At 49.7% G+C, this 123181-nt stretch overlaps 1 protein-coding gene across 4 annotated transcripts; it reads left to right on the forward strand.

Annotated features, from left to right (window-relative positions):
- Positions 1-18479: 18479 nt before the first annotated feature.
- On the forward strand, positions 18480-82586 carry KHK (ketohexokinase). 4 transcript variants are annotated; one of them, XM_073557756.1, is made up of 10 exons: positions 18482-18501; positions 32732-32902; positions 41997-42113; positions 64836-64970; positions 65972-66106; positions 72373-72445; positions 73699-73845; positions 81380-81468; positions 81883-82040; positions 82368-82586. In XM_073557756.1, the coding sequence occupies exons 2-10, from the start codon at positions 32811-32813 to the stop codon at positions 82454-82456; spliced, it is 1035 nt and encodes a 344-aa protein (XP_073413857.1). In that variant the 5' UTR covers positions 18482-18501; positions 32732-32810; the 3' UTR covers positions 82457-82586. The 4 variants fall into 4 exon arrangements, with proteins under 4 accessions (XP_073413860.1, XP_073413859.1, XP_073413858.1 ...); XM_073557759.1 differs by lacking the exon at positions 65972-66106 and having other exon boundaries at positions 18480-18501; XM_073557758.1 differs by lacking the exon at positions 64836-64970 and having other exon boundaries at positions 18481-18501.
- Positions 82587-123181: the final 40595 nt, after the last annotated feature.

Below are 123181 nucleotides of genomic sequence, written 5' to 3' on the forward strand. Positions count from 1 at the left end.
TTTCCCCTTCGTCACTGAGGTCTGGTGAACTCCCTATTCTGGTAAAGGAAGGTAATGAGCCTGATTATCAGGCACCTGAGCCTAATGATGATGACTGGCTGAGTGGAGTCACTGACTGGATATAAGGCTGCCGACGCCCTTCTGCCCTGCGGGTGATTTCTCTGTGGACTTCTAGGACACCAGTCTGATTCTTGCTCCTCTAAAGCTAAGTTTTCTGCTTTGCCTTTTTGCATTTGTGTTTTGTTTTTTGTTTGCCTTGCTTTTCTGGATTCTGCCATTCCCTGCTGGGGTGAGCTGAATCTCCTTTTGCCGGTTGCTCTGTCTTCAGAATTTTCCTGAGTACTGACATAGTCTTTTTGAAGCCTAGCGTCTTCAGGGCCTTTTTCACTATCAGTCTGTTGGCTCTTATTTTCATAGGGTTTTTCACGGATTGCACACAGCAGCCTTCCTGTCCTTTCCTATCTAGTTAGCTTGGGCCGCGTCTTTGCTCAGTCTATCTTTCTGTCTGTGTTGTGTTTTTTCTTCTTGCTTCACCGTCATTATATGTGGGGGGCTGCCTTTTGCTTTGGGGTCTGCTCTGGAGCAGTTTAGATTTACCTTTCTGTCTTTAGGCTATCTAGTCCTCCGGCTATGATCGAGGGGTCTAGGGCATCGTAGGAACCCCCCACGGCTACTGCTAGTTGTGTTGATAGGTTCAGGGGTCTGCAATCCGATAGCTGCCAACCTCTCTGGTTTTCTGGACTTAGCTTGCATTTCTGTTTTTGCCTCCTATAGTGACTCAATCATAACAGAATCACCCGCCATACCGCAGATCCTAGGGTACTCAATAGCAGGAAAGAATTGTGTTTAAAAAAAAAGAAAAAAAGAGTGTGCCTATATTCTTTCCTCTATCTCTGAGGCCGTAGGGGGAATTTTTTTTTTCTCTCAATGGAGATAAAACAATTGTCTGATCGTGTGGAGCAGCTCGCTGCGGAAGTGCGGGGAATTTCCGCCTACCTTGCTCGTTCACATGCTGTTGAACCAAAGATCCCTATACCTGATGTATTTTTTGGGGTTCGATCTAAATTTTTGAGTTTCAAAAATAATTGTAAATTATTTTTTGCCTTGAAGCCTAACTCATCAGGGAAGTCCGCGCAGCAGGTTAAAATTGTCATCTCTTTGCTGCGTGGCGATCCCCAGGATTGGGCGTTTTCTTTGAAACCAGATGATCCTATTCTGACTAATGTGAACGCATTCTTTCAAGCCTTGGGGTTGTTGTATGACGAACCTAATGCTGTTGATCAGGCTGAAAAGACCCTGTTGGAATTGAACCAGGGTCGAGATTCTGCAGAGTTGTACTGTCAAAAGTTCCGAAAGTGGGCGGTCCTTACTACCTGAAATGATAATGCCTTGGCTGCTCTCTTTCGGAAGGGTTTGTCAGAAGCTGTAAAAGATACTATGGTGGGATTTCCTGTTCCCTCTGGTCTGGACGATTCTATGTCATTAGCCATTCAGGTTGATCCGGCGTTTACGTGAACGCAGGATTGCACGAGAGGTGTTGCCACCGGTTGAACAGACGTCTGAACCTATGCAATGTGATAGAGTTTTGTCTAAGGCGCAACGTCAGGAGTTCAGAAGGCGTAATAAGCTGTGCTTTTTCTGTGGAGATGCCTCGCATATTATTTCTGTTTGTCCAAAACGAGAGAAACGCTTTGCACACACGTTTTCTGTTGGTGGTGTTCAATCTAAGTTTCTTCTAGCAATTACTCTGATCTGCTCCCTGTCCACATTTTCCGCCAAGGCTTTTGTGGATTCGGGAGCAGCGCTAAACCTAATGGACTTGGATTTTGCTAAACGTTGTGGATTTCCGATGACACCTCTGCAGACGCCTATCCCTTTGAGGGGGATTGATGCTACTCCTTTGGCGAAAAATAAACCTCAGTTTTGGACCCAGGTGGTCATGCGGGTCGCCCCAGACCATCAAGAAAATTGCAGATTTTTGGTGTTGCATGGTCTGCATGATGCCGTTGTTCTGGGGTTTCCCTGGTTGCAAATTCATAATCCAGTTTTGGATTGGAAATCTGTGTCTGTGGTGAGTTGGGGTTGTCGGTGTGCCTTTAGTGAAGCTCCGTTTTTTTCCACCTCTCCTCAGTCGCATTATGTTCCTGACTATTTGGCGGACTTTTATGATGTATTTAGTGAGAATGAGTCTGCGTCCTTGCCTCCTCATAGGAGTTATGACTGTGCAATTGAACTGAGCCCGGGGTGTAAATTTCCCAAGGGTCGGCTCTTCAATTTATCTGTACCCGAGCACGAGGCTATGCGGTCCTATATTAAGGAGGCGTTGGAGAAAGGTCATATTAGACCATCCTCGTCACCCTTAGGTGCCGTTTTTTTTTTGTGGCCAAAAAGGATGGTTCTTTAAGGCCTTGTATTGATTATCGTGCCCTCAACAAAATTACTATTAAATATCAGTATCCGTTACCCCTGGTTTCGGATCTATTCTCTAGAGTTAGAGGTGCTTGCTGGTTTACCAAGCTTGACCTCAGGGGGGCGTATAATCTTATCCGCATTAAGCAGGGGGATGAATGGAAGATGGCGTTTAATACTCCGGAGGGACATTTTGAGTACCTGGTGATGCCTTTTGGGCTCACTAATGCCCCTTCTGTCTTCCAGTGCTTCATGAACGATATTTTCCGAGACTTTGTCGATAAATTTTTGATTATCTATCTGGATGATATTTTGATCTTCTCCAAGGATTGGGATTCTCATGTGGAGCATATTCGGACTGTGTTCCGGATCTTGAGGGAGAATTCCCTGTATGTCAAAGGATCGAAATGCCTTTTTGGAGTACAGAGGATTTCATTTTTGGGATTTATTTTGTCTCCGTCAACTATTGAAATGGATCCGGCCAAGGTACAGGCCATTTATGATTGGGTTCAGCCCACTTCTTTGAAGGCCCTCCAGAAGTTTTTGGGTTTTGCTAATTTTTATCGGAAATTTATAGCAAAATTTTCTAGTATTGCCAAGCTATTGACTGATCTGACTAAGAAGGGTGCTGATGTGTTGAATTGGTCTCCGGAGGCTGTTGCTTCCTTTCAGGAGCTGAAGCGAAGATTTACCTCCGCTCCGGTTTTGCGGCAACCTGATGTCTCACTCCCGTTCCAGGAAGAGGTGGATGCTTCTGAGATTGGTGCAGGAGCTGTTTTGTCCCAAAAGGATCCTCTAACATATAAAATGAATCCCTGTGCTTTCTTTTCCCGAAAGTTCTCTCCATCTGAACGTAACTATGATGTGGGGAATCGGGAACTGTTGGCCATGAAATGGGCATTTGAGGAGTGGAGACATTGGTTGGAGGGAGCTAAACATCAAGTTGTGGTCCTCACTGACCACAAGAATTTGATTTATCTAGAGTCGGCTAAACGCTTGAACCCTAGACAGGCTAGGTGGGCCTTGTTTTTTACACGTTTTGATTTTGTGGTCTCTTTTCTTCCTGGAACTAAGAATGTCAAGGCAGACGCCCTCTCTAGGAGCTTCTTTGCTGATTCTCCTGTGGTGACCAAGCCTGCTACCATCTTAGGCGAAGGGGTAGTTCTTTCTGCCATCTCGCCCGATTTGAGACTTGCTCTGCAAGAATTCCAGGAGGACAAATATGAGCATTGTCCCAGTGGGAAGTTGTATGTTCCTGACCAGTGGAAGAAGAGAGTGATGTCTGAAGTTCATTGCTCTGCATTGGCTGGTCATCCAGGTATTTTTGGTACTAGAGATCTGGTGAGTCGCTCTTTTTGGTGGCCCACCTTGTCTCATGATGTCAGGAATTTTGTGCAGTCCTGTGGGACTTGCTCCCGGTCTAAATCTTGTTCTCGCTCTAGTGGGTTGTTGATGCCTTTGCCTGTCCCCAGGAGGCCATGGACCCATATTTCAATGGATTTCATCTCTGATATGCCGGTCTCTCAAAGTATGACTGTTATTTGGGTGATTTGTGATAGGTTCTCTAAGATGGTTCATCTTGTACCACTCCCTAAGTTGCCGTCTTCCTCTGAGTTGGTGCCCCTGTTTTTGAAACAGGTGGTTCGCTTGCACGGGATTCCTGAGAACATTGTATCTGACAGAGGAGTTCAGTTTGTGTCTAGATTTTGGAGGACTTTCTGTTCCAAGTTGGGAATTCAGTTGTCCTTCTCCTCTGCTTTTCACCCTCAGACCAATGGGCAGACAGAGAGAACAAACCAGACCTTGGAGTCGTATTTGAGATGTTTTATTTCCGCTGATCAGGATGATTCGGTTTCATTTTTGCCCTTGGCCGAATTTGCTTTATATAATAGAGCTAGTTCTGCCACTTTAATGTCACCTTTTTTTTGTAACTTTGGGTTTCACCCTCGATTTTCTTCAGGGCAGGTGGAGCCTTCTGCCTGCCCAGGTGTTGACAGAGTGGTGGAGAGAATGCACCAGATCTGGGACCAAGTGGTGGATAAGTTATCTCTCTCCCAGGAAAAGGCCCAGCGGTTTTCCAATCGACATAGGACCATTGGTCCCCAGTTTAAGATTGGTGATATGGTGTGGTTATCATCAAAAAATATTGCTATGAAGGTGGCTTCTCCTAAGTTTAAGCCTAGATTTATTGGACCTTACAAGATTTTGGAGATTATTAATCCGGTCTCTTTTCGTTTGGCTCTTCCTGTCACATTTAAAATCCATAATGTGTTCCATAAGTCCTTGTTGAAGAGGTTTGTTGAACCAGATGTTCCTATGGTGTCACCTCCTGACCCTGTGTTGGTTGAAGGTAACATGGAATATGAGGTAGAGAAAATACTGGATTCCCGTCTGGCTAGACGGAGACTCCAGTATTTGGTTAAGTGGAAGGGTTATGGTCAGGAGGATAATTCCTGGGTCTCTGCCTCTGATATTCATGCCAAAATATTGGTGCGTGCCTTTCATCGGGCTCACCCTGATCGCCCTGGTGGCATGGTTGAGGGTTCGGTGACCCCTCCTCAAGGGGGAGGTACTGTTGTGAGTTCATTTTCCCCCTTCGTCACTGAGGTCTGGTGAACTCCCTATTCTGGTAAAGGAAGGTAATGAGCCTGATTATCAGGCACCTGAGCCTAATGATGATGACTGGCTGAGTGGAGTCACTGACTGGATATAAGGCTGCCGACGCCCTTCTGCCCTGCGGGTGATTTCTCTGTGGACTTCTAGGACACCAGTCTGATTCTTGCTCCTCTAAAGCTAAATTTTCTGCTTTGCCTTTTTGCATTTGTGTTTTGTTTTTTGTTTGCCTTGCTTTTCTGGATTCTGCCATTCCCTGCTGGGGTGAGCTGAATCTCCTTTTGCCGGTTGCTCTGTCTTCAGAATATTCCTGAGTACTGACATAGTCTTTTTGAAGCCTAGCGTCTTCAGGGCCTTTTTCACTGTCAGTCTGTTGGCTCTTATTTTCATAGGGTTTTTCACGGATTGCAGACAGCAGCCTTCCTGTCCTTTCCTATCTAGTTAGCTTGGGCCCCGTCTTTGCTCAGTCTATCTTTCTGTCTGTGTTGTGTTTTTTCTTCTTGCTTCACCGTCATTATATGTGGGGGGCTGCCTTTTGCCTTGGGGTCTGCTCTGGGGCAGTTTAGATTTCCCTTTCTGTATTTAGGCTATCTAGTCCTCCGGCTGTGATCGAGGGGTCTAGGGCATCGTAGGAACCCCCCACGGCTACTGCTAGTTGTGTTGATAGGTTCAGGGGTCTGCAATCCGATAGCTGCCAACCTCTCTGGTTTTCTGGACTTAGCTTGCATTTCTGTTTTTGCCTCCTACGGTGACTCAGCATAACAGGGAATAGATTCGGATGGCGTGCATCTCAAACGAGGAAAGAGTAGCGGAGGGTGGTGGAGGAATTGGGGTAAAGGAGTTGGTATTGGAGAGAAGCAGGCCAACTCCTCCACGACGTTTGTTGCTGGGGCGAGGGGTGTGGGAAAGATGGAATTCGCCATAAGAGAGTGCAGCTGGAGAGACTGAGTCAGAGGGAGTGAGCCAGGTTTCAGTGATACCAAGGAAGGAGAGTTTGTTGGTGATGAAGAGGTCATGGATAAGCGACAGTTTATTGGAGACTGAGCGTGTGTTCCATAGAGCTCCAGGTAGGGGGACTGGAGGGGTGGGGGCTGGATGAATGGGTATGAGGTTATCATCATTGCAAAAACGTGTAGAGGATCGTGGCAGGGTGTTAGAAATGAGTGTTGGAATGTGTCGGGGAGGGCCAGGATGTGAGGAAACGTCGCCAGCAATAAGGAGTAAGAGACAGAGCGTTAGAAGGTGGGAGCAGGATAAGACATGATGTGGCCGTGTGTGTCTGGAGAAAAAGGATTGTATGTGGAGGAACAGTTCTGAGGAGAAGGTGAGATGGCTGGGGAGGATGGAGGGGAAAATGACTAGTTCCTTACTAGGTGGTGGGATTACAGGAGATAGGATGAAAGTAAGTAGTATGGGGGAGAAAGTGAAGAGAAACTGAAACATTGTTGTGGTTATCTATTCTGTTACCTTATAGTCAAATTCCAGTCCAATTCTAGTCTAATTCAGAGTAGTGTAATTAGAAATCTGTAATTTGAAAGATGGAATTTGAAAGAACCCTGGGCAGACTGCGTCTGGGCAGACGCATGGTCCTGAATATATCTGAGACTGAGAGGGATCAGCTGTGAGAGGGGATGTGGGCGTGTGTGTGGCCCACATGCTCAGAGTTAACCAAAGGTGATAAAAAGTGGGGGAGGGACTGCCCACTCAGAGGTAAGCATGGAAGACAGAAGAGTAATGAAATACATTATGGATACAAAAGGTTGGATAAGCAATGCATACCAGGGATATACACAGTATGATGATCCCACAGCTCCGCTCTACAACACATGATGATCCCACAGCTCCCCTATACATATTATGATGATCACACAGCTCCCGTACATACAGTATGACGTCCCCAGAGGTCTCCTGTGCATATAATGATGTCCCCACTGCTCCTCCAATACACAGTATAATAGTTAATAGCTTTCTGACACCGTGCGGCGCCTACACTGAGAACCCCTCTGCCGGGAGGAAATTAACTTTAGTCCTCCCGGCAGCCTCGCTCTTCCTGTCATACGGGTTGCGCTGGCACGGTTTCAGTCACAGCTCTGTGTTTAGAGAGTGGCGGCTGTAACCTCACCCCAGCACTGACTGAAAGCCGCCTCAGCAAAGTCTGCCACCCGGTAGTCACCCTACTGGTGGCCCTATAAATAATAATGATTCTTAAATGCCCACTTAATATTTAACTTAGTCCCCCTATATACAGTAGTAAGCCCCAGCATCGCTGATGGGAGCAGGGGGTTGTGTGATGACTCTTTCGACTTCTCCCAATAATCTTCTATTTAGTGAAGTCAAACTAATCTAATCGAAAAGGGCAAATAGCAAACATGGTCGCATGACCGCCTGGTCTTGGGGTCTCATGACGGCAGGCGCACCCCATCATAATTTTGCGGTCTGTAGTCTCAGAGTGACTGCAGACAATTATCCTGAGCCTTTAATAACTTTATAATAACCTCCAGCTCCACACTGATCAGTCCCATCACCTCAAACTCCACACTGATCAGTCCCATCACCACCAGCTCCACACTGATCTGTCCCATCATCACCAGCTCCACACTTATCAGTCCTATCTGTAACGGATCTGCAACTCAGGACTAGGGTAGAAGGTGGAAAGCTGACCCTGTATTAGGACTAGGCTGAAACCCTATGATCGAGTGGGCGACCTATTCCTTGTGAATAGATCGACCAACGTTTCCTAGGCTAATCTCAAACGAAGACCTACAGGTAGGGGGGAAAAGTATCCCTGAATGATCTAGGGACTGGGAACAAAAAACAGATAACCTCCTAGTAGGAAAATAGAGGAAGCTGCAGAAACGAATGGCAAACCAAAAACAAAACTGGCAGGACTAAAGATCCCAGAACTGCACGATATAATACACAGAAAGCTAACAGGGCACCGAGCCAGAACACTAGCGGTTTCACACTGTTGTACAGCAAGGACTGGGAGGCACGTGCTGGGTAATAAAGGGTGATACAATAACCTGACCTAAGACAAACCCAGCACCAGAGGAAAAAGACCAGCAGCCTGAAAACCACAACAAGATGGTGGATGGTCAAAACAAAATAGATTCTAACACCATTACCACCAGCTCCGCACTGATCAGTCCCATCACCACCAGCTCCACACTGATCAGTCCCATCACCACCAGTTCCACACTGATCAGTCCCATCACCACCGGCTCCGCACTGATCAGTCCCATCACCACCAGCTCCGCACTGATCAGTCCCATCACCACCAGCTCCACACTGATCAGTCCCATCACCACCAGTTCCACACTGATCAGTCCCATCACCACCGGCTCCGCACTGATCAGTCCCATCACCACCAGCTCTGCACTGATCAGTCCCATCACGACGAGCTTCCCACTGATCAGTCCCATCACATCCACCTCCACACTGATCAGTCCCATCACCTCCAGCTCCACACTGATCAGTCCCATCACCACCAGCTGCACACTGATCAGTCCCATCACCACCAGCTCCACACTGATCAGTCCAATCAACACCAGCTCCACACTGATCAGTCCCATCACCACCAGCTCCACACTGATCAGTCCCATCACCACCAGCTCCACACTGATCAGTCCAATCAACACCAGCTCCACACTGATCAGTCCCATCACCACCAGCTCCGCACTGATCAGTTCCATCACCACCAGCTCCACACTGATCAGTCCCATCACCATCAGCTCCGCACTGATCAGTCCCATCACCACCAGCTCCACACTGATCAGTCCCATCACCACCAGCTCCGCACTGATCAGTCCCATCACCACCAGCTCCACACTGTTCAGTCCCATCACCACCAGCTCCGCACTGATCAGTCCCATCACCACCAGCTCTGCACTGATCAGTCCCATCACCAGCAGCTCCGCACTCATCAGTCCCATTATCACCAGCTTCACACTGATCAGTCCCATCACCACCAGCTCCACACTGATCAGTCCCATCACCACCATCTCCACACTGATTAGTCCCATCACCACCAGCTTCGCACTGATCAGTCCCATCACCACCAGCTCCACACTAATAAGTCCCATCACCTCCAGCTCCACACTGATCAGTCCCATCACCACCAGCTCAACACTGATCAGTCCCATTACCTCCAGCTCCACACTGATCAGTCCCATCACCACCAGCTCCACACTGAGCAGTCCCATCACTACCAGCATAAGTCCCATCACCACCAGCTCCACACTGATCAGTCCCATCACCACCAGCTCCACACTGATCAGTCCCATCACCACCAGCATCAGTCCCATCATCACCAGCTCCACACTGATCAGTCCCATCACCACCAGCTCCACACTGATCAGTCCCATCACCTCCAGCTCCACACTGATCAGTCCCATCACCACCAGCTCCACACTGATCAGTCCCATCACCACCTGCTCCACACTGATCAGTCCCATCACCTCCAGATCCACACTGATCAGTCCCATCACCAATAGCTCCACAATGATCAGTCCCTTCATCTCCAAATCCACACTGATCAGTCCCATCACCACCAGCTCCACACTGATCAGTCCCTTCATCTCCAACTCCACACTCATCAGTCCCATCACCACCAGCATCAGTCCCATCACCACCAGCTCCACACTGATCAGTCCCATCACCACCAGCTCCAAACTGATCAGTCCCATCACCACAAGCTCCACACTGATCAGTCCCATCACCACCAGCTCTGCACTGATCAGTCCCTTCACCACCAGCTCCACACTCATCAGTCCCATCACCACCAGCATCAGTCCCATCACCACCAGCTCCACACTGATCAGTCCCATCACCACCAGTTGCACACTGATCAGTCCCATCACCACCAGCTCCAAACTGATCAGTGCCATCACCACAAGCTCCACACTGATCAGTCCCATCACCACCAGCTCCGCACTGATCAGTCCCATCACCACCAGCTCCACACTGATCAGTCCCTTCATCTCCAACTCCACACTCATCAGTCCCATCACCACCAGCTCCACACTGATCAGTCCCATCACCACCAGCTCCACACTGATCAGTCCCATCACCACCAGCTCCGCACTGATCAGTCCCATCACCACCAGCTCCGCACTGATCAGTCCCATCACCACCAGCTCCAAACTGATCAGTCCCATCACCACAAGCTCCACACTGATCAGTCCCTTCACCACCAGCTCCACACTGATCAGTCCCATCACCACCAGCTCCACACTGATCAGTCCCATCACCACCAGCTCCGCACTGATCAGTCCCATCACCACTAGCTCCGCACTGATCAGTCCCATCACCACCAGCTCCAAACTGATCAGTCCCATCACCACAAGCTCCACACTGATCAGTCCCATCACCACCAGCTCTGCACTGATCAGTCCCTTCACCACCAGCTCCACACTCATCAGTCCCATCACCACCAGCATCAGTCCCATCACCACCAGCTCCACACTGATCAGTCCCATCACCACCAGCTCCACACTGATCAGTCCCATCACCACCAGCTCCGCACTGATCAGTCCCATCACCACCAGCTCCGCACTGATCAGTCCCATCAACTCCAGCTCCACACTGATCAGTCCCATCACCACCGGCTCCGCACTGATCAGTCCCATCACCACCAGCTCCGCACTGATCAGTCCCATCACCACCAGCTCCACACTGATTAGTCCCATCATCTCCAGCTCCACACTGATCAGTCCCATCATCTCCAGCTCCACACTGATCAGTCCCATCACCACCAGCTCCACACTGATCAGTCCCATCACCACCAGCTCTGCACTGATCAGTCCCATCACCACCAGCTCCGCACTGATCAGTCCCATCACCACCAGCTCCACACTGATCAGTCCCATCATCTCCAGCTCCACACTGATCAGTCCCATCATCTCCAGCTCCACACTGATCCGTCCCATCACCACCAGCTCCGCACTGATCAGTCCCATCACCACCAGCTCCACACTGATCAGTCCCATCACCACCAGCTCTGCACTGATCAGTCCCATCACCACCAGCTCCGCACTGATCAGTCCCATCATCTCCAGCTCCACACTGATCAGTCCCATCACCACCAGCTCCACACTGATCAGTCCCATCACCACCAGCTCCACACTGATCAGTCCCATCACCACCAGCTCCACACTGATCAGTCCCATCACCACCAGCTCCACACTGATCAGTCCCATCACCACCAGCTCCACACTGATCAGTCCCATCACCACCAGCTCCGCACTGATCAGTCCCATCACCACCAGCTCCGCACTGATCAGTCCCGTCATCACCAGCTCCACACTGATCAGTCCCATCATCTCCAGCTCCACACTGATCAGTCCCATCACCACCAGCTCCACACTGATCAGTCCCATCACCACCAGCTCTGCACTGATCAGTCCCGTCATCACCAGCTCCACACTGATCAGTCCCATCATCTCCAGCTCCACACTGATCAGTCCCATCACCACCAGCTCCACACTGATCAGTCCCATCACCACCAGCTCCACACTGATCAGTCCCATCACCACCAGCTCCACACTGATCAGTCCAATCACCACCAGCTCCACACTGATCAGTCCCATCACCACCAGCTCCACACTGATCAGTCCCATCATCACCAGCTCCACACTGATCAGTCCCATCACCACCAGCTCCACACTGATCAGTCCCATCACCACCAGCTCTGCACTGATCAGTCCCATCACCACCAGCTCCGCACTGATCAGTCCCATCACCACCAGCTCCACACTGATCAGTCCCATCATCTCCAGCTCCACACTGATCAGTCCCATCATCTCCAGCTCCACACTGATCAGTCCCATCACCACCAGCTCCGCACTGATCAGTCCCATCACCACCAGCTCCACACTGATCAGTCCCATCATCTCCAGCTCCACACTGATCAGTCCCATCACCACCAGCTCCACACTGATCAGTCCCATCACCACCAGCTCTGCACTGATCAGTCCCATCACCACCAGCTCCGCACTGATCAGTCCCATCATCTCTAGCTCCACACTGATCAGTCCCATCACCACCAGCTCCACACTGATCAGTCCCATCACCACCAGCTCTGCACTGATCAGTCCCATCACCACCAGCTCCACACTGATCAGTCCCATCACCACCAGATCCACACTGATCAGTCCCATCACCACCAGCTCCACACTGATCAGTCCCATCACCACCAGCTCCACACTGATCAGTCCCATCACCACCAGCTCCACACTGATCAGTCCCATCACCACCAGCTCCACTCTGATCAGTCCCATCACCACCAGCTCCACACTGATCAGTCCCATCACCACCAGCTCCACACTGATCAGTCCCATCACCACCAGCTCCACACTGATCAGTCCCATCACCACCAGCTCCACACTGATCAGTCCCATCATCACCAGCTCCACACTGATCAGTCCCATCACCACCAGCTCCACACTGATCAGTCCCATCACCACCAGCTCCACACTGATCAGTCCCATCACCACCAGCTCCACACTGATCAGTCCCATCACCACCAGCTCCACACTGATCAGTCCCATCACCACCAGCTCCACTCTGATCAGTCCCATCACCACCAGCTCCACACTGATCAGTCCCATCATCACCAGCTCCACACTGATCAGTCCCATCACCACCAGCTCCACACTGATCAGTCCCATCACCACCAGCTCCACACTGATCAGTCCCATCACCACCAGCTCCACTCTGATCAGTCCCATCACCACCAGCTCCACACTGATCAGTCCCATCATCACCAGCTCCACACTGATCAGTCCCATCACCACCAGCTCCACACTGATCAGTCCCATCACCACCAGCTCCGCACTGATCAGTCCCATCACCACCAGCATCAGTCCCATCACCACCAGCTCCACACTGATCAGTCCCATCACCACCAGCTCCACACTGATCAGTCCCATCACCTCCAGCTCCACACTGATCAGTCCCATCACCACCAGCTCCACACTGATCAGTCCCATCACCACCAGCATCAGTCCCATCACCACCAGCTCCACACTGATCAGTCCCATAATCTCCAGCTCCACACTGATCAGTCCCATCACCACCAGCTCCACACTGATCAGTCCCATCACCACCAGCTCCACACTGATCAGTCCCATCACCACCAGCTCCACACTGATCAGTCCCTTCACCACCAGCTCCACACTGATCAGTCCCATCACCACCAACTCCACACTGATCAGTCCCATCACCTCCAGCTCTGCACTGATCAGTCCCATCACCACCAGCTCCACACTGATCAGTCCCATCACCTCCAGCTCCACACTGATCAGTCCCATCACCACCAGCTCCACACTGATCAGTCCCATCACCACCAGCATCAGTCCCATCACCACCAGCTCCACACTGATCAGTCCCATAATCTCCAGCTCCACACTGATCAGTCCCATCACCACCAGCTCCACACTGATCAGTCCCATCACCACCAGCTCCACACTGATCAGTCCCATCACCACCAGCTCCACACTGATCAGTCCCTTCACCACCAGCTCCACACTGATCAGTCCCATCACCACCAACTCCACACTGATCAGTCCCATCACCTCCAGCTCTGCACTGATCAGTCCCATCACCACCAGCTCCGCACTGATCAGTCCCATCACCACCAGCTCCACACTGATCAGTCCCATCACCACCAACTCCACACTGATCAGTCCCATCACCTCCAGCTCTGCACTGATCAGTCCCATCACCACCAGCTCCACACTGATCAGTCCCATCACCACCAGCTCCACACTGATCAGTCCCATCACCTCCAGCTCTGCACTGATCAGTCCCATCACCACCAGCTCCGCACTGATCAGTCCCTTCACCACCAGCTCCACACTGATCAGTCCCATCACCACCAACTCCACACTGATCAGTCCCATCACCTCCAGCTCTGCACTGATCAGTCCCATCACCACCAGCTCCACACTGATCAGTCCCATCACCACCAGCTCCACACTGATCAGTCCCATCACCACCAGCTCCACACTGATCAGTCCCATCACCTCCAGCTCTGCACTGATCAGTCCCATCACCACCAGCTCCACACTGATCAGTCCCATCACCACCAACTCCACACTGATCAGTCCAATTGTCGGGGTCGTAAACGACAATGAATCCTCATTCACCAGTCATTCCAAATCATTGTGCGAGCGCAAAACATCTGGTACCGATTAAGAATGACTCAGACATGCAGCTGATTCAGTCTTAGCTAATGTCCTGCATCCACACCTGTCAGGAGCAGTACAACAACTGGCTTTTATTTACAAATACACAATACTATATTGAGTGTTAGGGGAAGGCGTGCATTAGGCGGGGTTTATGCAGTATACATCTAGTGTCCAGTCTCTCTCTGATTCGTCAAAACGTCTCCCGATGGTTACTTCTTCTTCACATTCCTGAGTTATCTTTTTTAGGAGAAATGAAACTTAACTTAACTCTTTAGACACTGAATTTAAGTGAAAGTGAACACTGGCAGCCATCTTTAATACAGTTACATTTGCATTAGCAAGCAATTAGGAAAAACTTATTGTTTCACAGTATAAAAATATAAAAGTTATATAAGAAAATATATTTTCACCTTGACACCATCACCACCAACTCCACACTGATCAGTCCCATCACCACCAGCTCCGCACTGATCAGTCCCTTCACCACCAGCTCCACACTGATCAGTCCCATCACCACCAACTCCACACTGATCAGTCCCATCACCTCCAGCTCTGCACTGATCAGTCCCATCACCACCAGCTCCACACTGATCAGTCCCATCACCACCAGCTCCACACTGATCAGTCCCATCACCACCAGCTCCACACTGATCAGTCCCATCACCACCAACTCCACACTGATCAGTCCCATCACCACCAGCTCCACACTGATCAGTCCCATCACCACCAGCTCCGCACTGATCAGTCCCTTCACCACCAGCTCCACACTGATCAGTCCCATCACCACCAACTCCACACTGATCAGTCCCATCACCTCCAGCTCTGCACTGATCAGTCCCATCACCACCAGCTCCACACTGATCAGTCCCATCACCACCAACTCCACACTGATCAGTCCCATCACCTCCAGCTCTGCACTGATCAGTCCCATCACCACCAGCTCCACACTGATCAGTCCCATCACCACCAACTCCACACTGATCAGTCCCATCACCACCAGCTCCGCACTGATCAGTCCCTTCACCACCAGCTCCACACTGATCAGTCCCATCACCACCAACTCCACACTGATCAGTCCCATCACCTCCAGCTCTGCACTGATCAGTCCCATCACCACCAGCTCCACACTGATCAGTCCCATCACCACCAGCTCCACACTGATCAGTCCCATCACCACCAGCTCCACACTGATCAGTCCCATCACCACCAACTCCACACTGATCAGTCCCATCACCACCAGCTCCACACTGATCAGTCCCATCACCACCAGCTCCACACTGATCAGTCCCATCACCTCCAGCTCCACACTGATCAGTCCCATCACCACCAGCTCCACACTGATCAGTCCCATCACCACCAGCTCCACACTGATCAGTCCCATCATCTCCAGCTCCACACTGATCAGTCCCATCACCACCAGCTCCACACTGATCAGTCCCATCACCACCAGCTCCACACTGATCAGTCCCATCACCACCAGCTCCACACTGATCAGTCCCATCACCACCAGCTCCACACTGATCAGTCCCATCACCACCAGCTCCACACTGATCAGTCCCATCACCACCAGCTCCACACTGATCAGTCCCATCACCACCAGCTCCACACTGATCAGTCCCATCACCACCAGCTCCACTCTGATCAGTCCCATCACCACCAGCTCCACACTGATCAGTCCCATCACCACCAGCTCCACACTGATCAGTCCTATCACCACCAGCTCCACACTGATCAGTCCCATCACCACCAGCTCCACACTGATCAGTCCCATCATCACCAGCTCCACACTGATCAGTCCCATCACCACCAGCTCCACACTGATCAGTCCCATCACCACCAGCTCCACACTGATCAGTCCCATCACCACCAGCTCCACACTGATCAGTCCCATCACCACCAGCTCCACACTGATCAGTCCCATCACCACCAGCTCCACTCTGATCAGTCCCATCACCACCAGCTCCACACTGATCAGTCCCATCATCACCAGCTCCACACTGATCAGTCCCATCACCACCAGCTCCACACTGATCAGTCCCATCACCACCAGCTCCACACTGATCAGTCCCATCACCACCAGCTCCACTCTGATCAGTCCCATCACCACCAGCTCCACACTGATCAGTCCCATCATCACCAGCTCCACACTGATCAGTCCCATCACCACCAGCTCCACACTGATCAGTCCCATCACCACCAGCTCCGCACTGATCAGTCCCATCACCACCAGCATCAGTCCCATCACCACCAGCTCCACACTGATCAGTCCCATCACCACCAGCTCCACACTGATCAGTCCCATCACCTCCAGCTCCACACTGATCAGTCCCATCACCACCAGCTCCACACTGATCAGTCCCATCACCACCAGCATCAGTCCCATCACCACCAGCTCCACACTGATCAGTCCCATCATCTCCAGCTCCACACTGATCAGTCCCATCACCACCAGCTCCACACTGATCAGTCCCATCACCACCAGCTCCACACTGATCAGTCCCATCACCACCAGCTCCACACTGATCAGTCCCTTCACCACCAGCTCCACACTGATCAGTCCCATCACCACCAACTCCACACTGATCAGTCCCATCACCTCCAGCTCTGCACTGATCAGTCCCATCACCACCAGCTCCGCACTGATCAGTCCCATCACCACCAGCTCCACACTGATCAGTCCCATCACCACCAACTCCACACTGATCAGTCCCATCACCTCCAGCTCTGCACTGATCAGTCCCATCACCACCAGCTCCACACTGATCAGTCCCATCACCACCAGCTCCACACTGATCAGTCCCATCACCTCCAGCTCTGCACTGATCAGTCCCATCACCACCAGCTCCACACTGATCAGTCCCATCACCACCAGCTCCACACTGATCAGTCCCATCACCTCCAGCTCCGCACTAATCAGTCCCTTCACCACCAGCTCCACACTGATCAGTCCCATCACCTCCAGCTCCGCACTGATCAGTCCCTTCACCACCAGCTCCACACTGATCAGTCCCATCACCACCAGCTCCACACTGATCAGTCCCATCACCACCAGCTCCACACTGATCAGTCCCATCACCACCAGCTCAACACTGATCAGTCCCATCACCACCAACTCCACACTGATCAGTCCCATCACCACCAGCTCCACACTGATCAGTCCCATCACCACCAGCTCCACACTGATCAGTCCCATCACCACCAGCTCCACACTGATCAGTCCCATCACCACCAGCTCCACACTGATCAGTCCCATCATCTCCAGCTCCACACTGATCAGTCCCATCACCACCAGCTCCTCACTGATCAGTCCCATCACCACCAGCTCCGCACTGATCAGTCCCATCACCACCAGCTCCACACTGGTCAGTCCCATCACCACCAGCTCCTCACTGATCAGTCCCATCACCACCAGCTCCACACTGATCAGTCCCATCACCACCAGCTCCACACTGATCAGTCCCATCACCACCAGCTCCACACTGATCAGTCCCATCACCACCAGCTCCACACTGATCAGTCGCATCACCACCAGCTCCACACTGATCAGTCCCATCACCACCAGCTCCACACTGATCAGTCCCATCACCACCAGCTCCACACTGATCAGTCCCATCACCACCAGCTCCACACTGATCAGTCCCATCACCACCAGCTCCACACTGATCAGTCCCATCACCACCAGCTCCACACTGATCAGTCCCATCACCACCAGCTCCACACTGATCAGTCGCATCACCACCCGCTCCACACTGATCAGTCCCATCACCACCAGCTCCACACTGATCAGTCCCATCACCACCAGCTCCACACTGATCAGTCCCATCACCACCAGCTCCACACTGATCAGTCCAATCACCACCAGCTCCACACTGATCAGTCCCATCACCACCAGCTCCTCACTGATCAGTCCCATCACCACCAGCTCCACACTGATCAGTCCCATCACCACCAGCTCCACACTGATCAGTCCCATCACCACCAGCTCCACACTGATCAGTCCCATCACCACCAGCTCCACACTGATCAGTCCCATCACCACCAGCTCCACACTGATCAGTCCCATCACCACCAGCTCCACACTGATCAGTCCCATCACCACCAGCTCCACACTGATCAGTCCCATCACCACCAGCTCCACACTGATCAGTCCCATCACCACCAGCTCCACACTCATTGTCTATTCACAGATCTGCTCTCTGTCAGACTCTGCAGGTCACAGGCAGGGGGCGGGGCGGTTGTCATAGTGATAAACATGTGACAGAAGCAGGAAGTGAAAAGACAAAACCTAGAGGTAAGTGACAGAGGAGGAAGCGTGGGAGACTGCAGGAGAGAGCGAGACAGCCCGAGAGTGCAGGAGAGAGCGAGACAGCCCGAGAGTGCAGGAGAGAGCGAGACAGCCCGAGAGTGCAGGAGAGAGCGAGACAGCCCGAGAGTGCAGGAGAGAGCGAGACAGCCCGAGAGTGCAGGAGAGAGCGAGACAGCCCGAGAGTGCAGGAGAGAGCGAGACAGCCCGAGAGTGCAGGAGAGAGCGAGACAGAGCCCGAGAGTGCAGGAGAGAGCGAGACAGCCCGAGAGTGCAGGAGAGAGCGAGACAGCCCGAGAGTGCAGGAGAGAGCGAGACAGCCCGAGAGTGCAGGAGAGAGCGAGACAGCCCGAGAGTGCAGGAGAGAGCGAGACAGAGCCCGAGAGTGCAGGAGAGAGAGAGAGACAGACCCCGAATGGTAGGAGAGATCGAGACAGCCCGAGAGCGTAGGAGAGAGCGAGACAGAGCCCGAGAGTGCAGGACAGAGCGAGACAGAGCCCGAGAGAGCGAGACAGACCCTGAGACTGCAGGAGAGAGCGAGACAGAGCCCGAGAGTGCAGGACAGAGCGAGACAGAGCCCGAGAGAGCGAGACAGACCCTGAGACTGCAGGAGAGAGCGAGACAGACCCTGAGACTGCAGGAGAGAGCGAGACAGACCCTGAGACTGCAGGAGAGAGCGAGACAGAGCCCGAGCGTGCAGGAGACAGAGAGACAGACCCCGAATGGCAGGAGAGATCAAGACAGCCCGAGAGTGCAGGAGAGAGCGAGATAGAGCCCGAGAGTGCAGGAGAGAGACAGACCCTGAATGGCAGGAGAGATCGAGACAGCCCGAGAGCGTAGGAGAGAGCGAGACAGAGCCCGAGAGTGCAGGAGAGAGCGAGACAGAGCCCGAGAGTGCAGGAGAGAGCGAGACAGAGCCCGAGAGTGCAGGAGAGAGCGAGACAGAGCCCGAGAGTGCAGGAGAGAGCGAGACAGAGCCCGAGAGTGCAGGAGACAGGGAGACAGACCCCGAATGGCAGGAGAGATCAAGACAGCCCGAGAGTGCAGGACAGAGCGAGACAGACCCTAAGAGTGCAGGAGAGAGCGAGATAGAGCCCGAGAGTGCAGGAGAGAGAGACAGACCCTGAATGGCAGGAGAGATCGAGACAGCCCGAGAGCGTAGGAGAGAGCGAGACAGAGCCCGAGAGTGCAGGACAGAGCGAGACAGAGCCCGAGAGTGCAGGAGAGAGCGAGACAGCCCGAGATAGCGAGACAGACCCTGAGACTGCAGGAGAGAGAGAGACAGACCCTGAATGGCAGGAGAGATCGAGACAGCCCGAGAGCGTAGGAGAGAGCGAGACAGAGCCCGAGAGTGCAGGAGAGAGCGAGACAGAGCCCGAGAGTGCAGGAGAGAGCGAGACAGAGCCCGAGAGTGCAGGAGAGAGCGAGACAGAGCCCGAGAGTGCAGGAGAGAGCGAGACAGAGCCCGAGAGTGCAGGAGAGAGCGAGACAGAGCCCGAGCGTGCAGGAGACAGGGAGACAGACCCCGAATGGCAGGAGAGATCAAGACAGCCCGAGAGTGCAGGACAGAGCGAGACAGACCCTAAGAGTGCAGGAGAGAGCGAGATAGAGCCCGAGAGTGCAGGAGAGAGAGACAGACCCTGAATGGCAGGAGAGATCGAGACAGCCCGAGAGCGTAGGACAGAGCGAGACAGAGCCCGAGAGTGCAGGACAGAGCGAGACAGAGCCCGAGAGTGCAGGAGAGAGCGAGACAGCCCGAGATAGCGAGACAGACCCTGAGACTGCAGGAGAGAGAGAGACAGACCCCGAATGGCAGGAGAGATCGAGACAGAGCCCGAGAGTGCAGGAGAGAGCGAGACAGAGCCCGAGAGAGCGAGACAGACCCTGAGACTGCAGGAGAGAGAGAGACAGACCCCGAATGTCAGGAGAGATCGAGACAGAGCCCGAGATTGCAGGAAAGAGCGAGACAGAGCCCTAGAGTGCAGGAGAGAGAGAGACAGAGCCCGAGAGAGCGTGACAGACCCCGAATGGCAGGAGAGATCGAGACAGACCGAGAGCGTAGGAGAGAGTGAGACAGAGCCCGAGATTGCAGGAGAGAGCAAGACAGAGCCCGAGAGTGCAGGAGAGAGCGAGAGGGAGACAGAGCCCGAGATTGCAGGGAAGAGCGAGACAGAGCCCGAGATTGCGGGAGAGAGCGAGACAGAGCCCGAGATTGCGGGAGAGAGCGAGACAGAGCCCGAGATTGCGGGAGAGAGCGAGACAGAGCCCGAGAGTGCGGGAGAGAGCGAGACAGAGCCCGAGAGTGCGGGAGAGAGCGAGACAGATCCCGAGAGTGCGGGAGAGAGCGAGACAGATCCCGAGAGTGCGGGAGAGAGCGAGACAGATCCCGAGAGTGCGGGAGAGAGCGAGACAGATCCCGAGAGTGCGGGAGAGAGCGAGACAGATCCCGAGAGTGCGGGAGAGAGCGAGACAGATCCCGAGAGTGCGGGAGAGAGCGAGACAGATCCCGAGAGTGCGGGAGAGAGCGAGACAGATCCCGAGAGTGCGGGAGAGAGCGAGACAGATCCCGAGAGTGCGGGAGAGAGCGAGACAGATCCCGAGAGTGCGGGAGAGAGCGAGACAGATCCCGAGAGTGCGGGAGAGAGCGAGACAGAGCCCGAGAGTGCGGGAGAGAGCGAGACAGAGCCCGAGAGTGCGGGAGAGAGCGAGACAGAGCCCGAGAGTGCGGGAGAGAGCGAGACAGAGCCCGAGAGTGCGGGAGAGAGCGAGACAGAGCCCGAGAGTGCGGGAGAGATCAAGACAGCCCGAGAGTGCAGGAGAGAGCGAGATAGAGCCCGAGAGTGCAGGAGAGAGAGACAGACCCTGAATGGCAGGAGAGATCGAGACAGCCCGAGAGCGTAGGAGAGAGCGAGACAGAGCCCGAGAGTGCAGGACAGAGCGAGACAGAGCCCGAGAGTGCAGGAGAGAGCGAGACAGCCCGAGATAGCGAGACAGACCCTGAGACTGCAGGAGAGAGAGAGACAGACCCCGAATGGCAGGAGAGATCGAGACAGAGCCCGAGAGTGCAGGAGAGAGCGAGACAGAGCCCGAGAGAGCGAGACAGACCCTGAGACTGCAGGAGAGAGAGAGACAGACCCCGAATGTCAGGAGAGATCGAGACAGAGCCCGAGATTGCAGGAAAGAGCGAGACAGAGCCCTAGAGTGCAGGAGAGAGAGAGACAGAGCCCGAGAGAGCGTGACAGACCCCGAATGGCAGGAGAGATCGAGACAGACCGAGAGCGTAGGAGAGAGCGAGACAGAGCCCGAGATTGCAGGAGAGAGCAAGACAGAGCCCGAGAGTGCAGGAGAGAGCGAGAGGGAGACAGAGCCCGAGATTGCAGGGAAGAGCGAGACAGAGCCCGAGATTGCAGGAGAGAGCGAGACAGAGCCCGAGAGTGCGGGAGAGAGCGAGACAGAGCCCGAGAGTGCGGGAGAGAGCGAGACAGAGCCCGAGAGTGCGGGAGAGATCAAGACAGCCCGAGAGTGCAGGAGAGAGCGAGATAGAGCCCGAGAGTGCAGGAGAGAGAGACAGACCCTGAATGGCAGGAGAGATCGAGACAGCCCGAGAGCGTAGGAGAGAGCGAGACAGAGCCCGAGAGTGCAGGACAGAGCGAGACAGAGCCCGAGAGTGCAGGAGAGAGCGAGACAGCCCGAGATAGCGAGACAGACCCTGAGACTGCAGGAGAGAGAGAGACAGACCCCGAATGGCAGGAGAGATCGAGACAGAGCCCGAGAGTGCAGGAGAGAGCGAGACAGAGCCCGAGAGAGCGAGACAGACCCTGAGACTGCAGGAGAGAGAGAGACAGACCCCGAATGTCAGGAGAGATCGAGACAGAGCCCGAGATTGCAGGAAAGAGCGAGACAGAGCCCTAGAGTGCAGGAGAGAGAGAGACAGAGCCCGAGAGAGCGTGACAGACCCCGAATGGCAGGAGAGATCGAGACAGACCGAGAGCGTAGGAGAGAGCGAGACAGAGCCCGAGATTGCAGGAGAGAGCAAGACAGAGCCCGAGAGTGCAGGAGAGAGCGAGAGGGAGACAGAGCCCGAGATTGCAGGGAAGAGCGAGACAGAGCCCGAGATTGCAGGAGAGAGCGAGACAGAGCCCGAGATTGCGGGAGAGAGCGAGACAGAGCCCGAGATTGTGGGAGAGAGCGAGACAGAGCCCGAGAGTGCGGGAGAGAGCGAGACAGAGCCCGAGAGTGCGGGAGAGAGCGAGACAGAGCCCGAGAGTGCGGGAGAGAGCGAGACAGATCCCGAGAGTGCGGGAGAGAGCGAGACAGATCCCGAGAGTGCGGGAGAGAGCGAGACAGAACCCGAGAGTGCGGGAGAGAGCGAGACAGATCCCGAGAGTGCAGGAGAGAGCGAGACAGATCCCGAGAGTGCGGGAGAGAGCGAGACAGAGCCCGAGAGTGCGGGAGAGAGCGAGACAGAGCCCGAGAGTGCGGGAGAGAGCGAGACAGAGCCCGAGAGTGCGGGAGAGAGCGAGACAGAGCCCGAGAGTGCGGGAGAGAGCGAGACAGAGCCCGAGAGCGCGGGAGAGAGCGAGACAGAGCCCGAGAGCGCGGGAGAGAGCGAGACAGAGCCCGAGAGCGCGGGAGAGAGCGAGACAGAGCCCGAGAGCGCGGGAGAGAGCGAGACAGAGCCCGAGAGCGCGGGAGAGAGCGAGACAGAGCCCGAGAGCGCGGGAAAGAGGGAGACAGAGCCCGAGAGCACGGGAGAGAGCGAGACAGAGCCCGAGAGGGCGGGAGAGAGCGAGACAGAGCCCGAGAGCGCAGGAGAGAGCGAGACAGACCCTGAGAGTGCAGGAGAAAGCATTCTATAAAGCTGTAGATAAGCTCCTGATGAAACCTGAAAGATTAGAAAAACACGTTAGATTATACTCACCGGGGGGCGGGTGTGGTGGGTGTCATGATCCTGTCCGGCGCCTCCCATCTTATAGAGATGACGTCTTCCTTACTTCTCCCTTGGTTACTGCGCAGGCGTGCTGTTCTGCCCTGTTGAGGGAAGAGTAAAGTGCTGCAGTGCGCAGGCGCCGGGAAAGGTCAGAGAGGTCCTGCGCACTGCAGTACTCTCATCAGGACAGAGCAGTACGCCTGTGCAGGAGCCGAGGGAGAAGCAAGGAGGAGGACTTCATCGTATGAAGATGGGAGGCGCCAGACGGGATGGCGACACCCACCGGACCGAACGCCAGGGTGAGTATAAACTTAAGCCCCTGTCACACACAGCGATGTTGCTAGTGAGATCGCTGCTGAGTCACAAGTTATCAGCGACCGGCCCCCCTGCCGGGTATCGCTGATCGTGCTCGAATGGCCTGGACATTTTTATGATCGTTGGTCTCCCACTGGCCAGCATGCATCGCTGCGTGTGGCAGGCGGGAGACCAGCGATCAGCGAGCTGGTAACCAAGGTACACAGCGGGTTTCTAAGCACCACGTGCGTGGCTTGTTACCCGCGTGTCGCTGTCCTGATCGCTGCTGAGATCTGCCTGTTTGGCAGCTCACCAGCGATCATGTAGCGACTCACCAGCGATCCTGACAAGGTCATATCGTTGTCGGGATCGCTGGTGAGTCGCTATGTGTGACGGGGCCCTAACTCTTTTTTTTCTTTCAGGTTACATCGGGGGCTTATCTACAGCATTACAGAATGCATTACAGAATGCTGTAGATAAGCCCCTGATGGCGGTGGCCAAAAATGGGGTGACAGATTCCCTTGAATCCTGGATTCTGACGTCTCCTGCTGCCAATTCCCATGGTGGCTTACAATTCTCCCATTCCCCAAGACCCACAAACAGACCTGGTGGTGGAGTCGGCATACTCCTGTCCCCACAATGTATCTTCCAGGTCATCCCCCCAGCTCCATCATTCTCATTCCCTTCTTTTGAGGTCCACCATCAGGCTCTTCCGTCCCCTCTCCCTCAGAGTAGCGGTCGTATACCGGCCCCCAGGCTCTCCCACCCAGTTCCTTGACCATTTCTCGGCCTGGCTGCCGCACTTCATGTCCTCAGAACTACCAAGAAGAGGAAGAAAGGTCCTGCTCCAGAAATTTAAAATCCAGGATTTTTATTGTATCATGTTTAAAATACATTCATGGCTGCTTGTGATCAAATAACGGCAACAAAGTTCACCGCATGGGGATATTCTCCAGGTCTCTACGCGTTTCGAGCACAAATGCTCTTAGGGTATGTGCACACGCTGCGGATTCCACTGCGTTTTTTTCCGCGGTTTTGGCCGCTGCGGACCCGCAGCAGTTTTAGCTGCGGTGTACAGTACCCTTCAAATGAATGGTAAAAAAAAAAAAACGCTGTGTAGACGTTGCGGAAAAATCCGCGTGGATTTGCTGCGGTTTTGAAACCGCAGAAAGAAGTGACATGACAATTCTTTCTGCGGAATCCACAGCGGGTTCCTATCTCCACCATTGTGGAGATGGTGAATCCGCAGGACAAAACCGCAGATAATCCGCAGGTCTTTTGACCTGCGGTTTTTGCAAAATCCGTGCGGATTAATCTGCAGCGGATTCCGCAGCGTCTGCACACACCCTTAGACTCAGAGTAGCTGTGGAATATCAGCTGAACCACATATAAAACTCTGTCACAGGTGATCTAATCAGAAGTGAACAATTTATACAAAAATAATAAAATCATAAAAAGAAAAAGCACAAAAACACATTAATACATAACATAATAGAAATATATATAAAAATTCAGTAGTACAGCATAAATTCCTTTTTTTTTAAATTTAATCTCAGAGGAACACATGTATCAAGCATATATATCCAATGTGCCTCACGGTTCCTTAAAGGTTTTTCTATGTCTCCACCTCATAAATCTCTTCTAATCCTCTCCGCTGCATGAATCTTCAAACCAGATAAATCCCTGTTATAAACAGAAGTAAAATGCTTTGACAGATAAAAACATTCCTAGTAGTAGTTTACCCGACATCATATAGGTGTTCACTCCTTTACTTTACAGATAGTGGATCCGGCATACTTTAAGCTGCATTTAGTACATTCAGCTATATAAACCACATAGTTTGAGTTACAATTTAAAAACTCTTTGATCTTATATACCTTACTATTAGTGGCATTAGAGAAAAATATATAAGATACACATGCAAACCTACTACAGGTCTATTGTGGATAATGCATTGGGGTATACCTGTGACTAAGTGGTATATGTGGTTTAGCTGATATTCCATAGCTACTCTGAGTCTAAGAGCATATCTTTATTTTGACTGTGCTCTAACAGTTAACGGAGTGTCATCTGGGCATGCTTGAGGGTTATACCCCAATGCATTATCCATAATAGACTTATAGAAGGTTTGCATGGGTATCTTTATCTTGATTGTGCTCTAACAACTAAGTAAGTGTCATCTGAGCATGCTTGAGGGTTATACCCCAACGTATTATTCATAATAGACCTGTAGAAGGTTTGCATGTGTTTCTGTATTTCGATTGTGCTTTAATAGTCAATTAAGTGTCATCTGAGCATGCTTGAGGGCTACACCCCAATGCATTATCTACAATAGACCTGCAGAAGGTTTGCATGTGTACCTTTATTTTGGTAGTGTTTTAACAGCTAATTAGGTGTTATCTGGGCATGCTTGAGGGTCACACCCCAATGTATTATTTACAAGAGAGCTGCAGAAGTTTTGCATGTGTATCTTCATCTGATTATGTTCTAACAGCTAACTGAGTGTCATCTGAGCATGCTTGAGGGTTATACCCCAATGCATTATCCACAATAGACCTGTAGTAGGTTTGCATGTGTATCTTATATATTTTTCTCTAATGCCACTAATAGTAAGGTATATAAGATCAAAGAGTTTTTAAATTGTAACTCAAACTATGTGGTTTATATCGCTGAATGTACTAAATGCGGCTTAAAGTATGCAGGATCCACTATCTGTAAAGTAAAGGAGTGAACACCTATATGATGTCGGGTAAACTACTACTAGGAATGTTTTTATCTGTCAGAAGTAAAATGCTTTGTTTATAACAGGGATTTATCTGGTTTGAAGATTCATGCAGCGGAGAGGATTAGAAGAGATTTATGAGGTGGAGACATAGAAAAACCTTTAAGGAACCGTGAGGCACATTGGATATATATGCTTGATACACGTGTTCCTCTGAGATTAAATTTAAAAAGAAGGAATTTATGCTGTACTATTGAATTTTTGTATATATTTCTATTATGTTATGTATTAATGTGTTTTTGTGTTTTTTCTTTTTTTCTCATTTTTTTGATTTTATTATTTTTGTGTAAATTGTTCACTTCTGATTAGATCACCTGTGACAGAGTTTTATATGTGGTTCAGCTGATATTCCACAGCTACTCTGAGTCTAAGAGCATTTGGGCTCGAAACGCGTACAGAGACCTGGAGAATATCCCCATGCGGTGAACTTTGTTGCCGTTACTTGATCACAAGCAGCCATGAATGTATTTTAAACATGATACAATAAAAATCCTGGATTTTAAATTTCTCGAGCTGGACCTTTCTTCCTTTTCTTGGAGTCATTATACGTCCTGGCAGAGACGTGTCCGCGCTCAGAGCTTTTCAATAGTTCTTACGAACTTACAAGAGGTGAGCTGAAATTTATCTTTTTCAGCTCAGAACTACCAACCCTTATCCTGGGAGACTTCAACATCCCCATTAACAGCCCTACTTCCACATCTGCATCCCAGCTTCTATCACTAACCACTTCTCTAGGCCTCGCACAGCTCTCAACCTCTGAGACACACAAGGACGGTAACACCCTTGATCTGGTCTTTATCCGGCTCTGTTCAATCTATTACCAAAATAATTCACCTCTTCCCCTCTCTGACCACAGCATTCTCTCCTTCACGCTCACAAATCCACGCCCACCCCAGCTCATTCCTACCTACCACACATTCAGAAATCTACAAGCCATTAACCCTCAGACTCCCTACACATCACTGTCCCCAATCTCCTCTTTTTTCTGTCCTGATCTGACTGTTCATCACTACAACAACACTCTCAGAAGCACCCTTGACCAAGTAGCGCCCCACACCCTCAGAACCTCCAAACACAGAGTAAAACAGCCTTGGCTCACATCACAAACTCGACTTCTCCAGCGATGCTCTAGGAGTGCTGAACGCCTATGGAGGAAAACCCGCACATCAGAAGACTTCATCAACTTCAAATTTATGTTAAGAGCCTATAACGCTGCCCTTCACCTGACCAAACAGACCTACTTCACCACCCTGATCTCCTCACTAGCCAACAACCCCAAGAAACTTTTTGACACCTTTCACTCCCTCCTGAGGCTGAAAGCACAAGCCCCTATAGCAGACATTTGTGCTGATGACCTGGTGTTAGGCGTCGGGTTTCTTCCCCTGCACAGGAGGAATCCCGAGCCTTGCCTTCTGCGGTCTCCCATTCATTCCTGTAGACTGAGCCCTCGCGGGCAGGGTCCTCTCTCCTTCTGTACTTGTGTGTGTCTTGTATTGCTCATGTTTATTGTACTTGTCTATATTTACCCCTTTTCACATGTAAAGCACAGTGGAATAAATGGCGCTATAAAAATGTATAATAATAAATTCCCAGTTGCAAGGAAGCTGCTCAGCAAAGACGTCGATCCCGGCGTCTTGCTCAGCCTGGTGTTGTCTGCTTGGTTGCTGCTGCCACCCCTGGTTCAGCCTTAGCAATCCACAATAGCCAGCAACGAGCAGCTCCTGGGACTGTCCGTCTTTCGGTCTACTGAGCATGCCCATGGGACGACCTCTCATTGGATGTCGGAGGTCACATGCTCAGGTCCTGTTGATGCACCGATTGGTTCACTAGGAAGGCTGCAACTATAAAGGGTTCTCATGGCTGCTCGGCCATGCGCTATTATAGGAAATAATTACAGGCCATGTGGAGTGAGTGTTGTATGAATGACTCATTATGAAACCCCTACTCTTGTTATGCTTGTGTTGTGTAGCCTTGTCTGTTAGCGCCCAGGCTGAGATGCAGGTAGGAGGCAGAGTCTGAGACTAGCATCAGCTTCAAGTGGTGGCTTGTCTGTACGCCACGGTGCACTTGGTTGGCACTCTACTGTCGCCAGCGTCCAATAGTGGCAGGTGCGACGCCGCACACTTAGTAGGTCTAGAGGGACTCTGACTCCGTGGAACAGAGTTCTGTGACCATATACTGAGCACTCACCTTGCCGAGCTCTGTGAGCTTTAACAGGCTCCGGCATTTATGTTCCGCGGTAGTGCGGCTCTGTGAAGTAACAGAGTTCGCCCTTGACGTTAACCCGCGTGTGTTCCTCTTTTATACCACCACATAGCGTCCGCTATTACCGAGCAGCAGTTTACCACCTCTGCACGGTGGACCCCGGGCTGCGAAAGCACCTTATCACCATCTTTTATTATTTCGTGCATTCCGCCAGCCCTAACACCTGGCCTCCCACTTTATAGAGAAGATAGATAATGTCATATCCCTCCCTGCATTTCCCCTGGCTCACTCTCCACATTTGATCCCAACACAGAAGTCTCTAGGCTCTTCTCTTCTGCTCCAACTACATGCACTACTGACCACATTGTTGTGAATTCTCTTTCTGTCTTCCCTCTGGATATTACTGAAGGTAGTGGAGCTGGTCAGATTGACAGAGGGGTTGCGAGTTCTCTTTCTGAGCTCCCTCTGGTGGTTACTTGAGGTAGTGGAGCTTATCTGGTTGACAGAAGCTTGCCACCTGATAATGAGGATGACGATTGGAGATCTGGGGTTTCAGATTGGGATTTCAGACAGCCGACTCCCTCTATCCCTGCTGGTGATTTTCTTCCTGTGCCTTCTGAGGTCTGATGTCTCCTGCTCTGTCCCTGTATGTTCAGCTAAGTGTTCATTTGCTATTCTGTTTGCATTTGATCTGGTTTTGCTATCTCTGCTTTGTGCAGGTCAGCCAGCTCCGGCTGGGGCTGTGCTGAATCACCACCCATATGTTACTGCTTGTGCCAGTTTGTTTTGTCCCCTGTTATATTGATCTCTTTTTGCTTTGCTTTCACAATACACCAGAGTGCTGATATAGTGGAGGCGAAGTGTTTTTTTTGCATCAGACGTGTTGGACTTTTTGCACAGTTTTTTGCGTGATTGCAGACAGTGTCTTTCCTTTCCTGTCCTTTCTAGTTAGTGTGGGCCCCATCGTTTGCTCAGCCTATCTTTCTATCTGTGTTTGTGTTTTCATCTTGTGTCACCGACAATATATGTTTGGGGGCTATGTATTCCTTTGGGGTCTGCTCCGGGGCAGTTTAGATCTCTCCTTTCTTCCTTTAGGCTTAGCTAGCTCTCCGGCTGTGCCGAGGCGTCTAGGATCATCATAGGTACGCTCCACGGCTACTGCTAGTTGTGTGGATAGGATCAGGGGGTCTGCAATCCGCTTAGTTACCAACCTCTCTGGTTTTCTGTGGCTTAGCCTGGGCCTGCTATCCTCCTCGGTGACCCATTCATAACACCACATCTCCAGTCTCTCTCCAGTTGTCACAACTCACCTAACTGCAACCTTTAATCTCTCCCTCTCCTCAGGCATTTTCCCATCCTCCTTCAAACACTTTATCATTACTCCATTATTAAAAAAAAACCTCGCCTTCGACCCATCCTACACAAACAAATACAGACCAGTCTCCAATCTCCCCTTCATCTCTAAACTCTTAAGAGAGCCTTGTCTACTCCCGCCTTACCCGTTACCTCTCCACTCACTCCCTCCTAGACCCTTCACAGTCCGGCTTCCTCCTCCTACATTCAACAGAAACTGCACTCAAAGTGACCAATGACCTTATGACATCAAAATCTAACGGTGACCACGCTCTGCTCATTCTTCTCGACCTATCTGCAGCTTTCAACACTGTTGACCATCCAGTCACTAGGCATTAAAGACACTGCTCTCTCCTGGTTCTCTGCCTATCTCTCTGACCGCTCCTTCAGTGTTTTGTTCGCTGGCTCCACGTTATCTCCTCTTCCTCTTGCTGTCGGGGTACCTCAAGGCTCAGTCCTTGGCCCCCTTCTCTCTCTACACGGCCCCAATTGGACAGACCATCAGCAGATTTGGCTTTCAGTACTATCATTATGCTGATGACACACAACTATACACGTCATTCCCCGACCTTACCCCCGCTGTACTACAGAACGCCAGTGACTGTCTGTCCGCAGTCTCCAATATCATGTCCGCTCTCTATCTGAAACTCAACCGCTCCAAAACTGAATTTCTTCTGCTCCTTCCCTCCCTCCCTAAATCTGACATTTCCCTCTCCGTGGGTGGCACCATAATAACTCCCCGGCAGCAGGCGCGCTCTCTGGGTGTTATGTTTGACTCCAATCTCTCCTTCACATCCCATATACAATCTCTTGCCCGCTCTTGCCCCTTACACCTAAAGAGCATCTCTACAATCTGCCCTTTTCTCACCATGGAAACAACAAAAAACCCCACTGTCGCCTTGATCCACTCCCGCCTGGACTACTGCAATGCTCTATTAATTGGCCTCCCCATTACTTGACTTTTCCCTCTCCAGTCCATCCTTAATGCAGCAGCCAGTGTCCTCCATCTGGTTAATCGGTACTCGGACGTGTCCTCTCTTCGCCAGTCGTTACACTGGCTGCCCATTCATTATAGGATCCAATTCAAAGTACTTGTTCTCATCCACAAAGCTCTCCACAGTGCAGCACCCCCCTACATCTCCTCCCTCATTTCTGTCTATCAGCCTAGCCAACCGCTGCGCTCTGCAAAAGACTTTCGGCAAACCTCTGCACTAATCTGTACCTCCCACTCCCGACTCCAAGACTTCTCCCGCGCTGCGCCAATTCTTTGAAATGCTCTACCCCAAGAAATTAGGACCAGCCACAGCTTGCAGTTTTAGGTGCTCCCTCAAAACACATTTGTTCAGAGCGGCCTAACATATTCCTTAATCAAAGTCATTTTATGTGTTAAGGCCCCGTTACACACAACGATAATGTGAGCCATATCGTTGCAACGTCACCAGTTGCGTGTGACACATAGCAACGATCAGTTAGCTGATCGTTAATCGTTGCCTAATGGTCTGGGCCATAAATCTATCGTTGGTCTCCCGCTGGGCAGAACACATCGCTGAGTGTGACAGCGAGAGTCCAACGATCAGCGAGCTCCCAGCGCCATACAGCAGACGCTGGGAGCTGATATCCAGGGTAAACAGCGGGTATCTAAGCCTCACAATGCTTAGTTACCCGCTGTTTACCCTGAATATCAGCGTGCTCGCTGGTCCTGATCGCTGGTAAGTCTGTCTATGTGACAGCTCTCCAGCGGTCAGCTATGTCCCAGCGATCCCATCCACGTCGGATCGTTGGTGGGATCGCTGGGATATTGCAGCGTGGAACGGGGCCTTAAGTGTGTATGTAACTTATTCACTTATCTCTTTCTATCCCTCACTCCCTCAAGATGGCTGGGCCACCACTGTAGATACACCACTGTATATACACCCCTGTCCTCTGCATCTCCCCCACCTCATTGTAGAGTGTAAGCTCTCACCAGCAGGGGCGGCTGATTGTGCTTTAATTATTGTATTGATAAAGTTGTTACTTATGACTGTTGTGTTTGAAACTGTTAAACTGGGTGGTAGGGGGGCATCATAGGATCTAGAGAGAGAGACCCCACAGGTGCTAGAGTGAGAGACCTCGGAATTCAGAGAGTTACAAAGACTAAAGGCCCCATTACATTTAGCGATGCACCAGCGATCCCGACCACGATACGACCCGGTCAGGATCGCTGGTGCATCGCTAAATGGTCGCTAGTGAGCTGCCACACAGGCAGATCTCACAGCGACGCAGCAGCGGTTGGAGGTCGTACTCACCTGTCAGACGCGGCGAGGGTGACCGTCTTCCGCCCGCGTCCATGTCTCGATCATCGGCGCCAGCAGTAAGCCGACGACGAGAAATGGACCAGGCCGATCTCGCGCGATCAGCGATAACCAGCGGCGGAGCCGGTCGGAGGCGAGTATCACATGTAGCGGTATCGCTGCTGCGTCACAAAATCGGTGACGCTTTAGCTATATCGCTATGTGTAAAGGGCCCTTAAAAGACCCTGAGAAAGACTGGTAGACCTCCTGTAGATAGAGAGATCTACAGAATCACCAGTCATGACTCTGCTGCAAAACATTCTGCTGACAAAGCCACCGACAGCATGGATCAAAGGTCACACTTTTGTTTTGTTTTTCTTGCAGAGGCAGCCGTAGATTGTTACACAGCATAGTGTCTCCTACGTCCAGGTGTCTCCTACGTCCAAGTGTTGTGCGGAGCAGAATGGGGGAGAAGAGGATCCTGTGTGTTGGACTCGTCTGCCTAGATATAATCAATGTAGTGGATCAATATCCAGAAGAGGATACAGACACCAGGTAAGGGACCCCCACCCCAGTCACAGGGATGAGATGGGCATAGAGGTGAGATACAGGGGATGACATGTATGCACAGTGGCATGTAAAAGTTTTTGCACCTCTGGCCATAATTACTGTTATTTTGAGCACTTCAGCAAGTTGATGATTAAAAGGCCTAAAGTTACAGATGACACATTTCCTTTGTATTTTAGGCAAAAAAAGAACAAACAATATATCTATATTTTCATGTTTTACAGTTTAAAAATTAAAAAAAGGAAAATGTGTTGATGCAAAAGTTTGTGCACCCTGCATGGTTAGTACCTAGTACTGCCCCCTTTTGCCAGTATCCCAGATAGTAAGCACTTTTTTGTAGCCGGACAAGAGTCTTTCAGTTCTTCTCTGAGGGATTTTCCTCCATTCTTCCCTGGAGAATTTCTCCAGTTCTGTGAGATTCCTGGGCGTCTTGCTTCCTCTGCTATTTTGAGGTCTCCTACAGATTTTCAATGATGTTCAGATCAGGGGACTATGAGGGCCATTGTAAAACCTTCAGCTTGCGCCTTTTTAGGTCATCTATTGTGTATTTTGCCTTGTGTTCAGGATCATTATCCATTTGTAGAAGCCATCCTCATCTTCTTTTCACCTTCAGCTTTTTACAGATGGTGTTATGTTTCCATCAAGAATTTGTAGAAATTTCATTGATTCCATTCTTCCCTCTACCCGTGAAATGTTCCCGTGCCATTGGCTGTAACACAACCCAAAAGCATGATCGATTTCCCCCCCCCCCCATGCTTAGTGGTTGGCAGTATGTTCTTTTTCTGAAATTCTCTGCCTATTTTACTCCACACATACCTTTGATCATTGTGTCCAAAGAGTTCTATTTTTTCTTCATTGGTCCACAGAACTTGTTCCCAAAATGCATCAGGCTTGTATAATGTTCTTTTTCAGTCTTCCCATGACGGCACCACGAGAGTGGGGATCTGCCCTTGATGGACAGGAAACCTTCAAGATAAAAAGGGCGGCTCCTCTGTCTGCACCAGTTGGTTTCCTGTCCTTGAATGGAAACCCTCAGTAAGATCGTGGGTGAAGATAGAAAAGGATGCCTGTGCCTCGGACGGTCGAGGTTTGGCAGTCATGGGTCTGCTGCGGCCGTCACCAGGTACCGGTAGTGCCTCGGAGGTCCCTGTGGGGTGCCCTGCCTGAGCGAGTGTGTGCTAACGCTGGTTAGCCACGCTGCCCAGAGTGCATCAGTGCTCCGGGTGAAATTTTATGAAGAGGATGTCGTTGTTAGACAGGGGTCTGCTGCGGCCGCTACCAGGTGCAGGTAGCGTCACGGAGGTCCTTGTGGGGTACCCTCCCTGAGCGGGTATGTGCTGGGCACTTGTGCGCGATGCCTCCATGCTATGCTGCCCGGACGAATAGGCGTGTCGGGTGAAAAGCTGGCAGGTGGCGGCAGAGCTCCTCACCTGTCGACGCTGCAGGGCTTCCTCCATCAGTGGGAGCACTGGCAGGCCGGGACGGAGTGCGCGCCGGAAGTCGCAGCCAGATGACACCGGGGTCAGCATCGTGTACCAGAAGAGGATGCGCGATGACTGACGGCTTCCGGAGGAAGAGGCTGTTCTGAGGGCTGTGCGTGTCTGCCAGCTGTTTCATGTGAGTATGAAAGGGGACTGCCGGCAGGCATTTGGTGGCATCAGGATGAAAGCTCAGCAATCGCCTGAGCAGCTACAGCCACCACATCAGTAGGAGCAACAGGAGTTGCCCCAGTAGCCAGAGAAAAGATTCCCGTCACGACCTCATGAGAGAAGGAAGCAAGCACCCCATCAGCCTCGCCGTTCCAGGAACAGTGGGGGCCACTCAGGCAGCATACAAGGTACAGCGAATGGCCGTCATAGTGTCAGTATGGAGGAGTTTACAGTCTCCAAGGGAGATCTTTCTGACATCATCCAACATCCGGATCCGGTACTTGTGTAAACCATCCAAGTGGTGAATGAACTACGAGAAAGTAAAGCAGACTAATGTCCGGTTTTCTTTCTCTTTCTTCTCTTGTTATGTCTCCTCCGCTCTCTCTTATTTTGTGGTGCGAGGGATAGGGAGTCCCTAGGAGGTGCAGGTCTAAATCAAATCATAGGGAGTGCCCCCTCTGTGGACAACAGTTGTTGAGGTACTCTGGGGTGTAATTCATCTGGACCTGGAAACTTGAATTCATTTAGGTTAGCTAAGTGTTTCCTCACTATCTTTCTGTTTATAGATATCCTGGATTCTTCTATTCCCTTAATAGGACAGTGAAGAACAGTTGATGTTACATTTCCTTTCTGAGAGAAAACAGAATCTCATTAAAAGGGAGTAGGAAAGACCGGATAGAAAGGGACAAGGTTTGGCCTCCCTTAGAAGAAAGTACCCCTTTGTAGAGGAAGCATCCTCCTCTTGGGATAAAGCCCCAAGATTGGACGTGGCGGTATCCAAGTTTTCAAGGAAATTTTCCTCCTGTTTGAGGACTTGGGGGTCATTAAAAGAGGCATTGAATAAAGAAAACTGACAGCTTCCTTAAGGTGGCCTGGCAGTTCTTAGCAGGGGCCCTGAGACCGGCCATCGCAGCCACATGCACTGCCATGTCCCTGAAGGTCTGGCTGGACAACTTGGAGGACCAGTTAGAGCAGCAAATACCGAGGGAGACCATCCTGGCGTCAATCCCAACCATCAAGGGAACAGCAGTGTTCCTAGAAGACGCCTTGGCAGACTCTGTGAGATTAGCAGCTAGATCCGCGTGTGTCCAATGTAGGTAGCAGAGCGGTCTGGCGAAAATGTTGGCCAGTGGACATGCAGGCAAAGATTAAGCTTTGTTCTCTCCCCTTTGAAGGAAAATTCCTGTTCGGTCTAGCCCTCAACGAGATCCTTGAGAAAGCAGGGGATAGGAAGAAAGGTTTCCCTAGAGTACCCTTTCCATCCTTTCAGCCGTCCTTTCAAAAAGGTCGCTATTCCCAAAAGAAACCATTCAAGTACCAGGACAGACCAGGCAGACAGCCTAAAGGAGGGAGAGGTTTCTTCTTCAAAAAGCCCTCCCGGGAGACCAAAAAGCCTTCCCAATGACTCAGTTTCCAAGGTGGGAGGAAGGCTTCTTCCAGTGCCTGGATCCTTCTCATCATAGGATCAGGCCTAAAATTAAAATTCCACACTCCACCCCACGAGAGATATATGGAGACCCCGGAGCAACCATCTTCGCGCAAACAATTATTGCTGGAAGAAATGGTCCTGTCTCTCAAAGAGAAGAACGTATTTGAAGAAATTCCTCTAGGGTAAAGGAAGAAGGTGTTCAACTCATCCCTGATAAAAAAAGAACAAAAAAAAACAGATGCATCTATGAAGACCGTTATAAATTTAAAGGCATTAATCAAATTTTTAGTAGTCCCGTCATTCAAGATGGAGTCGGTGAGGACTTCAGTGAAGGTTCTTTTTGCAGGCTATTACATGGCAGTCCTGGTTCTCAAGGATGCCTATTATCATGTACCTATTCACGAACAACATCGCAGTACAGATTCAGTCACAAATCGGACACTTCCAGGACAGGGCTCTTCCCTTTGGGCTAGCAATAGCCCCCGGATATTTACGAAACTAATTTTGGAAGTGACCGCTCCTCTCTGGCAGAACATATTGGTCATACTGTATCTAGACGATTTTCTGATTGTGGAGGATTCCTTTCTCCAGTGCCAGGAGCGCATCAATATGGTCAGATGCTTTAGCGAAACTGGGATGATGCCTGAACTTGAAAAAATCCAGGTTAGGACCAGTAATGTCACAGGTCTTTCTGGGTCTAGTGATAGACTCGGTCAGACAGGAATGCCGCCTCTCGGAGGAAAAAGAAAGAAACATCAAAAGTCTTATCTAATCAGCTGCAGCAGGTCCGAGAATGTCCCTCAGAAGAGCAATGTCCTTGTTGGGTTCTTTAACTTGCTTGTATGCCAGCAGTCAAATGGGCCCAGTACCACACGCAAAGAGGGTGATTTGAAGACAAGCTAAACCTTCCAGAGACAGTAATCCATACCCTCGGGTGGTGGCTAGGGATCGATTCAACAACCAGAGGAGTTCCCTGGGTGAACGAAATATCCAGGGTAGTCACGACAGACACCAGTCCCTGGGCGTGGGGAGCCCACCTAGATGTCCACTGGCTACAAGAGGCCAGGTCGCAGGAGGAGAGGTTACTCTCTCGAACAACTGGGAGCTCCTTGCATTGGAGAAAGTGTAAAAAGGACTGTTACCTTTTCTGCAGGGCCACCATCTGAGAATACTCTTCAACAACCGGACCACGGTGGCCTATATAAATCACTAGGGGGGACACTTGTTCCCGTTAATTCTGCTTGCAAAGCAAGTATTTTTACTGACAGAAAAACATCTCTCATTATCGGCCCTGCATGTCAGAGGGTCAGAGAATGTCAAGGCAGACTTCCTAAGCCGTGGTCAGCTAAGTCAGGGAGAATGATACCTGAAGAATACGGTGTTCAGTCAGATTGTGGACATCTGGGGTCTGTCCCAGATAGATCTTTTTGCCTCGATGAACAACAGGACGGTCCGGAAATTCTGTTCTGTGTCCAGCAGACAATCCTCACATAGTATATTCCTTCAGGATGGAATGGACCTCCAGACTACTTTATCCCTTTTCCCCGGTGTGCCTCATGCTGGCAGTCTTGATGAAGATCAGAGAAGACAGAGCCAGAATTGTCCTGATAACCCCTTTTTGGCCAAAGAGACCTTGATTGCACTGGCTAAAGACAATGTCAGTATCAGATTCGTGGGTCCTTCCGGAAGATCAGGATCTTCTATCCCAAGGGCCATGTCTACATCCTCAGATGTCTGGGCTGCATTTACCAGCCTGGAATTTGAAAGGTCAGTCTTAGAGAGAAAAGGGTTCTCGGCTTTAATTTAATTTCGACCCTGCATAGTAGCAGGAAGCCGGTGACCACTAAGATCTATGGGAGGACCTGGAAAAAAAATTCCTATCCTTTTCGGGGGGGGGGGGGGGGCAGAAGGGGAAGGAGAGATCCTGTTGACATCTATACTGGAGTTCCTCCAAAAGGGGCTAGAGCTTGGCCTTTCTGTTAGTACCCTTAAAGTGCAGGTTTCATCCCTAGGGACTCTTTACAATTGTGACCTAGCGGGTAATAGATGGGTTTCCAGATTTACACTGCGTGCAGAATTATTAGGCAAGTTGTACTTGAGAGGATTCTTTTTATTATTGAACAACAACTACGTTCTCAATCAACCCAAAAGACTCATAAATATCAAAACTTAATGTTTTTGGAAGTTGGAGTGGTTTTTTTTAGATTTGGCTATCTTAGGAGGATATCTGATTGTGCAGGTAACTATTACTGTGCAGAATTATTAGGCAACTTAATAAAAAACCAAATATATATACCCATCTCACTTGTTTATTTTCACCAGGTAAACCAATATAACAACACAAAATGTAGAAATAAACATTTAACATTCAAAAAAAAAAAAAAAATCCGTGACCAACATAGCCACCTTTCTTTACGATGACACTCGCCTTCCTTCCATCCATAGATTCTGTCAGTTGCTTGATCTGTTTACGATCAACATTGCAATGTGCCGCAGCCACCACAGCCTCCCAGACACTGTTCGGAGAGGTGTACTGTTTTCCCTCCCTGTAGATCTCGCATTTTATGAGGGACCACAGGTTCTCTATGGGGTTCAGATCAGGTGAACAAGGGGGCCATGTCATTATTTTTTCTTCATTTAGACCTTTACTGGGCAGCCACGCTGTGGAGTATTTGGATGCATGTGATGGAGCATTGTCCTGCATGAAAATCATGTTTTTCTTGAACGATTCCGACTTCTTCCAGTACCACTGCTTGAAGAAGGTGTCTTCCAGAAACTGCCAGTAGGTCTTGGGAGTTGAGCTTCACTCCATCCTCAACCCGAAAAGGTCCCACAAGTTCATCTTTGATGATACCAGCCCATACCAGTACCCCACCTCCACCTTGCTGGCGTCTGAGTCGGAGTGGAGCTCTCTGGCCTTTACTGATCCAGCCTCGGGCCCATCCATCTGGCCCAACAAGAGTCACTCTCATTTCATCAGTCCATAAAACCTTAGAAAATTCAGTCTTAAGATATTTCTTGGCCCAGTCTTGACGTTTTATCTTATGTTTCTTGTTGAAAGGTGGTCGTTTTTCAGCCTTCCTTACCTTGGCCATGTCCCTGAGTATGGCACACCTTGTGCTTTTTGATACTCCAGTTAAGTTGCAGCTCTGAAATATGGCAAAACTGGTGGCAAATGGCATCTTGACAGCTTCACTCTTGATTTTCCTCAATTCATGGCAGTTATTTTGCGCCTTTTTATCAACACGCTTCTTGCGACCCTGTTGGCTATTTGCCATGAAACGCTTGATTGTTCAGTGATCACGCTTCAAAAGTTTGGCAATTTCAAGACTGCTGCATCCCTCTGCAAGACAGCGCACAACTTTTGGCTTTTCAGAGTTCGTCAAATCTTTCTTCGGACCCATTTTGCCAAAGGAAAGGAAGTTGCCTAATAATTAAGCACACCTTATATAGGGTGTTGATGTAATTAGACCACACCCCTCCTCATTACAGAGATGCAAATCACCTGATTTACATAATTGGCAGTTGGCTTTCAAGCCTATACAGCTTGGAGTAGGACAACATGTATAAAAAGGACGATGTGATCAAAATACTCATTTGCCTAATAATTCTGCACCCAGTGTATTAAGGCCTGTGGTAGAGCCACATTAGTTCCACCCTGTAGAACCCCTCATGGGATCTGAATTTAGTATTAACTGCGTTAACGGAGAGCCCCTTTGAGCCATTGCTCTCTATCTCAGAGAAGGTAATCACTTTAAAAACCTCTTCAAACACTATAGGCTGGATCTGTTTGCCTCCTCTGACCTCACATTCGGGCAAAGGGTTCTACAGGCTGTGGTCCCTCCCTAAGAATATAAGGGCCCCGTTAAATTTAGCGATGCACCAGCGATCCTGACCATGATACGACCCGTCAGGATCGCTGGTGCGTCGCTCAATGGTCGCTAGTGAGCTGCCAAACAGGCAGATCTCACAGTGACGCAGCAGCGGTCGTTATGTCTCATGCCCGCGTCTGACAGGTAAGTATGTACAGGAGAGATACGGGGATGAGATGTACAGGAGAGATACGGGGATGAGATGTACAGGAGAGATACGGGGATGAGATGTACAGGAGAGATACGGGGATGAGATGTACAGGAGAGATACGGGGATGAGATGTACGTACAGGAGAGATACGGGGATGAGATGTACAGGAGAGATACGGGGATGAGATGTACAGGAGAGATACGGGGATGAGATGTACGTACAGGAGAGATACGGGGATGAGATGTACAGGAGAGATACGGGGATGAGATGTACAGGAGAGATACGGGGATGAGATGTACAGGAGAGATACGGGGATGAGATGTACGTACAGGAGAGATACGGGGATGAGATGTACGTACAGGAGAGATACGGGGATGAGATGTACGTACAGGAGAGATACGGGGATGAGATGTACGTACAGGAGAGATACGGGGATGAGATGTACGTACAGGAGAGATACGGGGATGAGATGTACGTACAGGAGAGATACGGGGATGAGATGTACAGGAGAGATACGGGGATGAGATGTACAGGAGAGATACGGGGATGAGATGTACAGGAGAGATACGGGGATGAGATGTACAGGAGAGATACGGGGATGAGATGTACAGGAGAGATACGGGGATGAGATGTACAGGAGAGATACGGGGATGAGATGTACAGGAGAGATACGGGGATGAGATGTACAGGAGAGATACGGGGATGAGATGTACAGGAGAGATACGGGGATGAGATGTACAGGAGAGATACGGGGATGAGATGTACAGGAGAGATACGGGGATGAGAGATACGGGGATGAGATGTACAGGAGAGATACGGGGATGAGATGTACAGGAGAGATACGGGGATGAGATGTACGTACAGGAGAGATACGGGGATGAGATGTATGTACAGGAGAGATACGGGGATGAGATGTATGTACAGGAGAGATACGGGGATGAGATGTACAGGAGAGATACGGGGATGAGATGTACAGGAGAGATACGGGGATGAGAGGTACGTACAGGAGAGATACGGGGATGAGATGTACGTACAGGAGAGATACGGGCATGAGATGTACGTACAGGAGAGATACGGGGATGAGATGTACAGGAGAGATACGGGGATGAGATGTACAGGAGAGATACGGGCATGAGATGTATGTACAGGAGAGATACGGGGATGAGATGTACAGGAGAGATACGGGGATGAGATGTACAGGAGAGATACGGGGATGAGATGTATGTACAGGAGAGATACGGGGATGAGATGTATGTACAGGAGAGATCCGGGGATGAGATGTATGTACAGGAGAGATCCGGGGATGAGATGTATGTACAGGAGAGATACGGGGATGAGATGTATGTACAGGAGAGATACGGGGATGAGATGTACGTACAGGAGAGATACGGGGATGAGATGTACGTACAGGAGAGATACGGGCATGAGATGTACAGGAGAGATACGGGCATGAGATGTACAGGAGAGATACGGGCATGAGATGTACAGGAGAGATACGGGCATGAGATGTATGTACAGGAGAGATACGAGGATGAGATGTATGTACAGGAGAGATACGGGGATGAGATGTATGTACAGGAGAGATACGGGCATGAGATGTACAGGAGAGATACGGGGATGAGATGTATGTACAGGAGAGATACGGGGATGAGATGTATGTACAGGAGAGATACGGGGATGAGATGTATGTACAGGAGAGATATATACGGGGATGAGATGTATGTACAGGAGAGATATATACGGGGATGAGATGTATGTACAGGAGAGATACGGGGATGAGATGTATGTACAGGAGAGATACGGGATGAGATGTATGTACAGGAGAGATACGGGGATGAGATGTATGTACAGGAGAGATATATACGGGGATGAGATGTACGTACAGATGAGGGACTCGGGCCTTTTGGGTGCCTTCCATTCTGGTGGAGATTTGCTGTTTGTGCCCCGTATGGCCTCCTCTCATCCAGTCTCTCTTTGGCAGGTGCCTGTCTCAGCGCTGGCAGCGAGGCGGTAATGCCTCCAACTCTTGCACCGTGCTGTCCCTGCTGGGGGCCCCCTGCGCCTTCATGGGCTCTCTGGCCCCTGGCTACATCGCAGAGTAAGTACCAGACATCTGTGGGGTGGTGGGTACACATGAGAGTTGAGCAGGGCCTCCATAGCGGGGGGGGGGGGGTGTTAGGGGGTTGGGCCACCACGCTGGGTTAGGAACGGGTGGGAGTATTCTGTAGATGTGTAGATATGGACACGTCCGCTCAGTTACCCCCAGGTGCTCCCGGCTCAGATGTCACAGTGAGACACAGTTGAGCAGCCACCGAAAACTCCTTTCTCCATTTTTCTGTGGATCAGGCAATTTGTATTCGGATAATGTGGACATGCACCTAAGCCACTCTGTGTCCCCCGTTCTCCTGGGCATCGGCTTCTGTCCCTCCGTCTTCCTTGACACCGGCCACTTTCTCTTCGTCTTCCTGGGCATCGGTCTCTGTCCCCCTGATGTCCTGGGCATCGGTCTCTGTCCCCCTGATGTCCTGGGCATCGGTCTCTGTCCCCCTGATGTCCTGGGCATCGGTCTCTGTCCCCCTGATGTCCTGGGCATCGGTCTCTGTCCCCCTGATGTCCTGGGCATCGGTCTCTGTCCCCCTGATGTCCTGGGCATCGGTCTCTGTCCCCCTGATGTCCTGGGCATCGGTCTCTGTCCCCCTGATGTCCTGGGCATCGGTCTCTGTCCCCCTGATGTCCTGGGCATCGACCTCTGTCCCCCTGATGTCCTGGGCATCGACCTCTGTCCCCCTGATGTCCTGGGCATCGACCTCTGTCCCCCTGATGTCCTGGGCATCGACCTCTGTCCCCCTATCATTCTGGATATCAGCCTCTATCCCCCTGTCTCTCTCCCCTCGGCTCACGGCTCTCCCCTCTGCTCTCGGCTCTGCTCTCCCCTTGGCTCTCCCCTCTGCTCTTGACTCTCCCCTGGACTCTCGACTCTCCTCTCGGCTCTCCCCTCTGCTCTCGGCTCTCCCCTCTGCTCTCGGCTCTCCCCTCTGCTCTCGGCTCTCCCCTCTGCTCTCGGCTCTCTCCTCTCGCCTCTGCTCTCGGCTCTCCCTTCTTCTCGGCTCTCCCTTCTTCTCGGCTCTCCCTTCTTCTCGGCTCTCCCTTCTTCTCGGCTCTCCCTTCTTCTCGGGTCTCCTCTCGGCTCTCCCCTCTGCTCTCGGCTCTCCCCTCTCCCCTCTGCTCTCCCCTCTGTTCTCCCCTCTGCTCTCCCCTCTGTTCTCCCCTCTGCTCTCGGCTCTCCCCTCTGCTCTCGGCTCTCCCCTCTGCTCTCGGCTCTCCCCTCTGCTCTCGGCTCTCCCCTCTGCTCTCGGCTCTCCCTTCTGCTCTCGGCTCTCCCTTTTTCTCGGCTCTCCCTTCTTCTCGGCTCTCCCTTCTTCTCGGCTCTCCCTTCTTCTCATAGAATAGAATCGTAGAGTTGGAAGGGACCTCCTGGGCCATCTGGTCCAACCCCCTGCTCAAAGCAGGATTCGCTAAATCATCCCAGTCAGATGTCTGTCCAGCCTCTGTTTGAAGACTTCCATTGAAGGAGAACTCACCACTTCTCGTGGCAGCCTGTTCCACTCATTGATCACTCTAACTGTCAAAAAGTTTTTTCTAATATCTAATCTGTGTCTCTTCCCATTCAGTTTCATCCCATTGCTTCTAGTCTTTCCTTGTGCAAATGAGAATAAAGTTGATCCTTCTACAATGTGACAGCCCTTTAGATATTTGTAGACAGCTATTAAGTCTCCTCTCAGTCTTCTCTTTTGCAAACTAAACATTCCCAAATCCTGCAACCTTTCCTCATAAGACAGGGTTTGCAGACCGGTCACCATTCTGGTCGCTCTTTTCTGAACTTGCTCCAGTTTGTTGATGTCTTTTTTAAAATGTGGTGCCCAAAACTGGACACAATATTCCAGATGAGGTCTGACCAAAGAGGAGTAGAGGGAAATAATGACTTCACGTGATCTAGACTGTATGCTTCTGTTAATACATCCTAGAATTGCATTTGCCTTTTTTGCTGCTGCATCACACTGTTGACTCATATTCAGTCTGTGATCTATTAGTATACCCAAGTCTTTTTCACATGTGCTGTCACTTAGCCCTATTCCTCCCATTCTATATATGCTTTTTTCATTTTTATTGCCCAGATGTAGTACTTTGCATTTCTCCCTGTTAAAAACCATTCTGTTAGTTGCTGCCCACTTCTCCAGTTTATTTAAATCTTTTTGAATCCTCTCTCTCTCTTCTCTAGTATTAGCTATCCCTCCTAGCTTTGTGTCATCAGCAAATTTAATCAGTTTACCCTCAATTCCTTCATCTAAATCGTTGATAAAGATGTTGAACAATACAGGGCCCAGGACAGAGCCCTGTGGTACCCCACTTGAGACATTCTTCCAACTGGATGTGCAGCCATTTACGACCACTCTTTGGGTCCGATCACTAAGCCAGTTATGAATCCACCTAACAGTTGCCTTGTCCATTCCATACTTAGTCATTTTTTCAATAAGGATTGTATGAGAGACTTTGTCAAATGCTTTGCTGAAGTCAAGATATACTATATCTACAGCATTTCCTTGATCCACCCAATCAGTGATACCGTCATAGAAGGAAATTAAGTTAGTCTGACATGACTTATTAGTTAGAAACCCATGCTGACTCTGTTTAATCACTTCATTCTTATCCAGGTATTGACATACATGTTGTTTAATAATTTGTTCAAAGATCTTTCCTGGTATAGAAGTCAGACTCACCGGCCTATAGTTGCCTGGGTCCACCTTCTTCCCCTTTTTGAAGATAGGAACAACATTTGCTCTTCTCCAGTCTTCTGGCACTTCTCCTGTTCTCCAAGAATTTTCAAAGATTATGGAGAGGGGTTCAAAAATTTCTTCTGCTATCTCCTTCAGTACTCTGGGGTGTAATTCATCTGGACCTGGAGACTTGAATTCATTTAGGTTAGCTAAGTGTTTCCTCACTATCTTTCTGTTTATAGATATCCTGGATTCTTCTATTCCCTTAATAGGACAGTGAATAACAGTTGATGTTGCATTTCCTTTCTGAGAGAAAACAGATGCAAAATAGGAATTTAAAAGTTCAGCCTTCTCAACATCCTGTCTTACCATTTCATCATTTTCATCCTGTAAAAATCCTATAGCATCTTTGACTTTTCTTTTACTTTTGACATATCCCCAAAATCCTTTATTATTGCTTTTGACATCTCTTGCAAGCCTCAGTTCATTTTCAGCTTTAGATAATCTGATTTGTGCCCTGCAGGTTCTGCAGACAGCATTATATTCTTCTTTAGATATGCCTCCCTCTTTCCATTTTATAAACATTTTTTTCTTCCTTTTTAGCATGTGCTTAAGTTCTGTGTTCATCCATCCTGGTTTCCTTAAATGCTTCCTATTCTTCCCTCTTTTCGGAATTGTTAACAACTGTGCTTTGAGAATTTCATTTTTCAAGATTTCCCATCCTTCCTGGACATTTTTGTCTTTAAGGATATCCAGCCATTGGATCCCTCCAATTCTCTTTCTAAATCCCTTAAAATCTGCCTTTCTGAAATCTAACCTTGACGTCTGAGTCTTCACAGGTCTTCCACCTCTAGTAATCCAAAATTCTAAAATAGCATGGTCGCTACCTCCTAGGGTCCCAGCCACTTTTACCTCCTCAACCATTTCCTCCCTGTTTATAAGGATTAGATCCAAGGTAGCAGTTCCCCTTGTTTTCTCCCTTACCTTTTGGAAGATAAAGTTGTCAGCAAGAGAGGATAAGAATTTCCTTGACCTGTTAGTTTTGCCTGAGAGAGATTCCCAACAAATGTCTGGATAGTTGAAATCTCCCATGACAACTATGTCATATTTTTTGGAGAACTTGGCCATCTGATGCATAAAGAGTTCATCTATATCTTCGGCTTGCACAGGCGGCCTGTAGTAAATGCCTACAATGGTGTCCTTTCCATTGTTCTGTCCTTGTATTCTTACCCAAACAGTTTCCACAGAACTCCCAGTCTCTGAAGCTTCAATCTCTGTGCAGATATACGCGTTTCGAACATACAATGCGACACCCCCTCCTCGTTTATCAAGTCTGTTTCTTGCAAATAAGTTGTATCCTTCTAGTCTTGTATTCCAATCATGTGTATTGTCCCACCAAGTTTCAGTGATTCCAATTACATCATATTTCTGTTCCTGTGTTAGTAGTTCCAATTCTCCTTGTTTGTTGCCCATGCTTTGTGCATTAGTATAGAAACATTTTAGTTTGTGATTGGTTTCTCTTTCTCCAATATTTTTATTAATTAGATTCTTTCGTCTTTGTTCTTCCTTTCCACTTCTAATAGCAGAGTTCTCAATAGCATTTGTCAGGTGTATGGCTTTTTCTGGTCTTTTGCTTCCCTTCCCATGTTGTTCTAGTTTAAAGCTCTCCTTACAAGTGTAGCAAGGCGACTTCCAAATACATGCTTTCCAGTCTTCGTAAGGTGCACCCCATCTCTAGCAAGTAGTCCATCGTATAAGTAGTTCACTCCGTGATCCAGAAATCCAAATCGTTGCTGACGGCACCATCGACGTAGCCAGTTGTTCACCTGCAGAATCTTATTCCACCTCCTTGTTCCATGGCCATCCACTGGGAGGATGGAAGAGAAGACCACCTGCGCTCCCAGTTCTTTCACTTTCTTGCCTAAGTCTTCAAAGTCTCTGCAGATGATTTCCAGGTCGTTTCTTGCGGTGTCATTTGTCCCCACATGTAGTAGCAGGAATGGGTAGTCATCTGTAGGTCTGAAGAGTCCTGATATCCTGTCAGACACATCTTTAATTTTTGCACCTGGAAGACAGCACATTTCTCTTGTAGTTATATCCGGTCTGCAGATAGCGGCCTCTGTTCCTCTCAGCAGGGAATCCCCCATGACCACCACTCTCCGTTTCTTCTTCACAACATTTTTCTTTCTCCATCCAGGAGGACTCTGAGGGCGTACAAGGTTGCTGTTTGTTGGCAAAGTCTTATCCTGATGTATTTCTTCATCGTTTTCCTGCGTGAGAGCCTGGTACTGGTTCCTGAGCAGTATGGGTGCTGACTGCCTCCTGATCCTCCTGCTTCTCTGGGTCACATGTCTCCATTCCTCTGTTTCTTCAGGTGCACTTCGAATTTCTTCTCTTTCTGTAACATGAAGAGATAATTGTGCTCTGTCCAAGAACTCTTCACCTTCCTTAATGATCTTCAACGTAGCTAACCTCTCTTCGAGATTTTGCAACTTTTCCTCCAACAGGGACACAAGCTTGCATTTGTGGCATGTGAAGTTTGGCTTTTCCACTGGTAAATCTGTGAACATGTAGCAAGAAATGCAGCTCACCAAATGGCTCCTGGCCTCTTCCATCTTGAGATTTCTTAAAAACGATGAAAGATGAGCCAAATTTCGCGCGCCGATAGTCGCGCGGTTTTTCCAATTTCCTCTTTTCAGCTGCAACGGCCAAAACCCAGTGATCGTTGAGCTCGCGGAGACTCTTCACTTATCCCAGAAGGCACTGGGAATATGCAAATGATCTCCTCAAGACTCTTCCCCTGGTTTTCCGATTTCCTCTTTTCAGCTGCAACGGCCAAAACCCAGTGATCGTTGAGCTCGCGGAGACACTTCACTTATCCCAGAAGGCACTGGGAATATGCAAATGATCTCCTCAAGACTCTTCCCCTGGTTTTCCGATTTCCTCTTTTCAGCTGCAACGGCCAAAACCCAGTGATCGTTGAGCTCGCGGAGACTCTTCACTTATCCCAGAAGGCACTGGGAATATGCAAATGATCTCCTCAAGACTCTTCCCCTGGTTTTCCGATTTCCTCTTTTCAGCTGCAACGGCCAAAACCCAGTGATCGTTGAGCTCGCGGAGACTCTTCACTTATCCCAGAAGGCACTGGGAATATGCAAATGATCTCCTCAAGACTCTTCCCCTGGTTTCTCGGGTCTCCTCTCTGCTCTCAAGACTCTTCCCCTGGTTTCTCGGGTCTCCTCTCTGCTCTCGGCTCTCCCCTCTGCTCTCGGCTCTCTCCTCGGCTCTCCCTTCTTCTCGGCTCTCCCTTCTTCTCGGGTCTCCCTTCTTCTCGGGTCTCCCTTCTTCTCGGGTCTCCCTTCTTCTCGGGTCTCCTTTCTTCTTGGGTCTCCCTTCTTCTCGGGTCTCCCCTCTTCTCGGGTCTCCTCTCGGCTCTCCCCTCTGCTTTCGGCTCTCCCCTCTCCTCTTGACTCTGCTCTCGGCTCTCCCCTCTGCTCTCGGCTCTCCCCTCTGCTCTCGGCTCTCCCCTCTGCTCTCGGCTCTCCCCTCTGCTCTCGGCTCTCCGCTCTCCCCTCGGCCCTCCCCTCGGCTCTCCCCTCTGCTCTCGGCTCTCCCCTCTGCTCTCGGCTCTCCCCTCTGCTCTCGGCTTTCCCCTCTGCTCTCGGCTCTCCCCTCTGCTCTCGGCTTTCCCCTCTGCTCTCGGCTCTCCCCTCTGCTCTCGGCTCTCCCCTCTGCTCTCGGCTCTCTCCTCTCGCCTCGGCTCTCCCTTCTTCTCGGCTCTCCCTTCTTCTCGGCTCTCCCTTCTTCTCGGGTCTCCCTTCTTCTCGGGTCTCCCCTCTTCTCGGGTCTCCTCTCGGCTCTCCCCTCTGCTCTCGGCTCTCCCCTCTCCCCTCTCCTCTTGACTCTGCTCTCGGCTCTCCCCTCTGCTCTCGGCTCTCCCCTCTGCTCTCGGCTCTCCCCTCTGCTCTCGGCTCTCCCCTCGGCTCTCCCCTCGGCTCTCCCCTCGGCTCTCCCCTCGGCCCTCCCCTCGGCTCTCCCCTCTGCTCTCGGCTCTCCCCTCTGCTCTCGGCTCTCCCCTCTGCTCTCGGCTCTCCCCTCTGCTCTCGGCTCTCCCTTCTTCTCGGGTCTCCCCTCTTCTCGGGTCTCCTCTCGGCTCTCCCCTCTGCTCTCGGCTCTCCCCTCTCCTCTCGCTTCTGCTCTCGGCTCTCCCCCCTGCTCTCGGCTCTCCCCCCTACTCTCAGCTCTCCCCTCTGCTCTCGGCTCTCCCCTCTGCTCTCGGCTCTCCCCTCTGCTCTCGGCTCTCCCCTCTGCTCTCGGCTCTCCCCTCTCCTCTTGCCTCTGCTCTCCCCTCTCCTCTTGCCTCTGCTCTCGGCTCTCCCCTCTGCTCTCGGCTCTCCCCTCTGCTCTCGGCTCTCCCCTCTGCTCTCGGTTCTCCCCTCTGCTCTCGGTTCTCCCCTCTGCTCTCGGCTCTCCCCTCTCCTCTTGCCTCTGCTCTCCCCTCTCCTCTTGCCTCTGCTCTCCCCTCTCCTCTTGCCTCTGCTCTCCCCTCTCCTCTTGCCTCTGCTCTCGGCTCTCCCCTCTGCTCTCGGCTCTCCCCTCTGCTTTCGGCTCTCCCCTCTGCTCTCCCCTCTGCTCTCCCCTCTGCTCTCGGCTCTCCCCTCTGCTCTCGGCTCTCCCCTCTGCTCTCGGCTCTCCCCTCTGCTCTCGGCTCTCCCCTCTGCTCTCGGCTCTCCCCTCTCGCCTCTTCTCTCGGGTCTCCCTTCTTCTCGGGTCTCCCTTCTTCTCGGGTCTCCCTTCTTCTCGGGTCTCCCTTCTTCTCGGGTCTCCCTTCTTCTTCTCGGGTCTCCCTTCTTCTCGGGTCTCCCCTCTTCTCGGGTCTCCTCTCGGCTCTCCCCTCTGCTCTCGGCTCTCCCCTCTCCTCTTGACTCTGCTCTCGGCTCTCCCCTCTGCTCTCCCCTCTGCTCTCGGCTCTCCCCTCTACTCTCGGCTCTCCCCTCTGCTCTCGGCTCTCCCCTCTGCTCTCGGCTCTCCCCTCTGCTCTCGGCTCTCCTCTTGACTCTCCCCTCTGCTCTCGGCTCTCCCCTCTCGCCTCTGCTCTCGGGTCTCCCTTCTTCTCGGGTCTCCCTTCTTCTCGGGTCTCCCTTCTTCTCGGGTCTCCCTTCTTCTCGGGTCTCCCTTCTTCTTCTCGGGTCTCCCTTCTTCTCGGGTCTCCCCTCTTCTCGGGTCTCCTCTCGGCTCTCCCCTCTGCTCTCGGCTCTCCCCTCTCCTCTTGACTCTGCTCTCGGCTCTCCCCTCTGCTCTCGGCTCTCCCCTCTGCTCTCGGCTCTCCCCTCTGCTCTCGGCTCTCCCCTCTGCTCTCGGCTCTCCCCTCTCCTCTCGGCTCTCCCCTTTGCTCTCGGCTCTCCCCTCTGCTCTCGGCTCTCCCCTCTCCTCTCGGCTCTCCCCTTTGCTCTCGGCTCTCCCCTCTGCTCTCGGCTCTCCCCTCTGCTCTCGGCTCTCCCCTCTGCTCTCGGCTCTCCCCTCTGCTCTCCCCTCTGCTCTCGGCTCTCCCCTCGGGTCTCTCTTCTTCTCGGGTCTCCCTTCTTCTCGGCTCTCCCTTCTTCTCGGCTCTCCCTTCTTCTCGGCTCTCCCTTCTTCTCGGCTCTCCCTTCTTCTCGGCTCTCCCCTCTTCTCGGGTCTCCTCTCGGCTCTCCCCTCTGCTCTCGGCTCTCCCCTCTGCTCTCGGCTCTCCCCTCTGCTCTCGGCTCTGCTCTCGGCTCTCCCTTCTTCTCGGCTCTCCCTTCTTCTCGGCTCTCCCTTCTTCTCGGCTCTCCCTTCTTCTCGGGTCTCCCCTCTTCTCGGGTCTCGCCTCTGCTCTCGGCTCTCCCCTCTGCTCTTGCCTCTGCTCTCGGCTCTCCCCTCTGCTCTCGGCTCTCCCCTCTGCTCTCGGCTCTCCCCCCTGCTCTCGGCTCTCCCCCCTGCTCTCGGCTCTCCCCCCTGCTCTCGGCTCTCTCCTCGGCTCTACTCTCGGCTCTCCCCCCTGCTCTCGGCTCTCCCCCCTGCTCTCGGCTCTCCCCCCTGCTCTCGGCTCTCTCCTCGGCTCTACTCTCCGCTCTCCCCCCTGCTCTCGGCTCTCCCCTCTGCTCTCGGCTCTCCCCCCTGCTCTCGGCTCTCTCCTCGGCTCTACTCTCCGCTCTCCCCCCTGCTCTCGGCTCTCCCCTCTGCTCTCGGCTCTCCCCCCTGCTCTCGGCTCTCCCCCCTGCTCTCGGCTCTCCCCCCTGCTCTCGGCTCTCCCCCCTGCTCTCGGCTCTCTCCTCGGCTCTACTCTCCGCTCTCCCCTCTGTTCTCGGCTCTCCCCCCTGCTCTCGGCTCTCCCCTCTGCTCTCGGCTCTCCCCTCTGCTCTCGGCTCTCCCCTCTGCTCTCGGCTCTGCTCTCGGCTCTCCCTTCTTCTCGGCTCTCCCTTCTTCTCGGCTCTCCCTTCTTCTCGGCTCTCCCTTCTTCTCGGCTCTCCCTTCTTCTCGGGTCTCCCCTCTTCTCGGGTCTCCCCTCTTCTCGGCTCTCCCCTCTGCTCTCGGCTCTCCCCTCGCGTCTCTCTTCTTCTCGGGTCTCCCTTCTTCTCGGCTCTCCCTTCTTCTCGGCTCTCCCTTCTTCTCGGCTCTCCCTTCTTCTCGGCTCTCCCTTCTTCTCGGCTCTCCCTTCTTCTCGGCTCTCCCTTCTTCTCGGCTCTCCTCTCGGCTCTCCCCTCTGCTCTCGGCTCTCCCCTCTGCTCTCGGCTCTGCTCTCGGCTCTCCCTTCTTCTCGGCTCTCCCTTCTTCTCGGCTCTCCCTTCTTCTCGGCTCTCCCTTCTTCTCGGGTCTCCCCTCTTCTCGGGTCTCCCCTCTGCTCTTGCCTCTGCTCTCGGCTCTCCCCTCTGCTCTTGCCTCTGCTCTCGGCTCTCCCCCCTGCTCTCGGCTCTCCCCCCTGCTCTCGGCTCTCCCCCCTGCTCTCGGCTCTCTCCTCGGCTCTACTCTCCGCTCTCCCCTCTGCTCTCGGCTCTCCTCTCGGCTCAAGGCTCTTCCTCAGTTTTGTGCTTATTTTTACAAGTCTTCATGACCTATAGCGGCCTCCACCAGACTTTATGGAGACAGTAGGTTTTTTCTGGCTGCGCTAAAGCCTTCATCTCTGAGGCTGCAGTCACTGGTCCGTGTCTTGTGTCTGGCCCCGACTGCTGCAGCACATCTTCCTGTGACCTGTTGAGTGTGGCGGGCGTGCACCTGGCCAATCTACGCCATTGTGGCACAATCCTCACCACTGGATTTTCATATGGACGCCTTCTGCTCCTCGATCTGCGGGTGAGCGGGTGCGTCCTTCCAGGCATGAACATCAGCTTGGAGGATGGGCAGGAGGAAGGATGAATATGGAGGAAGAGCCAAAGTTTATCGTGGGTTGAGTCAGTAAACAGGCGGGGCTAATATAAGAGGTGTGGTCAGAGTCCGGGCGTGGGGGCTTCCTAAACGTTAACTCTTTACTGTCCTTTGATATCCACAATAAGCCCGTCATTTCCCTACCTATAATGGAGTCCACTCAGCGGTCACACACAGCGTCCCTGACCCGGATGCCATCACAGTGTCCCGGACATTTTGACTTTTCAGACTTTTGTGGTCACAGAAACCAAATATGTTCTTGATGATTGATATGTAGATTTTTTTTTTTTGTTATGAAGGAGAATGGGGAGAGAGATGAAGTCTCCCTGTGCCTCACCATCTAGAGGCCACAGTTACGAGCCGTGGCATCTAACGGGTAACACGACAGTTACAGGCGGTGTCGGGTGTACAGCACAGCCAGCATTACAATGTAAGGAGAAGGATCAGCCTGAGCTGCTCCCTATACCAGCATTTGGGAGTAGGTCAGATCCTTGAGCTTGTGCTGTGTCAGGCTCTGCACAGGACGGCACCGGGTATCCGCTATACCAGCTCGTGATCCCTAGTGTCAGGCTCTGCACAGGACGGCACCGGGTATCCGCTATACCAGATCGTGATCCCTAGTGTCAGGCCCCGCACAGGACAGCAACGGGTATCCGCTATACCAGCTCGTGATCCCTAGTGTCAGGCCCCGCACAGGATGGCATTGGGTATCCGCTATATCAGATCGTGATCCCTAGTGTCAGGCTCTGCACAGGACGGCACCGGGTATCCGCTATACCAGCTCGTGATCCCTAGTGTCAGGCTCCGCACAGGATGGCACCGGCTATCTGCTATACCAGATCGTGATCCCTAGTGTCAGTCTCTGCACAGGATGGCATTGGGTATCCGCTATATCAGATCGTGATCCCTAGTGTCAGGCCCTGCACAGGATGGCATTGGGTATCCGCTATATCAGATCGTGATCCCTAGTGTCAGGCCCCGCACAGGACGGCACCGGGTATCCGCTATACCAGCTCGTGATCCCTAGTGTCAGGCTCTGCACAGGATGGCACCGGGTATCCGCTATACCAGATCGTGATCCCTAGTGTCAGGCCCCGCACAGAACAGCAACGGGTATCTGCTATACCAGATCGTGATCCCTAGTGTCAGGCTCTGCACAGGATGGCACCGGGTATCCGCTATACCAGCTCGTGATCCCTAGTGTCAGGCCCCGCACAGGATGGCATTGGGTATCCGCTATATCAGATCGTGATCCCTAGTGTCAGGCTCTGCACAGGACGGCACCGGGTATCCGCTATACCAGCTCGTGATCCCTAGTGTCAGGCTCCGCACAGGATGGCACCGGCTATCTGCTATACCAGATCGTGATCCCTAGTGTCAGTCTCTGCACAGGATGGCATTGGGTATCCGCTATATCAGATCGTGATCCCTAGTGTCAGGCCCTGCACGGGACAGCACCGGGTATCCGCTATACGAGACTGAGCTGCCTAGTGTCAGGCTCTGCACAGGATGGCATTGGGTATCCGCTATACCAGATCGTGATCCCTAGTGTCAGGCTCTGCACAGGACGGCACCGGGTATCCGCTATACCAGATCGTGATCCCTAGTGTCAGGCTCTGCACAGGACGGCACCGGGTATCCGCTATACCAGCTCGTGATCCCTAGTGTCAGGCTCCGCACAGGATGGCACCGGCTATCTGCTATACCAGATCGTGATCCCTAGTGTCAGTCTCTGCACAGGATGGCATTGGGTATCCGCTATATCAGATCGTGATCCCTAGTGTCAGGCCCTGCACGGGACAGCACCGGGTATCCGCTATACGAGACTGAGCTGCCTAGTGTCAGGCTCCGCACAGGATGGCATTGGGTATCCGCTATACCAAATCGTGATCCCTAGTGTCAGGCTCTGCACAGGATGGCATTGGGTATCCGCTATACCAGATCGTGATCCCTAGTGTCAGGCTCTGCACAGGACGGCACCGGGTATCCGCTATACCAGATCGTGATCCCTAGTGTCAGGCTCTGCACAGGACGGCACCGGGTATCCGCTATACCAGCTCGTGATCCCTAGTGTCAGGCCCCGCACAGGATGGCACCGGGTATCCGCTATACCAGCTCGTGATCCCTAGTGTCAGGCTCTGCACAGGACGGCACCGGGTATCCGCTATACCAGATCGTGATCCCTAGTGTCAGGCCCCGCACAGGATGGCATTGGGTATCCGCTATACCAGATCGTGATCCCTAGTGTCAGGCTCTGCACAGGATGGCACCGGGTATCCGCTATACCAGATCGTGATCCCTAGTGTCAGGCCCCGCACAGAACAGCAACGGGTATCTGCTATACCAGCTCGTGATCCCTAGTGTCAGGCTCTGCACAGGATGGCACCGGGTATCCGCTATACCAGCTCGTGATCCCTAGTGTCAGGCCCCGCACAGGACAGCAACGGGTATCCGCTATACCAGCTCGTGATCCCTAGTGTCAGGCCCCGCACAGGATGGCATTGGGTATCCGCTATATCAGATCGTGATCCCTAGTGTCAGGCTCTGCACAGGACGGCACCGGGTATCCGCTATACCAGCTCGTGATCCCTAGTGTCAGGCTCCGCACAGGATGGCACCGGCTATCTGCTATACCAGATCGTGATCCCTAGTGTCAGTCTCTGCACAGGATGGCATTGGGTATCCGCTATATCAGATCGTGATCCCTAGTGTCAGGCCCTGCACGGGACAGCACCGGGTATCCGCTATACGAGACTGAGCTGCCTAGTGTCAGGCTCCGCACAGGATGGCATTGGGTATCCGCTATACCAAATCGTGATCCCTAGTGTCAGGCTCTGCACAGGATGGCATTGGGTATCCGCTATACCAGATCGTGATCCCTAGTGTCAGGCTCTGCACAGGACGGCACCGGGTATCCGCTATACCAGATCGTGATCCCTAGTGTCAGGCTCTGCACAGGACGGCACCGGGTATCCGCTATACCAGCTCGTGATCCCTAGTGTCAGGCCCCGCACAGGATGGCACCGGGTATCCGCTATACCAGCTCGTGATCCCTAGTGTCAGGCTCTGCACAGGACGGCACCGGGTATCCGCTATACCAGATCGTGATCCCTAGTGTCAGGCCCCGCACAGGATGGCATTGGGTATCCGCTATACCAGATCGTGATCCCTAGTGTCAGGCCCTGCACGGGACAGCAACGGGTATCCGCTATACGAGACTGAGCTGCCTAGTGTCCGTCTCCGCACAGGATGGCACCGGCTATCTGCTATACCAGATCGTGATCCCTAGTGTCAGGCTCCGCACAGGATGGCACCGGCTATCTGCTATACCAGATCGTGATCCCTAGTGTCAGGCCCCGCACAGGATGGCATTGGGTATCCACTATATCAGATCGTGATCCCTAGTGTCAGGCTCCGCACAGGATGGCACCAGGTATCCGCTATACCAGATCGTGATCCCTAGTGTCAGGCTCCGCACAGGATGGCACCGGCTATCTGCTATACCAGATCGTGATCCCTAGTGTCAGGCTCCGCACAGGATGGCACCGGCTATCTGCTATACCAGATCGTGATCCCTAGTGTCAGGCCCCGCACAGGATGGCATTGGGTATCCGCTATACCAGATCGTGATCCCTAGTGTCAGGCCCTGCACGGGACAGCACCGGGTATCCGCTATACGAGACTGAGCTGCCTAGTGTCAGGCTCCGCACAGGATGGCATTGGGTATCCACTATACCAGATCTTGTTCCGTAGTGTCCGTCTCCGCACAGGATGGCACCGGCTATCTGCTATACCAGATCGTGATCCCTAGTGTCAGGCTCCGCACAGGATGGCATTGGGTATCCACTATACCAGATCTTGTTCCGTAGTGTCCGTCTCCGCACAGGATGGCACCGGCTATCTGCTATACCAGATCGTGATCCCTAGTGTCAGGCTCCGCACAGGATGGCATTGGGTATCCGCTATACCAGATCGTGATCCCTAGTGTCAGGCCCCGCACAGGATGGCATTGGGTATCCACTATACCAGATCTTGTTCCGTAGTGTCCGTCTCCGCACAGGACGGCACCGGGTATCTGCTATACCAGATCGTGATCCCTAGTGTCAGGCCCCGCACAGGATGGCATTGGGTATCCACTATACCAGATCTTGTTCCGTAGTGTCCGTCTCCGCACAGGATGGCACCGGCTATCCGCTATACCAGCTCGTGATCCCTAGTGTCAGGCTCCGCACAGGACGGCACCGGCTATCTGCTATACCAGATCGTGATCCCTAGTGTCAAGCCCCGCACAGGATGGTATTGGGTATCCGCTATATCAGATCGTGATCCCTAGTGTCAGGCTCTGCACAGGACGGCACCGGGTATCCGCTATATCAGATCGTGATCCCTAGTGTCAGGCTCCGCACAGGATGGCACCGGGTATCCGCTATATCAGATCGTGATCCCTAGTGTCAAGCCCCGCACAGGATGGTATTGGGTATCCGCTATACCAGATTGTGCTCCCTAGTGTCAGGCTTTGCACAGGACATCACCGGGTACCCACTATACCAGATCATCCTCCCTATTGTCAGGCTCCGCACAGGACGGCACCGGGTATCCGCTATACCAGATTGTCCTCCCTAGTGTCAAGCCCCGCACAGGCTGGTATTGGGTATCCGCTATATCAGATTGTGCTTCCTAGTCCCAAGACGACACTGTGTATCTGCTATACCAGACCAAGCTGCCTAGTGTCAGGCTCCACACAGGATAGCATTGGGTATCCGCTATACCAGATCTTGCTCCCTAGTGTCAGTCTCCGCACAGGACGGACCGGGTGTTGATGGGGTACAGGGTGTAATACACTATAACGACACAGGTGGCAGTCTCCTCTATCCTCTTCCCTGGCCGTGATGGAGTGTAGGGTGTAATACACTATAAATAGTGTGGTAGATCGGTTCGCTCAGGGGTATACGGAGGTAGAAAACAGGAGCACTGTCTCTTTAAATCTTCTGTTTTATTATGTTGGTCTTTGCCACTATATGAAGGGAAATGTAAAGCACAGACCTTCAGACAAAACAGGAAAACAACAAAAGAAAACAAAATGCTGTAACGCAGTCCATACATTTGCGGGGAGCTGCCTGCTCTTCAGTCTTTCCTCCTCAGGTAACAAGCCACTGGAGATCCTCTCTCCAGCCCTGCTGAAAACAAGACTGCCTCTGGACTCCAGCTATTTAAGCCACAGACCACTCCCTTGGTTGGAGATGAGGTGGACATCCTCCCACCTGCTCTGTGGATGTCCACATAAACGCCAACCCATTATAACAAATTATCTTAACCCCTCCAGCACTTAGTGTGCTGGAGGAAAAACTCTGGGTTTTATATCACTGATCTTGCGCCTTTAAAGAGATTTGTCAATGGTGCAGCAATCATGGTGAACCTTGTGATAAACCGCCGGTAATAACCCACAGTTCCAAGAACTGCCCTCACTTGCTTCTTGGAAAGCGATTGTGGCCACTTCTGAATCACCTCAATCTTGTTTATCTGAGGCTTGATTTCATCCCTCCCGATGACATAGGCTAGGTATTTGGCCCCTTCCTTCCCTATGGCACATTTTTGGGGGTTTACAGGGAACCCTGCATTTCTCAATGCATCCAGGATAGCCTGTACCTTTGGAAGATATCTACCCCAGTCAGGGCTTAAGACCACAATGTCATCTATGTAAGCTGCGGCTTACTTCTTATGTGGAGCCAGGATCCGATCCATAGCCCTTTGTAAGGTTGCCGAGTCCCCCTGCAGTCCAAATGGTATTCTAGTGTATTGGAAACACCCGTCAGGCGTGGAGACGGGCGTATTCTCCTTGGCAGTCTGGGACATGGTAATCTGCCAGTAGCTTTGAGTTCGTCCATGCGGGACATAGGATACGCATCACATTTGGAGACCTCATTCAGCCTGCGGTAGTCATTACAAAACCGCCACTCACTGTCAGGATTCGGCACGAAGACGATGGGCCTCGACCATCCACTTTTTGATTCCTATAACATTCTCTTCCCCTAATTTGATATTGCCTCCCAACGTGCTTCGGGAAATCTATAGGGCCTGAATTTCACACTTACATGCGGTTCTGTCAACATGTCATGCTCGACCACCTGCATATGCCATGGCAACTCGGACAACAGGTCACGGTTTCGCTGCAACAGCTCTCGACACTGTTGCCTCTGGGACGGCGTTAGAGTCTCTGTAATGGTGACATCGTCCACTGTGGCTTTGGGACTGGCTCTCAGGCAAGGGGTTTACAGAGATTCGCGATCTCGCCATGGCTTGAGCAAGTTCAGATGATATATCTGGTGTGGCTTTCTTCGAACCCGGCTGGTGTACTTTGTAATTCACCTCAACCAGTTTTTCCTCCACTTCGTATGGGCCTTGCCACTTGGCTAGGAACTTGCTCTCCACCGTGGGGATAAGCACTAGCACACGGTCCCTGGGCTGGAACTGCCTTAGCCTCGCTGATAGGTTATATACCCTTGCCTGTGCTTGGCGAAGATGCTCCTTCACAATAGGCATTACGTGCCCCATCCTCTCCTGCAAAAGGGTGACATGCTCAATGACGCTCCGGCGTCACCTTGGTATGCCATATTTCCTTGGTGATGTCCAGTAGCCCTCATGGATGTCGATCATACAGGGGCTTGAACGGCGAGAAGCCAGTGTATGCTTGAGGAACTTCTGTGACTGAGAAGAGCAGAAAAGGAAGCAGATAGTCTGTCTTGACAGTCCTTCTCAATGACTTTCTTGAGCATGGCTTTTAAGATCTTATTGAATCACTCTACTAGGCCATCTCTCTCCAGATGGTAGATTGAGGTTTGCAGCTGGGCAGTCTGAAGGACGTTAAATAACTTCCTCATCACCTTGCTCATCAAAGGGGTTCCCTGGTCTGTCAAGATTTCCTTCGGCAGGCCCGTCCTAGCAAAAATGTGGACAAGTTCCCGGCAATACTCTTGAGCGAACAGTTCCTTAGTGGTACCACTTCAGGGTACCGGGTTGCATAGTCCATGACCACTAGGATGTATTGATGCCCTCGTGCAGACGTAACTAGAGAACCCACTAGGTCCATGGCAATTGGGACCTCTATTATAGGTAATGGGACTAGGTACTTCAGAAGTGAGTAGAGGGAGCGGTTATCTGGCAGGTGGGGCAGGACCTACAATTTAGTATCTCCTGTTAACATCCTGACCAATAGAACCTCTGCTTTATTCTCTCCTGAATTTTCTCTACCCCCAGATGTTCCTCCAAAGCATATAAATGAGCCACATCTAAAACCCTCTGTTGGCAGGGTCCTGAAATCAACAAATGCTCCACACTCCCCTCAGTGTGGTCACCTGATACGTAACTCGCCATTGACTGCAAAGTGTGGGAACTTGGTGTCAGCCCCCAGCTCTTGAGCACCCCCATCTATCACAAACACATTTTCGAATGCCCCTTTTATGGTAAGATCCCGCATTTGAGCAGTCCCAAATTTTTCCTCAAGAACCTTGGCCTCACTGGCCACGGTCTTGTCTTATCGTCTTCCGGGCATATGTGTCGTCATCTGGACTTATGAAATGGTCTTCTGGTCTCCCACAAACCGCCTCGGCAAGCAGCTCATTTTGCTGCTGCTGCTGCTGTTTGAACTAGTCCTGTTGGTATTGCTGCTGTTGTTCCATCGGGAGAACAAGAAGCTTACATGGCTCCTTATCTGCCAGCTGTTGCTGCTGCGCGTTCACCAGATGCTTGAGCAGGTCCTCCATTTTGCCCGACATGGTACACTGGCTTGTGGATGTCACACGTTTTGGCTGGGAACGCCGCTTCCCGCACTTCTAACACCACCTGTGCTAGATAGGTTCACTCAGCGGTATACGGAGTTAGAAAAGAGGAACATGGGCTCTTTAAATCTTCTGTTGGTTTATTATATAGCGGCAAAAACCAACATGAAGGGAAAAGTAAAGCACAGCCCTTCAGGAAAAACAGGAACACAACAATAAAAGCAAAATGCCATAACTTAGTCAATACTTTTGCAGGCAGCTGCTTGCTCTGGAGCAACACAGGTTCAGTCTTTCCTCCTCAGGTCACAAACCACTGGAGATCCTGTCTCCAGCCCTGCTGAACCAAGACTGCCTCTGAAGTCCAGCTAATTAGTGTGCTGGAGGAAAAAAATCTGGGTTTTATATCACTGACTCCATCAAGCGTAGTGAAACATATCTCCCCTCCAGCACTTGACATCTCCGCTGTCCTCCTCTTGGTCCGTGATTATTTCTCCAGGCAATGTTCAGGTTCTGAGATACATCACATCTAGCTGTGTGGGACTGATGAATGGGCTCCTATTATTCTCCATCCTGATCAAGAACTTTAGTATTTATCGTCCTCCTCCTGTCCTGTCTTCAGCTGTTTCTCCAACCCTTCTATTGCTTTACACCTATGACTTTCACTCCAATTCCTTGTTGTGTTCAATTTTGCATTTAGTCAGAAATTATTCTAGAATGCCCACACTACTCTGCTGTCTTGTTCACAACCTCTCTGTTCCAGAACCTTTCTTCTTGTATCCAGTTCATAACTTCTCCTTTCTAGTTCTTCCCAGTACTTTTCAGTTCTTCATTCCTGTCCATTCCACCTCTCCACTCATGTCCAATTCAATTCCTCTTCATATTTATTGATTCCAGATTCTCTCCAATCCTATCCACTCCAAGATCTCTTCAATCTGGTCCAGCACAGAACTTCTCCACTCCTGTACATTCCAAGACCACTTGATTCCTGTTTAGTGCACATCCTCTCTACTAATTTCCACTCCAGAACTATTCCACTTCCATTCTGTTCAGAACTTCTCCGCTCCGGTCCAAATCCTTTACCCTCCTGTGCAGCTAGATCTTTCCTACTCTTGTCAAGTTTAGAATCTCTCCAATCCTTACCTCTCCAATTTGCTACTCGGCAGTTCAGAACCTCTTCACCAATGTTCAGATCAGAACCTCCCCATTCGTGTCTAGAATATTAATTAATTCTTCATTTCTGTCTAGTATAGAACATCTCAGTTCTGTACAAATCTTCCACTTCTGTCTGGTCAAGGACGTGTTTGCTCTTATCCAGTGCCCAAATTCTTTATTCCTGTCCAGTTGTAACCAATCCTGAAATTCTCCACTCCTGCCCAATCCTGAAATTCTCCACTCCTGCCCAATCCTGAAATTCTCCACTCCTGCCCAATCCTGAAATTCTCCACTCCTGCCCAATCCTGAAATTCTCCACTCCTGCCCAATCCAGAAATTCTCCACTCCTGCCCAATCCAGAAATTCTCCACTCCTGCCCAATCCAGAAATTCTCCACTCCTGCCCAATCCAGAAATTCTCCACTCCTGCCCAATCCAGAAATTCTCCACTCCTGCCCAGTCCAGAAATTCTCCTTTCCCGCCCAGTCCAGAAATTCTCCTTTCCCGCCCAATCCAGAAATTCTCCTTTCCCGCCCAATCCAGAAATTCCCCACTCCTGTCCAGTTTTTGAACTTGTCCACTCATGTCTAGTTCAGTATGTCTTCATTCTTGTTCTGTTCTAAACCTCACTACAGTGCACATCATAACCTCTCTACTGACATTCAGGCCAGAATCTCTGCATACCTGTGCATTCCAGAACCTCTCCATTCTTGTCCTGTTCTGAACTTCACTACTGATCATCCCTGTAGATACTCTACACATCTATTCAGCCCAGAAGGTCTCCATTCCTGTACAGACCAGAAATTCTAAATTCCAGCTATGTCCAGCATCTCTCCACTTCTTTCCTGTTCAGATAGTTTCCATTCCTGTCTAGTTCACAATCTCATCACTCCAATCTAGCTCTTAATTCTTGTATTTGTTTGTAATGCCTTCTCATGTACAGCACCATGGAATTAATGGCGCTATATAAATAATAATAATAATAATATTCTTGACTAGTTCTGATCCTCTCCTGTCCAGTTTTGGACATGTATCTTTTCTTTTCATGGTCCAATGAAGACACTTTCCACGTTTTGATTGTGACCTCGTTAACACTCTGGCTATATATTCATTTTCAATTTCTACTTTTCCATTAAGAACTTCTGTTTGCTTTTTCACCATGAAATCTAGAACATCGCCTATACTCCCAGTGTAGTAATACAGTCTGAAACGAGCACTTTTATTCCAGCCGTATTGTATTATATAATACAGAACGTGTACACTTTTATTACACCCATATAGTATTATAGTTGCGTGAAAAAGTGTTCGCCCCCTTCCTGATTTCTTATTCTTTTGCATGTTTGTCCCACATAAATGTTTCAGATCACCAAAGAAATGTAAATATTAGACAAAGGTAACAACACAAGTAATCACAAGATGCAGTTTATAAATGAAGGTCTTTATTATTAAGTGAAAAAGAAATCCAAACCTACAGGGCCCTGTGTGAAAAAGTGATAGCCCCTCCCCTTCCTCTTAAAACATAAAGTAACTGTGGTTTATCACATCGTTGGGAAGCTGGGTTCACATTCTCTAGCCACACCCAGGACTGATTACTTGCACACCTGTTCTCAATCAAGAAATCACTTAAATAGGGCCTGCCTGACAAAGTGAAGTAGACCAAAAGATCCCCAAAAGCTAGAGATCATGCTGCGATTCAAACAAATTCTGAAACAAATGAGAAACAAATTACTTGATCTATCAATCTGGAAAGGTTATAAAGCTATTTCTAAACCTTTGGGACTCCAGCGAACCACAGTGAGAGCCAATATCCACAATGGCGAAAACATGGAACAGTGGAGAACCTTCCTAGGAGTGGCCGGCTAGCCAAAATACCCCAAGAGCGCAGTGATGACTCATAAAAGAGGTCACAAAAGACCCCACAACAACATCCAAAGAACTGCAGGCCTCACTAGCCTCAGTTAAGCAAGCCACTGGTCCTATATCAACCCATATAGAACAAGGAAGAGATCCCACGAATAGAAAATGCAATAAAAACAATAATTTTATTAAAGAATATTTAAAAACAGGAAAAAATGTAATGGGGACGCCAGACAATATATCCAGAGGGCCAACAGTGGCTACAGCTCAGAGTAAAGTAATATCACAAAAGTATCAATTAGATAGCGACTCATGATCAGTAAACATCTTAATGATAAGTGTATGTGAAAAAATGCAGACTGAGCCCTTCAAAACAATGGAAATAAAGGAAGACCCCCACAGGATGCGCAATAACTGGGCAACACACTGGTCAAACAACTCAATCGGGCCACAATAAGAACAAAAAACCTATCAAAATGCAAATCAAAATATAATAGTCTTGGTTATGGTGAACCAGGAGTTAACCGTGTGGGCTATAATTGGCCTAAACCAGATAGACTATATGGTCAATGCGGTATTGCTTATGACATAAATATCAATTAACACCATGTAGAGGAGTGATATACCTGTGGAGAAGGTGCTTCTGGCATTCCCTCACCCCGACGCGTGTTTCTCCGCCAGCTTCTTATGGGGCGTGTTAAGGTCAGTGTTCATGACTCCATCATAAGAAAGAGACTGGACAAAAATGACCTGGATGGCAGCGTTCCAAGATGAAAACCAATGCTGAGCAATAAGAACATAAAGACTTGTGTCAGTTTTCCCAGAAAACATCTTGATGATCCGCAAGACTTTTAGGAGAATGCTCTGTGGACTGATGGGACAAAAGTTGAAGATTTTGAAAGTTGTATGTCCCATTACATTTGGTGTAGAAGTAACACGGCATTTCAGAAAAGGAACATCATACCAACAGTAAAATATGGTGGTGGGAGTGTGATGGTCTGGGGCTGTTTTGTTGCTTCAGGACCTGGAAAACTTGCTGTGGTAAATGAAACCATGAATTCCGCTGTCTACCAAAAAATCTTGAAGGAGAATGTCTGGCCATATATTTGTGACCTCAAGCTGAAGCACACTTGGGTTATGCAGCAGGACAATGATCCAAAACTCACCAGCACGTCCACCTATGAATGGCCTAAGAAAAGCAAAATGAAGACTTTGGAGAGGCCTAGTCAAAGTCCTGAAGTTTATCCAATTGAAATGCTGTAGCATCACCTTAAGAAAGTCGGTTCATGCTCGGAAACCTCCAATGGGGCTGAATTACAATTCTGCAAAGATGAGTGGCCAAAATTCCTCCAGAACAATGTAAAAGACTCATTGCCAGTTATCGCAAACACTTGATTGCAGTTGTTGCGGCTAAGGGCGACCGGTTATTAGGTTTAGAGGGCAATCACTTTTTCACACAGGGCCCTGTAGGTTTGGATTTCTTTTTCCCTTAATAATAAAATCCTTCATTTATAGACTGGATTTTATGATTACTTGTGTTGTTTTTGTGTAATATTTACATTTGTTTGGTGATCGGAAACCTTTAAGTGTGACCAACTTGCAAAACAATAGGAAATCAGGAAGGGGGTGAACACTTCTTCACACCACTGTTTATAATCCAGAACGTCGACACTGTTCTTCCACCTGCACAGTATTATATAACCTCTGCCGCGCACATTCTCTTTTGGTTTCCATGTGGGGCTGTAATAAATCCACCAGACTGTAATTCCTGAGACACAGATGATGGCAATAATAATTCTGCCCCGTGTTCTATGTGATCCTGATGTTTCTTCTCTGTCATTAATTGCCCCCGCTCTGTGCCTCTGCCCCTCCCGCACAGTTTTACAGTGGACAGTCTGACAAGTTACGGCATAGATGTCGGACATGTTGTTTCTCATCCTGGTTCATCCTTCCCGGCTTCCATAGTCATCAGCAACATTACCAATGGGAGTCGCACCATCCTTCACATGAACAGGTTTGTGTCGCAATGGTTGGTTTGATCATGTGCACGTGGGGCCCAGGGCAGCGTGGGGCGCAGGGCAGCGTGGGGCGCAGAGCAGCGTGGGGCCCAGGGCAGCGTGGGGCGCAGGGCAGCGTGGGGCGCAGAGCAGCGTGGGGCGCAGGGCAGCGTGGGGCTCAGAGCAGCGTGGGGCGCAGGGCAGCGTGGGGCGCAGGGCAGCGTGGGGTGCCATGTGTTGTGATGATCTGCTGGGGATGGGGCTCTAATCTGGTGTGTGGTGGCCCAGTGATTACAGAACTGTGATTTGTGCAGGGTGCGGTCAGTGTCCTCTGCACATCAAAAATGGTGTATTATAGAACTGCAGAACATGTCAGACTCTCCTCTGTGCTCTCACCACAGCACCACATCTCTGTCCTCACCACATCGCCACATCTCTGTCCTCAGCACATCGCCACATTTCTGTCCTCAGCACATCACCACATCTCTGTCCTCGGCACAGCGCCACATCTCTGTCCTCGGCACAGCGCCACATCTCTGTCCTCGGCACAGCGCCACATCTCTGTCCTCGGCACAGCGCCGCATCTCTGTCCTCGGCACAGCGCCGCATCTCTGTCCTCGGCACAGCGCCGCATCTCTGTCCTCGGCACAGCGCCGCATCTCTGTCCTCGGCACAGCGCCGCATCTCTGTCCTCGGCACAGCGCCGCATCTCTGTCCTCGGCACAGCGCCGCATCTCTGTCCTCGGCACAGCGCCGCATCTCTGTCCTCGGCACAGCGCCGCATCTCTGTCCTCGGCACAGCGCCGCATCTCTGTCCTCGGCACAGCGCCGCATCTCTGTCCTCGGCACAGCGCCGCATCTCTGTCCTCGGCACAGGGCCGCATTTCTGTCCTCGGCACAGCGCCGCATCTCTGCTCTCGGCACAGCGCCGCATCTCTGCTCTCGGCACAGCACCACATCTCTGTCCTCGGCACAGCGCCGCATCTCTGTCTAATCTTCTTCCCCTGCTGCTCCGTAGCTTCATCATGTCAGATTTCTCCAGGAGGAGCATTGAGGCCTCGCGTGTGAGCTGGCAGACCCGGGGCGACACTCCTTGCGCTTGTTGCCTGGTAAACATCAACAATGGCACTCGGACCGTCACACTGTATGACACGTAAGGAACAGAGGCGCTATACTGACCCCCGAAATCACAGTGGGATAGAACCTCTCTGCTGCATAACCCCTATGTGTTATCGGTTAATCTACGAGTAATTGTCACAGACAACAGGTGAAGCTCAAGGAGATTTATAGGCCGCAATGAGCAGACCGTTTCTGAACTTAATAAGTTAGCTGGAACGATAAAGGGCAAATTGTGATCTTGTGGGGGGTTCCCAGTATGCTAAAGGTCTTGTAGAGTGTGCCCGGTATACGACAAGTCTTCTGGGGTGTTCCCTGTATATGGCGGGTCTTGTGGGGTGTTCCCTGTATATGGTGGGTCTTGTGGGGTGTTCCCAGTATACTAAAGGTCTTGTGGGGTGTTCACTGTTATACGGCGGGTCTTGTGGGTTGTTCCCTGTATACGGTGGGTCTTGTGGGATGTTCTCTGTATACTGTGGGTCTTGTGGGATGCTTCCAGTATATGGCAGGTCTTGTGGTGTGTTCCCTGTATAGGGCAGGTCTTGTGGTGTGTTCCCTATATAGGGTGGGTCTTGTGGGATGTTCCCTGTATAGGGTGGGTCTTGTGGGGTGTTTCCAGTATACTAAAGGTCTTGTGGGGTGTTCTCAGTATACTAAAGGTCTTGTGGGGTGTTCTCAGTATACTAAAGGTCTTGTGGGGTGTTCACTGTTATGCTAAAGGTCTTGTGGAGTGTTCACTGTTATATGGCGGGTCTTGTGGGTTGTTCCCTGTATACTGTGGGTCTTGTGGGGTGTTCCCTGTATATGGTGTGTCTTGTGGGGTGTTCTCTGTATACTGCGGGTCTTGTGGGATGCTTCCAGTATATGGCAGGTCTTGTGGGGTGTTCCCAGTAAACAAAAGGTCTTGTAGGGTGTTCCCTATTTTCAGTGGGTCTTGTGGGGTGTCTCCGGTATACTGCAGGTCTTGTGGAGTGTTCCCTGTATAGGGCAGGTCTTGTGGGGTGTTCCCTGTATAGGGAAGGTTTGGTGGGGTGTTCCCAGGAAATGAAAGGTATTGTGGGGTGTTCCCTGTATACAGTGGGTCTTGTGGGATGTATCCAGTATACTGCGGGTCTTGTGGGGTGTTCCCAGTATAAGTCGAGTCTTATGGGATGTGCCCGGTATATGGCAGGTCTTGTGGGGTGTTCCCTGTATACAGTGGGTCTTGTTGGGTGTCTCCGGTATACCGCAGGTCTTGTGGGGTGTTCCCAGTAAACGAAAGGTGTTTTGGGATGTTCCCTGTATACAGTGGGTCATTTGGGGTGTCCCCAGTAGACGGCGGGTCTTATGGGATGTGCCCGGTATACGGCGGGTCTTGTGGGGTGTTCCCGGTAAATGAAAGGTGTTGTGGGGTGTTCCCTGTATACAGTGGGTATTTTGGGGTTTTCCCGGTATACGAAAGGTTTTGATGTGTGTTCCCAGTGTACGGCATGTCTAGTGGGATGTTACCTGTATACTAAACGTCTTGTGAGATGTTCCCTGGTATATGGCGGGTCTCGTAGAGTGTGTCCGGTTTACGGCGGGTCTTGTGAGATGTTCTCGGTATTCGGCAGGTCTCATGGGGTGTGCTCAGTATATGGTGGGTCTTGTGGGGGCTTCCTGGTATACGATGGGTCTTTTGGAGGCTGTTTCCTCTATGCAGAATTTAGTAACTATGAAAAATGGTTCAAGAAAGTAAAATCAGTGGCCTGGCGAGGGTCGTGTATCAGGGAAGATGACGGCTGAACTGAACCATGGAGCAATGGAAGAAGACGACCTGGTCCAATGAATGACATTTTCCATAAGTGGATTTTCGGGAAAAGACCTGGCACCAGGATGCTCTATGGAAAGATACAATATGGCAGAAGCTACGTGAGTTTACAGATAGGTACCAAGTACAAATAGCGTCGCTCTGGGGAAACCACTTAGATGGTGGCGCTCAAGATACATGGAGTACAGATATCAACACTCTGGATACACGGAGTACAGATGGCAATGCTCTGGATACATGTAGAACAGATGGCGACGCTCTAGATACACATAGAACAGATGGCGACGCTCTAGATACACGTAAAACAGATGGTGACGCTCTAGATACACGTAGAACAGATGGCGACGCTCTGGAAACACGTAGAACAGATGGTGACGCTCTGGATACACAAAATACAGGTATTGACGCTCTGGATACACGTAGAACAGATGGCGACACTATGGATACACGGAGTACAGGTAGCGGCGCTCTGAATACAAGTAGAAGAGAAGGAGATGCTCTAGATACACGGAGTATAGATGGGAACGCTCTGGATACGCGGAGTACAGATGGTGACGCTCTGGATACACGGAGTACAGATGGCGATGCTCTGGATACTCGGAGTACAGATAGAAACACTCTGCATATTCGTAGAACAGATGGCGACGCTCTGGATACAAGTAGAACAGATGGCGACGCTCTGGATACACGGAGTACAGATGGCGATGCTCTGGATACTCGGAGTACAGATAGCGACGCTCTGGATACTCGAACAGATAGCGACGCTTTGGATACTCGTAGAACAGATGGCGACGCTCTGGATACTCGTAGAACAGATGGCGATGCTCTGGATACATGGAGTACAGATGGCGACCCTCTGGATACTCGTAGAACAGATGGCGACGCTTTGGATACTTGTATGGCGACGCTCTGGATGCACGAAGTACAGATGACAACTACATGAAGTACAGGTAGTGACAAGCCGGATACTCGTAGAACAGATGGCGACGCTCTGGATACTCGTAGAACAGATGGCGACGCTCTGGATACTCGTAGAACAGATGGCGACGCTCTGGATACTCGTAGAACAGATGGCGACGCTCTGGATACTCGTAGAACAGATGGCGACGCTCTGGATACTCGTAGAACAGATGGCGACGCTCTGGATACTCGTAGAACAGATGGCGACGCTCTGGATACTCGTAGAACAGATGGCGACGCTCTGGATACTCGTAGAACAGATGGCGACGCTCTGGATACTCGTAGAACAGATGGCGACGCTCTGGATACTCGTAGAACAGATGGCGACGCTCTGGATACTTGTGAACAGATGGCGACGCTCTGGATACTTGTGAACAGATGGCGACGCTCTGGATACTTGTGAACAGATGGCGACGCTCTGGATACTTGTGAACAGATGGCGACGCTCTGGATACTCGTAGAACAGATGGCGACGCTCTGGATACTTGTGAACAGATGGCGACGCTCTGGATACTTGTGAACAGATGGCGACGCTCTGGATACTCGTAGAACAGATGGCGATGCTCTGGATACTCGTAGAACAGATGGCGATGCTCTGGATACATGGAGTACAGATGGCGACCCTTTGGATACTCGTAGAACAAATGGCGACACTATGGATACACGGAGTACAGGTAGCGGCGCTCTGAATACAAGTAGAAGAGATGGCGACGCTCTGGATACGCGGAGTACAGATGGCAACGCTCTGGATACGCGGAGTACAGATGGCGACGCTCTGGATACTCGTAGAACAGATGGCGATGCTCTGGATACTTGTAGAACAGATGGCGATGCTCTGGATACTCGTAGAACAGATGGCGACGCTCTGGATACTCGTAGAACAGATGGCGATGCTCTGGATACATGGAGTACAGATGGCGACCCTCTGGATACTCGTAGAACAGATGGCGACGCTCTGGATACACGAAGTACAGATGACAACTACATGAAGTACAGGTAGTGACAAGCTGGATACAAGTAGAACAGATGGCGACGCTCTGGATACTTGTGAACAGATGGCGACGCTCTGGATACTTGTAGAACAGATGGCGATGCTCTGGATACATGGAGTACAGATGGCGACCCTCTGGATACTCGTAGAACAAATGGCGACACTATGGATACACGGAGTACAGGTAGCGGCGCTCTGAATACAAGTAGAAGAGATGGTGATGCTCTAGATACGCGGAGTACAAATGGCGACTCTCTGGATACGCGGAGTACAGATGGTGACGCTCTGGATACACGGAGTACTGATGGCGATGCTCTGGATACACGGAGTACAGATGACAACTACATGAAGTACAGGTAGAGACAAGCTGGATACAAGTAGAACAGATGGCGACGCTCTGGATACACGGAGTACAGATGGCGATGCTCTCGATACTCGGAGTACAGATAGCAACACTCTGGATACTCGTAGTACAGATGGCGATGCTTTGGATACTCGTAGTACAGATGGCGACGCTCTGGATACAAGTAGAACAGATGGCGACGTTCTGGATACACGGAGTACAGATGGCGATGCTCTGGATACTCGGAGTACAGATGACAACTACATGAAGTACAGGTAGTGACAAGCTGGATACAAGTAGAACAGATGGCGACGCTCTGGATACACGGAGTACAGATGGCGATGCTCTGGATACTCGGAGTACAGATAGCAACACTCTGGATACTCGTAGAACAGATGGCGATGCTTTGGATACTCGTAGAACAGATGGCGATGCTCTGGATACTCGTAGAACAGATGGCGACGCTCTGGATACTCGTAGAACAGATGGCGACGCTCTGGATACATGGAGTACAGATGGCGACCCTCTGGATACTCGTAGAACAGATGGTGACGCTTTGGATACTTGTATGGCGACGCTCTGGATTACACGAAGTACAGATGACAACTACATGAAGTACAGGTAGTGACAAGCTGGATACAAGTAGAACAGATGGCAACACTCTGGATACTTGTAGAACAGATGGCGATGCTCTGGATACTCGTAGAACAGATGGCGATGCTCTGGATACTCGTAGAACAGATGGCGACGCTCTGGATACTCGTAGAACAGATGGCGACGCTCTGGATACTCGTAGAACAGATGGCGACGCTCTGGATACTCATAGAACAGATGGCGACGCTCTGGATACATGAAGTACAGATGGCGACCCTCTGGATACTCGTAGAACAGATGGCGACGCTCTGGATACTCGTAGAACAGATGGCGACGCTCTGGATACTCGTAGAACAGATGGCGACGCTCTGGATACTCGTAGAACAGATGGCGACGCTCTGGATACTCATAGAACAGATGGCGACGCTCTGGATACATGAAGTACAGATGGCGACCCTCTGGATACTCGTAGAACAGATGGCGACGCTCTGGATACTCGTAGAACAGATGGCGACGCTCTGGATACTCGTAGAACAGATGGCGACGCTCTGGATACTCGTAGAACAGATGGCGACGCTCTGGATACATGAAGTACAGATGGCGACCCTCTGGATACTCGTAGAACAAATGGTGAAGCTGAGGATACACGGAGTACAGATGGCGACGCTCTGTATACACGGAGTCCAGGTGGCGATGCTCAGGATGCACGGAGTACCACTCGGCTCTGGCCTCGGAGATCGGTTCTCATTTCTTCTTTAGTAGAAAACAAAAAAATAGGAATATTGTGTGTGTAAAGTGATCTCTGCTCCCACGTCACTGTCGATGTTTGTGCCGTTACTTCTCCTCCTTTGTGTGATATTTCTCTTGCGTTATGTCATCTGTTACGTCTCACCTGGTCAGACGGGTCCTCGACCCATGGTCCAGATGGAACATCAGAGGGTGTAATGGAGGACTGTCATCATGAAAAGCAGAGAGGAACGGCAGGAGCCGATGGAGCAGAGCTGTGATTACAGTGTCATCCACAAAGGAGCAGAGGAGACTCAGGAGCCGGTGAAGCAGAGCCGCGCTGCAGAGGACGTGCAAAGACAGTGCTGGCAGCGAATGAGGGTGAACTCTGCAGAGAAGAAGAGCAAACAACCCAAGAGCAGTCATCCATGTCAGGCTTAGCAGAGCTGGGATTGTCCCAGAGTCCAGTGCAGAGCTAGAACAGCAGAGTTACCTCTGCAATATATCAAAGCTGAGTTTGTCAGAGTCCACGGCTGATCTAGCCAGAAAAATACCCACCGACGTAACAGAGCTGGGCTCATCAGACAGCACCAATAGACACAGAAAGCGCAGGCAATAGCGCCGTGTGCAGCAACCACCTGAATACTCGGCAGACATCCTGCCACCTGAGCCAGCCTGTAAGGCAGATGGGAAGCCAGATGCACTAGGAGCAGAGAGTGTTGTCAGGTGGAGGATGCTGCCCCGGCTCGGGGTCTAGGAGCGGTAATGAGTACATGCCCTTCTGTCATCAGATGCCCTTGTGTAAAGACACGCCATCGTATTACTGCATGCGCTTCTATGATTACCTCTCCTCGTATTAGTAGATTGTGGACTTAAAGTCTGTGCTATCTCCAATGACAGGAATCTTCCTGACGTGACCGCTGAGGACTTCCAGAAAGTAGAGCTGACACAATTTAAGTGGATTCACTGGGAGGTAAGAGATGAAGAAAAATGTCACCTTCATACATAAAGGAGTCAGAGAGTGAAGGCTGGAGGGGGCTGGTCATCATGGAGGACAGGCTGGAGGGGGCTGATCATCATGGAGGACAGGCTGGAGGGTCATGGTCATCATGGAGGACATGCTGGGGGGGGCTAGTCATCAGGGAAGAAAGGCTGGAGGGGTTGGTCATCATGGAAGAAATGCTGGAGGGGCTGATCATCAGGAATGAAAGGCTGGTGAGGTTGGTCATGGAGTACAGGCTGGAGGGGGCTGGTAATCAGGGAGGAAAGGCTGGAGGGGGCTTATCATGGAAGACAGGTTGGATGGGTTGGTCATCATGGAGGGAAAGTCTGGAGTGGTTGTCATCATGGAGGGAAAGACTGGAGGGGGCTGGTCATCAGTTAGGGAAAGGCTGGAGGGGTTGTCTTCATGGAGGGAAAGGCTGGAGGGGTTGGTCTTCATGGAGGGAAAGGCTGGAGGGGGCTGGTCATCGGAGGGAAAGGCTGGAGGGGTTGATCTTCATGGAGGGAAAGGCTGGAGGGGTTGGTCTTCATGGAGGGAAAGGCTGGAGGGGTTGGTCTTCATGGAGGGAAAGGCTGGAGGGGGCTGGTCATCGGAGGGAAAGGCTGGAGGGGTTGATCTTCATGGAGGGAAAGGCTGGAGGGGTTGGTCTTCATGGAGGGAAAGGCTGGAGGGGTTGGTCTTCATGGAGGGAAAGGCTGGAGGGGTTGGTCTTCATGGAGGGAAAGTCAGGAGGGGGCTGGTCATCAGGGCCGAAAGGCTGGAGGGGCTGGTCATCACGGAGGAAAGGCTGGAAGGGGCTGATCAGGAAAGAAAGGCTGAATAGGTTGGTCATGGAGTACAGGCTGAAGGGGGCTGGTCATCAGGGAGGAAAGGCTGGAGGGGGCTCGTCATCATGGAGGAAAGGTTAGAGTGCTGGTCATCACAGAAAAGGCTGGAGGGGCTTGGTCATGGAACACGGGCTTGGGGTGGCTTGTCAAGGAGGAAACGCTGGAGGGGGCTGGTCATCATCTAGCACAGACTGGAGGAGTTTAATCATCATGGAGTAAAGGCTGAAGGGGGTTGGTAATCATGGAGTAAAAGCTGGAGGGGGTGGTCATCATGTTGTAAAAGCTGGAAGGTGCTCGTCATCATGGAGGAAAGTCTGGAGGGGGCTTGTCATCAGGGAGTGATGTGAAGTGACTCTGGCAGCCAAACTTTGTGACCTTTGATCCTTCATTTACCAGGGTCGAAATGCTGATGAGCAGATAAAGATGATCCATAGAGTAACCACCTACAACCAGAGCATCCCTGCAGACCAGCGGATCACTGTCTCCGTAGAGATTGAAAAGGAGCGCGAAGAATTGTATCAATTATTCCAATATGGCGACGTGGTAAGAAGGAGAGTGGTGACGCCCCAGCAGTAAGAGCTCGGCCCCCATTAATTCCAGATGTATTCATAGCTGATCATCCTGTGTGCAGGGGTGTGATCACCTTCATTGATCCGGCAGGTTCAGACATTCTCCGGCCTATGTATAAATTGGCAGCATTGCCGCCCCTTACTCTTGGGTCCATCCAGTACCTGCATACGCTTTCACTCCTACCTGTAAAACATATTACATGTGTGGGGATGAATATCCAAAAGAAAGTGGAAATGCCCCTCCCCCTTTAATAATCTTCCTTTTCCACTGTCGGTGCTGGGTCATATAAATCTAATTAATATAATACTAAAATGTAGTTCTGCCTCCCATCCTCCTCCCATCACTGACATCCCTCCCATCCTCCTCCCATCACTGACATCCCTCCCATCCTCCTCCCATCACTGACATCCCTCCCATCCTCCTCCCATCACTGACATCCCTCCCATCCTCCTCCCATCACTGACATCCCTCCCATCCTCCTCCCATCAGTGACATCCCTCCCATCCTCCTCCCATCACAGACATTCCTCCCATCCTCCTCCCATCACAGACATTCCTCCCATCCTCCTCCCATCACAGACATCCCTCCCATCCTCCCACCCATCCTCCCATCACTGACATCCCTCCCACCGATCCTCCTCCCATCACAGACATCCCTCCCATCCTCCCACCCATCCTCCCATCACTGACATCCCTCCCACCGATCCTCCTCCCATCAGACATCCCTCCCATCCTCCCTCCCATCACTGACAACCCTCCCATCCTACCACACATACTCCTCCCATCACAGACATCCCTCCCATCCTCCCACATATCCTCCTCCCATCACTGACAACCCTCCCATCCTCCCACCCATCCTCCTCCCATCCTCCTCCCATCACAGACATCCCTCCCATCCTCCCTCCCATCACTGACAACCCTCCCATCCTCCCACCATCAGACATCCCTCCCATCCTCCCACATATCCTCCTCCTATCACAGACATCCCTCCCATCCTCCTTCCCATCACAGACATCCCTCCCATCCTCCCACCGATCCTCCTCCCATCACAGACATCCCTCCCATCCTCCTTCCCATCACAGACATCCCTCCCATCCTCCCACCGATCCTCCTCCCATCACAGACATCCCTCCCATCCTCCTCCCATGACAGACATCCCTCCCATCCTCCCACCCATCCTCCTCCCATCACAGACATCCCTCCCATCCTCCCACCCATCCTCCTCCCATCACAGACATCCCTCCCATCCTCCCTCCCATCACTGACAACCCTCCCATCCTCCCACCATCAGACATCCCTCCCATCCTCCTACATATCCTCCTCCTATCACAGACATCCCTCCCATCCTCCCACCGATCCTCCTCCCATCACAGACATCCCTCCCATCCTCCTCCCATCACAGACATCCCTCCCATCCTCCCACCCATCCTCCTCCCATCACAGACATCCCTCCCATCCTCCCACCCATCCTCCTCCCATCACAGACATCCCTCCCATCCTCTCACCCATCCTCCTCCCATCACTCACATCCCTCCCATCCTCCCATCACTGACATCCCTCCCATCCTCCTCCCATCACTGACATCCCTCCCATCCTCCTCCCATCACTGACATCCCTCCCATCCTCCTCCCATCACTGACATCCCTCCCATCCTCCCATAATTATACTGTTAGTAAAGAGGAGGACCACAACACCTACCTAGGTCTAGATGATGCCGCAGTATGGCTGATCAATGTCGATCCGGGATCCGCCGGCCCATCTGTGGAGGAGGAGTATATCTATTAGCAGCTGAAAGATTGGAGAAAAAGAGGGGCTAGAGGCCCTCACCAGTGGTGTCCAGTGGGGATGCGTGTCCTCAGAGCCGAGGAGTCTGTGGTGTGTCAGACTGGCCTCCACACCAGCCCGCTGTGGTTTAAATGGAGAGTGGGTGGAAGCAAAGGGGCTGAATACTTATGACCATGGGATATTTCAGTTTTTCTTTTTTAATAAATTTGCAAAAATTTCTACATTTCTGTTTTTTTTAAATCAAGATGGGGAGCAGAGTGCACATTAATGGGGAAAAAAAACTTTTTTGAGTTTACCAAATGGCTGCAATGAAACAGAGTGAAAAATTGAAAGGGGTGTGAATACTTTCTGTACCCACTGTATGTAGCAGTCAAGTAGGGGGTTGAGGAGGTCGGGGGGAAGAAACCCTGTAGCAGGAGATTGTGTGACGATATCACTATGTTAGTGATGGCAACATACAGAAAAACATATCACCTATAAACATAAGGCAACCTGGGAATACTTGACACACATCTTGATGGAGTAAATCTAGACAAATGACAATAAGTCATATGGAAACCTTCAAAAAGAACCTGAAGACCGACCTTTTCCGACAAGCCTACAACCTGCAGTAACCACCTGTAATGGGGTCTATCAAGCTGGGGTACCTCTTTCAGTACCACCCCATGTTTTCGGAGGTCCGCTCTGCGTTGGCTGGAGTCTGAATGAATGACGCTGGCTGGAATTCCTTGGTTACATGGGCGCATATAAAAGATCACTGCTTCTCCACGTATTTCCAGTCTGACAACACTTTACTCACAGGACACAGAATATATCACAGATACAGAGGGCAGGCCAATAGAAAAGCGGCAGGCCAGACATACATTACAAAAGCCGCAGGTGGCCGTAGCCTGCCGATGTTTACTGTGGGAATTACAAAGGTGGGGGGAGGGCGGACAAAAGGAGAATATCGTGTCCCCTCTGCCCAGAGGCGCAGCCTGTGGGCTGATGCATTAGGGACATGCATCTCACATGGAACCTATTATACATACATATAACTGCACAACATATTCTGGGTGCTCAGTGGTTCTGTAACACGTAACACCACCGATCCACCAAACCGCTGCACGACCGGCTATGCCCTCACCTACTGTATCCTCACCCATCCCTTGTAGATTGTGAGCCCTCGCGGACAGGGTCCTCTCTCCTCCTGGACCAGTCGTGACTTGTATTGCGTAAGATTACTGTCCTTGTTTTTATTATGTATACCCCTTCTCACATGTAAAGCGCCATGGAATAATAAATGCCGCTATAATAATAATTCCCTATTTAGCCCTTTTGGGGCTGGGGCCTGTAACTCGTGTACCCAGAAAGCTTATTTTTGTATTCTATTACCTGGAACTTGGGAGACATTATGTCCTGCAGAACGGAGCTGGTAAGGTAAAAGCCGATTCCTGCATCTAATGGTGGATTTATGCTTCTATCTTTAATGCATTGTGTGGTCTCCTCAATGTACAAAAGGCCGCAAGGACATTTTATTAGGAAGACAACAAAGGATGTGTCACAAGGAGAAAAATCCTTCATAGTATATTTTTTTCCAGAATGTGGATGATGAAAGACATTGCCTTTAAGGACGTTATTGCATTGATTGCACCGTAGGCTCGGAAAAGTGCTGGTTTTTGGAGTTTGAAGAAGTCGTTGTGTAGATGTACAGCCGATGTTCCTGTGTCGGCCCTAACAAGGGTATCTCTGATGTTCGGGGTCCGTTTAAAACCAGGTAAAAAGGAGTTCTGAAACTCTGGAATATCAGGGTGTGCTGTCCTTAGAATGTTCCAATGACATCTGGTGTGAGATGTAGACATAACGATGATGGGTATGAATGAATGGAATGCGTTTCCCTGTCTCTACGCGTGTGGACGCTGTAGGATTAATGGTGTTGCTTAGTAGACTCGATGGATACCCCCGTTCCTCAAACTTAGGATGCATCTCCTCATGTCTCTGTTTGCATCTAGTTGTGTCTGGCACAATCCTGTGGATCTGTTGGACAGAGACCCAGGAATAGATTTTTTGGTGGATGAAGGTTGTAAGCTTTGGAAGTGCAGCAGACTGTTGAGGTCTGTGGGCTTAATGTAAAGATCAGTGCATTTCCTGCCTGTGGAACGCATCGATACATCACTTTTCGGTTTCCGTCGGCTAATCCTGTCCACAGCGTGGATGCCAGCCTGACACACCACGGACTCCTCGGCTCTGAGGACACGCATCTCCACTGGACACCACTCGTGAGGGCCTCTAGCCCCTCTCTTTCTCCAATCTTTCAGCCACTAATAGATATAAATTGTTGGTCCCCCTCATTTAATGACAGAAAAACCCACAGTGGTCACAGAAATAACTTGAATCTGACAAAAGCAATAATGAATCAACAATCTATGAAAATGAACAAATGAAAGTCAGACATTGCTTTTCAGCCATGCTTCCACAGAATTTAAAAAAAAAATAACTCATGAAATCGGCCTGGACAGAAATGATGGTTCCCTTAACTTAATATTTTGCTGCACAACCTTTTGAGGCAATCACTGCAATCAAACGATTCCTGTAACTGTCAATGAGACTTCTGCACCTCTCGACAGGCATTTTGGCCACTCCTCAAGAGCAAACTGCCCCAGGTGTCTCGTGTGTGAAGGTTGCCTTTTCCAGACGGCATGTTTCCGCTCTTTCCAAAGATGCTCAATAGAATTTAGGTCAGGGCTCATAGAAGGCCACTTCAGAATAGTCCAATGTTTTCCCTCTTGGCCTTTCTTGGGTGTTTTTAGCTGTGTGTTTTGGGTCATTATCCTGTTGCAAGACCCATGTCCTGCGACTGAGACCAAACTTTCTGACGCCGGGCAGCACATTTCTCTCTAGAATCCCTTGATAGTCTTGGGATTTCATTGTACCCTGCACAGATTCTAGACAACCTGTGCCAGATGCAGCAAAGCAGCCCCAGAACATAACAGAGCCTCCTCCATGTTTCACAGTAGAGACAGGGTTCTTTTCTTGATATGCTTCATTTTTCCATCTGTGAACATAGAGGTGATGTGCTTTGTCAAAAAATTCCATTTTTGTCTCATCTGTCCATAGGACATTCTCCCAGAAGCTTTGTGGCTTGTCAACATGTAGTTTGGTAAATTCCAGTCTGTTTTTTATAATTTTTTTTCAACAATGGTGTCTTCCTTGGTGGTCTCCCATGAAGTCGACTTTGGCTCATACAACGACGGATGGTGCAATCTGACACTGATGTTCCTTGAGCTTGAAGTTCACTTTTAATCTGTTTAGATGTTTTTCTGGGCTCTTTTGTTACCATTCGTATGATCCATCTCTTTGATTTGTCATCAGTTTTCCTTCTGCGGCCACGTCCAGGGAGGTCGGCTACAGTCCCATGGAGCTTACATTTCTGAATAATATGTACAACTGTAGTCACCGGAACATCGAGCTGCTTGGAGATGGTCGTATAACTTTTACCTGTAACATGTTTGTCTATAATTTTCTTTCTCCTGAAACAACTCTTCCCTTCGCTTCATCTGGTCCATGTTGAGTGTGATACACACCATGTCACCACACAGCACAGTGAGGATCTGTAGCCTCTATACAGGCCACTCACTGACTCCAGGATTGTAGACCCCTGTGATGGTAATTAGTGGACACACCGCGATGTAACATGTCCCTTTTGTCCCATTATTTTCAGGGGTACCATCATTTCTGTCCAGGCCGATTTCATGAGTTTTCTTTTTTAAAAATTGCTTTTCAACCATGCTTCCAAAGAATGTCTGACTTTCATTTATTCATTTTCATAGATTTTTTTAGTTATTACTTTTGTTATTTCTGTGACCACTGTGGTTTTTTTGTGTTATTAAATGAGGGGTACCAACAATTTTGACCATGTGTGTATGTTTAGTACACTGAAGACGGTCGCCATATAACCAATACATTGAGAAATTGATGTACTATCCCTGGACAGCATTAAAGCTCTTTATCGAACATTAAGTTAAGTGCCAAGTTTTTTCACATATATCCATCCCATCACTGACATCCCTCCCATCACTGATATTTCTCAATTCTTGCTTCACTGACATCCCTCCCATCACTGACATCCCTCCCATCACTGACATCTCCCAATCCTCCCTTCACTGACATCTCTCAATCCTCACATCTCTGACATCCCACGCCTCCCCCATTGTTGACTTCCTATCCATCACTAACATCACACCCATCACTGACATACCACGCATGCTCCCATCACTGATTTCCTATCCATCACTGACATCCTCCCATCACTTGCAAAACACAAGCCGCGGAGACACCATCACATGTTTCTCAACGCAAGCAATAACCAGCCAGTTCTTTCCCCAGGAAGGAACAACCACGGGAAGGGCAGTCTCCAATGAAGGAAACCACCTATGCCAAAACATGGTATCCATCCACAGACAGCTGTTTCGGGGTATTGCCCCTCATCAGTGTGGAGTAGGAAACTGGCTAGTAGGAGCAATGCCTAGTAGAAAACTATGAAAAATGAGGATGAATGAACTCATGGAGATCAACATCCAACACTGCGGAGACACAATCACGTTTCTCAACGCAGTGGTTCTAGAGCAATGCATAGGTGGTTTCCTTCATTGGAGACTGTCCTGTGATGGTGTCTCCGCGGCTTGTGTTTTGCATGTTTTTGCATATTTCCCATAAGGGATGGGGGCATTGCTCTAGAATCACTGCGTTGCGAAACATGTGATGGTGTCTCCGCAGTGTTGGATGTTGATCTCCATGAGTTCATTCATCCTCATTTTTCACATCCTCCCATCACTGACATCCCCAAATCCTCCCATCACTGACATCCTACGCATCCTCCCATCATTGACTTCCTATCCATTACTGACATCCCATCCATCCTCCCATCACTGACATCTCACCCATCACTAACATCGAAGCTTCTCTTTACTCACTGACATCCCTTCATCCTCCCATCATCGACATCCCATACATCCTCACTTCACTGACATTTCACTCATCCTCCCTTTTCTAACCTAGTGTGGTCTTTACACAGTTTGGTTGTCCTCATACCATTATCTGGTCTTCACACCATTATCTGGTGTTCATACCATTGTCTTGTCTCCATACCATTGTGCGGTCTTCACACTGGTGTCGGGTTTTCACATTGTTGTCTGGTCTTCACAATGTCTGGTTTCCACACCATTGTGGAGTCTTCACACCGTTGTCTGGTCTCCATACTATTGTGGCGTCTTCACACTGTTGTCTGCTCTCCATACCATTGTAGCATCTTCACACCGTTATCTGGTCTCTATACCGTGGTCTCGTCTCCATACCATTGTGGCATCTTCACACTGTAGTCTGGTCTCCATACCATTGTGAGGTCTTCACACAGTTGTCTGGTCCCCATACTATTGTGGGGTCTTCACACCGTTGTCTGGTCTTCACAATATTGTCTAGTCTCCATACCATTGTGGCATTTTCACACCATAGTCTGGTCTCCATACCATTTTGAGGTCTTCACACAGTAGTCTGGTCTCCATACTATTGTGGGGTCTTCACACTGTTGTTTGGTCTTCACAATGTTGTCTTGTCTCCATACCATTGTGGCATCTTCACCCCGTAGTCTGGTCTCCAAACCATTGTGGGGTCTTTATACCATTGTCTGCTTTTCATATCGTTGTGTGGTCTTTTTATGTGATGACTTTTGTTTTCTTTCTCTGCAGGTGTTTGTCAGTAAAGATGTTGCCAGACATTTTGGGTTTACCTCATCATCTGAGGCTGTGGTAGGATTCTATCCACGGGTGAAGAATGGGTGAGACGTCATTTGTAACCTCTATGACTTCATGTAATTTAAAAACTCTTGTGTCCATTGTGCATATTACAGACTCGTGACCTGCCCTAATGGTCGTGTTGGTGTATCCAAGTGTAGACAGGCTCATGGTCTGATCTGCCGGTGTCCTCCTTTTTATAGGTTGATAGTTATACATATAAGTACTTTGTCATGTAATGTGACAGTGATAACATCATCTGGTGTCACTGCCCCTATGGCAGCTAATTCTTCTAATGCTGGCCATGTGGTGTGGGTCAAACGCCTGATATAGACATGCATGCCCAGATCTTCCATAACTTCCTTTGTACCAGAATTGATTGTGAGGAAGCATTGACATTTAAGGTGGATGGACCCTTGCATGAACCCCACTCATCTTCTGGATCTTGATTTCTGCAGGGCATATCTGGTCTGTGCTTGGGCTGAACAAGGAGCTGATGCTTTGGGACCAGATGGACGTGTCCTCCATTCTCCCTCCTTTCCCCCTGAGACCATTGTGGACACCCTCGGTGCTGGAGACACCTTCAATGCTTCCGTAATCTATGCCCTATCTAAAGGCATGTCTCCTTCACTCCTTACGGGTCACCATGTTGTACATGTTGTTCATATGTCACACAGTTACTGTGAAATATCCCTGTGCATTGAGAATCAGAAAAAAGAAAATCAGAGTAAAAGCCAAATTTAATTCCGAGAAGGTACTGGATGCACAGTTACATTGCGTGGTCAGTACTTTGTGTGATATGGCGGGTTGTGCACTCCACGTGATCATGTGACTTTCTCCAGCGTGTCCGAGTTCAGCAATGTCCATGTTTCGTATGATCTGTACTGGATGAATGACTAGTTATGTCCAACTGTGAATATCACCGAGTTCTCGTTCTCCTCAGGTCAGTCTATGCAAGAGGCCATCACGTTTGGGTGCCGTATAGCAGGAAAGAAGTGTGGGATACAGGGCTACGATGGCATCGTCTCCTGAGACCTCATTTCTTCATTTTAACCAGGACATGAGGTCACAGACCTGGAGCACAATGAGGTCCCCGCCACTGAACGTCTCCCCGATAAACATGTACATAACGGCTCTGTTTTTAATAAATTCTCTTTCTTGACGATACAGTGTCTTCTGTGGCCACCGTCTGTGTCGTGGCAACACCGGGAACGTCTAGCAAACATTGCGCTGCCTCCTACTTCCACCGCTGCACGGGGTGGTCCCATCATTCTGTCATAATGATCCTTATTCACCATGACCATAAAACTTGAGTCAGAGGGTCGTGAGCCCAACAGCAAACATGGAGGCTGCCGGCCAATCAAGTCAACGGAGGCAAATGAGAGATCTACGTGATTAAGTTAGCTTTGTCATCTAGTTCACTGCCTATGCAGAGTGCAGAAGCCAATGACAAACTCATCTCTGCTGCTGTGCTCTACATAAGCAGTAACTGAGAAGACGAAGGCTGCACTGCGGCTCCCACAGCTCCCTGCCCCTCCAGTCACATGTATGTGTGAGAGGAGAGACACAGATGTGTGGGGGAAACGTGTTCCAATATTACAAATGTGTCCTTCATTATAAAAATATTCTCTGTCATAAGCTTTTCATGCTTACATACTTTTTCTAACCAAGTGGTTAGGACTATGACTAGCGTTAGGACTAGAGATGGGAATAAGATGAGGGATAGGACTGAGGATAACACTAGGGCTAAGGATAATGTTAGGGTTAGGTCTAAGGATAAGGTTAGGATTAGGACTAAGGATAAGCTTAGAATTCGGGTTAGGACTAAAGATAAGATTAGATTCGAGGTTAGGGATAGGACTATGGTTAGGACTAAGCATAAGGTTAGAATTACAGTTAGAGATAGATCTAGGACTAAGTATAAGGATAGAATTAAGGTTAGTACTAAGGATAAGGTTAGAATTAGGGATAGGACTAGGGTTTAAACTAAGGATAAGGTTAGAACTAGGGTTAGGGATAGGACTAAGGATAAGATTAGAACTAGGGATAGGACTAAGGGTAAGGTTAGAATTAGGGACAGGACTAAGGATAAGGTTTAAATTAGGGTTAGGAATAGGACTGGGGTTAAGAAAAAGGATAAGGTTAGAACTAGGGATAAGGTTAGAATTACGAATAGGACTAAGTATAAAGTTAGAATTAGGGATAGGACTAAGGGTAAGGATAGAATAAGGGATAGGACTAAGGATAAGGTTAGAGATAGTTTTAGTTAGGACTAAGGATGAGGTTAGAATAAGGGATAGGACTAAGGATAAGGTTAGAGATAGTTCTAGTTAGGACTAAGGATGAGGTTAGAATTGGGGTTAGGACTAAGGATAAGTGTTATGATTGAGTCACCGTAGGAGGCAAAAACAGAAATGCTAGCTAAGTCCAGAAAACCAGAGAAGTTGGCAGCTATCGGATTGCAGACCCCTGAACCTATCAACACAACTAGCAGTAGCCGTGGGGGGTTCCTACGATGCCCTAGACCCCTCGATCACAGCCGGAGAAATAGCTAGGCCTAAAGAAAGAAAGGGGAAAACTAAACTGCCCCAGAGCAGACCCCAAAGCAATAGGCAGCCCCCAACATATAATGACGGTGAAGCAAGATGAAAACACTAACACAGGCAGAAAGACAGACTGAGCAAAGACGGGGCCCAATCTAGCTAGATAGAAAAGGACAGGAAGGCTGCTGTCTGCAATCCGAGAAAAACCCTATGAAAATAAGAGCCAACAGAATGACAGTGAAAAAGGCCCTGAAGACGCTAGGCTTCAAAAAGCTATGTCAGTACTCAGGAATATTCTGAAGACAGAGCTGCAGGCAAAAGGAGATTCAGCTCACCCCAGCAGGGAATGGCAGAATCCAGAAAAGCAAGGAAAACAAAAACAAAACTAATGCAAACAGGCAAAGCAGAAAAACTTAGCTTAGAGGAGCAGGAATCAGACTGGTGTCTTAGAAGTCCACAGAGAAATCACCCGCAGGGCAGAAGGGCGTCGGCAGCCTTATATCCAGTCCGTGACTCCACTCAGCCAGTCATCCTCATCAGGTTCAGGTGCCTGATAATCAGGCTCATTACCTTCCTTCACCAGAATAGGGAGTTCACCAGACCTCAGTGACGAAGGGGAAAATGAACTCACAACAGTACCTCCCCCTTGAGGAGGGGTCACCGAACCCTCAACCACGCCATCAGGGTGAGCCCGATGAAAGGCACGCACCAATCTTTTGGCATGAATATCAGAGGCAGAGACCCAGGAATTATCCTCCTGATCATAACCCTTCCACTTAACCAAATACTGGAGTCTCCGTCTAGCCAGACGGGAATCCAGTATTTTCTCTACCTCATATTCCATGTTACCTTCAACCAATACAGGGTCCGGAGGTGCCATCCCAGGAACAACTGGTTCAACAAACCTCTTCAACAAGGACTTATGGAACACATTATGGATTTTAAATGTGACAGGAAGAGCCAAACGGAAAGAGACCGGATTAATAATCTCCAAAATCTTGTAAGGTCCAATAAATCTAGGCTTAAACTTAGGAGAAGCCACCTTCATAGCAATATTTTTTGATGATAACCACACCATATCACCAATCTTAAACTGGGGACCAATGGTCCTATGTCGATTGGAAAACCGCTGGGCCTTTTCCTGGGAGAGAGATAACTTATCCACCACTTGATCCCAGATCTGGTGCATTCTCTCCACCACAGTGTCAACACCTGGGCAGGCAGAAGGCTCCACCTGCCCTGAAGAAAATCGAGGATGAAACCCAAAGTTACAAAAAAAAGGTGACATCAAAGTGGCAGAACTAGCTCTATTATTTAAAGCAATTTCGTCCAAGGGCAAAAATGAAACCCAATCATCCTGATCAGCGGAAATAAAACATCTCAAATACGACTCCAAGGTCTGGTTTGTTCTCTCTGTCTGCCCATTGGTCTGAGGGTGAAAAGCAGAGGAGAAGGACAACTGAATTCCCAGCTTGGAACAGAAAGTCCTCAAAAATCTAGACACAAACTGAACTCCTCTGTCAGATACAATGTTCTCAGGAATCCCGTGTAAGCGAACCACCTGTTGCAAAAACAGGGTCACCAACTCAGAGGAAGATGGCAACTTAGGGAGTGGTACAAGATGAACCATCTTAGAGAACCTATCACAAATCACCCAAATAACAGTCATTCTTTGAGAGACCGGCATATCAGAGATGAAATCCATTGAAATATGGGTCCATGGCCTCCTGGGGACAAGCAAAGGCATCAACAACCCACTAGAACAAGAACAAAGATTTAGACCGGGAGCAAGTCCCACAGGACTGCACAAAATTCCTGACATCATGAGACAAGGTGGGCCACCAAAAAGAGCGACTCACCATATCTCAAGTACCAAAAATACCTGGATGACCAGCCAATGCAGAGCAATGAAGTTCAGACATCACTCTCTTCTTCCACTGGTCAGGAACATACAACTTTCCACTGGGACAACGCTCAGGTTTGTCCTCCTGGAAGTCTTGCAGAGCAAGTCTCAAATCGGGCGAGATGGCAGAAAGAACTACCCCTTCGCCTAAGATGGTAGCAGGCTTGGTCACCACAGGAGAATCAGCAAAGAAACTCCTAGAGAGGACGTCTGCCTTGACATTCATAGTTCCAGGAAGAAAAGAGACCACAAAATCAAAACGTGTAAAAAAACAAGGCCCACCTAGCTTGTCTAGGGTTCAAGCGTTTAGCCGACTCTAGATAAATCAAATTCTTGTGGTCAGTGAGGACCACAACTTGATGTTTAGCTCCCTCCAACCAATGTCTCCACTCCTCAAATGCCCATTTCATGGCCAACAGTTCCCGATTCCCCACATCATAGTTACGTTCAGATGGAGAGAACTTTCGGGAAAAGAAAGCACAGGGATTCATTTTAGATGTTACAGCATCCTTTTGGGACAAAACAGCTCCTGCACCAATCTCAGAAGCATCCACCTCTACCTGGAACGGGAGTGAGACATCAGGTTGCCGCAAAACCGGGGCGGAGGTAAATGTTCGCTTCAGCTCCTGAAAGGAAGCAACAGCCTCCGGAGACCAATTCAACACATCAGCACCCTTCTTAGTCAGATCAGTCAATGGCTTGGCAATACTAGAAAATTTTGCTATAAATTTCCGATAAAAATTAGCAAAACCCAAAAACTTCTGGAGGGCCTTCAAAGAAGTGGGCTGAACCCAATCATAAATGGCCTGTACCTTGGCCGGGTCCATTTCAATAGTTGACGGAGACAAAATAAATCCCAAAAATGAAATCCTCTGTACTCCAAAAAGGCATTTCGATCCTTTGACATACAGGCAATTCTCCCTCAAGATCCGGAACACAGTCCGAATATGTTCCACATGAGAGTCCCAATCCTTGGAGAAGATCAAAATATCATCCAGATAGATAATCAAAAATTTATCGACAAAGTCTCGGAAAATATCGTTCATGAAGCACTGGAAGACAGAAGGGGCATTAGTGAGCCCAAAAGGCATCACCAGGTACTCAAAATGTCCCTCCGGAGTATTAAACGCCGTCTTCCATTCATCCCCCTGCTTAATGCGGATAAGATTATATGCCCCCCTGAGGTCAAGCTTGGTAAACCAGCAAGCACCTCTAACTCTAGAGAATAGATCCGAAATCAGGGGTAACGGATACTGATATTTAATAGTAATTTTATTGAGGGCACGATAATCAATACAAGGCCTTAAAGAACCATCCTTTTTGGCCACAAAAAAACCCGGCACCTAAGGGTGAAGAGGATGGTCTAATATGACCCTTCTCCAACGCCTCCTTAATATAGGACCGCATAGCCTCGTGCTCGGGTACAGATAAATTGAAGAGCCGACCCTTGGGAAATTTACACCCCGGGCTTAGTTCAATTGCACAGTCATAACTCCTATGAGGAGGCAAGGACGCAGACTCATTCTCACTGAATACATCATAAAAGTCCGCCAAATAGTCAGGAACATCATGCGACTGAGGAGAGGTGTAAAAAAACGGAGCCTCACTAAAGGTACACCAACAACCCCAACTCACCACAGACACAGATTTCCAATCCAAAACTGGATTATGAATTTGCAACCAGGGAAACCCCAGAACAACGGCATCATGCAGACCATGCAACACCAAAAATCTGCAATTTTCTTGATGGTCTGGGGCGACCCGCATGACCACCTGGGTCCAAAACTGAGGTTTATTTTTCGCCAAAGGAGTAGCATCAATCCCCCTCAAAGGGATAGGGGTCTGCAGAGGTGTCATCGGAAATCCACAACGTTTAGCAAAATCCAAGTCCATTAGGTTTAGCGCTGCTCCCGAATCCACAAAAGCCTTGGCGGAAAATGTGGACAGGGAGCAGATAAGAGTAATTGCCAGAAGGAACTTAGGTTGAACACCACCAACAGAAAACGTGTGTGCAAAGCGTTTCTCTCGTTTAGGACAAACAGAAATAATATGCGAGGCATCTCCACAGAAAAAACACAGCTTATTACGCCTTCTGAACTCCTGACGTTGCGCCTTAGGCAAAACTCTATCACATTGCATAGGTTCAGGCGTCTGTTCAACCGGTGGCAACACCTCTCGTGCAATCCTGCGTTCACGTAAACGCCGATCAACCTGAATGGCTAATGACATATAATCGTCCAGACCAGAGGGAACAGGAAATCCCACCATAGTATCTTTTACGGCTTCTGACAAACCCTTCCGAAAGAGAGCAGCCAAGGCATTATCATTCCAGGTAGTAAGGACCGCCCACTTTTGGAACTTTTGACAGTACAACTCTGCAGAATCTCGACCCTGGTTCAATGCCAACAGGGTCTTTTCAGCCTGATCAATAGCATTAGGTTCGTCATACAACAACCCCAAAGCTTGAAAGAATGCGTTCACATTAGTCAGAATAGGATCATTTGGTTTCAAAGAAAACGCCCAATCCTGGGGATTGCCACGCAGCAAAGAGATGACAATTTTAACCTGCTGCGCGGAGCTCCCTGACGAGTTAGGCTTCAAGGCAAAAAATAATTTACAATTATTTTTGAAACTCAAAAATTTAGATCGATCCCCAAAAAATACATCAGGTGTAGGGATCTTTGGTTCAACAGCATGGTTCATTCCCCGCACTTCCGCAGCGAGCTGCTCCACACGATCAGACAATTGCTTTATCTCCATTGAGAGAAAAAAAAAAATTCCCCCTACGGCCTCAGAGATATAGAGGAAAGAATATATGCACACTTTTTTTTTTTTATACACAATTCTTTCCTGCTATTGAGTACCCTAGGATCTGCGGTATGGCGGGTGATTCTGTTATGATTGAGTCACCGTAGGAGGCAAAAACAGAAATGCTAGCTAAGTCCAGAAAACCAGAGAAGTTGGCAGCTATCGGATTGCAGACCCCTAAACCTATCAACACGACTAGCAGTAGCCGTGGGGGGTTCCTACGATGCCCTAGACCCCTCGATCACAGCCGGAGAAATAGCTAGGCCTAAAGAAAGAAAGGGGAAAACTAAACTGCCCCAGAGCAGACCCCAAAGCAATAGGCAGCCCCCAACATATAATGACGATGAAGCAAGATGAAAACACTAACACAGGCAGAAAGATAGACTGAGCAAAGATGGGGCCCAATCTAGCTAGATAGAAAAGGACAGGAAGGCTGCTGTCTGCACTCCGAGAAAAACCCTATGAAAATAAGAGCCAACAGACTGACAGTGAAAAAGGCCCTGAAGCCGCTAGGCTTCAAAAGGCTATGTCAGTACTCAGGAATATTCTGAAGACAGAGCTACAGGCAAAAGGAGATTCAGCTCACCCCAGCAGGGAATGGCAGAATCCAGAAAAGCAAGGAAAACAAAAACAAAACACTAATGCAAACAGGCAAAGCAGAAAAACTTAGCTTAGAGGAGCAGGAATCAGACTGGTGTCCTAGAAGTACACAGAGAAATCACCCGCAGGGCAGAAGGGCGTCGGCAGCCTTATATCCAGTCCGTGACTCCACTCAGCCAGTCATCCTCATCAGGTTCAGGTGCCTGAAAATCAGGCTCATTACCTTCCTTCACCAGAATAGGGAGTTCACCAGACCTCAGTGACGAAGGGGAAAATGAACTCACAACAGATAAGGTTAGAATCAGGGTTAGGGATAGGACTAGGGTTATAACTAAGGATAGGGTTAGAATTATGGTTAGTACTAAAGGCCCCTTTACATTTAGCAATGTACCAGCGATCCCGACCACGATACGGCCCGGTCAGGATCACTGGTGCATTGCTAAATGGTCGCTAGTGAGCTGTCACACAGGCAGATCTCACCAGCGATGCAGCAGCGGTCGGCGGTCGCTCTTACCTTTCAGACGCGGCGAGGGTGACTGTCTTCCGCCTGCGTCCATGGCTCACTCGTCGGTGCCAGCAGGAAGCCGACGACGAGAAATGGACCAGGCCGATCTCGCGCGATCAGCGATAGCCAGCGGGGGAGCCGGTCGGAGGTAAGTTTCACATGTAGCGATATCGCTAGCAATATCGCTGCTGCATCACAAAATCGGTGACACTTTAGCGATATCGCTATATGTAAAGCCCCCTTAAGGATAAGGCTTTCTCTATCACCGTTGCTGGTGATTTAGACCTTTGGAGATGACTGACTCTGTGACTGACTCAGGCCCTGAGGTTCCTATGTGCCCCATAATGCAGCCTATGAAGGCTAACACGGTACAAAGATATACATCTTTCCTGTATCAAAATGGAGGATACCAGAATGTACCGCATCTTTATGGAACTAAAACCACTTCTGAAGAAACGTGCACAAATGGACAGCGACATTTTTTTCTTATCTAAACTATTGCATTTTTTCTAGGCTGTATTGTGCATAAATATGTGACTTCAGATGTTGTATTAGTCTTTGCCTGATGAAGAGACCTGAGTAGTCTCGAAAGCTTGCAATGTGTTACCATCTTTTCAGTTAGCCATTAAAAGGTATCAACCACTGAGGACTCTCAATTCTGAATATTTTACAGACTTTTGCTTCTTTTGAATCTAGGAAGCTCTCCACAATGGGAAGGTAAGTGGAAGCCACCAAAGTGACGTTGCTTTGCTCTTTCTTCTCAGCCAGCACTGACGGACATCCCTAACATGCCTGGTCTGCCGTAGGGTGAGAAAATACCTGTCCATGCACTTGAGAAGGAGGTGCATGAGTTCCCGGAGCTACTCTGAGAATAATGATGCTTTGGCATCAGCCAGGTGTCAACTTGAGCAAATCCTTAATAATTATTATAGCGCCATTTATTCCATGGCGCTTTACATGTGAGGAGGGGTATACATAATACATACAAGTACAGTAATCTTACACAATACAAGTCACGACTGGTCCAGGATGAGAGAGGACCCTGCCCGCGAGGGCTCACAATCTACAACGGGATGGGTGAGGATACAGTAGGCGAGGGTAGAGCTGGTCGTGCAGCGGTTTGGTGGATCGGTGGTTACTGCAGGTTGTAGGCTTGTCGGAAGAGGTGGGTGAGAGTCTGATATGTTGGGGTACACAGTTCCAGAGTAGGGGTGATGCGTGGGAGAAATCTTGTATGCGATTGTGGGGAGAGGAGATAAGAGGGGAGTAGAGAAGGAGATCTTGTGAGGATCGGAGGTTGCGTGCAGGTGAGTACCGGGAGACGAGGTCACAGATGACTGGAGGAGGCAGGTTGTGGGTGGCTTTCTATGTCATGGTTAGGGTTTTTATCTGGAGTCTCTGTGTAATGGGGAGCTAGTGAATGTATTGACAGAGGGGAGAGGCCGGGGAATAGCGGGGAGACAGGTGGATTAGTCGGGCAGCAGAGTTTAGAATAGATTGGACGGTGCAAGAGTGTTAGAGGGGAGGCCACAGAGCAGGAGGTTGCAGTAGTCAAGGTAGGAGATGATGAGGGCATGGACTAGGGGTTTTTACTGATTCTTGATTAAGGAATGTACGGATACAGGAAATTATTATTATTTACTATTATAGCGCCATTAATTCCATGGTGCTGTACATGAGAAGGGGGGTTACATACAAAGTTATTGATATCGTTAACAGTGAACAAATTTACAATGACGGACTTGCGGACTTGCATTCTATGGGATAGAGGGGAAGAGACAGAAGGTCGGGGGTGCAGCAGCTCTGGTGGTGGTGAGGCGGCAGCTCGGGCGGCAGAATGGTTATTGCAGGCTGTAGGCTTTCCTGAAGAGATCGGTTTTCAGGTTCCATTTGAAGGATCTGAGGGTGGTGGATAATCGGACGTGTTGAGGCATGGCATTCCAGAGGATAGGGGATATTCTGGAGAAATCTTGGAGATGGTTGTGTGAGGAACGAATAAGTGTGGAGGAGAGTAGGAGGTCTTGGGAGGATCGAAGATTACGTGATGGAAGATATTGGGAGATTAGTTCAGAGATATAGGGAGGGGACAGGTTGCGGATGGCTTTGTACTCTCCCTGACAGAAATTATGTCGCTTATCCATGTTAGGCCCCATTCACAAATCAGTATTTTTCCATCAGTGTTTGTATGCCAAAGCCAGGAGTGGAACTTGCAGAGAGAAATTATAATTGAAAGATTGACACATGTTCGGTGTATTGAAGACAGTCCTGGTTTTGGCATACAAACACTGATGCAAAAATACTGACGTGTGAATGAGACCTTAGGCCTCTTTCACACTTCAGTTTTTTGCATCAGTTATAATCCGCCAAAAAGGCGGACAAGCGGATCCGTTCTCAACTGATGTGAACGGATGGCACAGGATCCGTTTTCAGACGGATCCTGAAAATGAAGAAATTTAAAGGACTCGCTGGCCGGGGGGGGGGGGAGAGAGAGAGAATTTTTTTTTTTTTTTTGTCCGGCACCCAGAAAGAATTTCGGGTTAAATGAGTGTCTGGAGGATCCGCTAGAGAAAAAAACGTTACAAGCTCCGTTTTGAAATCTTTGAGGATGGTGACGGACAGCAACTTTTGGCGGATCCTTACAAAAAACAGATGCAACGGACGGCGATCCGTCACAATCCGCCATTAATGCAAGTCAATGGGAAAAAAACGGATCCTCAAAAAAAAATTGAGGATCCGTTTTTTTTCAAAACCTGGCGGATTGTGACTGATTGTAAAAAACGGAAGTGTGAAAGAGGCTTTATGTGGATAAAAGCTTATAACCGGACGTTAAATTCATCCATTGGTTGTATAAATTATTCTTTTGAAAGCTGAAATCCTCCGAAATGTGGTTTAGGTTAAGAAAATAAATTGGCATCAATGCAGAAATATTGATCATTTAATGGACACAGAATGGTCAGATTTTGACAAGACAAAAGTTTTGTCACCCACAGAAAGTAATGTGATATTCAAACTAATAATTACCTTAAAATACAAATCTATGTCGCATAACATTGGTGAATGAAGTTGTGCTGCTATTATCTAGACTCCGGAGAGAGTGGGCGTGCCTGTCTGCTCTCTGCAAGACGGAGGGAAAGAGGAGATAATACGGGTGCCGTGCTACGGGCAACCCGTTGAGCAGCAGCTACTCGGTTTGTTTGTTTCTGTTGGACTTTCTTTTGGACCCTGGGAACTTTGATGGACCCCTAACTTTAACCTTGGATTGATGGATGTTTTACACCCAGTTGATCGCACTGCGGACATTTTACACTCTGCGGATCGCACTGTTCCTGCATGACGGACCATTGTGGGAAGGTGCCCTTGGACACGCAGCTCTGAATCGTCACCCGGATCTGCCACTACTACATACATCACCCACAGGTACATAGAATCATAGAATCGTAGAGTTGGAAGGGACCTCCTGGGCCATCTGGTCCAACCCCCTGCTCAAAGCAGGATTCGCTAAATCATCCCAGTCAGATGTCTGTCCAGCCTCTGTTTGAAGACTTCCATTGAAGGAGAACTCACCACTTCTCGTGGCAGCCTGTTCCACTCATTGATCACTCTAACTGTCAAAAAGTTTTTTCTAATATCTAATCTGTGTCTCCTCCCATTCAGTTTCATCCCATTGCTTCTAGTCTTTCCTTGTGCAAATGAGAATAAAGTTGATCCTTCTACAATGTGACAGCCCTTTAGATATTTGTAGACAGCTATTAAGTCTCCTCTCAGTCTTCTCTTTTGCATACTAAACATTCCCAAATCCTGCAACCTTTCCTCATAAGACAGGGTTTGTAGACCGGTCACCATTTTGGTCGCTCTTTTCTGAACTTGCTCCAGTTTGTTGATGTCTTTTTTAAAATGTGGTGCCCAAAACTGGACACAATATTCCAGATGAGGTCTGACCAAAGAGGAGTAGAGGGAAATAATGACTTCACGTGATCTAGACTGTATGCTTCTGTTAATACATCCTAGAATTGCATTTGCCTTTTTTGCTGCTGCATCACACTGTTGACTCATATTCAGTCTGTGATATATTAGTATACCCAAGTCTTTTTCACATGTGCTGTTGCTTAGCCCTATTCCTCCCATTCTGTATATGCTTTTTTCATTTTTATTGCCCAGATGTAGTACTTTCCATTTTTCCCTGTTAAAAACCATTCTGTTAGTTGCTGCCCACTTCTCCAGTTTATTTATATCTTTTTGAATCCTCTCTCTCTCTTCTCTAGTATTAGCTATCCCTCCTAGCTTTGTGTCATCAGCAAATTTAATCAGTTTACCCTCAATTCCTTCATCTAACTCGTTGATAAAGATGTTGAACAATACAGGGCCCAGGACAGAGCCCTGTGGTACCCCACTTGAGACATTCTTCCAACTGGATGTGCAGCCATTTACGACCACTCTTTGGGTCCGATCACTAAGCCAGTTATGAATCCACCTAACAGTTGCCTTGTCCATTCCATACTTAGTCATTTTTTCAATAAGGATTGTATGAGATACTTTGTCAAATGCTTTGCTGAAGTCTAGATATACTATATCTACAGCATTTCCTTGATCCACCCAATCAGTGATACCGTCATAGAAGGAAATTAAGTTAGTCTGACATGACTTATTAGTTACAAACATGCAACTCCTAAATGGATACATGTGATGCACAGTTATTAGCACCATTGGACATATAGTTCCGCAATACACACAGCTTCTACCTTGGTGGTTACTGAAGCAGCCACCTGTGTACAGAGGTGGACACTGGACACAATCAGTCATGGTGAGGACTGGAGCGAAGGACAGGGTCACTGATCTGCTGGCAGTCCCTAAGCCCGTCACTATACGTGTTGTGTATTCAACAGATCAACTCCTTGAGCTGGGCAGGTTGAAGCCTTCTCCAGCTGTGGCCATACCACAGGTTCCTCGTGAAGTGTGGAGACCTTTCAGAGGCTGCAGAGCAGGAAAAAAGTTGAAGTTCAGGAGAAGAAGGTTTAAACCAGCAGTACCATCAATCATCATGGGTAATGTACGCTCACTAGGAAATAAGACGGATGAACTGCTAGCTCTGTGTAAAACCCAGACGGAATTCAAGGAATGCAGTCTTATGTGCTTTACAGAAACCTGGTTACATGGGGACGTTCCTGATTCAAGTGTCTCAATTCCAGGGTTTCAAATGGTTTGGGCTGATAGAGAAAAGCCTAGGTGTGGTAAATATAAGGATGGTGGGGTGATACTATACATTAATAACAGATGGTGTAATCAACGGCACATAACTGTTAAGGAAAGTCACTGCTGTCAAAACATTGAACTCTTAGCACTTGACCTTAGGCCTTATTCTCTACCTAGAGAATTCTCCATTTGCATTGCAATAGTCATGTGTTGTGAGCTCTCTTGATCCGACTTTTGAGGCAAGGCTCCCTCTGGTGGATACTGCTGGTAGTGATGCTGGTCAACATGATGTTAACCCAACAGCTGCAGGAGATAATTGGAGGAGTGGTGGTAGTGACTGGGACTACATAAGCGAGCAGACTTCTCTCAGTGACTGCCGGTGATACTCCTTTCTTTGCTTATTGAGGATTTCTTTCTCCTGCCTGATCCTGCATTTTTTCAGCTAAGTGTCATTTGCTAAACCCTTTGCATCTGTTTTTGCCTTGCTATCAGGGGTCAGCTTCCTCCCCCTGGAGCTGCTGGCTCCTGTCCTATATTTTTGTATCTTGTGTTTGTTTGCTCAGTCCCCTGCTGTATTAGCCTGTTGCTAGCCGCCAGTTCACACCTGAGTGCTGTTATAGTGGGGGCGAGGTTGTTCAAACCTCAGTATTTTTGTACATCAGTTGTGTTGGAATTATTAGGGTTTTTGCGTGATTGCAGACAGTGCCTTTTCTGTCCTGTCCTATCTAGTCAGTGTGGGCCCCATCATTTGCTCAGTCTATTTTCTGTCTGTGTTTGTGTCTCATCTTGTCTCACCGACAATATATGTTTGGGGGCTGTCTATTCCTTTGGGGATCTGCTCCGGGGCAGTTTAGATTTCACCTTTCTGTCTTTAGGCTTAGTTAGTCCTCCGGCTGTGACGAGGCATCTAGGACAATGTAGGAACGCTCCACGGCTACTGCTAGTTGTGTTGTTAAGATCAGGGGTCTGCAATCCGCTGAGCGACCATCCTCTCTGGTGTTCTGGTGGCATAGCGTATTGCGCTCACCTCCTCGGTGACCCATTCATAACAGTCATGTATATATCTCCATCTGCTAGCCAAGAGGCAGCTAGGGAAGTGCTGTTGGGGGTGTTGGCTCGCCTTCAGACAAAGCACCCAAACTTGTTAACATTAATCTCTGGGGATTTTAAGAGTCATGATCTCAAAGGCTCTTCCAAAGTTCTATCAATATGTTAAATGTGCAACAAGGGACAGCAGTATATTGGATCTCCTCTATGCAATTGTTAAAGACGCCTATTCATCGTCTGCATTACCCCCTGGGGAAATCTGACCACAACCTCATACTATTGTCTCTATCTTATCAACCTGTTGTCAGCAAACAACCATCGAAAATATAACTAATCAGGAAGTGGTCTCCTGCAGCAGAGGAGGCCCTGCAAGACTGCTTTGACCTCACAGACTGGGAGGTGATATGCGACAGAGGAGAGCATGATGATGTAAATGATAGTCGGGAGAGTAACTGATTACATACATTTTTGTACTGATACTGTAGTACCAGTTAATAAGATTCGATGTTATGCTAATAACAAGCCTTGGATTACAAAAGAATTGAAATACTTACTAAATGAGACAAAACTGGCATTTAAAATGAAAGATGCTAAGAAACTGAAATTGATACAAAGGGACTTAAAGGGGAAAATTAAGAATGCCCGTGAGGCGTTCCGAATTAAATTAGAAAATAAACTGTCACACAACAATTCCAAGGAGGTGTGGTTGGGCATGAAGCAGTTAACTGGGTTTAAGGCTAGGCCAGAGCATGGCGAAGTGGATCTGCCCATGGCTAATGAAATGAACGAGTTCTTCAACAGATTCACCAACATGTGCTGCGTCATCAGGAATGAGGGATGGAGCTGTGGAACGATCGGCAGCATTGACTTTGGGTGATGAACTTTCTGCTTTCACTGTCTCCCCAAGCGATGTGAGGGAACAGTTTCGCAAACTAGTCATTGGCAAAGCAGCTGGACCTGATGGCCTCAGTCCACGTGTCCTAAAAGTGTGTGCAAACCAACTGTGTAATGTCTTTCAGCTCCTGTTTCACAGGAGCCTACAATCTCAGAGAATACCAGTGCTGTGGAAGACCACCTGCCTGGTGCCGGTTCCCAAGATCACCTTTCCCACTTCCCTACATGACTATCGTCCAGTGGCCTTAACATCGCATGCTATGAAGTCGTTGGAGAGAATAGTACTTACCTGCTTGAGCCCGAGGGTGAGGGCCTACACTGACCCCCTGCAGTTTGCGTACCAGCAGAGATTGGGGGTGGATGATGCTGTAACGTCTCTGCTACATACAATACATTCATTCTTGGACAATGATGGATCTGCTGTGCGCGCCATGTTCTTTGACTTCTCTAGTGCTTTCAACACCTTACAGCCGCTCTTATTACGAAATAAGTTGACTGATATGGCGGTGGATGAGGGGATGGTGAACTGGATAAGCGACTACCTGGCGGACAGGCCGCAGTTTGTAAGGATAGGGGAGGTGGTATCTGGCAGTGTACGGAGCAGTGTGGGAGCCCCTCAGGGTACAGTGCTGTCGCCCTTCCTCTTCACATTGTATACAGCTGACTTTCAGTATAAATCGGATCTCTGTCACCTCCAAAAATTCTCAGATGACTCAGTGATTGTAGGGGGCATTGTGGGGGACCGGGGGGGAGAAGGAATTTAGAAGGGTGGTTTCTGACTTTGTAGATTGGTGCCGGACTAACTGTCTAGACCTAAGTGTGAAGAAAACCAAGGAGATGGTGGTGAGTTATAGAAGGAAAAAGGAGGAGCACTTACCGATCACTATTGCTGGCCAGGAGGTGGAGAGGGTTGAGAGCTACAAATACTTGGGGGTTCACCTCGACAGCAAACTCGATTGGAGGTGTCATACAGAGAAGGTTCACAAGAAGGGAATGAGCAGACTGTACTTTCTGCGGAAGCTCAGGTCGTTGAGTGTGTGCAGTAAAATGCTGAAAATTTTCTACCAGTCCGTTGTAGCAAGAGCCATCTTTTTTGCTATCATCTGCTGGGGCAGCGGTGTGCGAGTAGCTGACGCTAATAAGCTCAACAACTTATCAAGAAGGCAAGAGCGGCTGTTGGCCTCCATCTTGGCTCTTTTGAGGAGGTCGTGGAGGATAGGATTCAGAAGAAGTGCAGGGCTATATTGATCAATAATACACACCCACTATAAGAGCTGTTCTGGAATCAGAAGAGCACATTCAGCAGCCGTCTAATCCTACTAAGGTGCAAGAAGGAGAAATTAAGGAAATCGTATGTGCCTCCTGCTATGGAGATGTATAACAATTCACTAAGGGTGAAAGATGGCTACGACCTAGGGTCGGTGCACTAATGTAAATGATCAGAGATTTGTGTACACTTGTTTGTTATGTATTGTGGTTAGTCATGTGCAAGACCTGTGTCTAGTAATTACTCTATGTAATGCTGTTTGTAATGTTTTGTTTGTAATGCTGTTGTAACGCTGCTGTGATGCCATAATTTCCCTCGGGATCAATAAAGTGTATCGTATCTTATTAGTCATATTTAATATTTTGTGTGACTTCCATGAGCTTGAAGGACGGCATCCATGTGGCTCAAGAATGATTCATACAATGTATTAATGAAGTCATCAGGAATAGCACAGAATGCAGTCTCACCAGCCTCCCAGAGTTCCTCTAGATTCTTTGGTTTTGTCTTCCAAGCTTCCTCTTTCATCCTACCCCAAACATGCTCAATGATGTTCATTTCTGGTGACTGGGCAGGCCAGTCCTTGAGCACCTTGATCTTTTTTTGCCTGGAGGAACTTTGTTGTAGAGATGGATGTATGAGATGGAGCACCATCCTGCTGCAGAATTTGACCCCTTTTATGATTTGGAATATAAGAGGTAGCTAATATTTCTTGATATTTTAGGCTATTGATATTGCCTTCCACCTTGCAAATGTTTTGCACACCCCCATACTGAATGTAACTCCAGACCATGATCTTTCCACCACCAAATTTAACTGTTTTCTGGGTGTATTTTGGATCCATATGGGTTCCAGCAGGTCTCTTGCAGTATTTGCGGCAGCTGTGGTGTAATTCTACTGAAGATTCATCAGAGAAATCCGCCTTCTGCCACTTTTCCAGCGTCCATCTGTTTAGCAGGCTGTGGGACTTTGCAAATGCCACACGGTTTTTATTTGCCTTTTGTTTACAGTCATGGCCAAAAGTTTTGAGAATGACACAAATATTAATTTTTACAAAGTCTACGGCTTCATTTTTTCTAATGGCAATTTGCATATACTCCAGAATGTTATAAAGAGTGATCAGCTTAACAGCAATTACTTGCAAAGTCAATATTTGCCTAGAAAATGAACTTTATCCCCCAAAACACATTTCAACATCATTGCAGCCCTGCCTTAAAAGGACCAGCTAACATCGTTTCAGTGATTGCTTCATTAACACAGGTGTGGGTGTTGATGAGGACAGGGCTGGAGATCAATGTGTCATGATTAAGTAAGAATGACACCACTGGACACTTTAAAAGGAGGCTGGTGCTTGGCATCATTGTTTCTCTTCTGTTAACCATGGTTATCTCTAAAGAAACACGTGCAGTCATCATTACACTGCACAAAAATGGCCTAACAGGGAAGAGTATCGCAGCTAGAAAGATTGCACCTCAGTCAACAATCTATCGCATCATCAAGAACTTCAAGGAGAGAGGTTCCCTTGTTGCCAAAAAGGCTCCAGGGCGCCCAAGAAAGACCAGCAAGCGCCAGGACGTCTCTTAAAAGTGTTTCAGCTGTGGGATCGGGCTACCAGCAGTGCAGAGCTTGCTCAGGAATGGCAGCAGGCAGGTGTGAGTGCATCTGCACACACTGTGAGGCGGAGACTCTTGGAGCAAGGCCTGGTCTCAAGGAGGGCAGCAAAGAAGCCACTTCTCTCCAGAAAAACATCATGGACAGACTGATATTCTGCAAGAGGTACAGGGAGTGGACTGCTGAGGACTGGGGTAAAGTCATTTTCTCTGATGAATCCCCTTTTCGATTGTTTGGGACATCTGGAAAACGGCTTATTCGGAGATGACCAGGTGAGCGCTACCACCAGTCTTGTCTCATGCCAACTGTCAAGCATCCTGAAACCATTCATGTGTGGGGTTGCTTCTCAGCCAAGGGAATGGGCTCTCTCTGAGTCTTGCCTAAAAACACAGCCATGAATAAAGAATGGTACCAGAATGTCCTCCAAGAGCAACTTCTCCCAACCGTCCAAGAGCAGGTTGGCGATCAACAATGCCTTTTTCAACATGATGGAGCACCTTGCCATAAAGCAAAGGTGATAACTAAATAACTCAGGGAACAAAACATAGAGATTTTGGGACCATGGCCTGGAAACTCCCCAGATCTTAATCCCATTGAGAACTTGTGGTCAATCATCAAGAGACGGGTGGACAAACAAAAACCTTCAAATTCAGACAAAATAAAAGCATTGATTTTGCAAGAATGGACTGCTATCAGTCAGGATTTGATCCAGAAGTTGATTGAGAGCATGCCAGGGAGAATTGCTGAGGTCCTGAAGAAGAAGGGTCAACACTCAACACTGCAAATATTGACTTGCTGCATTAACTCATTCTGTCAATATAACCTTTTGTTACTCATAATATGATTGCAATTATATTTCTGTATGTGATAAAAACATCTGACAAACACAAATAAAAACCAGAGGCAAGCAGATCATGTGAAAATATAATATTTGTGTCATTCTCAAAACTTTTGGCCATGACTGTAGTGCTGGCTTCTGGGCACTGATTCGACCATGGAGGCCATTTCGAGACAGAATCCTACAAACTGTTCTAGTTGACACAGGGACTTGAGGTGGCCAGGCCTGTTGGAGCTCTGCTGCAGTGGAAGAGGGGCTTGCTTTGGATTTTCTAACCAACAAACGTTCCTCCTGAGCCGTTGTCTTGCGGGGTCTGCTGAACCTGGGCTTGTCAAACACATCTCCAGTCTCTTCAAATCTTTTTTACTTCTTTGTACTTGACGCTGAGACACATTAAAAGGTGCCAGCCACCTCTGCAGTGGATCTGGTCTTCAGCCTCTTGATAATCCAGGCTTTGGTCGCAGGGTGGATTTTTAGCATGTTGTCAGAGCTCAAGTTGCAGCTCAAGTGAAGGTCTGGGGGTGCTGGGATTCTTTTTATACACACCCACTAATTAACCGACCATTTCCTGAGCACAGGTGAGGATATAAACTACGATTGGGTGCATTATATGACCAGGCGACAAAACTTTTGTCCTGCCAAAATCTGACCATTCTGTGTTCATTAAGTGATCAATATTTCTGCATTGATGCCAATTCATTTTCTTAACCTAAACCACATTTCGGAGGGTTTCAGCTTTCAACAGAATAATTTATACAACCAATGGATGAATTTAACGTCAGGTTATAAGCTTTTATTTGCGTAACATGGATAAGCGACATAATTTCTGTCAGAGAGTGTATAGTGCCATCCCTTAGTATGTAGTGTAGTCACTTATTATATATAGTGCATCCCTTAATATATAGTGTTCTCACTTATTATATATAGTGCCGTCCCTTATTATATAGTGTACTCACTTTATATGTACTTATACCCCAATCAGATATGGCCAGAATTACACTTAAGGTACTGTCAAACTTAGCGATGCACCAGCGATATGACCCGGTCAGGATCGCTGGTACATCGCTAAGTGGTCGCTAGTGAGCTGCCACACAGGCAGACCTCACCAGCGACATCGCTGGGGACGGGGGTCGCTACTTACCTGTCAGACGAGGCGATCCTGACGTCCTCCCGCCCGCGTCCACGCTCGTCTCTCCACAGCAGGAAGCTGACGACGAGAAGCGGCCCAGGACGTTCTCTCGCGATCAGCGATAACCAGCGGGGGAGCGGTCGGAGGTAAGTATCAGACATAGCGATATTGCTAGCGATATCGCTTAGTGTGACAGGCCCTTTACTATACATTATGATTTGCAGTGTATTAGCTTTGTGGACACGAGTGATAAAAACCTCTGATCGGACTTTAGATATCTATGTGTGATAGAAACCAATGGTAATAATTTGTTATTTTCCAGTTGTCACCTGAAAGCCACTAAGAATCCATCCCCAGATCTCAGTGTAGTCGAACTCACTGGATTGTTTCCAATACCCTAACGCGACATATGAGATTGGAAGAAACTGAAAATTTCTACAGAGAGGTTGATTCTAGTCGTAGAGACCCTCCTAACAGGATGACAGAAAATACAGCGCAGGGACCCCTCTATTCAAACATGTCATCCTTTCCTGTACAGGATTCACAAATGCAGGCATAAATACTGGCACTATCGCGATCAGGTGTCCGTGCATCCTGTATAGGTTGGGGTGTTATGATGAGTCACCGAAGGAGGAAAAAACAAAATACCAGCTAAGTCCAGAAAAACCAGAGAGGTTGGCAGCTATTGGATTGCAGACCCCTGAACCTATCCACAACAACTAGCAGTAGCCGTGGGGGGTTCCTACGGTGTCCTAGACCCCTCGATCACAGCCGGAGAACTATATAGCCTAAAGACAGAAAGGGGAAAACTAAACTGCCCCAGAGCAGACCCCAAAGCAATAGGCAGCCCCCAACATATAATGACGGTGAAGCAAGATGAAAACACTAACACAGATAGAAAGATAGACTGAGCAAATGATGGGGCCCAAGCTAACTACATAGGACAGGATAGGAAAGCTGCTGTCTGCCATCCGCAAAAACCCTATCAAAATGAGCCAACCGACTGATAGGAAAAACAGGCCCTGAAGTCGCTAGGCTTCAAAAGACTATATCAGCACTCAGGTATATTCTGAAGACAGAGCAAAATATCAACAGATCAGAGACAAAAATGGAATTCAGCTCACCCCCGGCCGGGGATGGCAGAACTCCCAAAAAACAAGGCAAAACAAAAACAAAACTGAAGAGTACAAAGCAGAGCAGAAAAACTTAGCTTTGAGATGCAGGAATCAGACTGGTCTCCAAGAATCCAGCAGGAAAATCACCAGCCAGGAAGAAGGGCGTCGGCAGCCTTATATCCAGTCCTCAATTCCAGCCACGCAGTCATCATCTAGCTGCCCAGGTGTTTGGTAATCAGTCTCACTACCTTCCTTCACTAGAGGAGGGAGTTCATCAGACCTCAATGGTGAAGGGAAAAATGAACTCACAACATTGGGGATTACGAGATTCATATGATCTTATTATTAATATATCTTTCTTCTATCTACAGACAATGATTGGTCGATTTCTTTGCTATGGGAGCGGGTATGGTGGCACATTATTCTATCTTTTTCATGCTCTAGCTTTTTACTGTTGGGTGTTTCGTTTAGTTTATTCATTTCTATCATGTATTATAGACACTTTTTTCCCAGCCTTCTCTCTTCTGGTGTTATTTTATTTTTTATTATTTTGCATTTTTATTATTTTTATTTTCTTTTATTTTTCTTCCATTCTTATTTTTATTTATTTTAATTCTCATTTTTTCACATTAGCATTTTATTTTATTTCTTCTTTTGTTTGTTTTATTTAATTTTTTCCTTTTTTTCCTCTACACTGTTATTTTTTTCACTTTTTTCTTTTTTCCTTTGTTTTGCCCCTTTTTTTTTTTTTTAGAAGTTTAGACTCCCCATGTAGTAGCTCCATTCATTCCCCCTCTCCGGACACACATCGCAGTGCATTTCTATTACTCCTTCTTCTTCTTTGAGGAGCTTTTCCATCCAGATGAGTTCTAACATTAGCACCATGGTATTCCAGCTCTTCCATCCTTCTAATGCATACAGATAAGTTGTCATACGCCTCTTTACATTCTCTTACCCACCAATATGGCGCCCAGTGGCGACATTTTCTTACCATCACGACATGCTACGGCTGGAATTAGTCATCACCAGGGTATGCCACACATTCAATCCTCCGGCGGTCCATTATAGAAGACATTCATCTTCTCAGATACTTAGCGCCATTCTATTAGCACGGCAGTGCATTTCCCCAGCTTCCGGTTCTTGGACCCTTATACCCTCGGTGACCGTCTGTTGCATTTCATGTCGTTGGGCTCAGGATGTTTAGTATCGCGTTCCCCAATAGCGGTTCCATAATAATATATATTTCTTTTTTTCAGCGTCCACAGCCATATTCCTCCATTGGGCAGTAGTCTGGTAATGGGCTTTTGTCTTCTTTTTTCTTTATTTGTATTATCACAGGATTATCTGACTGCTCCTTCCCCTATAGTGTATTCTACTTACCTGTCGCATATGTGACTGATTGGATCCGCACTGATGAATCGGATGTCTACTTTACTGCATCCTTGCAGCATGTTTATATCGTATTTCAACCATTATAATAATAATACATTTTATTTCTATAGCGCCGACATATTCCGCAGCACTTTACATTATAATGAATGCAGATAAATACACAACAAAAAAACTGCAAAAATGCGCTTTTTTTACCCGGCAATTTTTCTGTCAACACATCAGGAATTGCAGCCCACATTTGATCAGAACGTGTGCACGTAGCCTTAGTCCCTGTCCTGTGCCCCCCCTCCCCCAATTCATTATAAGTCCCTGGTAGCTTTATAATGAATTGTGGCTCTACCCCCCCTCGCTCCCATTCCCCCTTTCCGATCTCCCCAGTATATTGAAAAAGATCCCTCACCTCTCCGGATGTCCCCCTCGTTATCGCTTCTTTCCTTTTCTTGCTGGATACTTTCTGAATGTCACAGGCGGCGTGCGGACGTCATCATGGTGTGCGCCTGCATCACGGAGAAAGCACAGGGCAGTATACTGTGGATGAAGACTGATATCTTCTCCTCTTCCAGACTGACAGCTCAGTCCTCTCACCACCAGAATCCTTCATCCTCAGCTCCTCCAGGCTCATCTATCCTCCCATCTCCCAGAATCCTTTGTATTCTTCTCCTCCAGGCTCATCTATCCTCCCATCTCCCAGAATCCTTTGTATTGTTCTCCTCCAGGCTCATCTATCCTCCCATCTCCCAGAATCCTTTGTATTGTTCTCCTCCAGGCTCATCTATCCTCCCATCTCCCAGAATCCTTTGTATTGTTCTCCTCCAGGCTCATCTATCCTCCCATCTCCCAGAATCCTTTGTATTCTTCTCCTCCAGGCTCATCTATCCTCTCATCTCCCAGAATCCTTTGTATTCTTCCCCTCCAGGCTCATCTATCCTCCCATCTCCCAGAATCCTTTGTATTGTTCTCCTCCAGGCTCATCTATCCTCCCATCTCCCAGAATCCTTTGTATTGTTCTCCTCCAGGCTCATCTATCCTCCCATCTCCCAGAATCCTTTGTATTCTTCTCCTCCAGGCTCATCTATCCTCCCATCTTCAAAAATCCTTTGTATTCTTCTCCTCCAGGCTCATCTATCCTCCGGTATACCAGATCCTTTGCATTCTTCTCCTCCAGGCTCATCTATCCTCCCATCTCCCAGAATCCTTTGTATTGTTCTCCTCCAGGCTCATCTATCCTCCCATCTCTCAGAATCCTTTGTATTGTTCTCCAGGCTCATCTATCCTCCCATCTCCCAGAATCCTTTGTATTCTTCTCCTCCAGGCTCATCTATCCTCCCATCTTCAAGAATCATTTGTATTCTCCTCCAGGCTCATCTATCCTGTCATCTCCCAGAATCCTTTGTATTCTTCTCCTCCAGGCTCATCTATCCTCCCATCTCCCAGAATCCTTTGTATTCTTCTCCTCCAGGCTCATCTATCCTCCCATCTCCCAGAATCCTTTGTATTCTTCTCCTCCAGGCTCATCTATCCTCCCATCTCCCAGAATCCTTTGTATTCTTCTCCTCCAGGCTCATCTATCCTCCCATCTCCCAGAATCCTTTGTATTCTTCTCCTCCAGGCTTATGTATCCTCCCATCTCCCAGAATCCTTTGTATTCTTCTCCTCCAGGCTCATCTATCCTCCCATCTCCCAGAATCCTTTGTATTCTTCTCCTCCAGGCTCATCTATCCTCTCATCTCCCAGAATCCTTTGTATTCTTCTCCTCCAGGCTCATCTATCCTCCCATCTCCCAGAATCCTTTGTATTCTTCTCCTCCAGGCTCATCTATCCTCCCATCTCCCAGAATCCCTTGCATTCTTCTCCTCCAGGCTCATCTATCCTCTCATCTCCCAGAATCCTTTGTATTCTTCTCCTCCAGGCTCATCTATCCTCTCATCTTCAAGAATCCTTTGTATTCTTCTCCTCCAGGCTCATCTATCCTCTCATCTCCCAGAATCCTTTGTATTCTTCTCCTCCAGGCTCATCTATCCTCCCATCTCCCAGAATCCTTTGTATTCTTCTCCTCCAGGCTCATCTATCCTCCCATCTCCCAGAATCCTTTGTATTCTTCTCCTCCAGGCTCATCTATCCTCTCATCTCCAAGAATCCTTTGTATTCTTCTCCTCCAGGCTTATATATCCTCCCATCTCCCAGAATCCTTTGTATTCTTCTCCAGTCTCATCTATCCTCCCATCTCCCAGAATCCTTTGTATTCTTCTCCTCCAGGCTCATCTATCCTCCCATCTCCCAGAATCCTTTGTATTGTTCTCCTCCAGGCTCATATATCTTCCCATCTCCCAGAATCCTTTGTATTGTTCTCCTCCAGGCTCATCTATCCTCCCATCTCCAAGAATCCTTTGTATTCTCCTCCAGTCTCATCTATCCTCCCATCTCCCAGAATCCTTTGTATTCTTCTCCTCCAGGCTCATCTATCCTCTCATCTCCCTGAATCGTTTGTATTCTTCTCCTCCAGGCTCATCTATCCTCCCATCTCCAAGAATCCTTTGTATTCTCCTCCAGTCTCATCTATCTTCCCATCTCCCAGAATCGTTTGTATTCTTCTCCTCCAGGCTCATCTATCCTCTCATCTCCCTGAATCGTTTGTATTCTTCTCCTCCAGGCTCATCTATCCTCCCATCTCTCAGAATCCTTTGTATTCTCCTCCAGGCTCATCTATCCTCCCATCTCCCAGAATCCTTTGTATTCCTCTCCTCCAGGCTCATCTATCCTCCCATCTCCCTGAATCGTTTGTATTCTTCTCCTCCAGGCTCATCTATCCTCCCATCTCTCAGAATCCTTTGAATTCTTCTTCTCCAGGCTCATCTATCCTCTCATCTCCCTGAATCGTTTGTATTCTTCTCCTCCAGGCTCATCTATCCTCCCATCTCCCTGAATCGTTTGTATTCTTCTCCTCCAGGCTCATCTATCCTCCCATCTCTCAGAATCCTTTGTATTCTTCTCCTCCAGGCTCATCTATCCTCTCATCTCCCTGAATCGTTTGTATTCTTCTCCTCCAGGCTCATCTATCCTCTCATCTCCCTGAATCGTTTGTATTCTTCTCCTCCAGGCTCATCTATCCTCTCATCTCCCTGAATCGTTTGTATTCTTCTCCTCCAGGGTCATCTATCCTCTCATCTCCCTGAATCGTTTGTATTCTTCTCCTCCAGGCTCATCTATCCTCCCATCTCTCAGAATCCTTTGTATTCTTCTCCTCCAGGCTCATCTATCCTCTCATCTCCCTGAATCGTTTGTATTCTTCTCCTCCAGGGTCATCTATCCTCTCATCTCCCTGAATCGTTTGTATTCTTCTCCTCCAGGCTCATCTATCCTCCCATCTCTCAGAATCCTTTGTATTCTTCTCCTCCAGGCTCATCTATCCTCTCATCTCCCTGAATCGTTTGTATTCTTCTCCTCCAGGCTCATCTATCCTCTCATCTCCCTGAATCGTTTGTATTCTTCTCCTCCAGGGTCATCTATCCTCTCATCTCCCTGAATCGTTTGTATTCTTCTCCTCCAGGCTCATCTATCCTCCCATCTCCCAGATCCTTTGTATTCTTCTTCTCCAGGCTCATCTATCCTCCCATCTCCCTGAATCGTTTGTATTCTTCTCCTCCAGGCTCATCTATCCTCCCATCTCCCTGAATCGTTTGTATTCTTCTCCTCCAGGCTCATCTATCCTCCCATCTCTCAGAATCCTTTGTATTCTTCTTCTCCAGGCTCATCTATCCTCTCATCTCCCTGAATCGTTTGTATTCTTCTCCTCCAGGCTCATCTATCCTCTCATCTCCCTGAATCGTTTGTATTCTTCTCCTCCAGGCTCATCTATCCTCCCATCTCCCAGAATCCTTTGTATTCTTCTTCTCCAGGCTCATCTATCCTCCCATCTCCCTGAATCGTTTGTATTCTTCTCCTCCAGGCTCATCTATCCTGCCATCTCCCAGAATCCTTTGTATTCTTCTCCTCCAGGCTCATCTATCCTCTCATCTCCCTGAATCGTTTGTATTCTTCTCCTCCAGGCTCATCTATCCTCCCATCTCCCAGATCCTTTGTATTCTTCTCCTCCAGGCTCATCTATCCTCTCATCTCCCTGAATCGTTTGTATTCTCCTCCTCCAGGCTCATCTATCCTCCCATCTCCCAGAATCCTTTGTATTCTCCTCCAGGCTCATCTATCCTCCCATCTCCCAGATCCTTTGTATTCTTCTCCTCCAGGCTCATCTATCCTCCCATCTCCCAGATCCTTTGTATTCTTCTCCTCCAGGCTCATCTATCCTCTCATCTCCCTGAATCGTTTGTATTCTTCTCCTCCAGGCTCATCTATCCTCCCATCTCTCAGAATCCTTTGTATTCTCCTCCAGGCTCATCTATCCTCCCATCTCCCAGAATCCTTTGTATTCTTCTCCTCCAGGGTCATCTATCCTCCCATCTCTCAGAATCCTTTGTATTCTTCTCCTCCAGGCTCATCTATCCTCCCATCTCCCAGATCCTTTGTATTCTTCTCCTCCAGGCTCATCTATCCTCCCATCTCTCAGAATCCTTTGTATTCTCCTCCAGGCTCATCTATCCTCCCATCTCCCAGAATCCTTTGTATTCTTCTCCTCCAGGGTCATCTATCCTCCCATCTCCCAGATCCTTTGTATTCTTCTCCTCCAGGCTCATCTATCCTCCCATCTCCCAGATCCTTTGTATTCTTCTCCTCCAGGCTCATCTATCCTCTCATCTCCCTGAATCGTTTGTATTCTTCTCCTCCAGGCTCATCTATCCTCCCATCTCTCAGAATCCTTTGTATTCTCCTCCAGGCTCATCTATCCTCCCATCTCCCAGAATCCTTTGTATTCTTCTCCTCCAGGCTCATCTATCCTCCCATCTCTCAGAATCCTTTGTATTCTCCTCCAGGCTCATCTATCCTCCCATCTCCCAGAATCCTTTGTATTCTTCTTCTCCAGGCTCATCTATCCTCTCATCTCCCTGAATCGTTTGTATTCTTCTCCTCCAGGCTCATCTATCCTCCCATCTCCCAGAATCCTTTGTATTGTTCTCCTCCAGGCTCATCTATCCTCCCGTCTCCCAGAATCCTTTGTATTCTTCTCCTCCAGGCTCATCTATCCTCCCATCTCCCAGAATCCTTTGTATTGTTCTCCTCCAGGCTCATCTATCCTCCCATCTCTAAGAATCCTTTGCAATCTTCTCCCCCAGGCTCATCTATCCTCCCATCTCCCAGAATCCTTTGTATTCTTCTCCTCCAGGCTCACCTATCCTCTTATCTCCCAGAATCCTTTGTATTCTTCTCCTCCAGGCTCATCTATCCTCTCATCTCCCTGAATCGTTTGTATTCTTCTCCTCCAGGCTCATCTATCCTCCCATCTCCCTGAATCGTTTGTATTCTTCTCCTCCAGGCTCATCTATCCTCCCATCTCCCAGAATCCTTTGTATTCTTCTCCTCCAGGCTCATCTATCCTCCCATCTCCCTGAATCGTTTGTATTCTTCTCCTCCAGGCTCACCTATCCTCTTATCTCCCAGAATCCTTTGTATTCTTCTCCTCCAGGCTCATCTATCCTCTCATCTCCCAGAATCCTTTGTATTCTTCTCCTCCAGGCTCATCTATCCTCCCATCTCCCAGAATCCTTTGTATTCTTCTCCTCCAGGCTCATCTATCCTCCCATCTCCCAGAATCCTTTGTATTCTTTTCCTCCAGGCTCATCTATCCTCCCATCTCCCAGAATCCTTTGTATTCTTCTCCTCCAGGCTCATCTATCCTCTCATCTCCCAGAATCCTTTGTATTGTTCTCCTCCAGACTCATCTATCCTCCCATCTCCCAGAATCCTTTGTATTCTTTTCCTCCAGGCTCATCTATCCTCCCATCTCCCAGAATCGTTTGTATTCTTCTCCTCCAGGCTCATCTATCCTCCCATCTCCCAGAATCCTTTGTATTCTTCTCCTCCAGGCTCATCTATCCTCTCATCTCCCAGAATCCTTTGTATTCTTCTCCTCCAGGCTCATCTATCCTCCCATCTCCCAGAATCCTTTGTATTCTTCTCCTCCAGGCTCATCTATCCTCCCATCTCCCAGAATCCTTTGTATTCTTTTCCTCCAGGCTCATCTATCCTCCCATCTCCCAGAATCCTTTGTATTCTTCTCCTCCAGGCTCATCTATCCTCTCATCTCCCAGAATCCTTTGTATTGTTCTCCTCCAGACTCATCTATCCTCCCATCTCTAAGAATCCTTTGTATTCTTTTCCTCCAGGCTCATCTATCCTCCCATCTCCCAGAATCCTTTGTATTCTTTTCCTCCAGGCTCATCTATCCTCCCATCTCCCAGAATCCTTTGTATTCTTCTCCTCCAGGCTCATCTATCCTCCCATCTCCCAGAATCCTTTGTATTGTTCTCCTCCAGGCTCATCTATCCTCCCATCTCCAAGAATCCTTTGTATTGTTCTTCTCCAGACTCATCTATCCTCCCATCTCCAAGAATCCTTTGTATTCTTCTCCTCTAGGCTCTTCTGTCCTCTTATTACCCAGACATATCTGTTCTCAACTCCCACAGAATCTTATGTCCTCCTTTAGATTTCTGCGTACTTCTCTTCCGGACTTCTCTTTATTTTCCTTCCAGACTCCTCTGTCCACCTCCTGACTCTTTGAAATATGGTGGGGGAGGAATCCTCCTACACTCGTTTGTCATCAACTTCCCCAGCTACTTCTGTCCTCACATCCCCAAGAATCCTCTCAACTTCTCCAGGTGACTGCTCTGTCCTCCATGCTCATCTGTCTTCTTCCTTTTCCAGACTCCTTTGTCTTCATCCCCCTGATTTATCTGTTCTCCTCAGACTATGCTGTCCTCCTCTTCCAAAATACTCCATCCTTCTCATCCCCCAGAATCCTTCGTCTTGCCCCGATTCCTGTTTTCTTTTAGACTTCTCTGTCCTATCCTTTCCCAGACTCCTCTGTCTTCATCTTCCACAGAAACCTTCCTCTTCCTCCAAACTTCTCTGTCCTTCTCCTCCAGATCCTCCTGTCCTCCTCCTTTGGACTCCTCTATCCTCCTTCAAACTCTGGTGTCCTCATCCTTCTCCAGACCCCTCTGTCCTGTCTTAGCTCAGAAAGCTCTATGCTGTCCACCTTTACACATATGAAACTGAATGGGAGGAGACACAGATTAGATATTAATAAAAACTTTTTGACAGAGTGATCAATGAGTGGAACAGGCTGCCATGAGAGGCGGCGAGTTCTGCATCAATGGAAGTCTTCAAACAGAGGCTGGACAGACATCTGTCTGGGATGATTTAGCGAATCCTGCTTTGAGCAGGCGGTTTGACGAGATGATCCAGGAGGTCCCTTCCAACTCTGCGATTCTATGATTCTATATTTGTCCTCCTCCTCCTCCATACTCCTGTGTCCTCTCCCTCTTCCATTCTCCACTGTCCTCACTCTCCTCCAGATCCCTCTATCCTCACCTCTTCCAGAATCGTCAATCTTTCTCTAGATTCCTGGGTCCTCATACTCCAGACTCCTGTGTCCTCGCCCTTCTCTAATTAATAACATAAGATATGCTGTCCAAAGGTCAGCGCAGGGTAACCATATAATAAATCACAGATTACCAAAAGGCAAATAATCTCTAACTGAAGACCATAAAGTTTAACTTTTAATGATACTATTAAAGGGAAATCTTAGAATCCGCACTAGTCAGTGTATCTATATGGACACTAACGTACTGCTCATTGGACTCGCATCTTTTATAGGGCTCACTGTCCTAATAACTATATCACAGTTCTTACAAGGGTATAGGATATGGTGCAGGCGCTACCTATATCCTATTATGATTCCACCCCATTGATTTACTGACTGGTGCTATTAAAATTTGCTCCTAAGCCTCCCCAGCATGTTTCACCAGCTAAACTGGCGTCATCAGGGATTGAGGCTGTAGGGATTATTTGGCTTTTGGCAATCTGTGATTTGTCACCCTTCTCTAGACCCCTCTGTCCTCATCTCCCTCCAATTATCTGTCTTCCTCCAGACTCATCTGTCCTTCTCCTCTTCCAAAGTCCTCTGTCCTCCTTCCCCAGGCTCCTCTGTCCTCATCTCCCTCAAAATGATCTGTCTTCCTCCAGATTCCTGTCATTCTCCCCTTTTAAAGTCCTCTGTTCTCCTCCTCCAGACTCCTCTATACTCCTTTAGACTCCTGTGTCTGCACCTTTCTCGAGACTCCAGTAACCTCGGCCTCTCCCAGACCCCTCAGTCCTGTCCTAATAAAAATACCTCATCCTGTCCTTATCCAGACTCGTCTATCTTCCATCCTCTTCTAGATGTCTGTGTCTTACCCTACTCCAGACCCCCTGTCCTGCTTCAGAATGCTCCGTCTTATCCTTCTCATGACTTCTGTCTTTCTTTTCCAGACTCCTCTATCTTCCTTAAGATTTCTCTATCCTCCTCCTTCAGACTCCTTTGTCCTTGTCCTGTTCCAGACTACTGTCCTCACTCTCCTCCAGAACCCTCTGTCCTGTCTTCACCCAGAATGTTCCGTCCTGTTCTCAACCAGAATGTTCCCTCTTGTCCTCACCCACAATGTTCTATCTTGACCTCACCCAGAATGTTCCCTCTTGTCCTCACCCAGAATGTTCCATACTGTCCTCACCAAGAATGTTCCCTCCTGCCCTCATCCACAATATTCCCTCTTGTCCTCACCCAGAATGTTCCCTCTTGACATCACCCAGAATGTTCCCTCTTGACCTCACCCAGAATGTTCTATCTTGTCCTCACCCAGAATGTTCCCTTTTGTCCTCACCAAGAATGTTCCATCCTGTCCTCACCAAGAATGTTCCCTCCTGCCCAAGTGATGTTTGCAGGTACGCAGGATGCAGTGACGAGTCGCGAGACAATTTGGTGCTTTCTATATTGACGTTTATAAGACCAGAGGGAACTTTCCTCAGTCCCGCCCTGATCACCTAAAGGGGTAACACGGGTTGCTCTCGCAGGGGGTTCTATACAAGCACACACAAACGGATAGAACACGACTACTTCCGGCAATAGCCGGTCACTATAGGGCCGCGGTATGGCCGACTACGGGTCCTTAATTATAAAGTCAACTTAGCCGTCCAGACGTCCCTCACAGATCGGGTTGGTGGTCTTTCGGGGTAGTAGTTGCTGGGCCCAGTTGCTGAGGCGATGACGAAGGCTTTGCGCACTCCGGCGCGCTGATGACACTGGAGCCCCACAGGCTCCGGCGTAGTCCTTGGACGGTTGGGCCGCAGCCCCTGGCCTGGGGCAAGCGGCGGCGATGTGTGGTGGCGAGTTACAGGCCACCTGCGCAGCTAACGGCTGCGACGGGGAGTCCGCGGTCAGCAGAGGCCCGGCCCCTGCTGCGGACCGGAGCGGGACAGTGGTGGCCGCCGACGGTACTGTACTTGCCGCGGCCTCTGGTGAGAACAGGGTGGCTGCAGGTGGCGGGGAACAGGCCGTAGCTGCGAGCTGGAGCGAGACCGCAGCGGCCGCGAGTGACCGCGTGTAGGCCGCAGCCGTGGGCTGAGGGGAGGCGGCAGCGGCCGCGGGTTGAACTGGGGCCGCAGTGGCCGCGGGCTGGAGCGGGGCGGCAACGGCCGTGAATGACCGCGGGCTGGAAGAAGGTGGCGGCCGCTGGTTGACGCGGGGCAGCGGTTCTCGGACGGTCGTCTCGGCGCCGTCCCACTGATGTCCAGGGGAAGTATCCCTCCTGTCTCTGGCCTCCTTCCTGGCTCTGGTGAGTCGGTCTGGCTCTCAGTCGCTCCCACGATCTCCTGCTCCTGTCTCGTTCTGCTGACTCATTGACCCGGGAATTCCCCTCCTCCTTTATACTGGTCCCTCCCCCAGCCCATCTGTCTGTCACAGCGGTCCGTCCCCAAACTCTGTCCCCCGGAAACAGTTTCCCCCGGAACCCAGGTGACGGCCCCCTTGGTTCCAACCCGGACACTCGATGGGGACCCTCTCTCCCACACTCCCCCACCCTGTATGCTCGCCAGTCCTCAGGAAAGGGCTTTAGTAGACTCGAGTTAGTCCTTGTAGACGACAGTTCTTGTCGCCATACGAACTGGTCCTGTTCGTAACGTTCAGGGGGTTTGCCAGCTGTTGACCGCTCGGAGCGTCTAAGTTCGACCGGGGTGGAGCTTTCTGGGGTGGTGGATGGTGGTGGGTTGGTCGATTCTGGCAGGCTAACTGGGTCCGCTGCAATGTCATTACTTGGAGAGCCCGCGGATGTGGCTGGGAAGTCCTCTTCGTCATCCAGAGGACTCGGCAGGCACGGGCGGCAGGTTCGACAAACTTCTACAGCAGCGTGCAAGCGTGGGTGGTACGCTATCTGCTGCAACAATTGTAAAGTCTTTTGAGCACCAAAATGAGCCCCCTTCTCATGGGCTTCCCGGGCCAGTTGGTTGAGATGGGCTCCAGGCACGATCACCTGCCATATCGTAGCTGACGTGGTTCGTGACATGGCTTTTCGATATAAAAGTCCCTTTTTGATGACTAGTTTTTCCCACTGGCGCAACATCAGCAACTTATCTTGGGTCAAAGTCTGTCTCTGTGAGCCTGTGAGCAATTTACCGGTGGCCACCCATCAGCGTAGAAGTCCAACTTCTGTATCTTCCTGTTGCTGCTGAATCCATTTGTCACGGGGCTGTTCTAGTGTGAGGCCTAGAGAGCTCTGGGAGTTGAACCCTCAGGACCGTGACGACGAACCTCCCTAGGGCGAACTGGCCAGGTGTACCACCCCCTATACAGGGAGCGTTAGGACCAGACCCAGGGGAGACTATCGCCACAGAAGCTGATATCTGTGGACAACCGGAGGAAGATGCAGGCAGGGGATGTGCAGGCGACCAGACTGGGGATGGTGACGACCACAGGGGAGACAGCTGTAGCCGTGGAGATGGTGGTGGAGAACCAAGGAGGAGGCAGGAACGGGTAGCGGGTGAGACGCTGGAACAGGCAGGCGAAGGCAGGAACAGGCAGGACCTGGAAGGGAACACAGGAGCGTAACTAATAGGGAAACTAGCGGGAAACCAGGAAAAGGTACGAAGCGTAGAGACAGAAGGTACGCTGGAGAGCGTGGACCCGATATCAGAACGTGAAACACAATTGATAATCAGGCAGGGAGGAGAGGGAGAGACTGCCTGATATAGGGCACGCTGGAGAACTTCCGGGTCAGGGTGCGGCAAAGTAATGGGACCAACAGATAGGGCGCCTAGTCTAGGGGGGCGTGCGCCTGCGTACCTGAGGAGGAGCTGAGGCCGGCCGCAGGAGAGGAGGCACTAGATGGACAGGCATCAGCAGAGGAGGCGGGCCGAGAGGACCGGAAGTGCCTGAGTGACGTGGAGGCACGGGAGGAAGCGGGGACCGCCGGCGCCACGACGACAGAAGACGCAGCAGAGGCAGACAGGCCGGCGGTGGCAGGGGCATGGGGAGGAAGAGCTGCAGTGGCAGCGGTCAGAGCGGGGGCCGCCGACGCTGCAGGGAGAGCAGAAGCAGTGAGCACGACAGGGGAGGAGGTGAGCGTGACAGGTGCCGGGATCGAGGTGAGTGTGACAGTACCCCCCCTTACGCCCCCTCTTCTTAAGGCCAGAAAGGAATCTGGCTAGAATACGAGGAGCCTGAATGTTCTCCCGAGGCTCCCAAGATCTCTCCTCGGGACCGAATCCCTTCCAGTCAATTAAGAAGAGGGTCTTACCTCTGGATCTTTTCATTGCAAGAATGTCTTTAACTTCAAAGACATCTTGTGCAGACACAGGCGGGGGCGAGTGGCCAGTGGAAGGATGAAAGCGGTTAAGGATAACAGGCTTTAAGAGAGAGGCATGGAAGGAATTAGGAATCCTTAACGAGGCGGGAAGTTTTATCTTGTAGGCCACATCATTGATACGAGCCAAGACCTCAAACGGACCAATATACCGAGGACCCAGTTTATACGAGGGTTGCTTCAGGCGAACAAATTTCGAAGACAGCCATACTTTATCTCCGGGTTGGTACAGTAGAGAATCCAATCGTCTTTTATCGGCATGTCTCTTGATCCTGCCTTGAGCACGGTCAAGCGCAGTTTTGGTCTCCTGCCAGACCCTGGAGAACTCCTCGGTCAGAAGATCGGCCGCCGGCACACCCGAGACAGGAGGTACCGGCAGAGGAACACCTGGATGTTGGCCGTAGACAATAAAGAAGGGTGATTTGGAGGAGGACTCACTGGTATGGTTGTTGTAGGTGAATTCGGCCCATGGGAGTAGGCTGGACCAGTCATTCTGATGGGTGTTGGAAAAATGCCGGAGATAAGTCACAAGGACTTGATTAGTACGTTCTGCCTGGCCATTGGTCTGGGGATGGTAGGAAGAGGAGAAGTCCAACGTTACTTCCATCATACGGCACAGGGCCCTCCAAAACTGCGAGGTGAACTGAACCCCTCTGTCGGAAACGATATGCTTGGGGAAGCCGTGAATCCGGAAAACATGGGTGACGAAGATCTTCGCCAATTCAGGCGCGGATGGTAAGCCTGGCAGAGCAATAAAATGGGCCATTTTGGAAAATCGATCCACCACAACCAAGATGACGGTGTGGCCCGCAGACCGAGGCAGATCCGTAATAAAGTCCATTGCGACGTGCTGCCAGGGAGCCGAAGGAACCGGAAGCGGGTGTAAGCGTCCAGAGGGTAGGTGTCGAGGAACTTTGTTTCTGGCACACGATGGGCACGAGGCGATGAAACTTCGGACATCTTGAAGAAGGGATGGCCACCAGTAAAAACGAGAGATGAGAAGAAGCGTTTTCTTGATGCCCACATGACCGGCCAGCTTGGAGGCATGATCCCAGCGTAGCACTCGCTTCCTCTCGCTTTCTTGCACGAAGGTCTTACCCGGCGGTAACGAAGTCAAGCTAATGGGTGCGACCATGATGACTTTACTGGGTTCCACAATGTGTGATGGCTCCTCTTTGTTATCGGAGACCAGAAAGGACCTGGAGAAAGCATCTGGTATGAGATTCTTGTCACCGGGATGGAAATGCAGCTCAAAATCGAACCGGGCAAAGAATAGCGACCACCTGGCTTGCCTGGGATTAAGTCTTTGTGCTGACTGGATGTATGCCAGGTTCTTGTGGTCGGTGTAGATTTTAAATGGATGTACAGCTCCTTCCAGAAGATACCGCCACTCCTCCAGGGCCAATTTGATGGCAAGTAGCTCTTTGTCACCAATGGCGTAGTTTCTCTCTGCGGTGGAGAACATCTTGGAGAAGAAACTGCAGGTGAGGAGTCGACCGGAGGAAGATCTCTGGGAAAGAACCGCCCCGGCTCCGAAGGCCGATGCGTCTACCTCAAGGATAAAAGGCTTGTTGGCTTCAGGACAATGGAGTACAGGTGCTGTAGCGAAGGCTTGTCTCAAGGTTTGAAAGGCGTCTTCAGCTTCCGGGGACCAGAGGTGAGGGTTTGCTCCCTTTCGGGTTAAGATAGATAGGAGGAGAGGATAGGAGATAGGAGCGGTCAAAGTAGAAAAGTGTGGAATAAATTGCCGGTAATAATTGGCAAAACCAAGGAATCGTTGGATCGCCTTGATTCCCTGGGGACGAGGCCACATGAGCACGGCAGACACTTTTCACGGGTCCAAACGTAGGCCAGAGTCAAATGATATAGCCCAAGAACGGTAGCGAGGACTGCTCGAAGGCGCACTTCTCGAGTTTGGCGTAAAGCCGATGCTCTCTTAGTCGTACCATGACTTGGCAGACGTCTTTTCTGTGGGTAGCCAGATCCGAGGAAAATACAATGATATCGTCCAAGTACACCACCACACAGGAGTAGAGAAGGTCTCAAAACACATCGTTGACGAACTCCTGGAACACTGCAGGAGCATTGCACAGGCCAAAGGGCATGACCAGATATTCCTAGTGGCCATCTCGGGTAATGAAAGCGGTCTTCCACTCATCTCCGGAACGAATGCGGATCAGATTATAAGCCCCTCGGAGATCCAATTTCATGAAGACCCGTGCTCCCCGTAGACGGTCGAATAGCTCCGGAATGAGAGGCAGTGGATATTTGTTTTTGATGGTGATATCATTGAGGCCCCCGGTAATCAATGCAGGGACGAAGGGATCCATCCTTCTTCTTGACAAAAAAGAACCCTGCTCCTGCAGGCGAAGACGACTTGCGGATAAAGCCTCTGGCCAAGTTTTCTTGGATATATTCGGTCATGGCCAGAGTCTCGGAGGGAGACAGAGGATAAATCCGACCACGAGGAGGAGTAGACCCTGGGACAAGATCGATTGGGCAATCATAGGGCTGATGCGGGGGCAGAACCTCCGCCTCCTTCTTGTTAAAGACGTCCGAAAAAGCCCAATAGGCCGATGGTAAGTCTGTAGAGACTGAAGTGGGAGGCTTGGAGTTCTTCGGTTGGACGGAGGACAGACATCTGTCTTGACACGACTGTCCCCAACGCAGGATATCCCCGGATCGCCAGTCCAAGACAGGCTCGTGAGTTCTCAACCAGGGTAGGCCCAAGAGGATGGTATGGGATAGCGCAGGCAGCACATAAAAGACTATTTTCTCCCGGTGTAAGGCTCCAATCTGAAGTTCCACTTCTTAGGTGACCTGAGTAACGGACATCGGCAAGGGTCGACCGTCGACCGAAGCAATCTGCCGAGGAGTCTCCAGGGATCGGACTGGGATCCGAAGTCTCTCAACCGCCTCGAACTGAATAAAGTTGCCAGCTGCGCCTGAATCAATGTAAGCCCTCTCAGAGGAGCGTTTGGAGCCTATGTGCAACAGAACAGAGAGAATCAAGGGTAGAAAGGAATCACAATTACCTAGGGAGGCCTCTCTTACCTGTCCTAGGCGGAGGTGTTTCCCGGGCGTATTGGACAGGAGCGGAGGAAGTGGGATGCACTCCCACAATAGAAGCAGAGTCTCTGTTCGACCCTCTCTCTCCGACGCTCCTCCACCGGTTTGACATGATCCACTTGCATGGGTTCCGGGCCAGGAACCACAGAAGACGACACTGGACGGGAGCGGGGCGGACTGCTGAAAAAACACGAGGTCTTCTCTCCCTAGCGGCCTCACGGGATCGCTCCTGAAATCGTAGGTCGATGCGAGTGGCCAGGGAGATCAAGTCCTCCAGGGAGGCTGGAGTATCACGTCCTGCTAACTCGTCCTTGACTCGACCAGAGAGTCCCCGCCAAAAGGCTCCTACCAAGGCCTCATTGTTCCACCCCAACTCTGAGGACGGTACGAAACCGAATGGCGTACTGACCTACCGAGAGCGTGCCCTGGTGGAGATTAAACAGCGCCTCGGTAGTAGAGACCAAGCGACCTGGTTCATCGAACACCCTCCGAAAGGTGTCCAGAAAAATGGAGAGCTGGGAGACAATGGGCTCGTCTCGCTCCCAGAGAGGGTTTACCCAAGCAGGGGCACGGGGAGGAAAAGCTGCGTCGGCGGTCAGAGCGGGGGCCGCCGACGCTGCAAGGAGAGCAGAAGCAGTGAGCGCGACAGGCGCCGGGGAGGTGAGCGTGACAGGTGCCGGGGACGAGGTGAGTGTGACATCCAGCATCCCTCCCGGATGAGGCGCTTCTTGCATGTTGACTGTAAGCGCGGCGGTGGTGAGGGCGAACGGCGTCTCACCTGCTTCTAATTCGTCATCTCGACTTCTTCCTGGGGTGGTGTGTGGGATTCTGGAGAGCGCGTCGGTGTGCACGTTTTCAGCTCCCCGTTTGTAGATGATCTTATAATTGAATTTGGCCATCCGAGCCACCCACCGCTGCTCTAGGGCCCCCAGTTTGGCATTCTCCAAATGGGCTAATGGGTTGTTATTGGTCCGCACTACTACTTCGGAGCCCGCCAGGTACTCTGCGAATCGCTCAGTCATTGCCCACACTACCGCGAGGAGCTCGAGCTTAAGGGAGCTGTAATTGTTCGGGTTGCGTTCTGAGTCGTGCAGCGACCGGCTACCGTAGGCGATCACTTTCTCCCGGCCGTCCTGCACCTGTGACAACACAGCTCCTAATCCCTGGAACGGTTGCGAGAAATCCGCATATGCCAATACTGGGGCGTCCGAGAGAGCAGCTTTGAGATCGTGAAACGCATCCTCTTGCGGTTGCTGCCACTGGATCTTCCGTCCATTCACCCTGGCGGGAGCCCCCTTCAGCAGGTCTTGCAGAGCTCGAGCTCGGCATGCAAAATTCTTCACGAACCAATGGTAGTAGCCGGCCAACCCCAAGAAGGCCCGCATGTCCTTCACCGTCTCGGGGGTAGGCCACCCCTGGATGGCAGCGACCTTTTCCAGGGATGGTCGGACGCCCTCTGCCGAGACTGTATGCCCCAGGTATTCAATCTGGGTGCGGAACAGGTGGCATTTCTGGGGCTTTACCTTTAACCCGTACTTCTGCAGCCGGCCGAGCACATGCCCCAACCGCTTCAGGTGGTCCTCGAACGTGGCGGAATAGATGATAATATCGTCCAGGTATATCAACGTGGCTTCAAAGTTGAGGTCTCCTAGACACCGCTCCATCAACCGCTGAAAAGTTCCTGGGAAGGATGAATGCCGTCTTGGCCCTGTCTTCCTCCGACATCGGCACTTGCCAGTACCCACTGGCCAGGTCAAGGGTTGAAAAGTATGTTGCATTCCCCAGGGTGGACAGAGACTCTTCCATGTGGGGCAGTGGATACGAATCCTTGATGGTGCAGGCGTTCAACTTCCGATAATCCACGCAAAAACGCAAAGTGCCATCTTTTTTCCGAACCAGGACAATAGGGGCCACCCAAGGGCTTTGGCTTTCTCGTATGACCCCCTTCCAGAGCATTTGGGCTAACAGAGTTTTCACTTCCTGGTATAGCTGCGGTGGTATTTGCCGATATCGCTCCTACCGTGGGGATCCCATGCGTGATGGCCGTGGAGCATCCAAAGTTGTCCTCGTGGCTGGCGAAGACACTGTAAAATTGTCCAAGAAGTGTCTCTACTTGGAGAAGCTGGGCTGGCGTTAGGCCGGAAAGTTCAGCCCGCATTCTCTTCAGGATGACTCGACCTTTCTCCTGGGTCGAGGATACAGCAGTCTGTTGGGTTCGTACCATTACTGCCCAAGGATCTTCGGGCTGCACCTTCAACTGGACCGCGGGGCCCGGCAGCATCGTCTCCAAAGGCCTCACTAGTTTGGCCATTTCGGCCCGGGGCTTCAGGGCGATATCTTGGTCTTCCAGGTTGACACAACGCACCAGGATCGTCAGCTCCCGCACCGTGGCCAGGGAGCGGGCTACCAGTATTCCAGGGTGCAGGCGCTCCGAGTAACATGGTTCTACCTGCACCTCCACGCCCTCCAGTGGCATCGGGGTGCAGATCGGCACAGCTACCACCGTCTGCCCTGGAGGAAGCACGAGCAGGGGGGCTGCCGGCGCGATGACCTTGCCCGGCGCCTCACCCTCCTGGCACTCCTGGAGGACTCGCGCCTCCCGCACCAACCGCTGGAAGACCTGCCCTTGGGCCGTGCGAGAACCCCAGTGGCTCTGAGTCTCTTGTGTGGGTTCGTTGAGGAGGAGGTTGCCGAACTCTCGTAGTATGTTCATACCCAGAATAACCAGATGTTTGCTGTTTATGTCTCCCTGAGTCAGGACCACTCCCCGGCGGCCGAGTGATTTGCCACTTATCGAAATCTGCATCCAGGCTACTCCGACGACAGGAACTGGTAGCTGGTTGGCGGCTACCAACTTTATCACTGTCCCCCACTGAGGTCTCACTGCTTCGGGAAAATGCTGCCGAAAATAAGTCTCTGGCAGGGTCGTAACCTGCGTTCCCATGTCCACTAGGCATCGCACGGCACGGCCCTCGATCTTTGCCCATACCACTGGGCACTGCGCGACCAGGTCTTCGTGACTTCCTCCACCCTGTGTGATGGGCTCCAGCTCCGGGCAGCATCTCCACGGCTCAGGGTCCTCTGCTCTTCTTGGCCAGCGGGGCGAGTTTCCCCTGGAACGTGGGCACTCTCGGGCGGAGCGTCCCAATTCTCCACAATCGTAACAGGCGAATGGTCGTGGGGACCGACTTGGGTGGGGGCCGCGATGGTTCATGCCCCCTTTACCCGGCCCTGGCCGACTCCTTGTGGCCGCTTTCTTGGCTTCGGCCAGTTCACCTTTAATACTCTGTATCTCTCGCTTCACCTCTTGTACCCAGTGGGGTTCGCTCAGAGCGCTTACGGATGCTTCGATACTCCGAGCCATCCCCACTGGGACCGTCACCTCTTGCTCCTGTTCCCGAACCCGTGCCTCGTTCCCTATCTCTGAAAAGGTCTGATGTGGGTCTGTTATGAGCTCATTTTCTGCTCCACCAGTTGAGAGCTCTCCTTCCGTTCTCCCTCTGGTGGTGACAGGAGGTAGTGAGGTTGGTTTAATTGGTAGTGATCTGCCACCTGATGAGGAAGATGGTGATTGGATCTCTGGAGTATCAGACTGGATATAAGACAGCCGACGCCCTATCCTGGTGCTGGTGATTCAGTCTGCTTCTCAGGTCTTGGACTCAGCTCTGTTCCAGTCTTTTCAAGTTAAGTTTGTTTTTGCTAATGTTCACACTTGCTCTTGTTGGTCAATTCAGTTTTTTTGTGTGGTCAGCCAGCCCGGCTGGGCTGTGCTGAATTTCCACTCTTATTTATCTGTATTTGCCAATTTGCCTTTTTTTTGTCCCTTATTAGATTGGCCTCTTTTTGCTCTGTCTCAGAATATTTCAGAGTGCTGATATAGTGGGAGAAGTCTAGTGACTTCAGGGTTAATTTTGCTATTAGTTGTGTTGGACATTATTTTTGGCAGGGTTTTTGGCAGATTGCAGACAGTGGCTGTCCTTTCCTGTCCTTTCCAGTTAGTCGGGCCCCATCGTTTGCTCAGCCTATTTTCCTGCCTTTGTGTGTGTTTTCATCTTGTTTCACCGTC

The sequence above is a fragment of the Dendrobates tinctorius genome, unplaced genomic scaffold (assembly GCF_039654945.1).
Source record: "Dendrobates tinctorius isolate UK_male_01 unplaced genomic scaffold, ASM3965494v1 ptg000251l, whole genome shotgun sequence".
NCBI lineage: Eukaryota > Metazoa > Chordata > Amphibia > Anura > Dendrobatidae > Dendrobates > Dendrobates tinctorius.

Excerpts from the sequence above, each read along its gene's own strand:
- KHK (XM_073557756.1), top strand. The coding sequence starts at position 32,811 with ATGGGGGAGAAGAGGATCCTGTGTGTTGGACTCGTCTGCCTAGATATA. Across the intron at positions 42,114-64,835 it reads GCCCCTGGCTACATCGCAGA|TTTTACAGTGGACAGTCTGA; the intron begins GTAAGTACCAGA and ends CCTCCCGCACAG. Across the intron at positions 64,971-65,971 it reads ACCATCCTTCACATGAACAG|CTTCATCATGTCAGATTTCT; the intron begins GTTTGTGTCGCA and ends GCTGCTCCGTAG.